This window comes from Pseudorca crassidens, chromosome 5 (genome assembly GCF_039906515.1).
Source record: "Pseudorca crassidens isolate mPseCra1 chromosome 5, mPseCra1.hap1, whole genome shotgun sequence".
Taxonomy (NCBI): Eukaryota; Metazoa; Chordata; class Mammalia; order Artiodactyla; family Delphinidae; genus Pseudorca; species Pseudorca crassidens.
In genome coordinates, this window is record NC_090300.1 from 49,831,817 (window position 1) to 49,975,995 (window position 144,179).

The 144,179-nt window shown below is 35.3% G+C and overlaps 1 protein-coding gene across 1 annotated transcript; it reads right to left on the reverse strand.

Moving 5' to 3' along the window:
- Positions 1 to 3,598: 3,598 nt before the first annotated feature.
- Positions 3,599 to 92,505, reverse strand: BCHE (butyrylcholinesterase). The gene is made up of 4 exons (XM_067737225.1): positions 92,350 to 92,505; positions 84,750 to 86,274; positions 10,686 to 10,852; positions 3,599 to 4,206 (listed from the first exon to the last, which is right to left on the reverse strand). Exons 2-4 carry the CDS (start codon positions 86,264 to 86,266, stop codon positions 4,082 to 4,084), a joined length of 1,809 nt encoding a protein of 602 aa, XP_067593326.1. The 5' UTR covers positions 86,267 to 86,274; positions 92,350 to 92,505; the 3' UTR covers positions 3,599 to 4,081.
- Positions 92,506 to 144,179: the final 51,674 nt, after the last annotated feature.

Below are 144,179 nucleotides of genomic sequence, written 5' to 3' on the forward strand. Positions count from 1 at the left end.
CAGAGGAATATCTGCTGCAAGAAAACATTTGTATTTTCCTGATATGATATTGATAGTAGAATATTAATATAAATGTGAATGTGCCCTAGGCACTTTAAGAAGTGTTGAATTTTGGTTTAGGCTATGAAAGCAAATATTGCACTGAACAAAGTTCAACAGTCAAGAAAGACTTTATATAAGACTACTGCAATAGGGGAGAGAGCCTGAACTCAACTTCCCTGAAATAAAAGATGTGAATGTTTCTAAGTTTTGAGGTGAGCTAGTAAAAAAGTACTGGAGGACTTTGGGGGAGGGTTGACCAGTGGGATGTGTCAAGCTTGTAGAGTTATCCTACAGTTTGAAATGTTTTCTTCTGGGATTAAGCCATCTGTGGCTGGTAACTGGCTCCCAAAATAGTTAGGCTCCCACCTTCCCATCGAGACTGAGAGATGGAGGCACTATCTCTTATAATGTTTAATTGCAAAGTAATAGTTCCCAGATCCTTGAGAAAGACATTTCCTGGGTAGTAAAACTGGCAAGAGGTCAAGAGGCTGGGAGATTTATATACATTTCAAAGGGACAGAGAAAGAATTTACAATTGCAATATTTCTGAAGAAAATTCTCTAAGAAACTGGAAGTCAGAGGTCCACAGCTGGGAAGAAATCTGTCTAAAAGTTAGTCAAGCTGAGGGGAAAAGTAAGGCTATCTTGGTCAAGGCAATGGCTTTGAATTTATATTCCAGGTTGTATTAAGTATACTAGTAACCCTCCCTTTGGTTAAAATTGGGAGTGGCTATCCTAGATAGATGATAGATGACAGATAGATAGATCGATCGATAGATGATAGATAGATAGATGATAGATCATTCTCTTCATATATTCACTTCAAGGATTATAGAATGCTTAACACTGTTACATACACTTTTATAGTTTATTATCCAGAAACTTCTTTGATAAGTTTCCTCCCCTTTTCTCCCTGAACCATTGAAAGAAATCAAAAACAATTAAAACAGAATGGAAGGTCTCACTTCAGAAAAACAAGGTAATACAGTAATTACCTCAAGCAAAAGACTTCTGCAAATTCTTCTGAGGAGAAAAAAAAAACTCTTAGTACTCACCTACCTAGTTTAATAATCATTAAGTAATTAATCCCTAGCAACATCTCTTTTTGAGCCTGGCAAGAATGATTATTTATCCATATTTTTGAGATTGCACAAGACAGTCGATACTCTTTACATGAAAAGTGCAATGGAAAATGGGAATTAAAGTTCTGATTCCTATCTTGAATCTGAATTACTATTATTAATTATTGTCAAGTGAAAAAATTCTGGTTTCGCTCAAACCAAATGATGATCTTCTGTAATAACTGCAGTTACATAAAACACTGTAAAATATTGTATGTATTTTATGTACTCTTTCTAATTTTTCAAACATACCTCTCAAAGCATATATTTATGGTAAAAATGACATCCTGAAAAGATAACTTTCTGGTGTGGAGGTCATAGAAAACAAGTGTGCATGCCAAATTTATTTTACACATTCAGTAATATCTGTTACAGTTCCTTGTTCAGAGAAAAACAATTAGGTCCTCAGATATCAATATCAAGTACATTTCTTTCTCCTGCCAAACTACAAGGTTTTTGTTTGTTTGTTTTTGTTTGTTTGTTTGTTTTTGCGGTACGCGGGCCTCTCACTGTTATGGCCTCTCCTGTTGCGGAGCACAGGCTCCGGACGTGCAGGCCCAGAGGCCATGGCTCACGGGCCCAGCCGCTCCGCGGCATGTGGGATCTTCCCAGACTGGGGCACGAACCCGTGTCCCCTGCATCGGCAGGTGGACTCTCAACCACTGCGCCACCAGGGAAGCCCTTCTACTTTTTTAATGCTTCTTCCTGGCTCTCTGAGGATTCACAGTGCAATTTTCCTGCTACACAAAGGAACTGAACTTGGCTGTATCTCATCCTCCCATCCATTCACTCGACAAGCACCTACACAGTGTGATGGCACTTTGCAAGTAGTTCCCAGCTGCGAATCTAGAGATGAATCTCACAATATCAAGGCACTGACAATTAACTGCCTTGGAAATTTGGGTTTTTTCACGTTTCAGAGTAACTATAAAGGATTAAACCAGGCCAAGAAAATGGGCAATGTCTGGAGAAGAAAACAGCCTTTGTTTTTTTTTTTTTTGGTGAGATAAATGAGTTTTTGTGTTGTGTGTGTATGGTTATTTGTGTTAGCTTTCACTTCTAAAATCACCGTCACTCCTACTGCTTTATTATCATCTCATCAATTGATAGCTCTAATGATGAGATTTCAGACCAGGGATAAAGACAGAGTAAAGCAAAATAAACTCATGGATAAAAGCTTCAGAGTAAGTCAAGAGGTGTTCTAGTTAAAATTCAAGAATGAAGCAATTGGTTGTCCAAGGTAGGGCAAAGTGGTCCATGGGATCTTTTCATATGACTGGATTTGTCATATGAGGGAGGTTATAGGTATTCTACAAACATTAGTTATGTTTTCCTCATTATTGCTCTCATTAAGAGAACTTTTAAAGGGTCTTTAATACTGTTGAACAGGCATCATCCAGTTATTTCATATGTAAGAGGGTTCTACATAAAAAGGAGGCTCAAGTGATTCAGAAAACATAATAGATCCTACGAGAATGGTACCTGAAATGAAGATGGTGGTGTAGAATGGAAAGCCAGATAATTTGCCTATCCTGTGTGGTTTTTTTCTTCATCTCAGGATGAAGGAAGAAATATAAAGTGAAATGTCCGTTTACAGCAGCACTGAAATGAACTAACTTGGCTTGTATAACAACTCTCTTTAATCAGCTGAATTTGATAAAATGCCATGATCTTTGAGTGACAATTTGATGAGGATGGCAGACCTATGTTGGATCTAACTATAGACATATTTATGACCAATGAATAATGAAACTGCATTAACCAACAGTCTACAGACCAATAGATTCACTTTATCCTATCCTGAGTGCTAGTTTTCAATGTTTAATTAGCATAATCAATAGTATTGCCCTTTCCTGGGATTTAGAATCCCCTGACTTCTCCCCTTTAGTGAAAGACAGTGAATTTATTCATGGGATGTGTTCTCTTGCCATTCAAGTTAGTAAATGTAACTTTGTAATTTTTTAAATTATTAAAACAATATAGTTGGTCTGCAGAAAGTGTAATCATTTCTTTTTTGGAATTGAACAACTTCTCTACTAAAATCCTGACATTCCTGGGTCCAGCCAAGGGTTCCCTTATTCCAGATGGTACATGACTTCTGAAATTGTTCATTTAGACTTCTGCTCATCCACATTTTTTAATTTTTGAGTTACCGGAAGAGTAATTTACATGTGGGCATGTTTGACGAGAGTTGGGGAGTGGGGAGGTGAGGAAAAAAAGAGTTGAAAGAATGAGGAATATAATTTGAGGACTCCAAGCATACATATTTTTAAAAATACAAAATATAAATAATTATATTCTTTTACATTTTGTCTCTTGGTAGTAACATTTTGTTTCTATCATAAGGTGTTTCCAAGTGACCAAGTCTGTTATTTTAAGATTCTCTTAAATATATAAATCCTCTTGCCTTTATATAAAAAAAATCAAAGCAGCCAATTATTTTCTGTTTGTTTTAATATATCATATTAACATTAAATGCATAAATTAATTAAAGGAAGAAATATTGTAAATTATAGTATCTAATGTTTCAAGACCTTATCCATTTTTAAAAGATACCTTTTATGAGTGGTAATAAAAATAAAGTTGAGACTGGAAAAAGAACACAGATACTTCTTAGGGAAAAAAAAACATCTTAAAGTTATTCAGGAAAGAGAGTTTGAAGCTGCAAATTGTTTTAATATGCATATAATTAATTGTGAAACTTTATAATGTGAAATTTAATTAAACTTGTTCTAGCCATTTAGGTTTTGAAATGTTAGGTACAATAATAAGTGAAAGATGTGAGAAATCGATATTATCCTTCTGGCATTTTTGTTTCAGCTATATAGTAGCTTTCTTACCAGGTGTGTAAGAGAGCCACAGATATTTTTGCCTTGATCTACAGGAAGAAGAATGTTCTATAAAGGGTAAATCTATTAATTAGAGACCTGCACAGCTTTCTTTCTTGCTAGTGTAGTCATTAAATTGATTTTTCCAGTCCATCATGTAATTGTTCCACCGATGGAATCCTGCTTTCCATTCTCGTTCTGCTTCATCAATATTTCCTGTAAAACATGGAATGAGTTGTATTAATCTAAATTTTAATCTCTGTTTACGTTCATTGAAAAATAATTTTGATTGCAGACGCCGTTTTCTCCAACGGCACAGCGATGTTTATTTTTTGTTTTTGTTTTTTTGCGGTCTGCGGGCCTCTCACTGCTGCGGCCTCTCCCATTGTGGAGCACAGGCTCCGGACGCGCAGGCTCAGCGGCCATGGCTCACGGGCCCAGCCGCTCCGCGGCATGTGGGATCTTCCCGGACCGGGGCACGAACCCGCCTCCCCTGCATTGGCAGGCGGACTCTCAACCACTGCGCCACCAGGGAAACCCTACAGCGATGTTTTATTCATTATTTATTATCAACTTCTCTCACTACCTGAAAAGATTTTAATTGAATTTTTATATATTATATGAAAATGCAAATAATATATAGGTACAAAATATATATAACATAAATGCAAAAAAATCCGTTCATGTATTATGTCAAATTATGTTACATTACATATATTTGCTTTAGTTTCTGAGAAGATGCATAAATATTATTCTTCTCTTCACTCTCCTAGGCATAGCAAAAATCTCATTTAATGCATCTCATTTACATATATAATTATATAGTGGAGTATTATTTCTGATTTAAATGTTTATATATGAATATTTATTAACGCATAAGGAGAACTTTGTAATCGGCATTCTGTATAGATTCTACACTCATCATATATCAATATATTTTAACTCCAAACAATGCCTGGTCATTGAAAGCAACTTATTGAAACTGTTGTACTATATGATAGAAGTTTATTAATTGCTTTGCAAATTAGAAGGATGATTAAGAAAATCTCCAGCAATTTGCAAAGTATATGTATGTGTCAGGGGAGAGGAGTGTTTATACCAGAAATAATGTGAGACAATGAATCGAAAAGGGTTTATGTACTACAAAAACCTTGAAATCTTGATTTATTTGAAAGTGTATTATATTAAAGAATAAAGTCTGTGAACAACAGAAAATCTTAAATTACAAACTTTTAAAACCGTATATTTATGTTCCTAATATAAATAGATATAATAAAGCTAGAAGATAGTTTATTTAAATCTATAGGTATTTTATACATTTGTAGTTCTTTTACTTTTTAAACTTTTAGGATGCTGAGCTATAGTCATTGAATTAAAAACAAAATTTTACGTGATTTCAACTATTGTGAAAATAAGAACTGACAATTTTTTTTTTTTTAAGAAGATGTTGGGGGTAGTAGTTTATTAATTAATTTATTTATTTTTGCTGTGTTGTGTCTTCGTTTCTGTGCGAGGGCTTTGTCTAGTTGTGGCAAGCAGGGGCCACTCTTCATCGTGGTGTGCGGGTCTCTCACTATTGCGGCCTCTCTTGTTGCAGAGCACAGGCTCCAGACGCACAGGCTCAGTAGTTGTGGCTCACGGGCCTTGTTGCTACGTGGCATGTGGGATCCTCCCAGACCAGGGCTCGAACCTGTGTCCCCTGCATTAGCAGGCAAATTCTCAACCACTGCACCACCAGGGAAGCCCGGGAACTGACAATTTTTTAATGTATACTTTTCAGTTAGGAATTTTCTAAAATTATAAATTTGTAGGATGTTAATTTGGAGAAGAAAGTTCATGTGATCTCATACTACATTATAATGTATATGAAAAAGTGCCTTCACTCATGTTATCACAATGGAGCACATTCAGTGATTTGTTTTTAGTTTATATGAAAATCAAAATATTTAAAACATTTGTACAGCCATTAAGAGATCCCCTGTAATTTAAGATATATTTAGGTCTCAAATGTTCACAATGCTTGGACATTGGATAAATATTTAAGAATTTATACAAAAATGTCCTATTTTTATGTAAAATGCCTTTTAAAAGTCAATGGCTATAATTTTTTGTGAATAAAAGAATTTTTCTGAAGAGTCAAAACCATTAAATGTGGAAGAAAGATGTTAAATATCATACCAAATGATCCACTTTTATGTTCTTTTTTATGATAATTAAATGCTGTTTTAAATGTTATTTACACAAAATAAGGACTCTAAAATTCTGAAAAAACAAAATTTTTAATATAACAAATAAATGACTGGTAATTTAGCATTTAGACCATGAATTTTAATATTTAGAGAAAAGGTCTTATATCTGATTTTCATTTCCTCTTCATGGAATGATACCAAATCCATTGATTCATATAAATATAAATTTATTTCCTTATGTGTCATAATCAAATATCTATACAATTTAGTTATTAAAATAGTTTACTTTTTAGTGCACAAATGCTCTGTAAACCTGAGTACATTTTTACTTTAGAAGTACTGGACATTGATTGAGACAATAAAGTTCAAAACATTTAATTATTTTCTAACAGTATCCAAAGGAACTGAATATACCATAATAAAAAGACAATAAAAAACCTGAGTCCTTTGTCATAAGTCAAAACCAAAATTAGAAGTTTTTCTCCTCCCCCTCCTTCTTTTCTTCCTCCAAAACTGGAACACTACTTAAGTGGCTATAGATTTATCATCATCGGTGAGATGTAGATCTATTTGTTTTGTAGTTAACAGGGTGCTGCAGTGTGAAATAAAGAAAAGAATATCAGTATAGGCTTTGGAGTGACATGGGTTGAAATTCCAGCTTGATCAATTATGGTATTAGTGACATAAAAAAAAAATTCTTAACTTTCAAATTAGTTTTCCAAATGTAAATGGAGTTGGTAATCCCTATTTTGCAATGTTGCCATGAGGGATAAATGAGATGGTACTTACATTGTGAAATCAAGTTATATGCATCTACGGGGAGCTCTGGAAATGAATTTACTGCCCTTGTTATAAAAATTTATTCCTAACTTTGCTCTTTATTGAATCAGTGTATAGCTAGATCAATACCAGTAGTTCATGAACATATTGACACAACTTTTTCAGGACTTTGGTGACCTTCATTTTGCCCACATTGTGTCTCATTTGGGGGAAAATCAGGCTCTCTTCCCTACAGAAAGAGGGATAGTAATGAAAATGTTTTTTTGTCTTGTCAATTAAAAAATGGTGAGCAATATTTCACCAGAGCTGAGTCTATTTAGCCAAGTCTGAGGAGTTAGGACAGAACATAAGAGAGGTGAGTCAACCCCAAATAGTTATTGGAGATGAAGTTAGATGACATTACATTGATATTTAATGGTGCTGAACATTTTGATTAAAAAATAACATATTTCCTGTACTCTGAGAGTTCATTAAAAATATCTTCTGTTCTCTTTACTTGCTTATTTTCCTGTTTGTCAACTAGTTATTAAAATTGCAAAGGATTTCATAATTCTTTATGGAGTAGATCACAAACTTACTAGTTGTCCTTTTATAATTTTTGGTGTATGGTGAGACAGTAGAATGAACTAGGATAAACTCAGGCTGGGCTTTCTGAAGACTTCATGTACTTTTACAGTGAAACAAATAGATCATTTAATTTGATTATCAAGTTACCCAAAGCCTTTGTTTATTTGTTCATTTTGTTTTGCTTTTAACAAAGAATGGAAAACTCAAATATGCAATCAGCAAAACTAGCTTGATTTTTTTTCTTCAAACCACCTTTGCACTATCTCATTTTTGTTTGCCATTCTTGCTAAATAATTAGCAAATAGCAGTATATGAGGTTCCAAAGTGACCAATCCAAGTGGTATCTCAGCTTTTAAATTTATATGTGGTCTTCTTTAGTTGTAGCAAGCAACAACTAAATAACACTTTGGTTCATGATTTATTCAACGCTTTGATTCATGATGTATTCAAAGGTCAAAGGAGGAACCACTGGATCTGATACTTTTTTTTACTGGGAAGATGTGAAGGTTAAATATTTTTTCCTTTAAATAAATTTACTTTCTCAATTTTAATGAAAAATATTGATATTTTATTGACATTGAATGCCTCATTTCTCTATTTCCTTTTCTTTTTTCAAATGATTATGAGATATTGTGGAGTTATATTCTTAGTGAAAAATCTGAATTTGATAACTGTTGAAACAAATATTGTATTTTATTTCTTGCAGGTGTATGCAATAACAGCCTAGCTGTGTGCTGAAGTATAGTCTGAAAGTTAAGTGCTAGAATTTGTGTGTTTAAACAAGTCTTAAGGATCATTTTATTTGAGAATATTTATTGCTCAGATGTAAACAACTGCTCAAATGGTACTTATAAAGACTATTGGGCTTCCATCGTGAGTGAGGTAAACATTTCTCCTTTTAAGAAATCCAGTCACTAGTTATTTTTTGAAATTTTCCTTTACTTGTAAAGTTATCTTTTTTTAAAAGTAATATTTCCATAAAAACTTCAGCCCAGGTCATCTGAATAACTCCAATTTTCAGAACATTGAAAATTAGAATGTTTGAAGTTTTGTGACTTGAAAACTATAAGGTATGGTAAGAACATATTTTCTTAATCTTTTAGTCCCTTTATATTTCTTAATCTTTTAGTCCCTTTATGTTTATAAAACCTAAAAACATGGCATTTCAAAGTGGTTCTGTTTGTTTAAATGTAAACATTTTTATTATTAATGAATACATTGTTGATGCTATAACAATTATATCATGCATTTACTTTAAATTTTATTAAATATGTTTCATATAACTCCTTTGGGGGAATTATCTGAAAAAAATGCTGCTAAAATATAAAGTTATGTTTTCAAGACACACTGGAAATATCCCAGAGCAAGGTATGGTATTTCCATACAGCTCAGTGTTGCTTACACTAGAAAGTTGTTCAGACTTGTGTAGGATGGAGCAGCATCTAGCTAAAAATTTAGGAGTTTGTTTATTCAACCTGCTTTATAGTAGTTGAGTATTTAGAGATAGAGATTTTGAAGTACATTTTCAAAAATTACTGAGATTGAAATTTTATTTTACCAACAAATACATCACAGTAGACCACATTAGCTTGAACCAGAATGACTCAGTTTGGTTTATAATAAATTAGTCATTTAAAATTTGCTCCTACCCCACCTTATTTCCCTTATTTCCCTTATGACCCTCTCATTTAAAAATATTTTAAGTAACAATTGAGAATATGTAGTCTGTGATTTGTTAAATGGTACCTCTTCTGGTCTCTTGGAAGATTAAATGTGTTACCTCATTGTTATTCACACCCAGAGGACACAAGGGCAGCACTGTAGTTCTGCCAAGGGATGCAGGAGCCCATCTCTGATATATATTGTGCCACTCAGCATTTAGTGATGCACAGAGAACTGGTCTATCAATAATGTTTCCCAAACAGATGAGTCCATAATTATAATTTTGGTGAGTAAAATCTGAGAATCAAAAGGCATATTAAACAATCAAATACAACTCTGAGATGTCCATATTTGCCTGAAAGTAACTCCTAACCGCTCTAAAGAAGAAACTAAAAACATCTACTGTATTGTGATATCTAGTATGTAGCCTGAAAATTGCGGAATGTTCTGATGAACAGAATGGTAAAGTATAAAGGAACTAGTTAGCGATGTGTCTGGTGATTGAAAGTCAATTACTTTTATTTGAAAAATATGGAAAATAGACCTGAGGAGCCACATCAGTTATAAATAGCTGACATTTAAAAAAGAAAAAAACAGGCAGTGAATTGTATATGTATGTCATTTTTCTCACAGAAAATGTGATCATTCATGTTGGTCATTCAAGTTTAGCCAAATATCTTCTTACCAATGAATTCTGAAATAGTAGGATAATCTGAACAATTTTCCTAGTATTTCCTTATACAAATCTAAGTAATCACTTCCTGAAGAGTAGTTAACTAAATTACTACTATTTTATTGTATTATGTAATGTATGTAGGTGGTCTTAAATATCTCCAAGCTTAGAATATTTAGAAATATTTGGATTGTGTTTTTAGATATGTAAATTTTAGATATTTTTTCCCCCTTAGAAATCAAGGGTTTTACTATTTATCACTATTGTTTTTCTTATGAGTTATCTATTCCATACATATTAGTGTATATATGTCAATCCCAGCCTCCCAATTCATCCCACCACCACCACCACCCCCGTCACTTTCCCCCATACGTTTGTTCTCTACATCTGTATCACTAAATTTGTTTTGCCTCCTTTTGAGTATAAATATATAAAATAAACAATTATACATTATTTATTTTATATATTTATTTTTTCATTTATCCATTAGTTAATTCCACAAAAATTGGCTGAATAGCGAGAGTGCCCTATTTTAGTTCCACTGCTAGGTTTCCTGTTCCTCTAGGGAAAAATTCCTAGTTTTGCTTTCTTTATTTAACTGCTAAGGTGCTGCTTATATAGTAAGCCCTCAAAACATGTCTAAACTTGATGGAAGAAGGTTGTTAAAATAATGTACACATTGGAATCAATTAATTGTAAAGTCACAGATGAACATTATCATTGTGCCATGAATAGTCTACCTTTTCCCCCTTTTACATAATCCATAACCAATTATTTAACCAAATACTAAAACAAAACAAAACAAAACAAAAAACAACACACACCTGTCATTTCCAAGACTTTGGGAAAAAATAGTGTCCAGAATCGGCACTGTTGAGCACGTAGTTTAGTGTATACTCTTGGTGACTCTGTATTCAAGGTTAAATATTTTTGTTCATTGCTTTTGAAGACAGGCCATCTTGTACTATTGTTTTGGGTCCCATTTGGATTTCTAAAAAATTAAAGAGAGACATTATAGTTCTACTGAAATCAATGATAGATTAAATATATATATATATGTATATATATATAGTTCTCAAAAAACAATAAGAGCTTTTAAAAAGTCAGGAAAATTGTGGAAAAAGAAAAATTGTGGATTTGTTTGATGATGTCAAGCGTAAATGAACTGGGTTGAATATTTTCAGCACCTTGAAGCACTATGTTAGTTAAAATTGTAGGAATTAAAATTTAAAGAAGAACTTATTACACACATTTCTGCTTAACATACAGGGAGAAAAATATATTCTATTCTAGAATGCTTATATTTTCTTCACACTTAAACATGTGTTTAAATTTGGGACTGATTACACATTTCCTTAGTATGTAATAACCTCGTTACCCTAGGGAACTGCCCTCAGTCTCATTTTTAAGTTGATCTTACATTCTTACAGATCTGTTCACTGATTAAAAATCTTTCAATAATTCCCCAGTGAGTTAGTTCAATAAAGGTTAGTGAACATGCTGCCACCCACATTTCCAAAATTACTTTCAGGTATTCTCTTCATGGGCCAACCAACAGGAATTAGGGACAGTTCCTTAGTGATTCCCTCCTCTATTTTACCTCCTGTCTTTGCCTAGCTATTACTTGTGCTTGGAATTCCTTCATTTTCTAACATCAGGAGTCTAGAACCTTCAGATTCTCTTTTTTGTGCTGATGTTTCCCATATCTTTGTGATTTTTAAATCAGTAACACTTGGCTCTATTTTTCAGAAATTTATGATTTTTGGTTCTTTTGTACCTTGTAGGACTCAATAATGTATTATTGCCTAGGTCACACAAACAGAAACTCAAAGAGTAAACATTCTGGAAGTGACTCTGTCTAGATAGTCACTGGTGATTCTAAAGATTTTTCTTTAATATATTTGTATGCTATTATTATGAGTCAGACCCTATCTGGGCTCTAGAAACACAAATAAATATGGAAAACATAGTTTCCCTCAGGGAATTTACAATCAAGGACATCCATGAAAACAAAGAACCAACAATATATGGTAGACTAAATCAAGCGTAAACAAAGGGACAAAAATTGTCAGAAGAGGGAATTACCTAAAGGAATGCAATTTTAGCTGAAGTAAGGAGAAAAAATAAGGAATTGAACCAGAAAGAGAAGTTTGGAGTGCTAGAGAAAGGGAACAGAATTAACATAGTATAAATAATAAGTGTTCTCTTAGTTCAAATAGCAATGAAAAAACTAGTTTTCTTGGATTCTAAGATAGAGGAGATCCTTTTAGAATTATAGCTTTAGGATATAAGTGTTATAGCAGTAAGATCTGACAGCCTAGGAAAATGGTTTAGACTTTAGCTTGTAGGCATTTACAATTCTTGAGGGATTCTTTGCTAGATGGTTTATTGTGTACATAACATTTTAGAAATATTGACCCGGAGGTGGTATCTAGAATAATCAAGAAACCTAGAAACTAGTCACAGATACTTGTATCATAAAAGGAAGACTAAAGTGATAGGGATAAGTAATTCATTCTTTTCTCTTAGATTCGTCTAACTTAAGCAAAGTCATATAAGAAAAACTCCAGTTGAACTTTTCTAAAAGTTTAGCACACAGAATTCTTCATCATTCAAATACCTTCTGTATATTATTAATGGATAGGAAGTTGGGAGTAGTGATAGCAGATACACTTTTTTTTTTTTTTTTTTTGGCCGAAAGCCTGTGAACCCCTAGAATTTGGAAAGCGAAGCAGGCATTCATCCAGCTTGGTTAACTAGAGGCAGATTTTGCCAACAAGAACTTGTGTTGAATAAGTACCATAAATTCCTAATTTATCACAGATGCACAAATATTCAACCATGATTCAGGGGCTGTAGAGATAAACAGCTTCTTGATGAACTAGTTGATTTTATGTAGGAGTTGGATGATTTAATAAGAATTATTAATAACCAGAGCTATTCAAGCTAAGCCAATATCGTAACAGGATTGAAACCTCTTGCTTTAGGGTATTATTTGAAAGAGGTCAGGAAGAAAATTTCTCCAGATCACAGATGGCACACTTGTCTAGGTGAATTATGTAGTCTTTTTCTTTTCTGTTAAAGCTTTAGAAATGAACAAGTACAGCTGCTGGAGGCTGGATATTAAACCAGGAGAACTATTTGTCTGATTCGGTACAGCAATCCTTATGTTCCTAAATTGCCCACTTTCCTTCTAATTCCATTCTAATTAACTTATGGCACCATTTTAACTGCACGTTTATTTCTGGCTTCTGCAAATGGTGACTTAAATAGAGCTGACTTGTACTTGAGTTCAAGAGCGAAACACTAATGGCACTGCCAGTGTTCATTTAACAAACTTTGTCCTATGAAATAACTCATGAGATTCCAAATTGTAATTCAGAGATAATAAAATTCCTTTGCCTATGGATGCAGATATAGTTTTCAAAAAGTGATTGAAATAGCTCTTGAAGTGATGAAGCATTTTACTCTATAATTGCAGAAACCTCCAAAGACTCTAAAACTTAACCAGAGACATAATTCTCTTCCTATTTGTATCAATTAAACACTTTGTGAAATACAGTATAATTCCCAGATACAGAATTCTGAAACACTATATAATTTTAATTCCAAAATTATAAGATAAATTTAAACATCTTGAGTTTATTATTTTTCAAAAATATTTTCTATTCTGGTTATAAAATAAAGACCTCAAAGTGATAATACTTAACACTTTCCATGAGATAAAGAAATCTCTTCTCTTTTTGCTACCAGGTTCTTTTCCCAATTTGTGGTATACAAAAGTGGTCTAACAGTCATCCATTTCACTTTTCCTCTGATGTAGGATAGAAAAATTTTAACACATGGCTTATTTAACTAAAAAAGCAGAGTACCTTTCAAACTGTATTACAGGAAATTACCCGCTGTCATTGGTATTTGAGCACAGATTTGATAATTCATTTTATGAAGAAATTCTTTAAAAAGACATTAATTTACTCAGGATGCCAGGTATGAAGAAGTAGGATGCACTCAACTTCATGCATCAAGTTTTCTTTGAATTACAAATTCCAATATTGCCTACCCAATCCTAACACAGGACTTAAGATTCCCTTTAAGAATTCAGGGACAGTTATTTCTCTTTTTTTTTTTTTTTCTCATTTGAAGAACTTGTCTTTATTTTTACGGGATTTAAGCAAATATCAGAATTGTTAAAGGTGTGTTCCATTTGTTTCTTTAGCTTTTTAAAAATTTCCCAGGACCGCAGACATCATTTGTTCTTTCTTTCTGGCACAGGCAGCTCACTTCACCTGTCATCTATTCAGTCCCTCTAATGTGGTCAAGCGTAGGCACTAACAATTTTATTTATTTATTTATTTTTGGCTGCATTGGGTCTTCGTTGCTGCGCACGGGCTTTCTCTAGTTACGGCGACTGGGGGTTACTCTTTGTTGCTATGCGTGGGCTTCTCATTGCGGCAGCTTCTCTTGTTGCAGAGCATGGGCTCTAGGCTGGCAGGCTTCAGTAATTGTGGCACGTGGGCTCAGTAGTTGTGGCTCATGGGCTCTAGAGCACAGGCTCAGTAGTTTTGGTGCACGGGCTTAGTTGCTCTGCGGCATGTGGGATCTTCCCAGACCAGGGCTTGAACCCGTGTCCCCTTCATTAGCCGGCGGATTCTTAACCACTGGGCCCCCAGGGAAGCCCAGCACTGACATTTTTAGAAGGTGAAACTTCTAACTATATTTTGTGTTTCCAAACAGTTGCCTTTGGGTCTACCTTCTTCTACTTTGAGATGTGTCCTCCAGAGCTAAGCGTTTCCCTGGGGCCGATTGCCGCACCGCAGGTCTAAGGCCCAGGTGTCCAGTCGGCTTTATGAATGATTAAAGTGGTTTTGATCTCCTCTGTTAGACACCTGTGTCTGTCTCCCAGCTCCAAATCACATGCCGCCTCTGGGAAGCCTGTCCGGCTCTCGTTTCCCATCCCATGAGGTGACATCTCCTGTCCTGCTAGGAAGTCCTGGGGAAGCAAACACTGTGTCCTTATGTTGGTGTATCCTGGTAACGTACCCTGACACTTAGGCAGTGCAGGCAAGCTCTGCTGTGACGTCAGATAAGGAACTTCATTTCATGTGCCTCGGTTTCCTCGTCTGGACCCTGAGATGGGGCCTGGCACTGTGTGTGTTCCGTGGGAGCAGGTGAACCACCTCTTCTAGGTGGGCATTTTCAGCTATTTTGACTATGTATTCACTTGTCCTGTTATTTTGGAGGCTCCTTTAGTCCAGAGCTGTCAGTAAATCCCACTTAATCCTCTTTTCTTCCCTGATTTCCTTTAAACAGGCATCCTGGGCTGTCTGGTAAGGAGCAGGGCCATGAGAACTGTAGCATTTGGTTGCTTGGGCTTCTGCAAACAAAAACCTCAACAAACAGTGCTTAAAAATAAAGGTTTTTTTTTTCCTGACACTAAAAGGACAAAAGGAGGACAATTTCCAGTTTGGTCGGGTCAGTGACTTACAAGCATTTGTTACCCAGGATCCAGGCCTTCCCCTCTTCCCACTTGGTCATTCTCAGTGTGTCCGGGGTCCTTGAGTGGCTTCAGGAATTCTGGGTGTCCTTACTGTATTCCTTTCTGTATTGGTTCAGTTATCAATCTCTGCAACTAGTTTTTTTTTTCTTTTTTTTGCGGTACGCGAGCCTCTCACTGTTGTGGCCTCTCCCGTTGCGGAGCACAGGCTCCGGACACGCAGGCTCAGAGGCCATGGCTCACGGGCCCAGCCGTTCCGCGGTATGTGGGATCTTCCCAGACCGGGGCACGAACCCGTGTCCCCTGCATTGGCAGGCGGACTCTCAACCACTGCAACACCAGGGAAACCCTGCAACTAGTTTTTAGGATGTGTGACTACATCTAACTTTAGTAAGATTCTTGATCCCCAGCTTCAGGGCAGGGTGGCCCAGTGATTCACTGAGTTTATGGATCGTGGGTTTTTCCTTGCAACTCAAGTCACATTTAACCAAAGCAAATCTCTTCTTCTTCAGTGTCATCATCTGTCAGAAACGTAGACCTTAAGTGGGAACCCACACACAGGACGACCCTGTGTCCTGGGGGGGCTCAGGGGTGACAGGGAGGTGCCTTGTGATTGCAGTAGCTGTTAGGGGTCCCCTTCAGAGCCTCTGTTCTGTGATCCTGGCCACTGGAACAGGTTTCAGAGGGGAGCATCAGGCCCATGCCCCCTTCCACACAGCCTGGGGGCCTCTGCCAGACACCTCAGTGTCCACGTATCTGCCTTAGCAGATTCCTGCTAGTGTTGAAGGGTCTTCTGCAGAGGCTAGGGGTGGCTATGTCCCACTGTGAGGACAAGGACACTGGCAGCAGAAGCTTTGGGAAGCACTCCCTGGTGTAAGCCCCCCCAGAGTCCGCCATCAGCCCCACGAAAGAGCCTGCGTAGGCTCCAGTGCCGGGTTGCCCCAGGCCAAACAACCAGCAGGGAGCCAGAGACAGTTATTTCTAACTAAGATATACAGTGATTTTAAAGTGAATATATTTTAGAGTGCTTTACAGTCTAGTAAAATGAAGCCATGATTAGTAGTTGTAAATTGAAAGGCCACCTGAAATATTCCACAATCATAAGAGTGCTAAAGGGATACAGTATATATTGGATAATTTCTTAAATATGCACATATTCGTGGATTTATATTCCATGTCATGTCATGCTTAAATAAAACTGTATTTTTTTGGGGGTGTGTGAGGTAGAAAAGGATAGTTTTATTACTTTGCCGGGCAAAGGAGGGCACAGTGGGATTTTGCCTTCAAAAACTATGTGTCCACAAACAGTACTTTAACTTAAAGAATAGAGGGGTTATAAGAGAATCTGAATTTAGAGATTAAATTCATTCTTTCGTTAAACAAATATTAACTGAGAGTATAGCATTGAAACTGTGCAACTCAGATTGGGAATTGAACCCACATTCTTTTAACTGAGATCACACATCTGGTCGCAGGACTTAGTGAAGCTCAGGTTCTTGATGTCTCATCACAGAAAGTATTCAGTGAGAGACAAAGTGATAGGTAAGAAGTGGATTTATTTAGAGAGAAATACACTCCACACATGGAGTGTGGGCAACCTCAGAAGGCGAGAGGCACCAGGGTATGGGGTTGTCAGTTTTTATAGGGCTGGGTAATTTCATAGGCTAATGAGTGAGAGTATTCCAGCTATTTTGGGGAAGGTGTAGGAATTTCCAGAAATTGGCCCACCACCCACTTTTTGAACTTTATGGTCACCCTTGGAACTGTCATGGCACCTGTGGGTGTGTCATTTAGCATGCTGATGTGTTACAATGAGTATACTGAGGCTCAAGGTCTAGTGGAAGTCTGCCATCTAGGACCTATTTGGTTCTAATCAGTTTATGTTGTATCCTCAGGCTATGTCATTCTTTTAAAGTTGTGCCCTGCCTCCTTCCCTCCTGTTTCATTATGTCAGGCTTGTTTGAATCACTGAAGATTCAACAAAAACAAAAAAGACAGAAATTCCTGCCTCTTACAGTTTTCATTCTATGAGAAAGATAGATGATAAAGATGAAAATAAAGGAAAATGTATAGTATGTTAAACAGTAATAGCTGCTAGAAATAATAATAAAGTGGAGAGTGGGGATGATAGGAAATGAGTATATATTATTTTGTGTGTGTGTGTGTGTGTGTGTGTGTGTGTGTGTGTGTGTGTGTGTGTGAAGGGGCAGTGGTGAGGGACTGTATAATAATGAATTTTATTGGCCTTTGTCCACATTTCCTTGTGAGATAACCCCTAAGTCTTTGGAATTTTTCAGTGTACCTGATACTTTATGCTAACAAGGTGACTCATGTTGTGCACATGATGGCTTTTGCTAATGCCATGACTCAGGGTGAGGCTGCTCATACCGATAATTTTAGGGAAAGAAGTATCCTCACAAGAAAGGCTAACCATGTGATTAAAGGGTTGGGACTTTGCACCAAGTAATATCATCCTGATCTCCAGGAAGGAGAGGAGCCTGAAGATTGAGTTTTACCACTTGGCCAATAATACAATCAAACATGCCTTTATGATGAAACACCAGTAAAACTGTGAACCTCAAGTTCAGGTGAGCTTCCTGGGTTGGCAATTCTTCATGTGCATATTGCCACAATTTTTTTTTTATGATAAAGAAACTGGATTTTATTTTACATGCCATCAGAATATTTCAAAATGTTTAAGAGTGTTAAGTGAAAGGATAAGATCTATGTTTTATTGTGTGAATTTTTGAATTTTATTTTATTTTTTATACAGCAGGTTCTTATTAGTCATCAATTTTATACACATCAGTGTATACATGTCAATCCCAATCACCCAATTCAACACACACACACAACCCCCACCGCTTTCCCCCCCTTGGTGTCCATACGTTTGTTCTCTACATCTGTGTCTCAATTTCTGCCCTGCAGACCAGTTCATCTGTACCATTTTTCTATGTTCCACATATATGCGTTAATATACGATATTTGTTTTTCTCTTTCTAACTTACTTCACTCTGTATGACACTCTCTAGATCCATACATGTCTCTACAAATGACCCAATTTCCTTCGTTTTTATGGCTGAGTAATATTCAATTGTATATATGTACCACATCTTCTTTATCCATTCGTCTGTCGATGGGCATGTAGGTTGCTTCCATGACCTGGCTGTTGTAAATAGTGATGCAATGAACATTGGGGTGCATGTGTCTTGTTGAATTATGGTTTGCTCTGGGTATATGCCAAGTAGTGGGACTGCTGGGTCATATGGCAATTCTATTTTTAGTTTTTTAAGGAACCTCCATACTGTTCTCCATAGTGGCTGTATCAATTTACATTCCCACCAACAGTGCAAAAGTGTTCCCTTTTCTCCACACCCTCTCCAGCATTTGTTTGTAGATTTTCTGATGATGCCCATTTTAATTGCTGTGAGGTGATACCTCATTGTAGTTTTGATTTGCATTTCTGTAATAATTAGTGATGTTCAGCAACTTTTCATGTGCTTCTTGGCCATCTGTATGTCTTCTTTGGAGAAATGTTTATTTAGGTCTTCTGTCCATTTTTTGATTGGACTCTTTGTTTTTTTTTAATATTGAGCGGCATGTGCTGTTTATATATTTTGCAGATTAATCCTTGGTCCATTGATTCGTTTGCAAATATTTTCTCACATTCTGAGGGTTGCCTTTTCATCTTGTTTGTAGTTTCCTTTGCTTTGCAAAAGCTTTTCAGTTTCACTAGGTCCTATTCATTTATTTTTGTTTTAATTTCCATTATTCTAGGAGGTGATCAAAAAAGATCTTGCTGTGATTTATGTTAAAGAGTGTTTTTCCTATGTTTTCCTCTAAGAGTTTTATAGTGTCCGGTCATACATTTAGGTCTTTAATCCATTTTGAGTTTATTTTTGTGTATGATGTTACGGAGTATTCTAATTTCATTCCTTTACATGTAGCTGTCCATTTCTCCCAGCACCACTTATTGAAGAGGCTGTCTTTTCTCCACTGTATATCCTTGCCTCCTTTGTCATAGATTAGTTGACCAAACGTGCGTGGGTTTATCTCTCAGCTTTCTATCCTATTCCATTGATCTATATTTCTGTTTTTGTACCAGTACCATATTGTCTACATTACTATAGCTTTGTAGTATAGTCTGAAGTCAGGGAATCTGGTTCCAAGCTCTGTTTTTTTTTTACCTCAAGACTACTTTTGCTATTCAGGGTCTTTTCTGTCTCCTTATAAATTTTAAGAGTTTTTGTTCTAGTTCTGTAAAAAATGCCACAGGTAATTTGATAGGGATTGCATTAAATCTGTAGATTGCTTTGGGTAGCATAGTCATTTTCATAATATTGATTCTTCCAATCCAAGAACATGGTATATCTTTCCATCTGTGTCACCTTTGATTTCTTTCATCAGTGTCTTATAGTTTTCTGAGTACAGTTCTTTACTTCATTATGTAGGTTTATTCCTAGGTTTTTATCATTTTTGTTGCAGTGGTGAATGGGATTTTTTCCATAATTTCTCTTTCTGATATTTCGTTTTTAGTGTATAGAAATGAAAGAGATTTCTGTGCATTAATTATGTACCCTGCAACTGTACCAAATTCATTGATTAGCTCTAGTAGTTTTCTGGTGGCATCTTTAGGATTCTCTATATATACTATCATGTCATCTGCAAACAGTGACAGCTTCACTTCTTCTTTTCCAATTTGTATTCCTTTTATATCATTTTCTTCTCTGCAATGGCAAGGACTTCCAAAACTATGTTAAATAATAGTGGTAAGAGTGGACATTCTTGTCTTGTTCCTGAACTTAGAGGAAATGCTTTCAGTTTTTCACCATTGAGAATGATGTTTGCTGTGGGTTTTTCGTACATGGCCTTTATTATGTTGAGGTAGGTTCTCTCTATGCCCACTTTCTGGAGAGTTTTTATCATAAATGGGTGTTGAATTTTGTCCAAAGTCTTTTCTGCATTTATTGAGATGATCATATGGTTTTTATTCTTCAGTTTGTTAATATGGTGTATCATATTGATTGATTTGCATATATTAAAGAATCCTTGCATCCATGTGAAAATTCCCACTTGATCTTGGTGTATGATCCTTTTAATGTGTTGTTGAATTCTGTTTGCTAGTATTTGGTTGAGGATTTTTGCATCTATATTCATCAGTGATATTGGTCTGCAATTTCCCTTTTTTGTAGTAGCTTTGTCTGGTTTTGGTATCAGGGTGCTGGTGGCCTCATAGAATGAGTTTGGCAGTGTTCTTTCCTCTGCAAATTTTGGAAGAGTTTGAAAAGGATGGGTGTTAGCTCTTCTCTAAATATTTGATAGAATTCACCTGTGAAGCCATCTTTTGGACTTTTGTTTGTTGGAAGTTTTTTAATCACAGGTTCAATTTCAGTGCTTGTAATCATCTGTTCATATTTTATATTTCTTCCTGGTTCAGTCTTGGAAAGGTAAACATTCTAACAATTTCTCCATTTCTTCCCGGTTGTCCATTTTATTGGCATAGAGTTACTATAGTAGTCTCTTATGATGCTTTGTATTTCTTCAGTGTTTGTTGTAACTTCTCCTTTTTCCATTTCTAATTCAATTGATTTGTGTCTTTTCCCTGTTTTTCTTGATGAGTCTGGCTGGTAAGTTTAATCCATTCATGTTTAAGGTAATTATCCATATGTATGCTCCTATTACCATTTTCTTAATTGTTATGGCTTTGTTTTTGTAGGTCCTTTTCCATTTTATCAATTTTATCTTCTCAAAAAAACAGCTTTTAGTTTTATTGATCTTTGCTATTGCTTTCTTTGTTTCTATTTCATTTATTTCTGCCATGATTTTTATGATTTCTTTTCTTCTACTAACTTTGGGTTTTGTTTGTCCTTCTTTTTCTAGTTCCCTTAGGTGTAAGGTTAGATAGTTTATTTGAGATTTTTGTTGTCTCTTGAGGTAGGATTGTATTCCTATATACTTCCCTCTTAGAACTGATTTTGCTGCATCCCATAAGTTTTGGGCTGTCATGATTTGTTGTAATTGTCTCTAGATAGTTTTTGATTTCCTCTTTGATTTCTTCAGTGAGCTCTTGGTTACGTATTAACGTATTGTTTAGCCTCCATGTGTTTGTGTTTTTTCAGTTTTTTTCCCTGTAACTGATTTCTCATCTCATGGCGTTGTGGTCAGAAATGATGCTTGATATGATTTCAATATTCCTAAATTTACCAAGGCTTGATTTGTGACCCAAGATGTGAAGTATCCTGGAGAATGTTCTGTGTGCACTTGAGAATAAAGTGCAATCTGCTGTTTTTGGATGGAATGTCCTATAAATATCAATTAAATCTATCTGGTCTATTGTGTCATTTAAAGCTTGTGTTTCCTTATTAATTTTCTGTCTGGATGATCTGTCCATTGGTGTAAGTGAGGTGTTAAAGTCCCCCACTATTATTGTGTTACTGTCGATTTCCTCTTTTGTAGCTGTTAGCAGTTGCCTTAGGTATTGAGGTGCTCCTATGTTGGGTGTATATATATTTATAATTGTTATATCTTCTTCTTGGATTGATCCCTTGATCATTATGTAGTGTCCTTCCTTGTCTCTTGTAACATTGTTCATTTTAAAGTCTATTTCATCTGATATGAGTATTGCTACTCCAGTTTTCTTTTGATTTCCATTTTCATGGAATACATTTTTCCATTCCCTCACTTTCAGTCTGTATGTGTCCTTAAGTCTGAAGTGGGTCTCTTGTAGATAGCATATATATTGGTCTTGTTTTTGTATCCATTCACTGAGCCTGTGTCTTTTGGTTGGAGCATTTAATCCATTCATGTTTAAGGTAATTATTGATATGTATGTTCCTATTACCATTTTCTTAATTGTTATGGGTTTGTTTTTGTAGGTCCTTTTCTTCCCTTGTGTTTCCCACTTAGAGAAGTTCCTTTAGCATTTGTTGTACAGCTGGTTTGGTGGTGCTGAATTCTCTTAGCTTTTGCTTGTCTGTAAAGCTTTTGATTTCTCCATAGAATATAAATGAGATTCTTGCTGGGTAGAGTAATCTTGGTTGTAGTTTATTCCCTATCATTACTTTAAATATATTGTTCCACTCTTTTCTGGTTTGTAGAGTTTCTGCTGAGAAATCAGGTGTTAACCTTATGGGAGTTCTCTTGTATGTTATTTGTCATTTTTCCCTTGTTGCTTTCAATAATTTTTCTTTGTCTTTAACTTTTGTCAATTTGATTACTATGTGTCTCAGCGTGTTTCTCCTGCTTGGAACTCTGCAATTCCCTGACTTGGGTGGCTATTTCCTTTCCCATGTTAGGGAAGTTTTCAACTATAATTTCTTCAAACATTTTCTCGGGTCCTTTCTCTTTCTCTTCTCCTTCTGGGACCACTATAGTGCTAATGTTGTTGTGTTTAATGTTGTCCCAGAGATCTCTTAGGCTGTCTTCATTTCTTTTCATTCTTTTTTCTTTATTCTGTTCCACAGCAGTGAATTCCACCATTCTGTCTTCCAGGTCATTTATCCGTTCTTCTGCCTCAGTTATTCTGCTATTGATTCCTTCTAGTGTATTTTTTATTTCAGTTATTGTATTGTTCATCTCTTTTTGTTTGTTCTTTAATTGTTCTAGGTCTTTGTTAATCATTTCTTGCATCTTCTCAATCTTTGCCTCCATTCTTTTTCCGAGGTCCTGGATCATCTTCACCATCATTTTTCTGAATTCTTTTTCTGGAATGTTGCCTATTTCCACTTCATTTAGTTGTTTTTCTGGGGTTTTATCTTATTCCTTCATCTAGTACAAAGTACTCTGCCTTTTTATTTTGTCTAGCTGTCTGTGAATGTGGTTTTCCTTCCACAGGCTGCAGAATTGTAATTCTTCTTGCTTCTGCTGTCTGCCCTCTGGTGGATGTGGCTATCTAAGAGGCTTGTTGCACACTGCCACAATTGATACCATGAAGGTAATATATCACTGAGGACATTGAAAGTTTCTGTTTGGAACATTGTCAGTCATAGATTTTGCTCTATGTATCTCTTACGTTCATTCTGAACTATATCTTTTTGCTATATTAAAACTGTTCATTGTAATTATAGCATTGTTCTCAGTTCAGTGAATCATTCTAGTGAATTATCAAATCTGAGGGCATCAGTGGGGACTCTGAACTTGCAAGTGTTGTCAGAAATCTTGGGCCAACTTGACAGTCTGAAGGCTGTCTTCACCTTGACTTTGGCTACCTCTGGGTAGTGAAACTCTGCAATATTTGATAGGAAATAAACTTTTAAGTGAAGAGTTGACAGAGGACAAGAGTATGCCATCCAATTTTTTTGAGGGAAGAATATTTTAACAAGAGCAAGAGGAGACCTTCAAGATGACAGAGGAGTAAGACGTGGAGATCAGCTTCTTCCCCATAAATACATCAAAAACACATTCTTGTGGAACAACTCCTATGTAACACCTACTGAATGCTGGTGGACCTCAGACTTCCCAAAAGGCAAGAAAATCCCCACGTAAATGGGTAGATCAAAAGAAAAAAAAGAATAGGGATGAGACCTGTACCTCTGGGAGGGAGCTGTGAAGGAGGAAAAGTTTCCACACACTAGAGGGCCCCTTTATTGGTGGGGATTGGGGGTGCATGAGGGGAATCTTTGGAGCCATGAAGGAGAGCACAGCAACAGGGGTGCAGACGGCAAAGCGGAGAGATTCCTGCACAAAGGATCTATGCCGCCAAGCGCTCACCAACCTGAGAGGCTTGTCTGCTCACCCGCTGGGGTGAGTGGGGGCTGGAAGCTGAGGTTATGGCTTTAGAGGTAAGACCCCAGGGAGAGGACTGGGGCTGGTGATATGAAGACTGTCTGAAGGGGGTTAGTGCACCACAGCTAGCTGGGAGGGAGTCCAGGAAAAAGTCTGGACCTGCCAAAGAGACAAGAGACCATTATTCCAGGGTGCACGAGAGAAGGGATTCCTTCCCTGTGTGCCCACAGAAGCAGAACACAACCTAAGTGAGCTCTAGATACAGGCACGAGCCGTGGCTATCAGCTCGGACCACAGAGATGGGCATGAACTGCTAATGCTGCTGCCACTATAACATCAGAACCCTATGTGAAAGTGCAGGTAACTACCCCAACACCCCCACACACACTGGGAGCCTGTGCAGCACACACTGCCAGGGTCCCATTATATAGGGACAATTTCCCCAGGAGAACAAATGGTGTGCCTCAGGCTGTTGCAATGACATGCCAGCTTCTGTTGCTGCAGGATCACCCCATATTCTAATTATGACTACCATACCCCTACTTCTCCCCAACCTGAATGAGCAAGAGAGCCTTAATCAGCTGCTGGCCCGCTCCTGTCTGGGTGGAGAACAGACTCCTGAGGGAGGCCAGCACACAGAGGTAGGGCCAAAACCAAAGCTGAACCCCTTTGTGAGCTGTGCAAACAAAGAAGAGAAAGGAAAATTTGTCCTTGCAGCCTCAGGAGCAGCAGAAAAAATCCACACAATCAACGATAAACTCTGCATCTGAAGAATACCTCAATTGACAATGAATGTTAACAAAATTGAGGCAGTGGAATTTGGGATCAACTGTAGACTTGGGGTTTGCTTTCTGAGTCTAATTTCTTTCTGGTTTTATGTTTATCTTAGTTTAGTTTTTAGTGCTTATTATCATCGGTAGATTTGTTTATTGGTTTGGTTGCTCTCTTCCTTTTTTTTTTTTTTCTTTTTCCCATTTTGTTTTAGTGTGTATACATATGCTTCTTTGTGTGATTTTGTCTGTTTAGGTTTGTTTTTACCATTTGTCCTAGTGTTTGGTCTGTTTGCTTTTTTCTTTCTTTCTTTCTTCCTTTACTTCTGAACCACATGGGTGGCAGGGTCTTGGTGCTCTGAACAGGTGTAGGGCCTGAGCCTCTGAGGTGGGAGGGCCGAGTCCAGGACATTGGACCACCAGAAACCTCCCTGCCCCACGTAATATCAGTTGGCGAGAGCTCTGCGAGAGATCTTTGTTTCAACATTAAAACCCAGCTCCAGCCAATGGCCAGCAAGCTCCAGTGCTGGATGCCTCATGCCAAACAATTAGCAAGACAGGAGCACAAACCCACTCATTAGCAGACAGCTGCCTAAAGTCATACTATGTTCACAGACACTCCAAAACACACCACCAGACACAACCGTGCCCACTAGTAGGACAAGATACAGCCCCACCCACCAGAACAAAGGCACCAACCCTTCCACCAGGAAGTCTACACAAGCCACTGAACCAATCTCACCCACTGGGAGCAGACACCAAAAATAAAAGAAACTATGAACCTGCAAACTGTGAAAAGGAGATCGCAAACACAGTAAGTTAAACAAAATGAGAAGACAGAGAAATATGCAGCAGATGAAGGAGGAAGGTAAAAACTGACCAGCCCAAAAAAAGGAAGAGGAAACAGCAGTCTACCTGAAAAATAATTCATAATAATGATAGTAAAGATATACAAAATCTCAGAAATAGAATGGAGAAAATACAAGAAACTTTTAACAGGGAGCTAGAAGAACTAAAGAGCAAACAAACAATGATGGACTACACAATAAATGAAATTAAAAATACTCTAGAAGGAATCAAGAGCAGAAAAACTGATGCAGAAGTATGGGTAAGTGACCTGGAAGATAAAATAGTGGAAATAACTGCCACAGAGCAGAATAAAGAAAAATGAATGAAAAGAATTGAGGACAGTCTCAGAGACCTCTGGGACAACATTAAATGCACCAATATTCGAATTATCGGGATCCCAGAAGAAGAAGAGAAAAAGAAAGCGTCTGAGAAAATATTTGAAGAGATTATAGTTGAAAACTTCCCTAAAGTGGGAAAGGAAATAGTCAATCAACTCTAGGAAGTGCAGGGAGTCCCATACAGGAGAAATCCAAGGAGACACACCCAGACATATATTAATCAAACTATCAAAAATTAAATTCAAAGAAAAAATATTAAAAGCAGCAAGGGAAAATCAACAAATAACATTAATGGGAAATCCCATAAGGTTAAAAGCTGAACTCTGCAGAAAGCAGTGGCAAGACGTATTTAAAGTGATGAAAGGGAAGAAACTACAACCAAGATTACTCTACCCAGCAAGGATTTCGTTCAGATTCAACAGAGAAATTAAGAGCTTTACAGATGAGTAAAAGTTAAGAGATTTCAGCACCACCAAACCAGCTTTACAACAAATGCTAAAGGAACTTCTCTAGGCAGGAAACACAAGAGAAGGAAAAGATGTACAATAACAAACCCAAAACAATCATGAAAATGGTAATAGGAAAATACATATCGATAATTACCTTAAATATAAATGGATCAAATGCTTCAACCAAAAGACATAGACTGGTTGAATGGATACAAAGACAAGACCCATATGTATGGTGTCTTCAAGAGACTCACTTCAGACCTAGGAACACATACAGACTGAAAGTGAGGGAATAAGAAAAGGTATTCCATGCAAATGGAAATCAAAAGAAAACTGGAGTAGCAATTCTCATATAAGATAAAGTGGACTTTAAAATAAAGACTATTACAAGAGATAAAGAAGGACACTACATAATGATCAAATGATCATTCCAAGAAGAAGATATAACAATTGCAAATATTTAGGCACCCAACATAGGAGCACATCAAAACATAAGGAAAATGCTAACAGCTATAACAGGGGAAATCGACAGTAACACAATAATAGTAGGGAACGTTAACACTCCACTTTCACCAACAGACAGATAATCCAAAATGAAAATAAATAAGGAAACACAAGCTTTAAATGACACATTAGAACAGATAGACTTAATTGATAGTTATAGGACATTCCATCCAAAAACAACAGCATACACTTTCTTCTCAAGTACTCATGGAACATTCTCAAGCATAGACCATATCTTGGATCACAAATTAAGCCTTGATACATTTAAGAAAATTGACATCATATCAAGTATCCTTTCCAACCACAATGCTATGAGACAAGATATCAATTACAGGAAAAAAACTGAAAAATACAAACACATGGAGGCTAAACAGTACGCTACTAAATAACCAAGAGATCACTGAAAAAATCAAAAAGGAAATCAAAAAATACCTAGAAATAAATGACAATGAAAACATGATGACCCAAAACCTATGAAATGCAGCAAAAGCAGTCTTAAGAGAAAAGTTGATAGCAATACAATCTTACCTCAAGAAACAAGAAAAGTCTCAAATAAACAACCTAATGTTACATCTAAAGCAATTAGAGAAAGAAAAACAAAAAAATCCCCAAAGTTAGCAGAAGGAAAGAAATCATAAAGATCAGATCAGAAAAAAATGAAAAAGAAATGAAGGAAACAATAACAATGATCAATAAAACTAAAAGATGGTTCTTTGAGAAGATAAACAAAATCGATAAACCATTAGGCAGACTCACCAAGAAAAAAAAGGAGAAGACTCATATCAGTAGAATTAGAAATGAAAAAGGAGAAGTAACAACTGACACTGTAGAAATACAAAGGATCATGAGCGACTACTACAAGAAACAATATGCCAATAAAATGGACAATCTGGAAGAAATGGACAAATTCTTAGAAAAGTACAACCTTCCAAGACAGAACCAGGAAGAAACAGAAAATATGAACAGACAAATCACAAGCACTGAAGTTGAAACTGTGATAAAAATTTTCCAACAAACAAAAGTCCAGGACCAGATGGCTTCACAGGTGAATTCTATCAAACATTTAGAAAAGCGCTAACACCTATCCTTCTCAAACTCTTCCAAATATAGCAGAGGGAAGAAAACTCCTATACTCATTCTACGAGGCCACCATCACCCTGATACCAAAACCAGACAAAGATGTCACAAAAAACGAAAACTACAGGCCAATATCACCGATGAACATAGATGCAAAAATCCTCATCAAAATACTAGCAAACAGAACCAATAGCACATTTAAAGGATTATACACCATGATCAAGTGAGGTTTATCCTAGGAATGCAAGGATTCTTCAATATATGCAAATCAATCAATGTGATACACCATATTAACAAATTGAAGAATAAAAACCATACGATAATCTCAATAGATGCAGAAAAATCTTTTGACAAAATTCAACACCCATTTATGACAAAGACTCTCCAGAAAGTGGGCACAGAGGGAACCTACCTCAACATTATAAAAGCCGTATATGACAAACCCACAGTCAACATCATTCTCAATGGTGAAAGACTGAAAGCATTTCCACTAAGATCAGGAACAAGACAAGGTTGCCCACTCTTACCACTATTATTCAACATAGTTTTGGAAGTTTTAGCCAAGGCAATCAGAGAAGAAAAAGATATAAAAGGAATCCACATTGGAAAAGAAGTAAAACTGTCACTGTTTGCAGATGACATGATATTATACATAGAGAATCCTAAAGATGACACCAGAAAAATACTAGAGCTAATCATTGAATTTGGTAAAGTAGTAGGATACAAAATTAATGCACAAAAATCTTTTGCATTCCTATACACTAACAACAAAAAATCTGAAAGTGAAATTAAGGAAACACTCCCACTTACCACTGCAACAAAAAGAATAAATTACCTAGGAATCAACCTTCTTAAGGAGACAAAAGTCCTGTATTCAGAAAACTATAAGACACTGATGAAAGAAATTAAAGAAGATACAAACAGATGGAGAGATATACTATTTTCTTTAATTGGAAGAATGAACCTTGTGAAAATGAATATACTATCCAAAGCAATCTAAAGATTCAGTGCAATGCCTATCAAACTACCAATGGCATTTTTCACAGAACTAGAACAAAAAATTTCACAATTTGTATGGAAACACAAAACACCCTGTATAGCCAAAGCAGTCTTGAGGAAGAAAAATGGAGCTGGAGGAATTAGGCTCCCTGAGTTCAGTCTATACTGCAAAGCTACAGTAATCAAGACAGTATGGTACTGGCACAAAAACAGAACTATATATCAATGGAACAGGATAGAAAGCCCAGAGATAAGCCCACCCACCTCTGGTCACCTTATCTTTGATAAAGGACCAAGAATATACAAAGGCGAAAAGAGAGCCTCTTCAATAAGTGGTGCTGGGAAAACTGGATAGTTACATGTAAAAGAATGAAATTAGAACACTTCCTAACACCATTCACAAAAATAAACTCAAAATGGATTAAAGACCTAAATGTAAGGCTAGACACTAGAAGACTCTTAGAGGAAATATTAGCCAGAACATTCTTTGCCATAAATCACAGCAAGATCATTTTTGACCCCCTCCTAGAGTAATGTTAATAAAAATAAACATAAATGGGACCTAATGAATCTTAAAAGCTTTTTAAAAGCTACTGTACAGTAAAGGAAACCATAAACAAGATGAAAAGACAATCCTCAGAATGGGAGAAAATATTTGCAAATGAAGCAACAAAGGATTAATATCCAAAATATACAAGCAGCTCATGCAGCTCAATATAAAGAAAACAAACAACCCAATCCATAAATGCACAGAAGACCTAAATAGACACTTCTCCAAAGAAGATATACAGATTGCCAAAAAACACATGAAAGGATGCTCAACATCACTAATCATTAGAGAAATGCAAATCAAAACGACAATGAGCTATCACATCACACTGGTTAGAATGGCCATCATCAAAAACTCTAGAAACAATAAATGCTGGAGAGGGTGTGGAGAAAAGGGAACACTTTTACACTATTGGTGGGAATGTAAAGTGATACAGCCACTATGGAGAACAGTATGGAGGTTCCTTATAATACTAAAAATAAAACTACCATATGACCCAGCAAGCTCACTAATGGGCATATACCCTGAGAAAACCATAATTCAAAAATAGACATGTGGGACTTCCCTGGTGGCCAGTGGTTAAGAATCCGCCAGCCAATGCAGGGCACACAGGTTCCAGCCCTGGTCCAGGAAGATCCCACATACCATGGAGCAACTAAGCCCGTGTGCCACAACTACTGAGACTGCATACCACAACTACTGAACCCGCATGCCACAACTGCTGCAGCCTGCATGCCTAGAGCCTGTGCTCTGCAACAAAGAGAAGCCACCACAATGAGAAGCCCACACACCACAACAAATAGTAGCCCTGCTCGCCGCAACTAGAGAAAGCATGAACACAGCAATGAAGAACCAACACAGCCAAAATAAATAAATAAATAAATAAATTTATTTAAAAAAAGAGAGAGAGACATGTACCACAATATTCATTGCATCACTATTTACAATATCCACGACATGGAAGCAACCTAAGTGTCCATCGACAGATGAATGGATAAAGAAGCTGTGGCACATATATACAATGGAATATTATTTGGCCATAAAAAGAAATGAAACTGAGTTATTTGTAGGCAGGTGGCTGGACCTTGAGTCTGTCATACGGAGTGAGGTAAGTCAGAAAGACAAAAACAAATACTGTATGCTAATACATATATATGGAATCTAAAAAAAGTGATTCTGTTGAACCTAGGGTCAGGACAGAAATAAAGACACAGACATGGAGAATGGACTTGAGGACACATGGATGGGGAAGGATAAGATGAGATGAAATGAGACAGTAACATTGACATATATGCACTATCAAATGTAAAATAGATAGTTGGAAGCAGCTACATAGCACAGGGAAATCAGCTCTTTGCTTTGTAACCACCTAGAGGTGTGGGATAGGGAGGGTGGGAGGATATGCAAGAGGGAGGGGATATGGGGTATATGTATACATATAGCTTGTTCACTTTATTATACAGCAGAAACTAACACAACACTGTAAAGCAATTATACTCCGATAAAGATGTTAAAAGAACAAAAAGAAAAAGGAGGAAACAAAGGCTGGTGAGACAGGTGTGTGCCTGGAGTTTTCCAAGAATAACAAGTAGGAGAGTGTGGCTCGGGTGAAGCCAGCCAGGGAGGGAGGATTGAGAGTTGACATTATTTAGTGACCTGTGTCCTTTATGATTTTTTACATCTACTCTGATTGAGAAAATAAGCAATTGGAGGGTTTGCACAAAGAAAGGATAAGATCTCAATTGTATTTTTAAAAATATTATCTCTGAGAATTGACTGCAGAGAATCCAAGAGCAGAAGCAGGGCGATTAGTAAGGAGACCACAGGAATAATTTAGGTGAGAGATGATGATTGCTTGATGCAGGGAAGTAGTAGCAGAAAATGAGAGAAGTGCTCAGAGCTTGCAATATTTAGAAGGTAGAGCTCTTGCAATTGGCCAATGGATTAGATGTGGAGAGAAGGAGAGCAGTCAAAGATGACTCCAAGGATTCTGGCCTGAGGAATTGGGAGGATTAACGGAGTTGCCATTATTCAGATATGAAATGCTGCAAGAAGAGCATATTTGGAGGAAAATATCACGAGTCAGCTCTTCCAATGTCTTTAGGAAAAACGTCAGCTTTTTTCTTCCTATTCAGGGAAATCCTCATTTCTTCCCTACTGTGTATTTCTTCCCTGTGTGTCTCCTTTCCTATCACATAGAACACTTCACTTCTGACACTTCTGGTCATCAACTGTGTGAAGGCTTTTCTCACAACAATAAGCAAGTCTTTGACATCAGCTTGGTGTCCTACAATTTAACTAAATTCTGACACTATCTACCTCGACAGAGCATCAGATCTCACAGGAAAGGACTCAGTCCCACAAGACTGCCTCACCCTCTTGACACACTTTAGATGCCAGTAGAAAGTTCAGGTTATCACCTGTGCTTCTGACCAACCAACTATAGACTGGAGGTTCCAAGGACCCCTTTCTCAGGTTTGATTAATTTGCAAGAACAGTTCACAGAACTCAGAGAAACACTTATTTATAATTACCAGTTTATTAAAGGATATGATAAAGGATACAGATGAACAGCCTGATGAAGACATACATGGAGTGAGCTCTGGGAGGGTCCAGAACACAGGAGCTTCTGTCCACATGGAGTTGGGGTGTGTCACCCTTCCAGTGTGGATGTGTTCTCCAGCTGAGAAGCTCTCCAACCCCACACTTCTGGGACTTTATGAAGGCTTCCTCAGGCATTCATGATCAATTATTAACTTTCTTTCTAGCCCCTCTCCCCTCTCTGGAGGATGAGGGGTAGAGCTGAAAATTCTAAGCTTCTACTCATGGCTTGTTCTTTCTGGTGACCAGTCCGCATCCAGAAGCCCATCCAGAGTCACCTCATCAGAAAAAAAGATGCTCCTGGTGCTCTTACCACTTAAGAATTTACAAGGGTTTTAGGAGCCTTGTGTTAGGGACAGGGCTAAAGACAAAATAATAGAACCAGAGATTCTCCTAATGTTCTTACCACCTAGGAATTTATAAGGTGTTAGGATGTCTGTGCCAGGAAACAGGCACAGCGACCAACATATATATATATATTTCTTATCATTTCACAAGTTAAATTTGAGATCCAAAGGGAAATGGTAAGTAAGCAGTTGGAATTTAGTGGTTAGTCTTTATTTTACTGAGGGTAACTCTGCATTTCAAATGGATTCACAAACTCTTTAATGTAGTGTTCCCCCAGGAGCACTAAAAATGTGACTAAATTTACAAATTTCAATACATAAATGATATTTTAAAGTATATATATTACAATAAATTAATTCATAGGAGATACAGCACCTGCCCTCTCCCACATCCTTGTCCCATGTTTGCTCTACCGTCTCCTCAGATAGGCCTTCCTTCAACTATAGAAAATTTTCACATTTAAAAATTACCACTACATAGAAAATTATATTTCACAGATGGTAATTACTCTAATTTCAGAAAAATTAATGCTCTGAGCTAAATAATGTGAAACTCTGCATCAAATAAATTTTTACTATGACTATAAGACACCATGGGGCAGTTTTAACATGTGCCTTACATGTAAACTATTTTTTACCATGATAGTTCAACATTTAAATAAAAATAATTGATAACATAGCATATAGCCTGTTCCTAAAGCATCCACATTTTAGAAATGAGATGTGCAGGTTTAGTACCCTTAGAAAAAGCCAGAAACCAACTGAGCAAAATTGAGAAAAAGAAAACACAAAGGAGACATTTAGTTAATATCACAATTACTAGTGGGAGCATCAAATGAAACATTTCACACGTTGCTTCTATTACTTTGACATATTTACATGAAGAACAGACAAAGCAATTTTCATAGAGTGAACAAATTTACTCTTCACATTTAAGCATATAAAGATGAACATGAATTCCTAACAGAATCTGTTTTAGAAAAATATGGAGACACAGGTGAAACAGCAAAGGACAATAAACAGCAAAGGATAAATACAATCTTGTTTCTCCCAAGATCATACTCTCTGCTTTGTCTTGCATACAGGAAACTTCTTAGGATAAATATGGGCATTAAATATATTTTGAAGTAGTTTTGGATTCCTTCTAGAAGACTGTAATATATTTGTATATTTTTTAATTAAAAAAATTTATTGGAGTATAGTTGATTTACAATGTTGTGTTAGTTAATATATTTATAAAATTGATCAAGTTCCATTACTAATTATGTTTGTGTTCTAAAATCTGAACAGTCTTTGAAACTAACTCAAAGATAGCTTTTTTAAATAAAATAAGTAAATTATAAAATTTATTCTTAATTATATAGTCAAATAAAATGAGCTTAATACCCACTGAATTCTATTAAAATAACTGAGTATTAATTCATAAATTCATACCAGTAATTCAATGATACTGGTTCCATTTTCATCTATAAGGTTATATCCTAGGCTGATTAGTTTTACAAAACTTCTTATACTGAATCTCATGGTTTTCTACAAGCTTCCAAGATGAATCTTCAACAATGAATGGAATGATTAAATAATTTTTCTTCACAAATATATACACACAAACGCATACATTCCTGTTTATCTGGCTCCTGACTCCTGTATATTATCTATATACATATGTGTGTGTGTGTGTGTGTGTGTGTGTGTGTGTGTGTGTGTGTGTATTACACAACTTAAATATTAGGGATACCAAAAACAATTAAGCAAATATCATTTACATAAAAATTTAATCTATATCATAATATCATACTATTGCAATACACTGTAACAGTGCCAAATTATATAAATAACAATGATGTTTTGAGATTTGGAACACATCACCTTATTTATTTTTGCATGTTCAGTACCTGTCATAAGCCTGAGCAGAAAGTATATGCTCAGTAAATGCTTGTTGAAATGAGAACTAAGTGAATAGCCTTCAGAACTTTGGATATATTTTGAATTAATTCAGTATCAGTTATAAAATATTTTTCACAGTAGTATAAGAAAAGAGTAATTCCCTTTATTCTCATGTGTTAAGGTGAATTAAAATGTCTGGTAGGAGGGGGGAGCTTCGAAGCCGCGGAGGAGTGCACAGCAACAGGGGTGCGGAGGGCAAAGCGGGGAGATTCCCGCACAGAGGATCGGTGCCGACAGGCACTCATCAGCCCGAGAGGCCTGACTGCTCACCCGCCGGGGCGGGCGGGGCTGCGAGCTGAGGCTCGGGTTTCGGTCGGAGCGCAGGGAGAGGACTGGGGCGGCTTGAACATAGCCTGAAGGGGTTAGTGCACCACGGCTAGCCGGGAGGGAGTCCGGGGAAAAGTCTGCACCTGCCGAAGAGGCAAGAGACTTTTTCTTCCCTCTTTGTTTCCTGGTGCGCGAGGAGAGGGGTTTAAGAACGCTGCTTAAAGGAACTCCAGAGACGGGCGCGAGCCGCGGCTAAAAGCGCGGACCCCAGAGACGGGCGCGAGCCAAGCACGGACCCCAGGGACGGGCGGGAGACGCTAAGGCTGCTGCTGCCGCCACCAAGGGGCCTGTGTGCGAGCACAGGTCACTGTCCACACCCCTCTTCCGCGGAGCCTGTGCAGCCCGCCACTGCCAGGTTCCCAGGATCCAGGGACAACTCCCCTGGGAGAACGCACGGCGGGCCTCAGGCTGGTGCAACGTCACGCCGGCCTCTGCCACCGCAGGCCCGCCCCGCACGCAGTGCTCCTCCCTCCCCCCCCCCCCGGCCTGAGAGCGCCAGAGCCCCCGAATCAGCGGCTCCTTTAACCCCGTCCTGTCTGAGCATAAAACAGACACCCTCCAGCGACCTACACGCAGAGGTGGGGCCAAATCCAAAGCTGAGCCCCTGTGAGCTGTGAGAACAAAGAAGAGAAAGGGAAATCTCTCCCAGCAGCCTCAGAAACAGCGGATTAAAGCTCCACAATCAACTTGATGTACCCTGCATCTGTGGATTACATGAATAGACAACGATTCATCCCAAATTGAGGAGGTGGGCTTCGAGAGCAAGATCTATGATTTTTTCCCCTTTTCCTCTTTTTGTGAATGTGTATGTGTATGCTTCTGTGTGAGATCTTGTCTGTATAGTTTTGCTTCCACCATTTGTCCTAGGGTTCTATCCGTCCATGGCTTTTAAAAAAATTTTTTTTTCTTAATAATTAATTTTAATAACTTTATTATACTTTTCTTTCTTTCTTTCTTTCTTTCTTTCTTTCTTTCTTTCTTTCTTTCTTTCTTTCTTTCTTTCTTTCTTTCTCTCCTTCCTTCCTTCCTTCCCTCCTTTAGACAACGAATCATCCCAAATTGAGGAGGTGGTCTCTAAGAGCAAGATTTATGATTTTTTTCCCCTTTACCTGTTTTTGTGAGTGTGTATGTGTATGCTTCTGTGTAAGATTTTGTCTGTATAGCTTTGCTTCCAACACTTGTCCTAAGGTTATATCCGTCCCTTTTTTTTTCTTCTAAATAATTATTTTTTAATTCAATAACTTTATTATACTTTATTTTATTTTACTGTATCTTCTTTCTTTCTGTCTTTTTTCTTCCTTCCCTCCTTCTTTCCTTCCTCCCTCCCTCCCTCCCTCCATCCTTTCTTTCCTTCTTGCCTTCTTTGCTTCTTTCTTCCTTCCTTCCTTCCTTCCTTCCCTCCTTTCTTTCTTTCTTTCTTTCTTCATACTTCTACTAATTCTCTCTACTTTTTCTCCCTTTTATTCTGAGCCGTGTGGATGAAAGGCTCTTGGTGGCCAGCCAGGAGTCAGGGCTTTGCCTCTGAGGTGGGAGAGCCAACTTCAGGACACTGGTCAACAAGAGACCTCCCAGCTCCACATAATATCAAACGATGAAAATCTCCCAGAGACCTCCATCTTAACACCAGCACCCAGCTTCACTCAACGACCAGCAACCTACAGCTGGACAACCTATGCCAAACAACTAGCAAAACAGGAACACAACCCCACCCATTAGCAGAGAGGCTGCCGAAAATCATAATAAGGCCACAGACACCACAAAACACACCATCAGACGTGGACCTGCCCACCAGAAAGACAAGATCCAGCCTCATCCACCACAACACAGGAACTAGTCCCCTCCATCAGGAAGCCTACACAACCCACTGAACCAACCTTAGCCACTGGAGACAGACATCAAAAACAGCAGGAACTACGAACCTGCAGCTTGCAAAAAGGAGACTCCAAACACAGTAAGATAAGCAAAATGAGAAGACAGAAAAACAAACAGCAGATAAAGGAGCAAGATAAAAATGCACCAGACCTAACAAATGAAGAGGAAATAGGCAGTCTACCTGAAAAAGAATTCAGAATAATGATAGTAAGGATGATCCAATATCTTGGAAATAGAATGGACAAAATGCAAGAAACAGTTAACAAGGACCTAGAAGAAATAAAGATGAAAAAAGCAATGATGAACAACACAATAAATGAAATTAAAAGTACTCTAGATGGGATCAATAGCAGAATAACTGAGGCAGAAGAACGGATAAGTGACCTGGAAGATAAAATAGTGGAAATAACTACTGCAGAGCAGAATAAACAAAAAAGAATGAAAAGAACTGAGGACAGTCTCAGAGACCTCTGGGACAACATTAAACACACCAACATTCGAATTATAGGGGCTCCAGAAGAAGAAGAGAAAAAGAAAGGGACTGAGAAAATATTTGAAATGATTATAGTTGAAAACTTCCCTAATATGGGAAAGGAAATAGCTAATCAAGTCCAGGAAGCACAGAGAGTCCCATACAGGATAAATCCAAGGAGAAATACGCCAAGACACATATTAATCAAACTGTCAAAAATTATATACAAAGAAAGCATATTAAAAGCAGCAAGGGAAAAACAACAAATAACACACAAGGGAATCCCCATAAGGTTAACAGCTGATCTCTCAGCAGAAACCCTACAAGCCAGAAGGGAGTGGCAGGACATACTGAAAGTGATGAAGGAGAAAAACCTGCAACCAAGACTACTCTACCCAGCAAGGATCTCATTCAGATTTGATGGAGAAATTAAAACCTTTAGAGACAAGCAAAAGCTGAGAGAGTTCAGCACCACCAAACCAGCTTTACAACAAATGCTAAAGGAACTTCTGTAGACAAGAAACACAAGAGAAGGAAAAGACCTATAATAACGAACCCAAAACAATTTAGAAAATGGGAATAGGAACATACATATCGATAATTACCTTAAATGTAAATGGACTAAATGCTCCCACCAAAAGACACAGATTGGCTGAATGGATACAAAAACAAGACCCTTATATATGCTGTCCACAAGAGACTCACTTCAGACCTAGAGACACATACAGACTGAAAGTAAGGGGATGGAAAAAGATATTCCATGCAAATGGAAACCAAAAGAAAGCTGGAGTAGCAATTCTCATATCAGACAAAATAGACTTTAAAATAAGGACTATTAGAAGAGACAAAGAAGGACACTACATAATGATCAAGGGATCGATCCAAGAAGAAGATATAACAATTGTAAATGTTTATGCACCCAACATAGGGGCACCTCAACACATAAGGCAAATACTAACAGCCATAAAAGGGGAAATCGACAGTAACACATTCATAATAGGGGACTTAAACACCCCACTTTCACCCATGGACAGATCATCCAAAATGAAAATAAATAAGGAAACACAAGCTTTAAATGATACATTAAACAAGATGGACTTAATTGATATTTATAGGACACTCCATCCAAAAACAACAAAATACACATTTTTCTCAAGTGCTCATGGAATATTCTCCAGGATAGATCATATCTTGGGTCACAAATCCAGCCTTGGTAAATTTAAGAAAATTGAAATTGTATCAAGTATCTTTTCCGACAACAACGCCATGAGACTAGATATCAATTACAGGAAAAGATCTGTAAAAAATACAAACACATGGAGGCTAAACAATACACTACTTAACAATGAAGTGATCACTGAAGAAATCAAAGAGGAAATAAAAAAATACCTAGACACAAATGACAATGGAGACACAACGACCCAAAACCTATGGGATGCAGCAAAAGCAGTTCTAAGGGGGAAGTTTATAGCAATACAAGCCCACCTTAAGAAGCAGGAAACATCTCGAATAAACAACCTAACCTTGCACCTCAAGCAATTAGAGAAAGAAGAACAAAAAAAAAAAAACCCCAAAGCTAGCAGAAGGAAAGAAATCATAAAAATCAGATCAGAAATAAATAAAAAAGAAATGAAGGAAATGATAGCAAAGATCAATAAAACTAAAAGCTGCTTCTTTGAGAAGATAAACAAAATGAACCACTAGCCAGACTCATCAAGAAAAAAAGGGAGAAGACTCAAATCAATAGAATTAGAAATGAAAAAGGAGAAGTAACAACTGACACTGCAGAAATAAAAAAGATCATGAGAGATTACTACAAGCAACTCTATGCCAATAAAAAGGATAATCTGGAAGAAATGGACAAATTCTTAGAAATGTACAACCTGCCAAGACTGAATCAGGAAGAAATAGAAAATATGAACAGACCAATCACAAGCACTGAAATTGAAACTGTGATTAAAAATCTTCCAACAAACAAAAGCCCAGGACCAGATGGCTTCACAGGCGAATTCTATCAAACATTTAGAGAAGAGCTAACACCTATCCTTCTTAAACTCTTCCAAAATATAGCAGAGGGAGGAACACTCCCAAATTCATTCTACGAGGCCACCATCACCTTGATACCAAAACCAGACAAGGATATCACAAAGAAAGAAAACTACAGGCCAATATCACCGATTAACAGATGAAAAATCCTCAACAAAATACTAGCAAACAGAATGCAACAGCACATTAAAAGGATCATACACCATGATCAAGTGACGTTTATTCCAGGAATGCAAGGATTCTTCAATATACGCAAATCTATAAATGTGTTAAACCATATTAACAAATTGAAGGAGAAAAACCATATGATCATCTCAATAGATGCAGAGAAAGCTTTTGACAAAATTCAACACCCATTTATGATAAAAACCCTGCAGAAAGTAGGCATAGAGGGAACTTCCCTCAACATAATAAAGGCCATATATGACAAGCCCACAGCCAACATCATCCTCAATGGTGAAAAACTGAAAGCATTTCCACTAAGATCAGGAAGAAGACAAGGCTGCCCACTCTCACCACTCTTATTCAACATAGTTTTGGAAGTTTTAGCCACAACAATCAGAGAAGAAAAGGAAATAAAAGGAATACAAATCGGAAAAGAAGAAGTAAAGCTGTCACTGTTTGCAGATGACATGATACTATGCATAGAGAATCCTAAAGATGCTACCAGAAAACTACTAGAGATAATCAATGAATTTGGTAAAGTGGCAGGATACAAAATTAATGCACAGAAATCTCTGGCATTCCTATATACTAATGATGAAAAATCTGAAAGTGAAATCAAGGAAACACTCCCATTTACCATTGCAACAAAAAGAATAAAATATCTAGGAATTAACCTACCTAATGAGACAAAAGACCTGTATGCAGAAAATTATAAGACACTGATGAAAGAAATTAAAGATGATACAAATAGATGGAGAGATATACCATGTTCTTGGATTGGAAGAATCAACATTGTGAAGATGCCTCTACTACCCAAAGTAATCTATAGATTCAATGCAATCCCTATCAAACTACCACTGGCGTTTTTCACAGAACTAGAACAAAAAATTTCGCAATTTGTATGGAAACACAAAAGACCCCGAATAGCCAAAGCAATCTTGTGAACGAAGAAAGGAGCTGGAGGAATCAGGTTCCCTGAATTCAGACTATACTACAAAGCTACAGTAATCAAGACAGTATGGTACTGGCACAAAAACAGAAAGATAGATCAGTGGAACAGGATAGAAAGCCCAGAGATAAACTCATGCACATATGGACACCTTATCTTTGACAAAGGTGGCAGGAATGTACAGTGGAGAAAGGACAGCCTCTTCAATAAGTGGTGCTGGGAAAACTGGACAGATACTTGTAAAAGTATGAGATTAGTTCACTCCCTAACACCATACACAAAAATAAGCTCAAAATGGATTAAAGACCTAAATGTAAGGCCAGAAAATATCAAACTCTTAGAGGAAAACATAGTCAGAACACTCTATGACATAAATCACAGCAAGATCCTTTCTGACCCACCTCCTAGAGTAATGGAAATCAAAACAAAAATAAACAAATGGGACCTAATGAAACTTCAAAGCTTTTGCACAGCAAAGGAAACCATAAACAAGACCAAAAGACAACCCTCAGAATGGGAGAAAATATTTGCAAATGAAGCAACTGACAAAGGATTAATCTCCAAAATTTACAAGCAGCTCATGCAGCTCAATAAGAAAAAAACAAACAACCCAATCCAAAAATGGGCAGAAGACCTAAATAGACATTTCTCCAAAGAAGATATACAGACTGCCAACAAACACATGAAAGAATGCTCAACATCATTAATCATTAGAGAAATGCAAATCAAAACTACAATGAGATATCATCTCACACCAGTCAGAATGGTCATCATCGAAAAATCTAGAAACAATAAATGCTGGAGAGGGTGTGGAGAAAAGGGAACACTCTTGAACTGCTGGTGGGAATGTGAATTGGTTCAGCCACTATGGAGAACAGTATGGAGGTTCCTTTAAAAACTACAAATAGAACTACCATATGACCCAGCAATCACACTACTGGGCATATACCCTGAGAAAACCAAAATTCAAAAAGAGTCATGTACCAAAATGTTCATTGCAGCTCTATTTACAATAGCCAAGAGATGGAAACAACCTAAGTGCCCATCATCGGATGAATGGATAAAGAAGATGTGGCACATATATACAATGGAATATTACTCAGTCATAAAAAGAAACGAAATTGAGCTATTTGTAATGAGATGGATAGACCTAGAGTCTGTCATACAGAGTGAAGTAAGTCAGAAAGAAAAAGACAAATACCGTATGCTAACACATATATATGGAATTTAAGAAAAAAAAATGTCATGAAGAACCTAGGGGTAAGACAGGAATAAAGACACAGACCTACTGGAGAACGGACTTGAGGATATGGGGAGGGGGAAGGGTGAGCTGTGACAGGGCGAGAGAGAGTCATGGACATATACACACTAACAAACGTAAGGTAGATAGCTAGTGGGAAGCAGCCGCATGGCACAGGGATATCGGCTCGGTGCTTTGTGACCGCCTGGAGGGGTGGGATAGGGAGGGTGGGAGGGAGGGAGAGGCAAGAGGGAAGAGATATGGGAACATATGTATATGTATAACTGATTCACTTTGTTATAAAGCAGAAACTAACACACCATTGTAAAGCAATTATACCCCAATAAAGATGTTTAAAAAAAAAAGTCTGGTAAATATTACTCTTCTAAGATTAAAATCTTGAAAACGCACATTGATTCTTCAAGTGCCTAAAGCAATAATATATTTGACTTCAAAGTCCTACATGAGCTGATGGAGGGTCACAATGTGCATTAGTTTCTCTTAAACGTGTTCACAAATTGAATCTCAACTCTTTTCCAAGTCTTGTGTCCTCCATCTAGATGCACTGTATATTTTTAGGAAGGTTTTTATGACTGCACTATTTTCCCCCTGGATGTAATAAGGGCAAAAAAAATTAGTTACTAAAGCAATAATAATGTAGTTGTGCATAGAAAAATTTTTATAGGTGGATTATTTGCAATTTAGCTTATATGTAATGCAAACGTCTAAATCTAGGTCACTTTTTTGTTTTTTTGCGGTACGCGGGCCTCTCACCATTGCGGCCTCTCCCGTTGCAGAGCACAGGCTCCGGACGCGCAGGTTCAGCGGCCATGGCTCACGGGCCCAGCCGCTCCGCAGCATGTGGCATCTTCCCAGACCGGGGCACGAACCCGTGTCCCCTGCATTGGTAGGTGGACTCTAAACCACTGCGCCACCAGTGAAGCCCTAGGTCACTTTTGTTATTTGTTTCCTCCCATCTCCTGACATTTCCATTGCAAACTGTGGAAATGAGAGAAGTAATTATTGAAGAACAATTCCCTAGTTTCGTGAGCTTAAGTTTCCTCCTTACTTCAACAGGTTTTGTTTTGGTTTTTTACATCTTTATTGGAGTATAATTGCTTTACAATGGTGTGTTAGTTTCTGCTTTATAACAAAGTGAATCAGTTATACATATACATATGTTCCCATATCTCTTCCCGATTGCGTCTCCCTCCCTCCCACCCTCCCTATCCCACCTCTCCAGGCTGTCACAAAGCACCGAGCTGATCTCCCTGTGCTATGCGGCTGCTTCCCACTAGCTATCTACCTTACATTTGGTATTGTATATATGTCCATGCCTCTCTCTCGCTTTGTCACAGCTTACCCTTCCCCCTCCCCATATCCTCAAGTCCATTCTCTAGTAGGTCTGTATCTTTATTCCTGTCTTACCCCTAGGTTCTTCATGACATGTTTTTTTTTTTTTCTTAAATTCCATATATATGTGTTAGCATACGGTATTTGTCTTTTTCTTTCTGACTTACTTCACTCTGTATGACAGACTCTAGGTCTATCCACCTCATTACAAATAGCTCAATTTCGTTTCTTTTTATGGCTGAGTAATATTCCATTGTATATATGTGCCCCAATAGCCCAGAGATGGAAACAACCTAAGTGTCCATCATCGGATGAATAGATAAAGAAGATGTGGAACAGGTTTGTTTTTCTAGGCAGTAATCTAGGTACCTAGGTGGGCAGGATTGTACTAGTACAATGTAGAAGTTTGCAATAATTCAGAAATTCTCTAGCAATGATTTCTTCCATCTAAATATACTGTATAAGGAGGATCCATGGTCAAGTTGTTTATTAAATTTTTATTATCTCATCATTCCTAACTAGTGGACTGGGATACATTCTCAACTTCACAGAGAAATAGGAATACAGATTTTTATGAGAGAAAGAAGAGAAAAGAGAAGGCAAGGGAAGGAAGAGAATTAAAGAGAAGACTCCCAAAGAAATACATAAATTGTATAATCCTGTTACCAAATTTGATCAAAAGGCAAAACACATCAAGGATCAAACTTTCTGGGGGGAAGGAAAAAAAGGGAAGAAGATTTATTTTCACTCAGCACAAATAAAAAGGAACAAATTACATTTTGGTTATATAAATACCATTAGGAAGATGAGATATATTTAGCTGCACATCATCCTCTAACTTTAAAAATAATTAGCAACTGTAGTAACTGGAGGCATGCAGAATATGGGATGAGGTTTCAGTGCTAGCAATAAGCAAAGGCCAATTATGATATAGTACAGATAGATATGTGCTGTGAAAATGGATGCCTGGGAAATAAGAAAAAAACATCCGGCCTAAAGGATGATTAATAAAAGTAAAGCTGAACATTTCATATAAGGTGAGACTTCCTGAGTGTTCCCTGGTGTCAGTACCTTATCTAATCTTTTTTATTTTTTACTAACACTTAGCGAAGAAACTGGCACAGATTTTCAGTGTTGTTGAACTTGATAATATTTAAGGGAAAAGAAAAAGGAGTTAAAAATGTGTTAAACACACACAAAGATGCTTCTCCTTTTAATCAAAATCTAAATGTTCCAACACATCACCACCTTTGCTGAGATGTAGTTTCTTTTTTTCTCTAAATATATAACTAAAAATCAGGTACCCACTTTAAAGCACATTTTCTATTATTTTGTAGGAACATTTAAATTGTAATTAGTATTTAAAAGAGGAGTTTGTACTTAACCCAGTCTCCTAAATACTTCACTAAAGTGGTTGGATAGAATCATGCAAATAAATTGATTCCCAGGGCACAGTTTGCATTTAGCAATTAGGTTGCACTGCACATCTTCAGTTGTTCATCAGCTGAAAGGGCAAAAGGTTACCAGACAAAAGATCTCTAAGATCTGCACTAGGTGGTTGGTATGATGGATGAACAAAGCTTTCATAGTTTGGAAGATTATTCTTTCTTCTTTCCTGTGCATTGTTTGGACAGAAGGTTTGACTTAATTAGCTGGAGCGTTAAAGAGGAATACCAGGCAATGTTTAGCCTCCTCCAGCTCTCTAGAAAAATGAACTGGGCTGAATACTTGATTGATTTAAAGAGAAGCAGAAATGTTTCCTCTCTTCCTTCCTTCCTTCTTCCTTCTTCCTTTACCTTATTAGTTTGGAAAGTGCATCCAGATATCCTGCCTAATTTCTAAATGTGAAAATGCATTATATTTGTACCTGTTTCTGTCTTTTAGTGACACTAGAGCAGTTGCTATCATTTGGATGCAAACATAACAATCCCAGAGGGGCTACAGCCCAACAGTCTGTAGAAAGTTCAAATGCACTTTTACATAATGACACCAGAGCACTTATTTTAATAAGGGTGCAGACTTAGTATTAATTATGGATAAGAAAATAATCCCAAACTTGAAACAAATTGGCTTGTCTTTTGAGTATTCCAAATTCTACCAGTTTTGTTCTTCTTCATGTCGGTTTGCTCTAGTCTGTGCCATAAAGTTGATGACGGCAAGCCCACAGTTTCAAGAATAAGCCTAAGAAATGCCAAGAAAAAGCCCTGGAAACTTAGTTTTGTAGTAGCATATGCAAGTCTTAAAATAGCTTGATTTTAAGAGAACACTTGAACATTAGAAGGGACTTGGGACAGCAAATGCTCTGAGAAAATTACAAAAAAACTTAATTATTGCAGCTTTTTTCTTTACTGGAGAGTTTGAGTATATCAAATAATTCTTCCTGAATTCAAACTTATTGTTCTTTATATCACTGTTCACTGGGGGTTGCTTTATTTGAATAATCAACTCCATTAGGCTGGAAAGCTCCATGAGAGTAGATAACATGCCTGTTTGGTTCATTCCTGTAGCCTAGCACAGTCCGTGCTCAATAAAATCTGCTTGCTATAGGTTTTTCCTATCAGAGGGCTTGCTTAAGTAAGTAAATGATTAGACTGATTGTACTGAAACTGATTGTAATTTTATGAAAAAAGTATACATATCTCCAATGTGCAAAGAAAAGATTTAGGTAATATGATGACTATATTGCAAACTAAAATTATAAAAATATTCATGTATATTTGATTTTATTTTACAGGACATTGATTCTAGGGAAAGTAAGGTGAAGGAAACAAATATATCATATTAAGGTGCAGAGAGAGCAGTGACATTATTTTTGGAGAAACAAATATTTTAAGTAAATTTTATTGCAATACACATATGTAGAGAATAGAGCGCCAAATCATGCTTAATGAATTTTCCAAAGTGAGCACCCAAGCATATTGAATTTCTATCATTAAAATGGTTATACACATAAAATAATCTTATTTCATTTAAGATCAATTTTGTGTAATTTATCTAATCAGTGAAATTCTTTGGCCCCAGTGATATTAAATCTATATTAACATTGGAGAGATAACAACAAATACGTGTTTTTTATCTGCCATATAAGATACCATGCCTTTTTCAATAATTCTTCTATCATATTAATTATTTGACCAAAACCTAGTAAATTAAAAATAATATTTTACATTATTTAAAACTTTTATGATGTGCCATATAAGCCTTCAATTATTTCTCATGAAAACATTGTATTTTATTAACACGTAGTTGGATATATTTTATAGTCAAAGATTTTCTATTCTTAAATTGTTTCAGTTAACTTTTTTCTGGATACTTTTCCTAGATTTTCTATTAAATAATTTTTGTTTTTTTATTCAGAGATAAATATTATGACCTTTAAATAAAGTTGAAGTTGAGATAATGTTGCTTCATGTCCTATTCAGTCTCTCATTGTCTCTAGAATATCTGCTTCAAGCTCTTCTAGCTTGTTTGTTCACTTTCCATAATGGGATGTGTGCCACATTCTGGACAAAGTCATTCTAATTCCTGACAACCTTATTCATCATTCACTCTAGTTGATCAAACAGATCTGTATTAAGACTCTTCTAGAATTCCAGGCACTAGAGTTATTGTTTATTTTTTCTCAAAGAGAAATAGTTTTGAAGTTTTTTTATACTAAGCTAAAATGATCTCTCTATGAATTTTACCTAAATGTTCTCTGCTTTGTGCCCACATAAAATATATTAAAACTCTCTTTATGACAAAATTTTTGTTTTACTTGAAGCCAGATACCTCACCCCCTCACTCAAACACCTCTTTTTGTCTACCAGACTAAAGATAACCTCTTGATTCATGAGAAAATGAGGTTATTTTTATTTGGAGATGTATCATATGATAGCCAGGATTCTGTTGAATTTTTTTTAATCCACAATAAAATATCAAACTTATGTTTTTTTCAGGACGTTGTTTGTTATTCACTTATTGAATTCTATTGCCTAGTGTGTGCCAGGAACTCCATGGGCAATGGACATAGCAGTGACAGAGCTGATAAGGGCCCTGATCACAGATTTTCATCAATTTAATGAGTGGAGATAGACAACAAATAAAGTAATATCGTTAAAAATTCAGGTAGTTATTTTATCTATGAAGACAAGACAAGCAGTATAACCAAATATCTTTCAAGAACATGTGATAATTCAGAGCTGGCTATTGAGTCATAGAAAGGAATTGTGAGAGGAACTAAGGAAGGATAATGAAAGTGAACCTTACTTCCTGCACTGGTTCTTGGTTACAGCCTTCTGGCTTTTATCTAGAAAGAGAAATGTGAGAAGGAGTGGACTTTGCAGTTCTCATAGATGCTAAATACAGCCCAGACAATTTCTTCTGGGCTCTTCTTCAGTGACAATGATGAATGTGGCTTCTAAATGACTTGCGAATTGCAGCTAAGTCAGTCACAGGACTCTACTTTTTATGTCCAAGGCAGATGAACCATAATAAAAACTAAAAAGATAGTTATTTTACACTGGAAAGTGTGATTTAATAACTTGTGAATTTAAAAGAAGTGTTCCTTGGACACTATTGAATTTTATGCAAAAATATTGAGGTAATGAAAAATTAATATCTTTTCTATTAAATTGTATTCTGTCTTATGATTAGGGCTATAGATATATTTATCTTGTTATGATCAGATACATTTTCAACATTTTATGACTATAGAATTATGAAATGAAATATAAATTATGAAATATAATATAAATATGATTTTTGGAATTAGAAATATTAAAATGTCCTTAATCTGAGAGGTTGGATAAACGTTTATTTTCTACATAGAGAATGGTAGATTTTTAAAGAAGATAAGGAGTATTTCTGCCAACAACATATTCCTCTTATGTTTCAAAGTGTGTTTTATTTTTGTTTTTTTTTTTTGATACGAGGGGTTCTAAAGTGTTATTAAAGGTGTCATAATTTAAAAATAGTTTTAATTTCATAAAATGAAGCAGAAGAAGTTTGTTATAAATGTTATTGGTTGTGTGATCTTGGGCAATGTGCCTAAATTCTCCAATCATTAGTTGATTTGTAATATAGGGATATTAATGCATTTTACAGAGAGTGGTTGTAAACTAAATATGAAATATCTATACAGAATATTTAGAGCCATACCTGGATATGAATAAAATATTTAACAAATGGAAGCTATGATGATGAAGAGGAGGATAGCGATAGTGGTGACAACACTGTCCTGTAATCACTGGAGCTATTCTAGCAGCTGTTTGCTGACTTCCCACAGTAGGATCCACATTACTCACTGGACAAAGTTTGCCAATAAAGATGTGAGATAGATTTTATTTGGGAAATAGAGACACAGAAGAATTAATTATCTTGGTAACTCTGTGGTAAACATGGGCTTCAAAAATCAAGTATGTGTTTGTCTAAAGGCCATGCTATTTCTGATGCATCATTGTTTGTTAGAAGTTTAATAAAAAAGCAAGGCTTTGTGTGCGTGTGTGTGGAGGTGAAAGAAAAACCAAGAAATCCATACTAAAGTGTGTGTTTAGATTTTTAACTTTTAACATCATTTATTTCAATATTTTCAGGATTAAAAAGTAATTAAAATAGAAGTATTGTGTCTTTTAAATGTGTTCATACTTCTAAACATTATCATCCCAACTCTTTTTTGGAAAGTACATTCTTTTGGACATTCATGTACCAGTAATTTATATTATCCATACAATGGTGACAGTGTTATACATGAGATAGCTTTTTTTTCTTTTTGCGGTACGCAGGGCTTTCACTGTTGTGGCCTCTCCCGTTGCGGAGCACAGGCTCTGGACGCGCAGGCTCAGTGGCCATGGCTCACGGGCCTAGCCGCTCCGCGGCATGTGGGATCTGCCCGGACCGGGGCACGAACCCATGTCCCCTGCATCGGCAGGCGGACTCTCAACCACTGTGCCACCAGGGAAGCCCATGAGATAGCTTTTAATTTAAATGTATATTTATTTTATGCTGTGTCTCTTTTGCTACTACCATCATTTCCTCTTACATTTTTAACGTTTTTTGTTGGTATAGTTTGAAAAGAAGTATTTTAGGTGTTTCTGTTTCCTATGCTGTAAATCAGTGATTCTCGAAAGGAAGGGAAATAAGAGTAAAAGAAAATGGTGATGATTAGGAGACACATCCATTTAGGGGCCTACCAGACTTATTTGCAGGACTTTTTAAAATTGCACATACCTACCTGGAAACTTTGATGAAGATGTATGTCTTATTCTCTACCTTTAAAATCACTGTCATTGTGACTCAATATTCCAAAGGCAAGTAAGACCTTGTTATTCAAAGGTTTGTAATTAGTAAAAACAGAAAACAAATTACCATTCAGATTCTGGGTTCCCCGGGTGTAACTTTTTGTAAGGTTCATTCCCCAGGCTCAAATTTTCTTTGTGACTCTCTCCACTCCTTTAATGAACTTATCCACTCTCGTTTTAATTATTCTTGTCTATGGTGAACTTGCCTGCCTCTCTCCACATTCTTATCCACAGCACCTTGCTGGACCCTAGAGATAAAATCCCAGTCACTTGTATATATACCTATGTTTAGCATTCTGCTTCCCTGTTCAACTCAGTGAGACCACACTATATTTAACCTCCACAAAAGTGCACACTTCTGTGTTCTCCCATTCAATGGATAACCTCAACCTGCTCCCAGTATCACATTACATCCTGAAGGGATGCATGATATTTGATTTATAATCACAGGGCTTGTGCTCAGACTCTAATACTAAAAATAGGGTAAACTTGCATGAAGTTATTCAACTTCTCAGGTACTATTTATCCATACATTTTTACTCGATTGTATCAAGGAGACCAAAGTGACTGGAGTATAGTGAGCAGGGAGATAATTTTAGCAGAAGTAGGCAAAGAACATGCCATATAAATTCTTTTAGATAATGATAAAATTTGGATTTTATTCTAGATAAACTAAGAAATCACTGGAGAGTTATTATCTCAGCAGTGATAAGATCTGGCTTACATCTTGAAAAATTAATTTCAACCATAGTGCGGATAATAAACTACAGAGAGACAATCATGGAACCAGGGAGACTGGCTATTGTAGTAAACTAGAAGATACCTTCCTGGCATAGATTAGGTTTGTAACTGAGGATAGTAAGATCTGTTATTTTTTGAAATATTTTGAAGTTTGAGCTACTAGAATTTGCTGATATGATATGGAGGGAGTAAGGATTCAAAGATAACAAAGATTTGGGTTTTGAGAAACTTGTACATATAGGGGACATTTACAGAGATATAAAAAAATTCATGAGTATATATATGGTGTTTAACATTATAGAAATAAGATGAGATTACTTAGGGAAGCATATAGGAAAACAGAAAGGAAGAGATCTAAAACCTAAGCTCTGGAAAGCTTTAGATGTAGGGAAGATAAGAATAATTCACTTAATTATTTATCTATTCACTTTACTGAGTAATTATTCATTGACTATCTATTATGTGCCTAACAATGTTGTAGGTACTGGATAATAAAGCTCTGAACAAAATAAACAAAACCCCTTTTTCTTCTGGAGCTTATATTTTGGTGAGAGAGAGAGAGAGACGATGTATAATATCAACCAGTTAAATACTACATGCTTAGGGGACAAAAGAAGCAGAGAAGGAAAATGTTTAGCATGTAGAAAGCTGAAAATGTAATAAGGTGACCAGGAAAGTCTTTACCAAGAAGGTGATTTTGGATCAACCTGAAGAAAATGAAAGATATATTCATGTACTAATCTAGAGAAGGAGGCAAAGAAACCAGTGAAAGAGACTCAGTGCAAAAGTTCTGACTATGCTTAGTATAGGAGTGTGCCAGTAAGTTCAAGAAACAGCAGGGAAACCAGTGTGACTGGTGTGGAACGGAGGCGGTTAAGGCAGAGGAGATGAAGTCAGAGAAGAGATTGTTTAAGGGGTCTATAAATCATTGTAAAAGATTTCATTTTACTCCAAGTGAGATGAAAGCAAATGAAGGCTTCTTAACAAAGAAATGACATGACCTGACAAACTTAATACTTCCTTTTGGCTGCTGTGTTGAGAACAGATGGAAGTTGAACAAACACAGAAAATAGACACCAGACAGGAGCCTAGTGCAAAAATACATGTGGGAGATGATGTTGGTTGGAACCTAAGAAGTCACAGTGGAAGTGGCCAAAACTGGTTAAATTCTGGGTATTTTCCAACTTATTCTATTTATTTGTTTGTTTTATGCTATAGTGTAGGCATCACATTCTTCACCTAAGGAATTCAGTATGCATCTTCCTCCCCTCAAATAAGGCATATTCCTAATTATCCAAAATAACATCATCCTTAACAAATTAAACAATGATTTCTTAACATCACCTAATGCCCAGACTATATTTATGATTATTTTAGATAAAAGATACATAATGAATATTAACAATTATAAGCGAAGTGTACTCTTGAAGAGATTTCTTTTTTTTAATTTAATTTTTTTATACAGCAGGTTCTTATTAGTTATCCATCTTATACATATCAGTGTGTACATGTCAATCCCAATCTCCCAATTCATCACACCACCACCCCCCACACCGTTTTCTTCCTCGGTGTCCATACATTTGTTCTCTACATCTGTGTCTCAATTTCTCTCCTACAAACCAGTTCATCTGTACCATTTTTCTAGGTTCCACATATATGCGTTAATATATGATATTGGTTTTTCTCTTTCTGACTTACTTCACTCTGTATGACAGTCTCTAGATCAATCCACGTCTCTACAAATAACCCAATTTCCTTCCTTCTTATGACTGAGTAATATTCTATTGTATATATGTACCATATCTTCTTTATCTATTCATCAGTCGATGGGCATTTAGGTTGTTTCCATGACCTGGATATTGTAAATAGTGCCACAATGAACATTGGGGTGCATATGTCTTTTTGAATTATGGTTTTCTCTGGGTATATGCCAAGTAGTGGCACTGCTGGGTCATATGGCAATTCTATTTTTAGTTTTTTAAGGAACCTCCATACTGTTCTCCATAGTGGCTATATCAATTTACATTCCCATGAACAGTGCAAGAGGGTTCCATTTTCTCCACACCCTCTCCAGCATTTATTGTTTGTAGATTTTCTGATGATGCCCATTCTAACTGGTGTGAGGTGATACCTCATGGTAGTTTTGATTTGCATTTCTCTAATAATTAGTGATGTTGAGCAGCTTTGCATGTGCTTTTTGGTCATTTGTATGTCTTCTTTGGAGAAATGGTTATTCAGGTCTTCTACCCATTTTAGATTGGGTTGTTTGTTTTTTGATATTGAGCTGCATGAGCTGCTTGTATATTTTAGAGATTAATCCTTTGTCCATTGATTCATTTGCAAATATTTTCTCCCATTCTGAGGGTTGTCTTTTGGTCTTCTTTGTAGATTCCTTTCCTTTGCAAAAGATTTTGTTTCATTAGGTCCCATTTGTTTATTTTAGTTTTTATTTCCATTACTCTAGGAGGTGGATCAAAAAAGATCTTGCTGTGATTTATGTCAAAGAGTATTCTTCCTATGTTTTCCTCTAAGAGTTTTATGGTGTCCGGTCTTACATTTAGATCTCTAATTCATTTTGAGCTTATTTTTGTGTATGGTGCTAGGGAGTGTTCTAATTTCATTCTTTTACATGTAGCTGTCCAGTTTTCCCAGAACAACTTATTGAAGAGGCTGTCTTTTCTCCATTGTATATCCTTGCTTTCTTTGTCATAGAATCGTTGACCAAAGGTGCGTGGGTTTACCTCTGGGCTTTCTATGCTGTTCTATTGATCTATATCTCTGTTCTTGTGCCAGTACCATATTGCCTTGATTACTGTAGCTTTGTAATATAGTATGAAGTCAGGGAGTCTGATTCCTCCAACTCCGTTTTTTTCCCTCAAGACTGCTTTTGCTATTCGGAGTCTTTTGTGTCTCCATACAAATTTTAAGATTTTTTTGTTGTAGTTCTGTAAAAAGTGCCATTGGTAATTTCAGAGGGATTGCATTGAATATGTAGATTGCTTTGGGTAGTATAGTCATTTTCACAATGTTGATTCTTCCAATCAAAGAACATGGTATATCTCTCCATCGGTTTGTATCATCTTTAATTTCTTTTGTCCGTGTCTTATAGTTTTTGCATACAGGTCTTTTGTCTCCCTAGGTAGATTTATTCTTAAGTATTTTATTCTTTTTGTTGCAGTGATAAATGGGAGTGTTTCCTTAATTTCTCTTTCAGATTTTTCATCATTAGTGTATAGAAATGCAAGAGATTTCTGTGCATTAATTTTGTATCCTGCAAGTTTACCAAATTCATTGATCAGCTCTAGTAGTTTTCTGGTGACATCTTTACGATTCTGTATGTATAGGCATCATGTCATCTGCAAACAGTGACAATTTTGCTTATTCTTTTCCAATTTGTATTCCTTTTATTACTTTTACTTCTCTGATTGCCATGGCTAGGACTTCCAAAACTATGTTGCATAATAGTGGTGAAAGTGGGCAACCTTGTCTTATTCCTGATCTTAGAGGAAATGCTTTCAGTTTTTCAACATTAAGAATGATTTTTTTCTGTGGGTTTGTCATATATGGCCTTTATTATGTTGAGGTAGGTTCCCTCTATGCTCACTTTCTGGAGAGTTTTTATCATAAAAGGGTGTTGGATTTTTTCAAAAGATTTTTCTACATCTATTGAGATGATCATATGGTTTTAAGCCTTCAACTTGTTAATATGGTCTATCACACTGATTGATTTGCATATATTGAAGAATCCTTGCATCCTTGTGATAAATCCCACTTGATCATGGTGTATGATCCTTTTAATGTGTTGTTGGATTCGGTTTGCTAGTATTTGGTTGAGGATTTTTGCATCTATATTCATCAGTGATATTGGTCTGTAATTTTCTTTCTTCGTAGTATCTTTGTCTGGATTTGGTATCAGGGTGCTGGTGGCCTCATAGAATGAGTTGGGGAGTGTTCCTTCCTCTGCAATTTATTGGAAGAGTTTGAGCAGGATGGGTGCTAGCTCTTTTCTAAATGTTTGATAGAAATCACCTGTGAAGCCATCTGGTCCTGGACTTTTGTTTGTTGGAAGATTTTTAATCACAGTTTCAATTTCATTACTTGTGATTGGTCTGTTCATATTTTCTATTTCTTCCTGGTTCAGTCTTGGAAGTTTATACCTTTCTAAGAATTTGTCCATTTTATAGGTATAGAGTTGCTTGTAGTAGTCTCTTAGGATGCTTGGTATTTCTGCGGTGTCTGTTGTAACTTCCCCTTTTTCATTTGTAGTTTTATTGATTTGAGTCCTCTCCCTCTTTTTCTTGATGAGTCTGGCTAAAGATTTATCAATTTTTTCATCTCAAAGAACCAGCTTTTAGATTTACTGATCTTTGCTATTGTTTTCTTGGTTTCTATTTCATTTATTTCTGCTCTGATCTTTATGATTTCTTTCCTTCTACTAACTTTGGGTTTTGTTTGTTCTTCTTTCTCTAGTTCCTTTAGGTGTAAGGTTAAATTGTTCATTTGAAGGTTTTCATGTTTCTTAAGGTAGGCTTGTATTATTATAAACTTCCCTCTTAGAACTGCTTTTGCTGCATCACATAGGTTTTGGATCATTGTGTTTTCATTGTCATTTGTCTCTAGATATTTTTTGATTTCCTCTTTGATTTCTTCAGTGATATATTGGTTATTTAGTAATGTATTGGTTAGCCTCCATGTGTTTGTGTGTTTTATATTTTTTCCCTTTAATTTATTTCTAATCTCATAGCATTGTGGTTAGAAAAGGTGCTTGATATGATTTCAATTTTCTTAAATTTACTGAGGCTTGATTTGTGACCCAAGATGTGATCTATCCTGGAGAATGTTCTGAGTGCACTTGAGAAGAAAGTTTAATCTGCTGGTTTTGGATGGAATGTCCTATAAATATCAATTAAATCTACCTGGTCTATTGTGTCATTTAAAGCTTGTGTTTCCTTAATAATTTTCTGTTTGGATGATCTGTCCATTGGTGTAAGTGAGGTGTTAAAGTCCCTCACTAATATTGTGTTACTGTTGATTTCCTCTTTTATAGCTGTTAGCAGTTGCCTTATGTATTGAGGTGCTCCTATGTTGGGAGCATATATATTTATAATTGTAATATCTTCTTCTTGGAATGATCCCTTGATCATTATGTAGTGTCCTTCCTTGTTTCTTGTAACATCCTTCATCTTAAAGTCTATTTGATCTGACATGAGTATTGCTACTCCAGCTTTCTTTTGATTTCCATTTGCCTGGAATATCTTTTTCCATCCCCTCCCTTTCAGTATGGATGTGTCCCTAGGTCTGAAGTGGGTCTCTTGTAGACAGCATATATATGGGTCTTGTTTTTACATCCATTCAATGAACCTGTTTCTTTTGGTTGGAGCATTTAATGCATTCACGTTTAAGGTACTTATCGCCATGTATGTTCCTATTACCATTTTCTTAATTGTTTTGGGTTTGTTTTTGTAGGTCTTTTTCTTCTCTTTTGTTTACCACTTAGAGAAGTTCCTTTAGCATTTGTTGTAGAGCTGGTTTGGCCGTGCTGAATTCTCTTAGCTTTTGCTTGTCTGTAAAGCTTTTGATTTCTCCATCAAATCTGAATGAGATCCTTGCTGGTTAGAGTAATGTTGGTTGTAGGTTCTTCCCTTTCATCATTTTAAATATGTCATGCCACTCCCTTCTGGTTTGTAGAGTTTCTGCTGAGAAATCAGCTGTTAACCTTATGGGAGTTCCCTTGTATGTTATTTGTCATTTTTCCCTGGCTGCTTTCAGTAATTTTTCTTTGTCTTTAATTTTTGTCAATCTGATTACTCTGTGTCTCAGTGTGTTTCTCCTTGGGTTTATCCTCCCTGGGACTCTCTGCACTTTCTGGACTTGGGTGGCTATTCCTTTCCCATGTTAAGGAAGTTTTCGACTATAATCTCTTCAAATATTTTCTCGAGTCCTTTCTCTCTCTCTTCTCCTTCTGAGACCCCTAAAATGCGAATATTGTTACGTTTAATGTTGTCCCAGAGATCTCCTAGGCTGTCTTCATTTCTTTTCATTATTTTTTCTTTATTTTGTTCCGCAGCCGTGAATTCCACCATTCTGTCTTCCAGGTCACCTATCCATTCTTCTGCCTCAGTTATTCTGCTATTGATTCCTTCTAATGTATTTTTCATTTCAGTTATTGTATTGTTCATCTTTGTTTATTTCTTCTTTAATTCTTCTTGGTCTTTGTTGAACATTTCTTGCCTCTTCTCGATCATGCCTCCATTCTTTTTCCAAGGTCCTGGATCATCTTCACTATCATTATTCTGAATTCTTTTTCTGGAAGTTTGCCTATCTCCACTTTTTCTGGTTGTTTTTCTGGGGTTTTATCTTGTTCCTTCATCTTGTATATAGCCTTCTGCCTTTTCGTCTTGTCTGTCTTTCTGTGAATGTGGTTTTCATTTCGTAGGCTGCAGGATTGTAGTTATTCTTGCTTTTGCTGTCCGTCCTCTGGTCTCTGGTGGATGAGGCTATCTAAGAGGCTTGAGCAAGTTTCCTGATGGGAGGGACTGGTGGTGGGTAGAGCCAGCTGTTGCTCTGGTGGGCAGAGCTCAGTAAAACTTTTTTGCACTTGTCTGCTGCTGGGTGTGACTGGTTTCCCTCCCTGTTAGTTTTTTGGCCTGAGGTGACCAAATACTGGAGCCTACCTGGGCTCTTTAGTGGGGCTAATATCAGACTCTGGGAGGGCTCATGCCAAAGAGTACTTCCCAAAATTTCTGCTGCCAGTGTCCTTGTCCTCACGGTGAGATACAGCCACCTCCCATCTCTGCAGGAGACCCTCCAACACTAGCAGGTAGGTCTGGTTCAGTCTCCTATGGGGTCACTGCTCCTTCCCTTGGGTCCTGATGTGCACACTACTTTGTGTGTGCCCTCCAAGAGTGGAGTCTTTGTTTCCCTCAGTCCTGTCGAAGTCCTGCAATCACATCCCACTAGCCTTCAAAGTCTGATTCTCTAGGAATTCCTCCTCCTGTTGCCAGAACCCGAGGTTGGGAAGCCTGACATGGGGCTCAGAACCTTCACCCCAGTGGGTGGACTTCTGTGGTATAAGTGTTCTCCAGTTTGTGAGTCACCCACCCAGCAGTTATGTGATTTGATTTTATTGTGATTGCACCCCTCCTACTATCTCATTATGGCTTGTCCTTTGTCTTTGGATGTGGGGTATCTTTTTTGGTGTGTTCCAGTGTCTCCCTATCGATGATTTTTCAGCAGTTAGTTTTGATTCTGGTGTTCTTGCAAAAGGGAGTGAGAGCACATCCTTCTACTCTGCCATCTTGAACCAATCTCCTTGAAGAGAATTCTGATTTGTTACTTTTTTGAAGGTCAAGTTGACAGAATTTACTGATGAACTGGATGTGATGAATGATAAAAAGGGAGACAGCAACACTGATGTTGAAGTTTGGAGCATAAGCAAGTGGAAGAATGGAGTTGTTTTTAACTGAAATGGGAAAGAAAGTCTGTGAGGAAAATATTAAAAACCAATTATGGCTATAAATGTTTGTGATAGTAGATATCTAAGTGGATGTGTACATTAAGTCCAGGGTTTCAGGGAGAGATCTGGGCTGCAGATATAACTTTGGAAGTCATCAGCATGTTGATGGTAGTTAAAAGTATGAAACTAGGTTGGATCCCCTATAGAATAAATATATAGAGAAAATAGAACATGTCCAAGAACTGAGTTTTGGAACACTGAATCATTTAGAGATGAGAAGAGGAAATACCAAAGGAGGCTAAAATAGCAGTTTTGGAAAAGTTAGACAAAACCTGGTGATTTCTGCGTTCCCAAGACCTAACTGAAGATGTTTCAAGGAAGAGAGGATGCAAAATATGTTGAACATTGATGACAGGTTAAATAAGAAGATTGAGAAATGATTATATGACTTAGCAATGTGGAAGTAACTGCCAACCATTATGAGAGTGATCAACATGAGGTGACTGGGATAGTGAAATAGTGTAAATATAGAATGAGAGGATAGAAGTAAGTAATTGGTAGCATAACTCATTTAGAGGGTTTTGTTGTCAAGAGAATAGGAACGCGAGGAAGTAGCTATTGAACAATGCATGGTCTTTTTTAAAGATTAGAGGTACTACTATATATTAGTAAACTAATGGGAATGATTCAGTAGAGAGGAAAAAATGATGATGAAAGACAAAAGAAAAATTTAAAAGCTGAGTTCTTGCATAGTCATGCATGGGCTCTGCATAATCCCACCCATGGTTAGAGATGAGAGACAAAATATACACTGTAGAAGGAGGGAGGTAAAGTAGTTAGGTGTGGATTTTGATAGGTTGATTGGTGAGCTGATTGAGTCTGGGATTTTTTTTTTTCAATGTAAAATGAAAGTTTATAACAGAAAGTGTGTCTGGAGGAGGAATTTTTAAGCTTTGAAGAGAGAGAAGATTAAATGTTATTTAGAAAAGTTGGGGAAATGAATTGGTGAGGAACACAACACTGGGCAACATTAAAGACCTTGAGGATAAGGTCTTGAATTCATTAGTAAGGTGTGTGTGTGTGTGTGTGTGAGAGAGAGAGAGAGAGAGAGATAAAGATTGATAGAAAGAAGTCAAAACGTTGGATAGATTTTTAGTATGAACACTAAAATAATTAAAAGTGCTTATATGATTTATGGTAGAGAGAAGAAAAGTAAGCTAGATGCTAAAAATTTCTATAAAATTTCAATAAAATTCATTTCATTGAGTGAATAGGATTCACCAGGATTTAAGCAGATGACTATAGCAAAAATGGAGAGTGGATAGCATAGTCTGATGTAGTCTGACACAATCTGCTTCACGTGAACTGAAATATTCTGAGGGAGAAGGGAGGAACAATGTTTTCAAAATGGTAACCACTACTCAAATAAATAAATAAATTATATATATATATATATATATATACACACACACACACAAATCTATGGTACAAGAATAGTGAAATAAAAACAGCCATCAGTTTAATGGACTGAAGGTGAAATAGAATCTTTAGGATCAGCCATACATCACTTAAAGTCAGAGTTAAGGAAATATTCAGAAGTTGAAACTGTTGTGGTCAGATTTGAATCTCAGAAGGAACAGTTGATGGGGTTTGGAGGTTTGAAAAAGGTAGTAATGTGATTAGTATCTTTTTTCAGTATAGATATTATCAAAACTTTAGACAAACTATGATCTATCATATTTTTCTAAAGAAGTTATTACTTTTTTTTTTTTTTGGTTGGTGGAGTGGAGATAGTAAGTCAACTAGTACATAATTTTCATTTCTTCATATTTTTTGAGGTAAATATTACTGAAAAACAAAAAAAGTTATATTAGGTTCCTCACATTAATTAAAATTTTCCAGCATCTGTTTCTTTGAAAAAATAAGTTTAGAACAAAAATCCTGCAGATTAAGGTAAATTTTAGTTGAATTACAATGTTTGTCTACCTTTCTGACATCATACAAGATTCTTTTTTTTAAAGAATTTTGTTCCAATTTCTCATGATAAAAGCCATTTTTAAAGTAAAGTAACATTTTTTTTTTTTTTGTGGGATCTTCCCAGACCGGGACACGAACCCATTTCCCCTGCATAGGCAGGCGGACTCTCAACCACTGCGCCACCAGGGAAGTCCCAAAGTAAAGTAACATTTTTTAGAAGCTTATTTGTCCAATAACTTTCCTTATTGGAAAGAAAATAGAGTTGAAATTCTCCCTACATGGAGCACAATATTATTTTAATACACTTAAAATAGTTACAGTTGTTTTTAATAACCAGTTAACACTGTAGTGGACACTGAGATACTATTTTAAAAATGACTGAGATCAAAATAGAGAAATTTGATTAGAATCTTAAAAATAAAAAGTGTTTTCCTCACATTGAAATTTTTATGATTAAGGTTTTGTTGAGTTGGATTTCATTAAGAAAAACTGACCACCGAGTAGTATAGTCTTGCTTATTTTAAATATTAAGTATTCTGACACCAGCTATTGGGAAAGAAATGATAGATATGTCAGATACCATTTATGAATTCATAAACACTGAGGAAAAATAGATTTTTAGGAATTTTTTTGAACTTGTCAAATATATATCTAATCTTTGTATATACTAGTTACATACATTATAAGGAAACAATGAAAAAAGTTTGCTATTTTTTAAAGTAATTTTTGGTATGTTTAATTTCTAATACTCCAGTGATACTTTATGAAAAAATGCTGCATAATCAATCCACTGTGATAAGATTGTCTTTAGGAAATATCTTTGAATTAAATACCAATTTTGTCTTCTATAAACATAATAAATAAATATTTAATTTTAAAGGCTATGACTATATTGTGGTTACTTTGTTTCTGCTACAACTTAAGAAGGCCGATTTTGAAAGCATTTAGCCTGTTATGAATATTCTTCCAAAATGCTATTTATATCTACAAAACAGAGGTATATACTACAGAAAAATGCTGAATACATTCTTATCTGTGGGTAAGTTAAGAAAGTGAAATGTAGGGGAAAAAAATCATCAATTAAGGAGTGGTATATTACAGTTATTTATTCCTTTTGACTTTATATATATTATTTCATCACTAAGAAAGTCAAAGACTATTTTTACCTTTTATATTTAAAGAATAGACAATCCATAAGTATTTCTCAAGATATTATGAAATTATTTCCTTTTATGATAAATGGGTGTCCATAAGATTACATAGTACTTAGCTTATGGAAGACAAAACTGTTATGAACTTTCATTTTTCTATATTTTCAGTAAAAATGTTTATCCTTTATTTTCTGTGGACTATTTTGAAGGTTGGATGGATAACATTAAGCGAATATAAATTAAAATATTGAAGTTCAGGTACAAAAAAAAAGCTAAACCCAATTTCCATGTGGTTTCTATTTAAAAATTTTATGAGAGTTTTTCAACTTCTATGATAAGACATCAAACTTTTGCCAAATTTGAATGTTTGTAGGTCTCCTGTGTGACATAACAGCTTAAATACAGGATACTTTTATTTTATTGTTATATAATAACAATTTAGGATGAATGAGTAGATTTAAAGAATTTTTGACATTCAAGATGCATTAAAATATGTTACTTGCCATTATATATGTGTCTATATAATTGTACATGCGTAACTGTTTAGATCCATTGCTCATATTTAGAAAAAGTTTATTAGTGATACCTTAAAACAAGTTTGCGTTGGGTATATTCCCCTCTAACTAATCTCACTCATATTGCTATGCATTTTTATAATCTGAGGATAGCATATTTTCATATTTACAGTACCTTCCAAAAGGTACTGTAATATAATAGAGTATGTAATATAATAATGTACACAATTTACCTAAGAGAAGTGACATGGTTTTTATGATTAACTTGTAATATTTAGTAAAAGTTGACTTTAGCATGTTTAGTAAAGCATGGCCCTTAATTAAATTTCCTTCACTGCCAAAATTTCAAAAACACGCTGTTGTCTAGATAAGAATTATGTTATTATCATAATTTATTGGAAAATGCCCTTATTTCTTCAGTATTTTATAGAGGTCAGTAGAGTTTTACTCATTCTTAGGAGATTTTTAATGTTTATTATTAGTAGTAATATTAAAAATTGCCATTCTTAATCATGCCTACTATGTGATAAACATTGTATTAGGTAATTTAAATTCATTCTCTATTTTCACACTAATTATAGAATTTGAGATTTATTTTGGCGACAAAAGTAACAAGTTTTAGGTAGGCTGTATTCTTGCTAACTGAATTTTTTTTTTTTTTGGTACGTGGGCCTCTCACTGTTGTGGCCTCTCCCTCTGTGGAGCACAGGCTCCGGACACGCAGGCTCAGCGGCCATGGCTCACGGGCCCAGCCGCTCCACGGCATGTGGGATCTTCCCGGACCGGGGCATGAACCCGTGTCCCCTGCATTGGCAGGCAGACTCTCAACCACTGCGCCACCAGGGAAGCCCGCTAACTGAATTTTTAAAAATATATATTCATTAATGGATGGATGGATAAAGAAGTTGTGGTATATATATACAATGGGATATTATTCAACCATAAAATAAGAGAAAATACTACCATTTGCAATGATATGGACAGACCCTTAAGGCATTATGCTCAGTGAAATAAGTTAGAGAAAGAAAAATACTGTATATAATCTCACTTATACATGGAATCCAAAAACAAAAACATACCAAACTCATAGAAAAAGAGAACAGATTTGTGGTTACCAGAGGTGGAGGGTGGGGAGGGGGAATTGGAGGAAGTTGGTCAAAAGGAGCAAACTAGATTAGTACAAGGGATGTAATGTACAACATGATGGCCGCTGTATGATATGTAGGAAAGTTGTTAGGAGAATAGGTACTAAGAGTTCTCATTACAAGGAGAAATTTTCCTTTTCTTTTTATTATATCTATATGAGATAATGGATGTTAACTAAACCTATTGTGGTTTATATATATTCACAATATATATAAATCAAACCATAATGCTGTATACCTTAAACTTACACAGTGATGTATGTCAATTATTTGTCAATAAAACTGGGAAAAGTAATTAGGTTTGTTATCTATAGTTATACTCAGTATGAGCTAGGGATAATATTTTTCTGTTTAATTTGTGATTTTCTAGCAGCAGGTTCAAATTCATAGGCAAGAAGTTTATGACAGTTTTCCATATTGTCTCTACTAGGAAGATTATGTCCACACAAAATATCTTGATATACACTATACATAGTGTCCTGGAAGAGTGCAGATTCAGGGACATACACTCCCTTCATTTGTGTACTAATGTATTTTAAGGGATTCACTGAATACTTTACATAGCTTTATCACTTTATAACATTTGTTCTTATTTTGTCCTTGGGTGTATTATTTTGTTACCAGATTTCCACTCAGAGGCTAGGCTGTGATATTGGGACAAACACCACTAGTCACAATGCCACTGGGAATAAGGATGCTTATTAAGGAATAAGGATGTGCATCAGCTCTGCTTTGATGACCATCTGGAGAATCAAGTTCCTCCATTTGAAATTAATAGCAAGTTATTTGACATTGGTTTCCTTAGTAGTCCTTGAGGTAAGTTGTTATCTCTTTTAAATATTTTTGTTCTTCAGTATAACATTAAATGAAGAATTGGTGTGGTGCTTTCAACTCAAAGAACAAACTGTAGCAAGATCAGAACATAAGACTGAGGGGAAACTTCTGCACAAACAGAAACATCTGATTCAGGATTAATACATTAAAACTCCGATTAAAACATGCAGTTGAATGAATTATCCTTTTTTTTTTTTTTTTTACATTTTACTTGAGCTATAAATTAAATTGACCCAAGTTTATTTCACAGCGATGATAAAAATGAAGCTGCAGAACACAATAGATAGCTGAAGTAGACACGATAAATCTTTAATTTTTTAAATCAGCCATGAAAACAGCAGCAATGCTAAATTTTAACCAGTAGAATATAACAACCTGAGAAATGAAACAACCTGGCTCAAAAGTGGAAGCCTCAAACTGCAAAAGAATCTAAAGTGGAGGGATTTAGATCTCCATTTAAGAGGCAGTTACAAACCTCACAGAAGAGGTGAAATTAAGAATGATTCTGCACATGCAGGTGGAGGTCTAGTTCTTCTTCTAACTAAATTTCCATTTAATGCCAAAGGACAAGAGTCAAATAAAAGTGAAGACACACCTACCTATATATTCATGAAGAGGAGCCCCACCTGTGTGCAAATGTGCTTGACAGAGGGATGTAAATGTGGAGAGAAATTCAAGAATGAAGGATAAATTGAAAAGTAATAAAATTATTTTAAACATGAGAGGGGTTTTGTATGAATAGACAATGGTAATGTTCTGGGAATAAATGAATTATCTGCATCTACCAAAAAACACAAAACTCAACTGACAGTAGAAATTAATTTGATTTGCTCTTCAAAAATTCTATTTTTGGATTTCTATTTTCAGCATTAAAATTTTAATTTCTAAATTTGAAATAAAGACAATTTAGTCTGATAATTTAGACTTCTTGTTTCCTCAACAAGACAGTAGGGCACGTGGATAACCATTGTTACCTTCCTAGTGCATAGAGTTTCAGCTTAAGCAGAGAATTTTCTGTGAGTAAGTATTGGATATAGTAGGGATTAAAAAATAATAGTAAACAGTAAAATCTAGAGTGGCAAGGTGGCTACGTGATCTAGTGAGAAAAAAATGGGCTTTGGCGTCAGAAAGACTTGGGTCAGAAGCCCATTACAAACCATGTCTAACCTTTGATTTTCCCCAATTTTATTCACCCTATCTCTTCATCTAACTAGGAGAGATAATACCTTCTAAGCAAATTTGTTGTCAAAATTAAATTAAATGCATTAATATATGTAAACACACTTAGTCCAAAGCTAGAAACTTGATAAATTTCTTTTCTATTTTTTTCCTTTCTTTTCTCTCCTTCTCATCCATCATTCTCTAGAGATTCTTTTTACTGTAGATCAGTTCAAGAGTTCAAAATATCTGCAGGCTGGATCCTGAAGATTCTGTGAGTATAGACTTTCAAGAACAGATAAAGGACAACCTCATTCTATCAGGAACAAACAGAAAATTATATAAGTAAATATTTTTAGTCTTTATCCATTCTTAACACTTTGGTACTAACTCTGAAATACATAATTTTATCAATAGTTAAAGTTTGATGAGATAAAAATATACTGTAGTATCCTTGTTCAAAGTTTTCTTAGATATAAATCCATAACTGGATAAAAATTGTACCTCATAAGTCTTTTATATTTTTGTGGATCTACCACAAGACTTAAAAGACAAAAGTATTATATTTATCACTGTTTATACTCTATGTTTAGGTTTAAGGGATTAAATATGCTCTTGGTGGCATGATAATCTAACCATTTGTTTCACATGCTAGACATAAGAAAACTATAAAACTACAGTATTATGGTTTCAAATAAATGGAAAGCTCAATTTTTAAACTGTGCTTAAAATTGGCATTTCTAATTTTGTGAATTTTTAAATTCAACTCTTGCATTCTAGTTATAACTTAACTGTTGTAGAGTGCCAGGGAAGTTAAATGAAAATGAAATATTTTACATACATTTTTCATATTTTTTGCTAGTTACTAATGATGTCATTAATATTTATTTGAGCCGTCTTTAATGTGGTATCTTCCCATGGTGAAAAATGTTCAAATAATATTCTATAGAAAGAGATGTAATACTGTGGCTAGGCATACACCCTGATAGTGTATGGGTGTGAAGGGGGAAACTTACTAAATATACCTTCTTTAATATGGAAGTATGTATATTCTAGTTATTAAGGGATATGCTCCAAAGCATTGTACATTGGCATTAGTTCTTCCCGATTTTTTCTAACCCCTTTCTCTGTTGTTTATCGTTTCAAGCTAGTAAAAATGTTTAGTATGCCCTTCATAATGTCATAGGGTTTCCACAATTCTCTAATTGCTCAACCATCTTTACTTTCATTCCATGACGGTCTTCTGCATACATTTTTTGTTGTTGTTGTTCAGGATTATGGTTCCAAACTTTTTAACCAGGGAAAAAATGGTATAAAGAGAAGCTACTGTGGATTAAACCACACAAACTGCAGAATTATAATAAATCAATGTTCTGTGTCATGTTGTTAAACAAGAAATAAGTTCACTTTGACTATTTACCAATAATTTTTTTAAATACTTCAAAAAATTAAATAAAAATTCTTCAATATGTAGCTGGAATCTTTTTGATGTTGAACTAATTTTTATATTATTTTCAATATTAAATTATCAAATATTTTTGTTCATTTTCTTACAATCATCTTTTATTCTCTTGTTTTTCTTCTTTACTGAATAATTTTCAGTTCTTAAATCACTAAAGATTGAAGATCAATTTTGATTTTTCATCACCTTATTACCTTCCACTTGTGGATATCTGATTATGTTTATATCTAGAGCAGGTTTACAATGGGAGAATTTACATATGATGCACCAATATTTTATAAAGTCAAAACTACTTTACAAGATAAAGGTTATTGATCCTTAACTACGTTGAAAATTTGGTTGAGCATATTCTGTTAAAACCTTAATTGATCCACCATTTAGATTCACTTATTGACACCAAAATCTTTCCCTAGTCCAAAAACTGGAGACAAAAATGTTAAAAGACAATGTTGAAATAATTTCTAGGCCTACGATGGAACTGCTCCTGCCTGAGGTGCTATATCAGCAAACCCAAACTTTGAAAACATTTGTACTCCTGTAAATACTCTGTTTTACCAGAAAAGTAGTACAGTTGACCCTTGAACAACATGGGTTTGAACTGCTCAGGTCCACTTATATGCATATTTTTCTCAATAATAAATACTACAGTACTACGCGATCCTCCGTTGTTTGAATCTGAGGCCGTGGAATATGTATACGGAGGCCAACTATAAATTATACTGTATTTTCAACTTCACAGAAGGGTGGGTGCCCCTAATCCCAGCATTGTTCAAGGGTCAACTGTACATCCAGTCAGCCAACCCCCAAACATCAAGTCAACTCTGGGCTCTATACTTATTTCCTTATCCTTGATCTTTAATAAGGTCACACATGCAACACCAGCCAGTCCTGTCCTGTCTCCTTCTTACTGTTTCTAAAGTCTATAAAACTCACTCCTGTCCAAACATCCCTCAGGAAGAGCACTACACTGCTTGTGAAACACTGTATTCCCCAAGTCCATAGACTGTTTTCCCTTGAATAGAACACCAAACCCGATACTAAGTTGTTTTATTTTTGTCGTTTGACAGCAATGAATATAAATTTATGTTTTAAGCAAATTTTCTGTAAAAGTTTCCACATAAGAAAGGGCAATTGTAAAGATGAGGTTCAATTTCATATTTAGAAGTTAATAATTTTTCTCACTTTAAAAATTACTTATTCATTACATATAAATGATCTCCATTGTACTCATGGTAGAAAAAGAATGTAATTAATTAAAGATATAAACCATCCAATGTGGCTCTATATTATAATTTAGGTAGAGATCAAAAAACCTATCTTAATTTACACTTAGTTCATTAGAAGCCCGAGTAACTAATAGAATATCTGAACCCCAAGTTGATGGAGGAGACAAGATTAGGACTTGTACATCCTTGAATTTTAATTATTTTTACAGTTGTTATGTTTCTTTAACTTCCACAATGGTTACTTTGTAATAAACCCCCTTGTATTACAAGGTCTGAGTAATTTATTTTCTAATAACTCAAATTGATAAGTAGATAGAACATTATAAATAATTTGGGGGGGTAATAACTTGAAAATGAAATCTGAGATTGTAGTCTAGTGTTATATATAGAATTAGTTTGAAGAATCTACAAATAACATATTTTCTGGTTTATGTTATTTTTCCCTCATTCTTTATTTCAGTGTTCACTAATATGATTCAAAAGTCTTTATGAACACATTTTATGAAACATTCATTTCCCAGAAGTTATCTTTTCTTAAGCAGAAAATAAAACAAAACAAAAATCCAAAAATAAACAATAAAATAAACTCAAATGCATATTCAGAGCTTTAGAGATTTAGGCTGAGGGAGAAGGAAACCTTATTTCTATTATAATGCTAATATTTAGACCAAGTTTTGCCCTTATGATGTTGATCTTTACTTTCCTCAGCTCATTTAACACTTAATGGAAACCCTGAATATGCAGACTGAGTCCTGCCTAAACCCAGAGCCAACCTTGAGAAATGCAGTCAGGACAGTAGAAATGCAGTGAGTCCCTTTGAAACTGGAGGGAATGGGGCAGGGCACAACATTTAAAAGAATGACATAGCCCCAAGGGCACGACATAAACTGGTTAGAACCAGCTAGGTCCAAGATGACAGACAACTGACTTCCACTAGACCTTGAGCATGCTAAATGACACACCCACAGGCACCATGACAGCTGCAAGGCTGACCACAAAAGGTCAAAAAGTGGGCAGTGGCCTAACTCCTGGAAATCCCCACCCCTTCCCCCAAATAGCTGGAATACTCCTCCTACTCATTAGCCTATGAAATTAACCACCCCTATAAAAACTTACAACCCCCATACCCTGGTTCCTGTCTTGCCTTTTGAGATGTTCCATACACCGTCTGTGGAGTGTGTTTCTCTCTAAATAATCCACTTCTTGCCTATCACTTTGCCTCTCACTGAATACCTTCTGTGCTGAGACACAAAGAACCTGAGCCTCAGTAAGTCCAGACACCCGGTGAGTGAATGTAATTAAAAGACTGTGGGTTCAAGTCCCAGTCTGGGTTTTGGCTGGGTTCGAGTCCTGGCACGTGGATTCAAGTCCCAATCTCAGTTGCATGGTTTCACCTTGATAGCCTCATTCTCCAATCCCTGCTGGCCTGATCCAGTTGTGAGAATGAGTTCTCACTTCAGTGTCCATTTTTTTATTCTGTTCTTCTTCCTACCAACCTGTGGGCCTGATACCGAGCAGGACCCTGTGGGGCTCTTGGGCACAAAAGCCTTTCTGTGTTCCCCATTTCTTGGTTACAGGAAATAGGCTTCATTCAGACTCTATGACCTTCCCTGAGTTCCAATGAGCAGGTTCAAACAGTTGCTAATTAGGGAAGGGAGGGGATGTGGAGACAATGGAGGAACAGTCAAAAGAAACAATGGTGCAGCCTTGGGGCAAAGTCCTCTTCTCCTTCAAGGGATATACATAACATACATATACTTTGAGCTGTTTTGCAGATACTGAAACTCCCACCAGGTGGGAGAAGATAACGGTACGTTGCCCACAAGCACGTAGACCCCAGACCAGTTGGAACCAAGAGGTTGATGATGCGTACTCCCACTTACTTTACCACCAACCATTCAGAAGAATGTCCACGAGCTGATCACGCCCTTTTTGAACCATTGCTATAAAATTCTTACTGCCTCTCTAAGTTGGGACACACGGTTTTGAGGGCATTAGCCCACTGTGGCCCCCTTTCCCTGGCAAAGCAATAAAGCTATTCTTTTCTACTTCATCCAAAACTCTGTCTCCAAGATTTAATTTGTTGTCGGGGTACAGAGGCTGGATTTGGCTTCAGGCCCTTCACTGAACTTCCCTCCGACACTTTTTCAACTTTTGCCAAACTTTGTTTCTTGAGGCTACTTCACATTTGCTGTAGGCCGTCTGACTTCCAGTTAGGGTTACCAGATTTAGCACAAACAAAACAAAACAAAACAGAACCCCACGTTAATAGTGAATTTTAGCTAAACAAGTAATTTATCGATTTATTTTTTTAGTTTAAGCATGCCCCATGCAGACTTATGAGACATACTTACACTAAAATAAATCTGTTTAGCTGACCTAAACAATATGTAACTTATCAACTAGGTATCCTGTTCTTTATCCATCAACTCTACTTGCAGTATGTGTCTGGAAATATGTCAGATATTTTACATGTGGTTTCTCAAATTTTCATGACAGCCAGGAGATAGGTATTAGCATTCCCATATTAAAGATAAGGAAACTAAGGGAAGAAAAGATTCAATTATTTGCTCTTTCCCTTTCCCATTGGTATACAAAAATTCTAATATAGAGGGGACAAAGTACGGGAAAGAAGTACCTGGTTTCTTCCATCAGAACACAGGGCTCAAGCTGGAGCTCTGGTTTTTACTAATACATGTGGAATTTTGAGCAGCTTAAGTTCTTTAAATACCCTCAGTAACCTTGTCATCACATGTTGATGATGATTATACTTCCTTAGAAAGTTGTCTGTCCTAATGAAAGTGAAGTCCTGAGCAGAGAATGAGCACATGTTAGCAGTTAATACATTCTAACTGATGTTATTATTAATATGAACAATACTATAGGCTTAAAATTGTTAATCCGAATGCTACTTGGTCAGTACTTTCTTAAGAATATTCAGACCACAACAAAAGCCTAAATTATTATATATGGGTCATGTGTGAGGCATATTCCTTAAGGGCTCAGTTATTTTTATTGTAACCGCATTTATTTTATTATAACAAATTAATTTTCCTAACAGATATTGCATAATACTTCCTTGAATCTTAAAGGATACATGGAAGGCACTACATAACATGCTTTGTGGACTCAGGGTCAATATTTTGTCACTACTTAACAGGAGGTTGTGCATCAGAGGTTACTGTCCCTCCCCCACCCACAGCTGCTTGTCTGGCTGTTAGTTTGTGACCTCTCAGTTTTGTTGTAAAGTTTCTTGCTTCCTGCCCTAGCTCTCAGAAATCTGCTGCTTCTGATTGTGTCTCATTTTAAAAAATAGAGAATTCTTTCAGAATTTAGGGCACATTATAAGTCCATAGGTTCCAAAGGATGAAATACAACCTTTTCTGTGGAATGAATATCAAAGAAATATTTCATGACAGCCTTTTTTTGATGTTCAGAATATTTGGGTGGTGGTTTTATTTTCCCTTTGCTTCCCATCTCTTGATTCCCTTAGTTTGTGCTCTTCAAAATCCAAGTTACTGACAGCCTGATTTCTAACCAAAGGGTTTGCATTGTATTTAGATTCATTGTTTTCTAAAAAGAAAATAAATAAATGAATAAAGTTAGGTAGATGATTATGATGCTGACACAAAACCATTATTAGTCACATTAATCACTGTACCATTCCCATCAGCACATAAACCTGTTGCAACATCTCCCATGAAAAAGCAAAAACAATCAAAATACCTCCTGCTCTCTTGTTCCCATATCCCCTGTTTCAATTCTCCTGTTCCACTTAAAAGTAAAGCTCTTTGAAAAAGACGATTCAAATTGCAAGTTCTAATTTTCCTCTCATTCTCCTTTGAATTGCCATTAAGGTTTTAGTCCCTATCACTCCATCAAAATATCAGGTATCTTTGCCACCAATAATCTGCACAGTTCCAAACCCACGAAACTTTATATACAGTTTCATATAGTTTTCCTTATACTTATCCTATATTTGATACAGATATTCACTCCCTCCTTGAAATGCTTTCTTCATTTGGTCTTGGGAGATATTTTGTTCTCCTAGTTGGCCTTCTAACTCATTGGCTAAACATTCTATTCTCTCTGCTGGTTACTCTTCCTTCTCCAAATCTCTAGCCTTGAAGAACTCAGACATCTGCCTCCGTAAATGATATAGTCCTTTCTCATGACTTTAAATACCATTTTCATGTTGTTAGATACCAAATTTATATCTCCAGCTTCTACCTCTCCCTTGAATTTCAGACTTCAGTATTAGAATAGCTATTTTATTGCTCCAAGTGTCTACAGAATAGGCAGCTTAAATTTAAAATGTTTAAATCAGCACTTTTGATTACACGGTCTCAACCATTATCCTTCCATAGTCATCCCTATCTCAGAAATTGGCACCTCTGTTCTTCTGGTGGCTCAGGTCTAAAAGCTTGGTGCATCCTCTTCTCCACTTGCTCTCTCATATCCCACATCCAATCTATCAGCAAATCCTGTCAGATCTTCTTTCAAAGTATATCCTGACCATGGCTTTCCAGTTATACCTAATTCAAGATACCACCTGGATTGCTACAGTAGCCTCCTAGCTCCTTTCTCAGATTCACTCTTATTTACCTACCAGTCAGAGAGATGAGATGCTTATAAAGTTTGAGTCAAATTATGCTACTCGATTGCCCCAAATGTTCCACGGCTTACTGTTTCACTCAGAGTAGATTCCAGAAAACATATCTAAGCTCCAAATCTTATATAGCTTGACCCTCTGTGCTTCTCTGACTTTGCCTTTTACCACTTACCCCTCACATACACTCGCTGTCTTGCTGTTCCTGCAAAATCCTAAATATTTCAGTCTTAGGGCACGTCCTTGCTGCTTTCTCTCCTGAGAAAACTTTTTCCCAAGATATCGACACATTTTTCTCTGAATATCCACATAATTAACTCTGTCATTTTGCTCTAATATAACTCTGTGAGAGGCTTTTCATGGCAACCCTACAAATAGTGTCACATTCCACTCATTTCAGGCTCTATGTCCCTAAATATGCTTAATATTTTTTCAGAGCTCTGATCACTATAAGACATATTATACATTTGTTTATTGTCTTTTTCCATCTATAAATTGTAAGGCCCCTGAAGGTAGAAACTTTCTCCGGGATTTTTATTTTCCCCTCCAACATTTTCGTTTTCATTTTTTTTTCTTTCTTTCCCTTGGTATATTTTGATTACTACTGTATTCACATCACCTAAGTAATACTTGGTGCATACAGGCTTTCAAATATATTTGTTGAGTGACTAAATGGAAGAATGAATAAACAAATCATCATATTCCATGACCCATCTAAAGAAACATTATTAATTTGTGATTAGCAAGTGCTTTATAAAAGATGTGAATTTTAATTACAATGAGCTTCATAAAATGTGTAATTTTTCCTATTTCCAGAAACATTATCAAACCAGCATGAGCCTGATTGGCATTGTGACTTTTAAGAAAAACATAAATTCTAACACTTGGGATATCATTGGGTTATTATTTGGTTTATAATGGTTTATCAGATAAAATATATTTTGTAATTAAAAATTCTAGTCATAAAAATATTATTTATATATCAATCCTTAGAGAATGATACACCAAAAGTAATTCAATTTAATTTGTAAGATAAAGATTCATTTGCTTTTACATAACAGAGATCTGTGGACAAGTGAATATTAACATTTCATGTATAATAAATCAATAGATTATCCCATCAGGTTAATAGTACCTATCATGCTAATATGAAGATGTCCAGGAGAGATATTAACATACAGAAAAGTTAAAAGAGTGGAATTATGCTTTTTAGCTCTGATCTTGAGTGTTATTGACTGGGAAGGAAAATTGGAGCAAAAACAATTTCTTGGAACTTAATATAACCAACCACATTTTAATCATATCTGATTATGGAACAGTCAGAAAAATATAGTATTTTAAACAGAAAAATATTTAAAGTCACATTTTGGTTACTGCATTTTGTTATTTTGAGGTTATTATTTTGTATCTGACAAGTCTTTTGAAGTATTGCGTTTATGTGTACATTCCTGAAAATTTGATGCTGACTTTTAAAATATAATTGATAATTAATTCTAATTTCAGATTGAACTTAAGATTTACAAGTAGACTGGATGTTATAATTTTTCCAAATACAGAAAAAACTTTGGGCAAACATAGAGAACAAATCACATTAAGCTATTTCCAAGTAAACTGATCCTATAAATATGATTTTCTATGTTTGAATGAGCTCTCTTATATCCCCAAAACATTAGTTTTCCCCTACTTCACTATGAAGAGTATTTCAAAACACTTAGTCAAATATATTTTAGTATAGCTATCTTTATAGAGGTAGTAGCCTTTTGGGGAATCTGGTTTCTCCCATTCCACTGTCACTGATGGTAAAATATTGCTGCACTCTAATATGGTTTTGCAAATAACCTTATGTACATTTTAAATTGTCCTGTAACATAATTCTTTTTTTTATATAAGTTACACTAATGCATATGTATATTTTTTCACTTACATTTATATTCTATTTGTTAAACTAAGGTATTTTACAGGAACACTGCAGCCAACTTTTATTTTATTCCTTACTAAATCCTCACCTAATTCCTAAGGGGGAAAAAAGAATTTGAAGTGATAGAACATTGATGTATTGGTGCAGTCATGATAACAATAAAATAAATCCCAGGGGATTTGAACCCTAACCCTTTTGTGAAGTCATCAAAATGTTCCAGTTAGGTTAATTATGATAATGTACCACAAATAATTATAGAATCAGAGAGTAAGGACTTTTTCCCTCTCTCTGGAAACCACTTGAACTATTATCTGTCAAAAAATCTAATTATAAGCCTGATAATAATTGGACTAGATGGCCAGATGACAGTCTTTCACAAACTTAAATTTGTCTCTGTATGTCACGATGTCTAATTTTAGTCTATGCTCTGCCCTTACCTCTATAACATTAACCAGGCAGGTATCAGCATGCTAACATGTTAAAATTATAAGTTTGCAACCAAATGCATTTCCTAAGCATATTTAATGACTGCTTTCATAATAATTCATGGTGAAGACAGCCTGGAGAATGGATAATAGAAGGAAATGAAAGTTAATCGCCTTGAGTCATAGCTAATCTTTGTTCTTCCCCTATTAGCTCCAATTCACTTTTCTTCTATGGACCACACTCTTCTCATCAGAAAATGTTAAATAGTGTCATCATTTCAGCAAATTTTCATTCTAATAATAGCATCCATATACTTCATACCTTGTCAGTATAATGGTACCGTTCACTTTAAAACTATCTTTAACTGCTACCCTTTTGGTATATTTGAGACATCTCTTATTAAAAGGTGTGTTGTAATTAAGTCCTAGAATATTTATTTTTAGTTGAAAAATATAATAAAAATAAATTCAAGTGTAATTTGAAAATTAATTTCTTGGTGAAGGGATACAAACTCTATAAAAAGAGAACAGACACATGCTAAGTTCCTATACAGAGATTTAGAATAAAGGGGTACCTGTTCTCCACTAATATTTTCTTTAACTTTTCTTCAGCTTTTCTATTACCTTTTAAAAACATAGAATGATTCCAGGAGATGAAAAGAAAAGAACACACAAAGAAAATATACTTGTTTGAAAATTAAGTGGGGTTGAAATATTATTTCAATCACTTTATTTCTTCTGTCATATATAAGTAAACACAATAGAAATATAGCTATTAAACACTAAATATTAAATAAACTTCACATTACAAATATTAGAAAATACATTATTATTAAGTTCACTCCTACTAGTAAAATGAAGTTATAGCAATACATATGAAACACCCATCCTATATATATATATGGAATATAGCAATAAAGTTCACTATTTTAGAAATCTGGCAAATCTGTAATTTCTAATTATTGCAATTATAATTAATTACACAGAAGCAGGCCTATTTTAAATTCTCCCAATTATTCAAAGTAATCTTGTGCACTAAGGAATAATGACTTAGCATTTCATTTAATGTCACTTACTTTCCAGTACAAATGTCAAGAAATGTTCATATTTATTTTTTAAAGATCAGTGAACCAGGGGACTAAAAGTTTAGTAATACATTTTTGTTCCTATTTAATAAGTTGTTCCTCACACTGTAAGGGAATAAATAATAAATAAATAAAACACACAAGGATAGCAGCAGGTATACTGATGTGAAGTTACTAAAAATACTTTGTTAAGTAACTTTTTGGTTTCATGACATCAAAATAGGACAAAATAAAAGTGCCTTGTGATATATCATTTATTTCTGGCAAAAAAGTATTAGGAAACAGTAACAAATTCAGAGCGGTTCTGAATAAATGAATTCTCACCAAAAAGACAGAAGCAAGTTAATTGCCTCAATTTTGCAGTTTACCTTTATTTGTTTGAAAACTTGATTAATGTTGAGTCAGGAAGTTAAACAATTGTACATTCTTGGGAGGAAGCCAAGTTTAATCTTAGATGAGAATAAATTGAAGTAGTTTATGCCTGGTAGGGGCAAAACTGAATTTGTTTAATGGAAAGGAGGAATGCAGTTTCCTGTCAAGGTTTATTTCAACATGTCAATAGGGTTGTATATTTATAGTCCCATTTTTCAGATAAGGAGAAACAGTAAGGAATTTTAAGTAACTTGTCTAAGGTTATATTATATACAAAGGATCTGTAGAAAGATTAACACTGGACACATTAGGGCTATCACTTATGATCGGGAAGACTGTGTAACTGCACTGTGAATAGCTCTCCTTGAGGTTGTGCCCTGGAAGAGCTCTGAAAATAGCACCCAGAGAGGACATAGCAAAGAAAAGATGCTCTGCAACAGCAGGAGGCAACTGGAGTTGTCCTGGAATAATGATCCTCTATCTGTCCTTATGCTACTAATTGTATTTTGGCTTATTTTCCTTCTTTAGCTGTTCTGTCTATCTGACAAATCAAGTTTGATTTCACCAATTTCCTGTATCCCTGAGGTAGTGCTGAAAATACATCATTAAGTGCTGGTTAATTTAATCTATTGGTCATCAAGCTATTGACTGGATGAATAATTGATGTATATATATGTTATATTGATATTTCAACAACTTCTATTATAGGATATTGGATATAATGCACATATGGACCTGTCTGCTATTTGGATATGGGTTTCATTCATTTTTAGAGATGGGATTGAGGGAAAAGCAGAAACAAGCAAAGTACGTATGGGTGGAAATTCCAGCTAGCAAAGGCATAAATGCATTGTGGCTTCTACTTTATGAGGACTCTTTAAGACTGCAACTAAAGACACTAAATTTGAATACCATTTAGTGCTTTCACAGAATAATGTTTTCTTTATTTTTGCAAGAAGTCAAATTAAAAAGGTTTTTTTTCCTAATATATTTTGGAAATTGACAAGATCTTTTAAAGTTACTGAAAAAAATGAATTTCATGGAACTGAATGAGAAATGTAAGGTTAAGATTCTCTTAAAATACAAATGGGAGAGAGGTTGGGCTTTCATCTTCATCCATGATGGAGTGATTGAAACTGGATTAACTCTGCTACCAAAAACAATTATATACTAGACCAAAAACAAACAAACCAAAACAAAAAGACAATGAGTTTCAGGAACTGGATAACAGGCAGCATAAGTCTATGATGTTTGAGAGAAGGGGAAGTTCAAGGTAAGTCCACATTTACTGTGGTTACTCACATAAGGATAAATTATTGTCCAAGATGCAGGGAGCTTGAGACTAAGCAGAGTACAGTAGGTTCACTGAGGTTAAAAGACAGAAATAAGAGTTCTAGGATACAGAAGAAACTAGAATCTGTGGGACTGGTCTCCCTGCAGATCTTTGGCTGAGTCTTGGGCTAAATATGTACAAGATGAGAGTATGAGAGGCTAAACAGAGAGAAGATGCTGCAGGGCTGAGAGCAGAAAAGAGATGGGAAAACTGGAGAGTGAATAACTATTATAATGTTGTCAACACTTTTGTTTTCATCTCACTAATACCTCATTAATACTCAGTCTAGCTGAGTGGAAAGTTATAACTTGGGAGTAAAGAGACTCAGTCTATCCCCATCCTAATATACACTTAAACCAAGTAACTGTAATACCCTCAGTGACAACAGACATTGGAGTTTAAGTCCTGCCAAGTGAGAGGGTCTATAAAATATCTTGGGCCTTTCATGGATTCACTCTAACAAAATATAAAACCAAGCCTATATACATTTGAGAAAAATTCATGTCTATACACATCCCTTAATTGAACTAGTAAAATTAAAAACAAACAAACATTATTCCATGGAAGCATACATTCTTCAGAGGAGGCTAAAATAATATAGAATTTCTACTCATATCATCCACAAAGTCTAGTACAAATTTGAAAATTTCTAGACATGCAAAGAAATAGGAAAACAGAAAATGAACCCATGAAACAGATATTGGATGAGCAAACAAAACCTTAAGGCAGCTATTGTAAGTATGTTCAAGAACTTAAAGGATAATATCTTTAAATAGAAAACAGGAAGGAACTCAGAAAAATAATGAAACTACTGGGAAAAAATAGATCTGAACACTAATGAGTGAAATAAAAAAATCATTGGGTAAGTTCAACCACAGATTGAAGAAGATAGAAGAGTCATTGAGCTTGCAGAGAAACCAACTTAAAAATGTACCTAATTTGAAAAACAGAAGCAAAACTGAAGAAAAGGCAAGAAAAGAAATGAAACTGAGTTATCTGTAGTGAGGTGGATGGACCTAGAGTCTGTCATACAGAGTGAAGTAAGTCAGAAAGAGAAAAGCAAATACCGTATGCTAACGCATATATACAGAATATAAAAAGACGGTACTGATGAACCTAGTGGCAGGGCAGGAATAAAGACACAGACATAGAGAATGGACTTGAGGACATGTAGGGGGAAGGGGAAGCTGGGACGAAGTGAGAGAGTAGCATTGACATATACACTACCAAATGCAAAATGGATGGCTAGTGGGAAGCTACTGCATAGCACAGGGAGATCAGCTGGATGTTTTGTGATGACCTAAAGAGATGGGATAGGGAGGATCGGAGGAAGGCTCAAGAGGGAGGGGATATGGGGATATATGTATGTATATGGCTGATTCACTTTGTTGTACAACAGAAACTAACACAGTATTGTGAAACAATTATACTCCAATAAAGATATATTAAAAATAAATAAATAAAATAGAAAAAAATGTATCTAATTTGAAAAACAGAAGCAAAACTGAAGAAAAGGGAACAGAACCTTAAAGACCTGTGGAACAAAATTCAATAGTCTAATGCATGTATATTTGGAGTTCTTGAAGGAGATAAGAGTGAGAATGGGGCAGAAAGAATATTTGATGGAATACTGACACAAAATTTCTCAAATGTGACATTGAAAATCACTAGGAAGAATCTTAGTAAACACCAGGCCAAAACAAAACAAAACTCCTAACCAAAGAAATCACACTTGGAAAAATCATGAACAAACTATTGAAACCAAAGATAAAAAGAAAATTTTGAAATCAACCAAAGGAAACATTTTTTTAAATTGTATACAGGGGACAATCATATGAATAAAGGCTCACTTTACATCAGAACTGAAGAGATAAGAAGAAAATGAAACACAGCTTTAAACTGATAAAAGAATAAATGATCAAATCAGAATTCTATCTTCTTAAAAAATATATCATTCAATTGAAGCAAAATAAAGGTATTTTCAGATTAAAAAAAGCTGAGGAAATTTGTAAGTAGCCAACCTGCCAATGAGAAATCCTAAAGGATGTTCTTCAGCACAAAGGGAAATGATGTCAGATAAGAGCTAGAATCCACAAGAAAGAGTAAAGAACACTGGAAAGGTATATACATGAGTAAACATAAAAGAATATTTTTTTTTCTTTTCTTTTATGAATTTATATTAATATAACTGATCATTTAAGGCAAATAAAATTTTATGAGGAATTTTATATTATACATTGTATAAACGTATGACAACAATATAAGAAAACATGGAGGACAATAAATGAAACTATACTGTTAGTTTCTTACATTTGTGAAGTAGTAAGAGTGAAAAGGAAAATAGGAAGCATGAATTGTTTAGAAAGTGGGAAATGTCAATGGCAAAGTGTTAAGTGGTTCAGTATTAACTCTAAGTAGATAGTTATAAGGTACAGAATCAATTGTTAGCATTAAGACAAATACTGGGGAAAAAATTAAAGGCAAACTAAAACATCTGTTTAAAAATAAAATCAAATAAAACATTAAAATAATGCAGAAAAAAGCTGAAAAGGAGCAATAAGAAGGATGGATTAAAAATAGTAAGGTGGTACCAGAAAACTACTAGAGCTAATCAATGAATTTGGTAAAGTTGCAGGATACAAAATTAAGGCACAGAAATCTCTTGCATTCCTATACACTAATGATGAAGAATCTGAAAGAGAAATTAAGTAAACATTCCCATTTACCATTGCAACAAAAAGAATAAAATACCTAGGAATAAGCTTACCTAGGGAGATAAAAGACCTGTATGCAGAAAATTATAAGACACTGATGAAAGAAATTAAAGATGATACCAACAGATAGAGAGATATACCATGTTCTTGGATTGGAAGAATCAATATTGTGAAAATGACTATACTACCCAAAGCAATCTACAGATTTAATGCAATCCCTATCAAATTACCAATGGCAATTTTTATGGAACTAGAACAAAATATCTTAAAATTTGTATGGAGACTCAAAAGACCTGGAATAGCCAAAGCAGTTTTGAGAAAGAGAAATGGAGCTGGAGGAATCAGACTCCCTGACTTCAGACTATACTACAAAGTTATAGTAATCAAGACAATATAGTACTGGCACAAAAACAGAAACATAGATCAATACAACAAGATAGAAAACACAGAGATAAACCCACGCACCTATGGTCAACTAATCTATGACAAAGGAGGCAAGGATATACAATGGAAAAAAGACAGTCTCTTCAATAAGTGGTGCTGGGAAAACTGGAGAGCTACATATAAAAGAATGAAATTAGAACACTCCCTAACACCATACTCAAAAATAAACTCAAAATGGATTCGAGACCTAAACGTAAGGCCAGACATTATCAAACTCTTAGAGGAAAACATAGGAAGAACACTCTTTGACATAAATCACAGCAAGGTCTTTTTTGATCCACCTCCTAAAGTAATGGAAATAAAAACCAAAATAAACAAATGGGACCTAATGAAACTTCAAAGCTTTTGCACAGCAAAGGAAACCATAAACAAGATGAAAAGACAACCCTCAGAATGGGACAAAATATTTGCAAATGAAGCAATGGACAAAGGATTAATCTCCAAAATACAGAAACAGCTCATGCAGCTCAATATTTAAAAAAAACAAACAACCTAATCCAAAAATGGGCAGAAGACCTAAACAGACATTTCTCCAAAGAAGACATACAGATTGCCAAGAAGCACATGAAAAGCTTCTCAGCATCACTAATTATTAGAGAAATGCAAATCAAAACTACAATGAGGTATCACCTCACAGCAGATAGAATGGGCATCAACAGAAAATCTACAAACAACAGATGCTGGAGAGGGTGTGGAGAAAAGGGAACCCTCTTGCACTGCTGGTGGGAATATAAATTGATACAGCCATTATGAAGAACAGTATGGAGGATCCTTAAAAATCTAATAGAATTACCATATGATCCAGCAATCCCACTACTGGGCATATACCCAGAGAAAACCATAATTCAAAAAGACACATGCATGCCAATGTTCATTGCAGCACTATTTACAATAGCCAGGTCATGGAAGCAACCTAAATGCCCATCAACAGATGAATGGATAAAGAAGATGTGGTGCATATATACAATGGAATATTACTTGGCCATAAAAAGGAACAAAATTGGGTCATTTGTTGAGACGTGGATGGATCTAGAGACTGTCATATAGAGTGAAGTAAGTCAGAAAGAGAAAAACCAATATCGTATATTAACGCATATATGTGGAACCTAGAAAAATGGTACAGATGAAACAGTTTGCAGGGCAGAAATTGAGACACAGATGTTGAGAACAAATGTATGGACACCAAGGGGGGAAAGCAGAAGGGGGTTTGGAATGGTGGTGTGATGAATTAGGCGATTGGGATTGACATGTATAGACTGATGAGTATAAAATTGATGACTAATAAGAACCTGCTGTATAAAAAAATAAATAAAATAAAATTCAAAAAAAAGTGAAAAAAATAATAGCAAAGTGGTAGATTTAAACAAAAACATATTGACAATTACATTAAATATCAAATAGGTTAATCACACCAACTGTAAGAAAGGGTTTTTTATTTGTTTGTTTTTAAATAGGTGGGTTCGAGTAAAAGGATGGAACAAAATATATTATGCAAATGTAAGCATGGGAAACTTGATGTATCTATCTTAATATTAGGCAAAGTCAACTTCAGGACAGAGACATTTCATAATGATAAAACAGTCAATTAATCAGGACTACATAATCCTAAAAGTACATGGAATTAATAGTATAGATTTAAAATATTATAAGGAAAATTAGCAGAACTAAATGGAGAAATAAATAATACCATAGTTATAGTCCAAGATGTTAATACCCTTCTCTCAGTATTTAAAACAAGTAGGCAAAAAATATTAGTAAGACTATTAGAAGACCTGAGCAACCATGAACTAATTAATTTACAGAACACACCATACCAAATAATTGAAGAACACACATTCTTTTCAAGAGCACATAAAATAATCACCCATAAGGATCATATGCTGGGTCATAAAATAATTCTAAATATATTTCAAAGGGAAAAATCTTACAGAGTATAGTCTCTTACTAGAACTGAATTCAATTAGAAATCCACAACAAGATATCTAGAAATTACCCAAATAGCTGGAAGTTAAACAATAGACTACTAAACAACCCATTGGCAAAATAAAATATCACAAAGAAAAATTCAAAATTATTTTGAACTTAATCCTAATGAGAAATACAATATATACTAAACTTACTATTTAAGGAGAAAAATTCATTAAAACATTTTATGAACCACGAATTGGAAAACTCATTTTCCTGGATGATTATTACAATGCTCAGTTCTACTTTTGTACTTTCTTGATGTGTCATTTTGGGGTTATATGGAAGTAAAATCCTGCAGTTTCCCAGTCTTGGCATTACTGACCTTTGGAATGAATAATTCACTGTTGTGGGGGGCTGTCGTGTGCATTTTAAGATGTTTAGCAGCACCCCTGGCCTCTACATTGCTAGTAGCATCCCAACTCCAGACATTGTTAAATGTCCCCGGTATGGGGAGTAGAGGGGAACCAAGGGGGAGAATCTCTCTGGGAAGAGAACATCAAACATCATGTTTGTGGTCAAATAAATATGGGTGGATTTCCAAACCTAACGCTTAAACCAACTTTGTTTCCATGAAGTTTATTTAATCATTCTAAATTTCTGTATTTATTCATAGGTATACTTTGAAAACAGATAGTGCACAGCAGGAGATTAAAATTATGTTTGCCATCAAGTCAAATCTCAACACAAATGACATGCTATTATCTGTTCAACTGTGCAAACATGGGCTCTAAAGAAACTCACCGACTGAAATGACATCTTGTTATGGCTGAACTTCTTAAAAAAGTTTAATTTTTATGGTTTATAATCTTGTTTATATGAATTTATCATTATATTTAAAATGTGTCAACCTTTATTTATTTCCCATTAAAATATGCTAATCATAGAAGGAGATTAGGATTAAACAATCTATTATTCTATTAATTGTCAAATATTCTCTTCTTTGACCTGTTGCTATCTGTGTACCATAAATATGACCTTTACCACATCTGGTTCTCAGTGTTCCCAATTGTGAAATAAGAAAATATAAATTTCTTGATGATTTAAACATGCAAAGTATGAAGTCCTTTAAAAATTTATAGGCATCAATAATTTGAAGAAATATTGATATTTCCCTTAAATTCCCTTAATATTCCCCTTAAGTTATTTATAATCTCTAGAATTGCCAGAAAGAATTAAAAGTATATTCAGATGATTTAATACGGATAGAACCTTGAGGGAGAGAACAGAATGAAATATACATAATTCTAATGCAGCTCTAGAAATAAGATGATCCTTCTTAAGCAGAAATTTAGACTGATGTTGAGAAGGTGTAAGATATTGCACAGCTACAGATAATATAATAACAGATAATATAATAGCCTACATATCTTGAAAAAGAAATTTTTTACCCATACTAGCTTTTACCTGCTTTCATTGAATAATTAACCAAATATTTGTAAAGTGTGACATATACTAATGTCAGTACTTTAATGAGTATCCAATAAAACCACAGGTTCTCTTTCAAGAAGTTAGTTCTTAGTCTAGTTTAGGAGGTTCAGAATACAATGAAAGATAGGATTTAGACACGTGACAGTCAGTGGCTTCTGTAAGAGTGAAAAAGAAGTCTGAAGGAACTACAACTCTAGGAATTAAATATACATTGTATGAAACATGTAGTCAGTCAAAACTTTAACAAAATAGTAGGACTTGTGTCATTAAAAAGGAGAGAGGTAAATGTTCTAAGCAGGGCACATAGCAAGAACAAGGCTCTAAGGTGTAGTTAAGCTTGAAATCTTTGGTATTCATGAGGTAATTCATCTACCAAGCAACAAGGTGTTGGGGAGTACGGGTTGCAACAAGATTATAGAAGCCTCTTAATGCCACATGGAAGAGTTTTAGTTTTATACACAGTAAATAAGTATCAAAAATTTTGAGATGAATTATATCATACAAGTACTTTGTAGAGAGATACATACAGTAACATGGAGTACAATGAATTCCAAATGGAGGATGGAGAAGAAAACCAGAAAGCAAAATCATTCTCAACATTCTTTTCAATTGTAAAACACAGGATGACAAATTGGATTAATGCATCAATCAGATTATGAGTTTCTGTAAGCACTTTTCAAAAAAAGCGATGCCCAAATTTCTATTCTTTTATTATTCTCATTGATACAAATTATTCCAATGTATAAAATTCAATTTGGGGTTACAAACAGTAAAAAAAAAAAAAAAACTTATTTTTTACACACACAAAATATTAAAAAAATAGAATATATATTAAAAGAGATTATTTTCCTCTGATTATTGAAGACATACTATCACAATATTTATAAAATACAAGGGAAAATATGTTCTTTTGTAACATCTCTGATTATGTAATGTCATCCATATGACTACTCAAGTGTAAAACAGCTTAGCTGAACAAGATGTAGCTTGTTGTAGCTCTCGCTCAACACAGGTTACCTAAAAGCTCTGAACAAACATATTAGGGAATAAAAAACGTTGATAAAATGGCAAATTCTGTATTTTGAATAATCTGAGGGACAACCCTATCACCATCTTGCCCTTTGATTTTCCTGAGCAGGGATGTATTTCTTTGTGTATCAGGTAACAATGTACTAGTGCTTAAGAGCATGAGAAAAAGAGAGAGATTCCTAATCTTTCTTAAACCTGTGAACACTATAAACTTTCAGGCTTAATAACATGTCACAGTAATTTTAGTTCTCAAGGTAAACATCTATTTCCGTACAAACTTTGGTGAACATTGTTAAAGTACTTTGAAGTACTTTGGAAATGAAATCAGAAAATATTTTTCATAAAAGTTCTTTGATTATTTCTCTTAAGCACTCTGATGCAAGGAACTGAAATGCAGTACATAATAAAAAACAAAACCAGCTTAAGGCATGAAGAGAATAAATAATCAAAATGTTTCTGTACCTTTAATGAAGTCTACACTGGAGACCAAGAAAAGTTAAGCAAAACAAAACAAAGCCAAACAAGAACAACTACAAAAATTGGCACTTACCCATATTTTGCAAAATTTGCCCAGCGTTTCATAATGGATCTACTCAAAATTTCCTCAGCTTTTGTGTAATTAACTCTTCTTTCCAGAGGTAAACCGAAGACAAATTCAATCTCATAACCATGCATCACTCCCATCCATTCTGGCCAAGGGAGTTTGGAGGATCGGTGTTCAAAATAGTAGAAAAAGGCATTGTTTCCCATATCTGAGAACTTTTTGGTGAACTCCAAGGCAGGGCATATGATGTTATAATCCCCAACAACATCATCCAAGGCCTCACGGTAGTTTTCGGCTCTCTGATCATCTAACCAGTCCATGTAGTGGAAAAGGATCGATTCCTTTCCAAATTCACTCAATCCCGGAAAAAATATTTTTAAACCTTCTTGAAATTCTTTTCTAGTTATAATACTATTGTTATCTTTGCTGAAACCAGGAGCACCGTATACTAAAAATGCTGTCCCTTCATCTTTGTTAACACCCACCAAGATCTGGGTTTTTTTGAACTGTCCAAGTTGGAGTAGTGTGTCTGGCATGTCAGTGAGAAAATCACCATCCACAGTTGGACCAAAGTTTACTGACAAGAGCGTACCATAAGGGACAACAAATACTTCATTCAGAAGAATTTCCTGGGGATCTTTATTTCGAAGACATTTGATTATCTCAGTCTCATTTTCTCTAGAGCAACCAATAAATTTAGCTAAAGTTAATGTTCTGTTCCTAGCTTCATAAAGAGATGTCACTACCCAAGGGGAATTAGAGGATCCACTTTGCAGAATGGCTCTGGTAAACAATGGGTGGCTTCTAGGAGAAAGTAAATGAAGGCTAACTGAAGCTGCTCCTGCACTTTCTCCAAAAAGAGTTACACTCTTAGGATTTCCACCAAAGGCTGCTATATTTTTTTGGACCCACTGAAGGGCCATCTGTTGATCAAATAAGCCCGTGTTTCCTGGCGCCTCAGGATTTCCCGGTAAAGCTAAGAATCCTAGGGCACCCACCCTATAGTTCATTGAAACCACAATAACTCTTTCAGTCCGTGCCAGAAACTTGCCATCATAAACATGCAAAGATGATGTCCCAGTCTGAAAACCACCACCATAGATCCATATCATTACAGTAGCATTTTTTGGTTTAGGTGCTGGAATCCACACATTCAGATATAAACAGTCTTCACTGAGGTCAGTGTTTGGGTTCCACATCTCTGATCCAAGGAAGCCTGGGAAACTTTGATCTGTGTTCTGATAGCAAGAATTTGCATATTTTGTGGCATTCCAAATATTGGGCCACTTGGTCAAGGACTGTGGCTTTTTGAATCGAAGTCTACCAAGAGGTGGCTGTGCATAGGGGATTCCAAGAAAGGCTGTTACTGTGCCACCAAGAACTGGCAAGTTCATCCCTCTGACTTTTCCATTCTTGGTGGTAATTATGACGTCTTCTTCAGTGTGTGACTTCCCAAAGAGCACCCAGAGCAGAAGAAACCGCAAGAGAAATCTGATGTATATGATGGTACCCTTGCTCTGCATATTGGTTTCTGCAAGAGAGATAAGTGGGAAGTTTTAACAGCCTCATGCATCTAGTATTATATTTTATTGATGATAATTAACTAAAATTTAGTAGTTCTTATCAATCCTATAAATTATGAAAACTAATAAATCTATTACTGCTATAAAGACATAAAAAAACATAGAAAACGGTTGGAGTTATTTCAGTTTTCAATTGAGAAATAAATGAATGAAATGGAAAAGGAGAAATTAGTTCAATTTGGAAAGATTCATTTTCAAACCTCTGTAAGAAAGATGTCATTTTTTAAGGAGGAAATTTGTCCAAGACATTAGTGTATATATATATATATATATATATATATATATATATATATATATATATATATATATATATATATATATATATACTTCTTTACCATACACAGCACCACCAAAGGTGGTATTAAATGGTAGTCTACTTAATGATAGATATAATAGATTAAATTTCTACCATAGTTAGAAGAGGAAATACAAGCTTATATATTCTCTGAAATATATACAATTCTAATCATGGCTGGCTGGCTCTTGACAGTAGGTTAAGAACCTTTAAGGATCCTCAGACTTCTATTACTGCCTTTTTCTGTTTGCATGGTCCCGTCTGTGGTCCTTTTTGCCTAGTGTTTTCTTCCTCTGTATAATTGTACCCTGTGGTCAGAAGAGAATTTGGACAAGCAATTCACAGAATGTGAAGTAACAAAAAAAATACAGTAGTTGCCATTTTTCCTACAAATTGTGAAAACTAACAAATCTGCTACCACTATAAAGGCCTACGGGAAAAACTGGAAAGGGAAGACTGGATATATACCAATTCCTCTGAAACTGAATAACCACGAAGGGCTTTTCTATCTGAATTATATTGTCAATGGAGATAACATTAGATGTGGGAGAAGAAACTGACTTAGAAGAAATTTTACACTCAGGGATTACTCAACGTATGCCTGTTAATTTGTTAATTGATTAAAGCATGTGCAACTAGGGAGGTTAAATGTGTTAGCATGGTTAGATTTACTTGTATTTTGATAGTGGACACGATGAGTGAAATAAGAGGATTAAACTGAGAAATTACTGGGAAAAGTGGGAGAAGCAAAAGTAATCTTTGAGACCTATAAAATCATAACTATTTGGCATTTTATTAAATAATACTTATTAATGATATGAAGAGAACATTTGGGGAAATCAAATTTTCATTAAAAATTCATAATGCATACTTGAGTTTCTTTTAAATAAAAAAAAATTTAAATCAGATTCTGAAACTCCAAGTGGCAAAGAGGGACAGAAAAATGTAATGCAGATATCATTTGAAAGAACTAACATCTTTATATAACTGAAAGAAGAAAGAAAATCTGATTAAAACTGTCAAATACAAACACTGATTCTCATCCACATAACAATAGCAAAGGCCCATACATGTACAAAATATTTTTATTATGTTTTGATAGTGTAATAATAAGTCCAACCTATATGTCCAAGAAGCTAATCCTGTGAGCACTGAGAATTTGTAATAGTCTTTTTATTCTACTTTTTAAATTACATTGTCTTGGAAGGCAGAGATTAAGACACTATCTATGGTAATAAGTGTCTCAGATCTATGACCCTCACTGTAATCAGCCTCATTCACCACTGCTCATAGGACAGCTAGTGATCAACAAGTATTTTTTGATCCCCCAAAATATCTGAATAAACTAGTCCATTGTGTATACTATTTTGTTCAGTGTCTAGTATTTATAGATATATCTCCATCTATACCTCTATCTCTGCCTCTATTTCTGCCTCTATCTTTTTCTGTTTATGGCTGTGTCTATATCTATATATTTATATCTAATTCTACTGATGTCCATATGTTTATGCATATATACATATATATTTATACATAATGATTGTTATAAGGTTTAAAAAAATCAAGCCATGAGATCAATTTTTATGCTTTCAATGTTGATACAGCTGAATTTGTGCTAATACCAATAAATATATATTATTGAAGTATACAATATTTTAACACTATGTATATACTATTATAAAAATTTAGCTTTATTATAATCATAACAAAATGCAATTTATCTTCTAAAAATAATAAGTAAATAAAATGTCATAATAATGTAAAGTTTCCTGTAAAATTGACACTTACTAATAAAATTTTATATTTCTGAGAGTTAGGAGTTTTAGAGACACTGCTACCACATACCACAGTTGTGTGGTTTTTTTTCTTCCTTCTGCTAATTCCTAAGACATTTCTTTTAAATAAATGGAGGAGAGCATTTGGAAGAAAGCAAAGTGCTGTGATAGATTTTTTTTTTTTTTTTCATTTTTAAAATCTTGCTTTAGAAAGGAAAAGGAATTAAGATACAAAGCTGGTTTATTCTAAGCTGCATTTCAACAGATAAATTGCAGCATCTTTGGTTGGACTCATTCCTGCCTTTGGCCTAGCTCAATCAATGTCTTCTGAGTCTAATAAAGACAATCATTTTTTTTTTTTGGTTTTATATAAATCTTTTTTTGTCTTTTAAACCATAAAACAAATCCTAATAATTTTTGCTTTCTGACAATTTTCAAATTTTCATTCTATTGTTTATTAATTTTATTGCATAGCAAAGATAAAATTACTACCAAAATTTTGGTTTTGTATGTAATTAATAAATATAATAATTTTCATTGCATGTGTTATGAAAGGCTGCTATAACATCTAAAAGGTTGTACTATCATCCCCATGTCATTTAGTTTGATTTATACTACTACTTTTGTGTGTGTGTGTATGCGGTACACGGGCCTCTCACTGTTGTGGCCTCTCCCGTTGCGGAGCAACAGGCTCCGGACGCGCAGGCTCAGCAGCCATGGCTCACAGGCCCAGCCGCTCCTTGGCATGTGTAATCCTCCCGGACCGGGGCACGAACCTGTGTCCCCGGCATCGGCAGGCGGACTCTCAACCACTGCGCCACCAGGGAAGCCCTATACTACTACTTCTTGTATGTTTTTATTTATATTTTGTGCTGAGTAGAACTTAATGTTATATAATATGATTTATATGAATAATAATCTTGCTTTTTCAATAATGATATCTGTGAGTCATCATCTTGATATTAGTAATACAAGTACTTACACCTTGTAATTGTAAATAATGTAATTAGTAACATTCACAAAATCATTGTAAGCCTTTGTTTATTGCAAGAATGGCAATATAATTCCAATTCACTTTCATGGTACCTGTTGTAGCGTATTATACACCATATTATTAAATATAGGTTTTAATAGGAAAATATGCTTATGTTCACATACTCATTGTTAGCATAGGCTAGTTTTTTTTTTTTATATTTAGCTGCAGTACTTTATTTAAGTAAGCATTATTTTGTTCTTTTCATAACCTGTTATTCTCTAGTCTCACATGTTGCACTGTGGTTTTACCATTAAGAGATGTTTATGTTTTTAATATATGCTATCACATGATTAAACAATCAAAAGAGAGACAAATAAAGGAGACTAAGAAATGTTATTACTCTATATCTCTAAGTCTTTACTAATAATTAAAATATTCAATAAAATTTCATTTATTTCCTCCTATACTTTCTGGTGCAAATTGACTACTGGCACATTAAATAATTTAAACTCTGAGAACACATAACATGTTTATCATAAAGAACGGGGTAAAGTTTTATACCAAGGACAACTAAATATCTGAATTTAGATCAATTAACTTATTGTAATAATCTTTAATATTTGATTAAAGGAAGGAGGTTTTGTTTGGAATTGCAAAAGAGAATGGATGGGAGTGGGAAGAGAGAAAAACCTGAAAGACAATTGATACTATAGTGTTCCAAGTTTATCAAATGCTCCAGGATATCAAAATCTACTGGCAATTTTGGGAAAATATTCTAAACTTAAAAAAAATTTTTTTAATTAAAAAAAGGTAAAAAATAATTTCCTTCTTTTTGCATTCTTAATTCAATTTTGAAAGTATCAAAATTCCTTGACTGATTTCTAAAATATATAAGGTTATGCTATATAATATGGATGCAATCAAATTATTGATATGAAGAGTTATTTATTTGCCATATATTTGCCATAATTGGATATCAACCAAATTTTCAAAATAATTGGCCAGTCAAGGACTTTTTAAATGATGGTCATGCAAAAATTGATAATAGTTTCTCTGAATGTAATTTTCCTGTCTTTTAAAAAGTTTCATTAGAATATATATTTCTCTATAAAAATAGACTGTTAAAATGGTGTGGAAAGAGCCATCTAGAAAATATGATCTAGAACAAGTGCCACTAAAATGTATTTAGTTCAGTTAAAACAACTGAGCCTTTATACCAAACCTAAAGAGCTTGTTTTGTTGTAGGCTAAGTGAAGTGGGGAACTGAGGAAGTCTGTTTATAAATAGACTATACCACTGTCTTTCAGGAATCCTTCAGATACCCTGTAGGCTCTAAAAGGATGTGTATACATAGAAGACACTATATTAGGTATGAGAAACAGATCTGTAACTGTCCTCAATCAGGAAGAACATCCACAAACTTTTCATTGTGTGAACAATTTGAACATTTAAAATTAGAGAGATATCTTGGGTCTTCTTTGAAAGTTCAATCTGTTCTTAGGTTAACATCTATCCAATTATAATTTTCCAATGTTTGAAACAGTTTAGTTTTGATAAGAATGAGGAGATTTTGGCATGAAAGCATTAAAATGAAGACAGCATACAATTTAAGTATATATTATTAATTGTTACCAAGAAATAAATCAAAGCACAAACTAAATTTGTAACTAAGATATCATTTGCTAAGACATTATTAGCTTATTATTATTAGCTTATATATTATTATTATATTATATTATTAGCTTATATTCTAAAAACTGAAATGTGGAGTAGATCCCAAATATTTTCTTACAATTAAAGAAGCAGGACATTAAAAACGAACAACAACAACAGGTCTAGGAGAATAAAACAGAACTTTGCAAATCCAATTAGAAATTTAATTTGCTTCCAAAAGGTCACGTTATTTCAAATACACAGAGAATTTTAAACATGTCATTTAAAGTAAAAGTCACTCTTTAAAAGCTCATGCTTATCCTTAAACAAAGTAACTATTTATATAAGTGAAACGTAATATTTATCATAGATATGAGATAGCTTATATTATGGAAGCATTACACAGCCTAGTGACAGTAACTCCTAATTGAGTTTATTATCATGCAATATCTTCATAAAAATTTGGAAGAGATAACTTTAATTTTTTTAATTACAAATAGAAATCATAAATAATGAAATAATTTTGCTCACATTTCAGTTTACTTTTAATCATTCATATATTTTATACTCAATGCTTAATCCTCTGGTTAAACAAGAACTGATATCAAAATAAAGGTAGAGTTACAAAATCACAGGATGAGCAGAAAGTCTATATTTGCTTATTATTTCCATAATAATAAAATAATAGCAATTGTAAAATATTTTGCTATAAACACACATATTAAAAGAAAGAGAACAAACAGGGCAAATGGGACAAAAGTTTGTAAATCAAACTGGGAAATAGCTTTTTCCTTTTAGAGAAAAGAAACTTAGACTTTTCCTTTGCCAATTGATATTGTTAAAGTTTCAGATGGCAAAATGTTAAGTACCCTGTAGAGCCAGACAATTCAAACCACTTTAGAAAAAGAAAAAACTAGAGAGTAATACTGGTCAAAAAACACTTCTGTTACTCTTTTAAGGAAAAAATCACTAAACAGTGCATTTAAGGGTAAAACACAGCATAAAGTGTTTTCCCTTTGAGGGTGCATTAGGAACATATATTACAGTGATTCCACAAGTGCTACGGTCCTTTATACAAAGTTGAATAAATTCATTATTTCCTTAGCAGTTACATGGCCACAGTCTGCGTTCCCTGAATAATCAATCGGAAGATTTGATGCATGTGGCTGCTCCCTTACTTTATCTGTCCCATTTGCAATGACTGTCTCCCACAGAGCACCAAAGGGGCACAGCAAACACGTGAAGGGATCACGTTCCTCCCACAGAACAAGCTTCACAGTAACTTGCATCTCTAACAGGAAGATGTAAATTCAGAGCAACTTACCCGACTCACTGCAACGAAGATGATAAAGTTTGCAAGGAATTGGAAATCATATAATACTTCAGGGAAATGCAGTAAGCAGCTTCTGCTCCAGCCTGTAAATTGGACTGCACTGACATTACAATCAACTGTTACTGACAAAGCTCGCGAGAGTTGGCAGCGGCAACTTGATCTAGAGGCAGCCAATCTTTACTTTCTGACATCTGTTCAGAGGCTAATTGTATGAATGCAATAGTGATTCATTTACAGAGGTATTACCGGAGTCATGCTTTACGATTGCAGGCACTCATCTAACAGTGAAGAAAAAAAAGACACAGAGCTTCATTAACAGACGCTGAAATTGAACAGCAACTACACAGGTTATTTTTGTTTGTTTTCTTAAACACTACCAGAACTTTTAAGATTTTTTTTCTCCTTTAAGGAATATACATTTTTCTTATGCTTGTTTTGATTTAAAGATATACATGTTGCTTTAAAGAAATGCTGTTATTGAAATCTTTGTACCTTCAATCCGTGGCAATCATGAAGCTATAAAGGACTGTAAAAGATTAAATAGGAAACTAATTACTCTGTAGATAAAGCTATGAAAATCAAAAGACTAGTTATATAAATGAATTAATGTCTCTGATATGTACGTCCTTCCAGCTCCCACACCCCAACACTCATTTAAGTCATGCAGATCTCAGCGTTCGTAATTTCCTAATCGGGGACCCTGCAAGCAGTCAAGTGTAACGAGAAGCCCCAGATTTTCTGGTTGAGACAAGGAAAATAAAATGCAATAAACAATCAGCACTAAACTTTATAGAAAAACACATTTGTCAGCGGAAAGGATGTACTTATGTCTTTCAACCTTATCTTCTTTGACTTAGATATTTGGGAAAATGAAAAGACAAAATACAAAAAAAACTTATAAACTGCTTAATGCCTGACTTCTCAACGCAGTTATATTCTTTATCTCCCTCAAATGATCATTTTCACTTTTAAATCTCTCATTTTGGGGCTTACTATGGACTAACCAGTGGGCATGTAATTGTTGATAAGCCCAATTTTTATTTTTAAAACATGGTGTTTAAAATTTCAAACATGCAAATGTAAGAACTGTCATTTGTTATTAACACTACTCTGTGCCAGTCATTATAATTGACAGTTTACATAAATTATTTTATTTTACTCCAACAAAATATATGAATTAATATGAATTCCAGTGTATGAATAAATATTATTAATCACATTTTCAGATGAGGACACTAAGGCTTTTGAAGATCAGAAACTTAGCTATATATATCCTACCACTAGTAGGGTTGGAATCAGAATTTTAACCTAGATTTGTCTGATGTAGTTCCATGTCAACTGTTTCCAAGATAATAACCACTTTGGTCTTTTAAAATTATCTTTTCTGGGAAAATTTCTGCTTAGGAGGTATTTATTAGACAACGAATTTCACAATCACAATGATTTATATTGTATTTAGAATATTGTTTATGTAATGACAACCTAGCAACACAAAAGTTACAGAGTATATGGTCTATCTCAAAGGAGAAAAAGATTTTTTGAAGGTGGTACACTGACAATCATGCAATGGATAGTAACGTGATGGTGTTTCTGTTTGAAATGTAGTCATTCTGGTGGCCCATGTGGAAGAGAGTTCATTGGTTTAATATGTGATTTTTTTTAATCCAAATGTCAAAATTCTTCTCTCCAACACAGCTCCACTGCACTGTTCTCTGTGCTAGCATATGGTTGGTCTTATTCTCAAATCCTGCAATTATACAATAATTTGTTGCATCGTTTGTTACTTATACGATGATAATAATAATTTGCATACACTACTATTTGTAAACACTGTTCTAAGCCTTTGAATACATTAGCTCTTTTAAAACTCAAAACCCAGCTTATAAGTAAGTACTATTATTATCCCTATTTTATGGTTGAGGAAATGTATCCACAAAGTGTTTTAGTAACTTACCAAAAATCATACAGGTAATAAAAGTATTTTCTATTTTTTTAAATGTAAACACTTGCAATTGGCATTTTTGCAACTTTTGCTTGTTTTCTTAATTTATTTTCCCAGAAGTGGAATAACTGAACTTAACTAGTAGAATGTGGATTTGTTTGTTTGTTTGTTTTTGCAATTTTATGAGGTTCTCAATAGACTGTGGAATAAGAAGAGGTTTCCAACAGTTCTGGCAAAAGGGAAAATGTTCTTAATAGCAATAAATCTGAACAAGTCTCTGGAGCCAAGAGACTAGACATTCATACCTGGATGTGGCAGGTGAGGTATTTAAAGGTAGATTTCTTGACAAATTTTAAAAGTGCCCAGCCCTGCTAGCAAAAAGAATTCTTTAAGAGTATGGCAACACCTAATATTGGAGGTGCCTGCAGGCAGTAGCATCAGTAAATGATAAAACAAAGATCTCTTGGAGTTAGGGGAGAGTGAATGACAGGGAGTCTGAAGTAGCCCTGTGTAATTTAGACCAGGATATAGGTATTTTGTGTAAAAAGTTCTAGAAAGAGGTTTATAAGCCCAAACAATTTGGTTACAGTCTAGATCACTAGACTCTAAGAAGATAATTAAAATCAATAACAAGCTACAGCTTCTGAGGAAATATGGTACCAAGCCCAATTTTCAAAGACAAAAGAATCAAAGTAAGGAAATAAACTCTGAAACTAAATTACTCAGGGCTTGAGAAAAGAAAGAAGGAGAAACTCATTTTTTAAACACGAAAAAAAGAGACAGAGAAGAAGAGCCCTTCTTTGTTTAAAATCTAATTTATTGAATAAGCTTAAATTTACTCTTAAGCACTCGATTAGTCTTGGAGTTCTACTCTCAGAAAAAAATTCTACATTAGCATGCCACCAAATCAATCTTGGTGCTCTTAGAAAATCCTGGAGTGGGATATTTAAACTAGCCTCCTATGTGAGACTGATTTGGGAAGATAACAGGCCACACTGAAAGGCAGAGTCCTGGGGACTGGCTCATCAGGAAACTGTTATCGTATCATGTTTATGGTTTATCTTTTTTCTCCTATTTACTCATGTGCAATTATGCCCTCTACTTTAGCTAATTTGGAAATGCATCAAATATAATATTTTGTAGTCTACTTTCATATAACTAATGCTATCAAATACTTTTCTTCAACTTAATTTCATTGCCTGTATATTAATCGTTCTTATGGATGTACTATAATTTATCTAACTCTTTTTGTTGTAAAGGTAGATTGCTTTAAACTGATCATGGAAATAGTAATACAAAAATGGGTGTAACAATTGTAGATATTTTTACACATTTCTGATTTTTTTATGGAATAATTAAATCAGAATTGTTCAAAAGTTATGTACACTTTTATAGCTAAGACACATACCACCAACTACTTGCACAAAATATTGTCAATTTGTATTCTCACTGGCAATCTAATTTGTCTCCTTTATGCTCAAAAGAGAGTTGACTATCATATATTTTCCTATTTTTCCATTTTGCTTGATAAAATATGACTTTATGTTTCATTCATTTGCTATTATTGTGATCAATGTGTTTCATGTGTTTATTTTCCTGAAATATAACATTTTAATTGAGATATAATTTCAAATTATGGAAAACTTTCAAAACACTGTAAAGAACTCTCATTTACCCAGATTCACCACATGTTAATATTTTGAGCCGTTTTTAATATCATGTTCTCTTTCTTCATGAAAATGTGTATGATAATATATGTATGTACATATATGTGACCATTATTTTTTCTGAGTTATTTCAGTGTTATTTGCAGATATCATGCTCCTGTATCGCTAACCACTCCTTTAAGATCTATGGAAATCCACCTGCTGTAGATATAAGTGAATTTAATCAGCAGTCTGATAAATAGACTACAAAACTTAACAGCCCTGTTACTGAGGGATAAGTCTAATTTAGAGAAGGAAGACAACAAATATATGTAGAAGGAATAATATGTTAGAAATGAAAATTTAACAAACCGTGATGAAAATTGGGTTGGTCAAGAATGAACAACTGGTATTAAAATCATTAAGTGTATGATCGATGGAGAACTAGATATTTGATATTCCTCAGAAATCACACATATTACATTCAGAACTTCATAACTTAAGCGGAGGGTCAAATTTGTATCATGTATGGTGGGGTCTATGGAATATTAGGCATACAACAGGACCTATACCATCTGAAATTTTTAAAATTGAATTACATTTTTTATCAGCAAATTTTAAAATTTGACTTACACTTTATGTGAACTAGAGAAAATAAATGAACAAAATAAATTTTATCACAAAAAAGTAATCAGACAACTCCTGAAAGTGGGACATTCTGGCCTGGTCATTTCAACAAAACAGTGAAGAAAGTTTCTATACAAGACTGGACAAGAGGAAAGGGACATTATCAGATTCAGTGCATGGTGCAGATTAGGAATGGGTTTGTATATCAGAAAGGATATTTGGGGGGTCAGTTTGGAAATCTGAATAATTTCTGGCTATTAGATTAGATGAGAGTAACTGTGGTGAAAACTCATGATTAAAAGAAGTACGTAGCAGGACACTATGAAAAACGCGATTCCATTGTGGTGTGTGTGTGCACGCACACACAGAGAAAGATTTGGAAGGGTATGCATTAGAATGTTAATGGTGGTTATTACTGCATAGTGAGTGTATAGAATATTTCTAAATGTTTCATCTCTATTTTCCAATTTTCTGTAATGCAAATGTACTGTTCCTATCATCGTAATTTATATATATCAAAATAGAAAGTCAAATTTAAATAAATAACAGTCAAAATTTTCACTCTGCACTTCATTTCCAGGTGATCTAATGAGATTTTTATCTTTTGTTAATTGTTTCAGAGTATTGGGAAGTGTCAAAGCCCCCCATTTGATAATATTGAAATGATATACACTTCATGGCAAAAAACTTAAGGACAATTAAAAAAGACAAGTTGCAGTTTGAAGAAGCTGGAGCAAAGAGATTTTAGGTTGAGATGAGGTAAATAAGATGAGAGGCAGACACAAGATAAAGGAAAGGGAGTGAGTTGGGGAGCCACCCTAAAGAGTAGAAATATGGAGGAATTACATGCATAGGAAAGACTTTTAGGGAGGTAGATATTTGTGGTGAGGTGTAAATCCCTCCTGAGAATCCTCAAATTTGTTAGTAGAGACTAACATTGTTTTTTAATGGTTCTGGAGCAAATGTGTGTGTGTGTGTGTGTGTGTGTGTGTGTATGTGTGTGTGTGTGTGTGTATGTGTGTGTGTGTGTGTGTGTGTGTGTGTGTGTGTGTGTGTGTGTGTAGAACTAGAGATTTTGCTAGCTGGGACTTAGGAAGAAAGACAGATATATATAGAATATGAAAAAAATAGTTATGCTACGATATTTGTTAGGTGGGAAATTGTAACATTTTGCTTTCTTCCTCTATTTCTACAATTTGAAAACCTTCCTAATTTGCATGTAACATATTTAAGTTAAAAAATAAGCTTTTTATTAAACAATTTTGATCATTCTAAGAGCACATTTTGGAGTCATCCACGACCTCTGAGACAAGAGTTGAAAAAGAGCAACAGGTGGCACCTTCCCCAGAATGGTCTTGCCTTCATTCCCAAGGTAATCTCATCTCAGTTTTTTTTTTTCCTGACAATCTTCTGTTCTATGTCTTCTTTTCCTTTATCCCCTTTGCAATATTTCCAGATACCTCTCTTTCTGCTTTTCCTTTGAAACTTTATTTCTCTAGGATGATGTTGCAAATGACAAAATTCAAATCTTGTTTTTAGGGAGAGTAGGGAGAAATAGTGTCAAAAGCCACAAGGCAGAACTCTGAACTGCTGACATTTACCTCTGTTTTGCAACTGGATTACGAATGTAATGCCAAATATTCTGACTAATTAGCTAAGCACTGGATTGCCAGTGCATTACTGCAGTTACTAAATATAATCAGGCCACTAATAATTAATCTTGCTATGTCAGTATAATCTGTATCTTAATATTGTTTTTGAGTCTGTTCATATTTGGTGATCATATTCACAGAATGATTTTATCATACAAAGGAATTTTATTCGGAGAATATTCCTAAGTATGGAGAGGTTTGTTTTGCTGGCCAGGAGAAAACTTATATCAAAATAATTTGCTGCCTCCAAGTATGAGTCTACCTTTGATTTCCTCCTTAAACCCATCAGATGGCACTTTAGTTCTCTGTGTAATCATTCTGATGTCAGATTTCTGGCTCTGTTTAAAAGATCAACATGACATAAGTAGATAAGTGCTACAAATCCCAAGAAACATGACTTGAGAGCACAACCTATTTGTAGACCTTGCAAAGTATTCTTCTACAAATAGATATACATATCTAAATTATTTTTATCCAGTAATTCTTAAAATTATGGATGCATAAGCTTATGTAAGCCATATAGGTGGACACAGAAAAGACATTAGGAGCCTTCAAGAGAGAATATGTATTTTTGTCTTGCATATTTCATTAAATTTGGGGGGAAATCACATGAAATAATGTCTGGAAAAGCATGTAATAAATTATAATATTATTGTATAGCTCTATTGTATAATTTATAAATATAAATAACCAGAAAATATTTTGATTTCTATTGCTAATCATTCTCTGTTTCCCAAAGCACAATAAAATTGTATCACCAACAGTGATCAGGCTCCAGCTTTTCTTACTTGGTCTTAGAGAAGTGAGAAATGCCCCTAGGTCTGTTATCATAGCCTATCAGTGGAGGATTTTCAAAAGCATCAACGTCAAAGTATAAAAGCAAACATAAGTACATTTAAGGGCAGTCACAACAATCTTAAAGAAGGATGGCCATATCCCAAGAATACATTACTTTTGAAGCAAAAATGTGAAAATAAAAGGATGGATGTTTAGTCCTATTTCTATTTCTCCTACTTTTGATCTCATCACTCAAATAAATAGTCATTTTTAAGTGAATGTTATACTCTGATTACTTCAGTTAAATTCAACTGAATAGGCCAGGGTAAATGGACTGAGAAAAAAGAGAGGCGGTGTTTTTCAAGTAAATACCTTACTGTAGTTCTTTAAGTGCTAATTTTCTCATGTCACCCTCCTATATTTGTTTATAACATGGACAATCATTTGTATATCTTTGTGTTGACAGCACCCTGCAAATTGCCTGGCACATAGTAGATTATAAAAGTTTGGTAGTTGTTTGAATATATAAATAAATGTATAAAACATGTAGATTGTTTTTCTCAAGTACTATTTTATTAATACAGTGTGCCTATTCCTCTAAGAGTTTCATTGTTAGACACAGGAAGTACACTTTTTTTTTTAATGTATTTATATTTGGCTGCGTTGGGTCTTTGTTGCTGCGTGCGGGCTTTCTCTAGTTGCGGCGAGCGGGGGCTACTCTTCATTGTGGTGCATGGGCTTCTCATTTCAGTGGCTTCTCTCCTTGAGGAGCACAGGCTCTAGGCGTGCAGGCTTCAGTAGTTGTGGCACATGGGCTCAGTAGTTGTGGTTCGCGGGCTCTAGAGCACAGGCTCAGTAGCTGCGGCGCGTGGGCTTAGTTGCTCCGCGGCATGTGGGATCTTCCCGGACCAGGGATCGAACCTGTGCCCCCTGCACTAGTAGGCAGATTCTTAACCACTGCATCACCAGGGAAGTCCCTACACTTTTTTTAAAAAAAGAAAAAATGTTTCTTATCATTGGGGATATTTTTTGAAGCCATTCATCTATTATAGGTGGTTACCTACTACAGGGATTTGCCAGTATCTTTCCCCATGGTATTTTCTGAACCAGTTCTATTCCAGCTGAATACACCCAATGAAGCAATTTATATGAAAGTTAGACATGTCTCTTTTGTCTAAGGAATACAATAGAAGGTCTGAAATATCAAATTCAGGAAGATGTTCTTGAACTAGTCACATACATTCCTAAGGTGGGTTATGCTGTTAGTGGTAGTCATGAAATACAGTGACAAAGACACTTCCTGGGATGTATAGGTACACCATGATTATAGTTCATATGCATTAGTGATTATAATTCAAATCAACACCTTACTATTCTTGCATCAAGGAAGATTTGTGTAAAATTTCACCACACCCATGGTTAACAACAGCCAATTATTTAGGATATTTTGAAAGCAAACCATTAGCAGTATTTTGAGAACATTTTGATAAGAACTTAAGTTTTTACTTGAATTTTACAATATTTAATGGGACTCAGCTTTCTCAAATTGCAGACCTGTAATTCCTTTGTCTGGGACACTCCTGGCATATGCTTGTTTTCTCTGCATGATTATTAATAGTGCTGCCATTATGCTCAGAAATTTAAAGACAAATTATAGAGGCCCCTACTGACAGACGAAAATGGGTCCATGAGAAACGTTGTACATATACCTAAGTAATAAAGGACAAATATTAATTCAGAGTTTTCGGTACATAGTTTTATGTAATGGCATAGCTGGTAATGATATATATATTCCATCCAACTAAAGAATGGTATCCTTTCTTATGAGGTCCCTCTATAAACAAAGCAAGATCTTCGAAGTTTTATTGGAATAATTACTATTCATCTTGTTTCCTTCGATGCATTGCCAAGGCATTTCTTCACCATTAGGATAAGCCTGGCATACGTAGGATTTATTGACTGTATAGTCTAGACTGTGACATCTTGATGAACACAAACCCTGCTTCTTGCCACTCACACTTTACCTTATGGTGTTGCTGCTGTGCTTAGCAACAGAATGCCAGATGGCACACAGACTTCAATTGATTAGTGCTCAAGAACAATGTCACCTACCAGAACAGACTACAGACAAATTGACAAAGACAATGCTGTGTTTACAGGCCTAAATGAAGAAGCCCTTTGAATAGATTTATGGCTGCATTTTAAAAATGTGTGCTGTTTGGAAGCTTTTGTTTGTAGGATAAGGCTACAATCTTAATTATATAATTATACGTGTTTTGCTGGAGTCTGTTCTTTAGTTCTTCATCCTTTTAACTTGTCTAGAAAGATAATATAACATATAAAAGCTCTTTGTTGTCTGCCATTGAAAATCCAAATAAACCAAACTCTCTTTTTTTAATGCATCCTTAGTCCCCTTTTTGTGATAATCAGTCAACATTTTAAACTCAGGCCAGAGAGAATGGCCAAAGAAGAATTGCCTGAGGAATTCTGGAATTCACAATCTGTCACCATGAGTTCTCTGGCCACAAAGAATGTCTTTTATGAGCACTTTTTTTGTTTGTTTTTTTAAATAAATTATTTTTATTTTTTTAATTTTATTTTTTAACATCTTCATTGGAATATAATTGCTTTACAATGTTAGTTTCTGCTGTATAACAAAGTGAATCAGCTATATGTATACATATAACCACATATCCCCTCCCTCTTGTGCCTCCTTTGCACCATCCCTACCCCACACCTCTAGGTGGTCACAGAGCACCAAGCTGATCTCTCTGTACTATGCAGCTGCTTCCCACTAACTATCTATTTTACATTTGGTAGTGTATATAAGTCCATGCCACTCTCTCACTTCGTCCCAGCTTACCCTTCCCCCTCCCCATGTTCTCAAGTCCATTCTCTATGTCTGCGTCTTTATTTGTGTCCTGCCCTAGGTTCATCAGAACAATTTTTATTTTTAGATTCCACATATATTTGTTAGCATATGGTATTTATTTTTCTCTTTCTGACTTGCTTCACTTTGTATGAGACTCTAGGTACATCCACCTCACTACAAATAACTCAATTTCGTTTCACTTTATGGCTGAGTAATATTCCATTGTATATATGTGCCACATCTTCTTTACCCATTCACCTGTCGATGGACATCTAGGTGGCTTCCATGTCCTGGCTATTGAAATAGTGCTGCAATAAACATTGTGATACATATCTATTTTTGAATTATGGTTTTCTCAGGGTATATGCCCAGTAGTGGGATTGCTGGGTCATATGATATTTCTATTTTTAATTTTTTAAGGAACGTCCATACTGTTCTCTATAGTGACTGTATTAATTTACATTCCCACCAACAGTGCAAGAGGATTCCCTTTTCTCCAAACCCTCTCCAGCATTTATTGTTTGTAGATTTTTTGATGATGGCCATTCTAACTGGTGGGAAGTGATACATCATTGTGGTTTTGATTTGCATTTCTCTAATGATTAGTGATGTTGAGCATCCTTTCATGTGTTTGTTGGCAATCTGTAAATCTTTGGAGAAATGTCTATTTAGGTCTTCTGCCCATTTTTGGATTAGGTTGTTTGTTTATTTGATATTGAGCTGCATGAGCTGTTTGTATATTTTCGAGATTAATCCTTTGTCAGCTGCTTTGTTTGCAAATATTTTCTCCCATTCTGAGGATTGTCTTTTCTACTTGTTGATGGTTTCCTTTGCTGTGCAAAAGCTTTTAAGTTTCGTTAGGTCCCACATGTTAATTTTTGTTTTTATTTCCATTACTCTAGGAGGTGGGTTGAAAAAGGATTTTGCTGTGATTTATGTCATAGAGTGTTCTGCCTATATTTTCCTCTAAGGATTTTAAAGTGTCTGGCCTTACATTTAGGTCTTCAAACAATTTGGAGTTGATTTTTGTGTATGGTGTTAGGAATTGTTCTAATTTCATTTGTTTACATGTAGCTGTCCAGTTCTCCCAGCATCACTTAATGAAGAGGCTGTCTTTTCTCCATTGTATATTCTTGCTTCCTTTATCAAAGTTAAGGTGTTACCATATGTGTGTGAGTTTATCCTTGGGCTTTCTATCCTGTTCCATTGATCTATATTTCTGTTTTTGTGCCAGTACCATTGTGTCTTGATTACTATAGCTTTGTAGTATAGTCTGAGGTCAGGGAGCCTCATTCCTCCAGCTCTGTTGTTCTTTCTCAAGATTGATTTGACTATTCGGGGTCTTTTGTGTTTCCATACAAATTGTGAAATTTTTGTTCTAGCTCTGTGAGAAATGTCAATGGTAGTTTGATAGGGATTGTATTGAATCTGTAGATTGCTTTGGGTAGTATAATCATTTTCATAATGTGTATTCTTCCAGTCCAGAACATGGTAAATCTCTCCATCTGTTTGTATCATCTTTAATTTCTTCATCAGTGTCTTATAGTTTTCTGCATACAGGTCTTTTGTCTCCTTAGGCAGATTTATTCCTAAGTATTTTATTCTTCTTGCTGCAATGGTAAGTGAGAGTGTTTCCTTAATTTCTCTTTAATAATTTTTGTCATTAGTGTATAGAAATGCAAGAGATTTCTGTGCATTAATTTTGTATCCTGCTACTTTACCAAATTCATTGATTAGCTCTAGTAGTTTTCTCGTAGCATCTTTAGGATTCTCTATGTATTGTATCACGTCATTGGCAAACAGTGACAGTTTTACTTCTTCTTTTCCAATTTGGATTCCTTTTATTTCTTTTTCTTCTCTGATTGCCATGGCTAAAACTTCCAAAATTATGCTGAATAATAGTGGTGAGGGTGAGCAACCTTGTCTTATTCCTGATCTTAGAGGAAATGGTTTCAGTTTTTCACCATTGAGAATGATGTTGGCTGTGGGTTTGTCATATATGGCCTTTATTACGTTGAGGTAGTTTCCCTCTGTGCCTACTTTCTGGAGAGTTTTTATCATAAATGGGAGTTGAATTTTGTCAAAAGATTTTTCTGCATCTATTGAGATTATCATATGGGTTTCATCCTTCAGTTTGTCAATATGGTCTATCACATTGATTGATTTTCATATATTGAAGAATCCTTGCATTCCTGGGATAAACCCTACTTGATCATGGTGTATGATCCTTTTAATGTGCTCTTTGGTCTGTGTGCTATTATTTTGTTGAGGATTTTTGCATCTATGTTCATCAGTGATATTGGTCTGTAGTTTTCCTTTTTTGTGACATCTTTGTTTGGTTTTAGTATCAGGGTGATGGTGACCTCGTAGAATGGGTTTAAGAGTGTTCCTCCCTCTGCTATATTTTGGAAGAGTTTGAGAAGGACAAGTGTTAGCTCTTCTCTAAATGTTTAACAGAATTAAACTGTGAAGCCATCTGGTCCTGGGCTTTTGTTTTTTGGAAGATTTTTAATCACAGTTTCAATTCCAGTGCTTGTGATTTGTCTGTTCATAGTTTATTTTTCTTCCTGGTTCAGTCTTGGAAGGTTGTGCTTTTCTAAGAATTTGTTCATTTCTCCCAGTTGTCCATTTTACTGACATAGAGCTGCTTGTAGTAATCTCTCATGATCCTTTGTATTTCTGCAGTGTCAGTTGTTACTTCTTTTTCATTTCTAATTCTATTGATTTGAGTCTTCTCACTATTTTCTTGATGAGTCTGGCTAATGGTTTATCAATTTTGTTTTTTTTCTCAAAGAACCAGCTTTTAGTTTTATTGATCATTGCTATCATTTCCTTCATTTCTTTTTTATTTATTCCTTATCTGTTCTTTTTGATTTCTTTCCTTCTGCTAACATTGGGGTTTTTTGTTGTTGTTGTTGTTCTTTCTCTAATTGTTTTAAGTGTAAGGTTAGGTTGTTATTTGAGACTTTCTTGTTTCTTGAGGTAAGATTGTATTGCTATAAGCTTCCCTGTTTAGACTGCTTTTGCTGCATTTCATAGGTTTTGGGTCATCATGTTTTCATTGTCATTTGTTTCTAGGTATTTTTTTATTTCCTCTTTGATTTTTTCAGTGATCTCTTGGTTATTTAGTAGTGTATTGCTTAGCCTCCATGTATTTTTACATTGTATTTTTACATTCTTTTCATGTAACTGATGATTAGTCTCATAGCATGGTGGTCAGAAAAAATACTTGATGCAATTTCAATTTTCTCAAATTTACAAGGCTTGATTTTTGACCCAAGATATGATCTGTCCTGGAGAATGTTCCATGAGAACTTGAGAAGAAAGTGTATTGTGTTGTTTTTGGATGGAATGTCGTATAAATATCAATTATGTCCGTCTTGACTAATGTGTCATTTAAAGCTTGTGTTTCCTTATTTATTTTCATTTTGGATGATGTGTCCATTGGTGAAAGTGGGGTGTTAAAAGTCCCCTACTATTATTGTGTTATGGTTGATTTCCCCTCGTATGGCTGTTAGCATTTGCTTTTGTATTGAGGTGCTCCTATGTTGTGTGCATAAATATTTACAATGTTACATCTTCTTGGATTGATCCCTTGATCATTATGTAGTGTCCTTCTTTGTCTCTTTAACAGTCTTTATTTTAACGTCTATTTTGTCTGATATGAGAATTGCTACTCCAGATTTCTTTTGATTTCCGTTTGCATGGAATATCTTTTTCCATCCCATCACTATTAGTCTGTATGTGTCCCTAGGTCTGAAGTGTGTCTCTTGTAGACAGCAGATATATGGGTCTTGTTTTTGTATCCATTCAGCCAGTCTATGTCTTTTGGCTGAAGCATTTAATCCATTTACATTTAAGGTAATTATCATTATGTATGTTTTTATTACCATTTTCTTAATAGTTCTGGGCTTGTTTTTGTAGGTTTTTTCCTTCTCTTGTGTTTCTTGCCTAGAGAAGTTCCTTTAGCATTTGTTAGAGAGGTAGTTTGGTGGTGCTGAATTCTCTTAACTTTTGCTTTTCTGTAAAGGTTTTAATTTCTCCATGTAATCTGAATGACATACTTGCTGGGTAGAATAATCTTCATTGTAGATTCCTCCCTTTCATCACTTTAAATATGTCCTACCACTCCCTTCTGGCTTGCAGATCATCTGCGGAAAGATGAGCTGTTAACCTTATGGGGATTCCCTTGTATATAATTTGTTGTTTTTCCCTTGCTGCTTTTAATATTTTTCTTTGTATTTAATTTTTGATAATTTGATTAATATGTGTCTTTGTGTGCTTTTCCTTGGATTTATCCTGTATGGGATTCTCTGCATTTCCTGGGCTTGACTGAGTATATCTTTTCCCATGTTAAGGAAGTTTTCAATTACAATGTCTGCAAATATTTTCTCAGACCCTTTCTTTTTCTCTTTTTATTCTGGGACCCCTATAATTCAAATGTTGGTGTTTTTAATGTTGTCCCAGAGGTCTCTGAGACTGTCCTCAATTCTTTTCATTCTTTTATCTTTATTCTGCTCTGTGGCAGTTATTTCCACTATTTTATCTTCCAGGTCACTTATCCATTCTTCTGCCTCAGTTATTCTGCTATTGATTCCTTTAAAAGAATTTTTAATTTCATTTATTGTGTTGTTCATCATTGTTTTTTGCTCTTTAGTTCTTTTAGGTCCTTGTTAAAACTTTCTTCTATTTTCTCCATTCTATTTCCCAGATTTTGGATCATCTTTACTATCATTACCCTGAATTCGTTTTCACTTAGACTGCCTATTTCCTCTTCATTTGTTTGGTCTGGTGAGTTTTTACATTGCTCCTTCATCTGATGCATTTTTCTCTATCTTCTCATTTTGTTTAAGTTATTGTGTTTGGGGTCTTCTTTTTGAAGGCTGCAGGTTCATAGTTTCCATTGTTTTTGGTGTCTGCCCCCAGTGGGTGAGGTTGGGTCAATGGCTTGTGTAGGTTTCCTGGTGGAGGGGACTGGTGCCTGTTTTCTGGTGGATGAGGCTGAATCTTGTCTTTCTGGTGGGCAGGGCCACATCTGGTGGTGTATTTTGGAGTGTCTGTGAACTTGGTATGACTTTAGGCAGCCTCTCTGCTAATGAGTTGGTTTGTGTTCCTGTCTTGCTAGCTGTTTGCCATGGCCATCCAGCACTGGAGCTTGCTGGCCATTGAGTGGAGGTGGGCCTTTTGGTTGAGGTGGAGATCTCTGGGAGAGGTCTCACTGTTTGATATTACATGGCGTTGGGAGGTCTCTGGCAGTCCAATGTCCTGGACTCAGCTCTCCCACCTCAGAGGCTCAGGTTCAACACCTGGGTGGAGCACCAATACCCTGTCAGCCACTCGTCTCTGCCCTGCTCCCCCACAAGTAGTGTCACAATGTGGGGACCAACTCAGCCTCCACTTCCATTTCCTCAGAATGGGGGTTCTTCCAGGAGCTCCAGCATCTCAGCAGTACAGCCCTCACACCTGCTGCCACTCATGCCTAGTAATTTTGTTTTTATAGAAGGCATTTATTATCTAATTTGGCATCATTTTATGTAGCATATCTTGAACCGTTTGCACTCAGTCCTTGGCTACAAGCTGTTTTGGCCTTAGAAGTGGATGCCAATATTTGAAACACACACATGCCAGTTTACTCAGCTTATTTTTGGTAAATAAGTCATACTGATTTTTCAAAAATATTCCTGGAAATTTCTTGACTGCAGTAGCTTCCTCTCAAATTTATCTGAAGTGATACTTGTATGATAGTGAAAATCCTACTTCAACAAATGCAGTTTATTGCTGCTTTTATACATGCATGGATTGCCTGTAAGTGTTGTTTCAGGTAAAGTTTGCTTTTACTTAAGTGCCAATATAATATTTCTTTGGACACAAAATTGATCTACTTATCTAAGATGTTACCAAAGTGCCTCACTTGCTGTAGTGGGGGCTTTACTTGGATGATCTAAGAATTTTGGAAAAGAGAATCCCATGGATTCTGACTCCTTCTGTGTTTAGTTACATATTTTGACTCTGACAATATAACTTGATTATCTATAGCTGATCTCATTGTCTCTTGGAGCATATATTCCTGCTGATGGTAGTAACATGGCAGTGGACCCTACATTTGTTTATTAAATTTGATATCTTCTGGTTGAAAATAGCTCCTTTCACTTAATTACGCTGTCAGTATAAAGTTTGAGCATATTATCAGGGCTACATCTGCTTCAAAAGTTCTTACCATGACTTTCCAGTTTGATGCCTTGGTTCAAAGTGAAGTTTTCTAATCTCAGTGGAAGCCATTGTCCATAGACGTCTCACTGTTCATTGTCCTCAGTGAACTTTTCCCTGACAGTCATTCCTGAACTGTTGTAGGCTCAGGAGCACCTGGTTCGGCCTGGTTTTAGACCATCAGGATGGTACTCACTCATGATGACTGGCTGCTCCCACTGCCTCAGGTTCCCAGATTCTGTTGCTCCCTTATTCTAACTTTCAGTCCTTTGCAGGTCACAGGTCCTCAGCATGGCCACATGCTCTAAGAGTGATGAAGAGCTTCTGTAGCTCATGTCTGCTTCAGGCAAGCTCTCAGGTAGGTCCCTGTGCACCATCTTCAGCTCTCCTTCTGCCTGTGAATGTCCAGTTGCTACTTCTCTTCTTCTGTAGTTATAAAGTGCCTCAGAGACCAGGTCTTTTCTTTCAATTTGCTCTGTCCCCTGTCTTGCAATTATTTTATTTTTCCCCACCCCAAGGTGTCCCTTATCAGATTGCTACTCAATATCTTTAGTTTTCTTTTTTTGTAGTATCTGTGTCTGATTTTGCTATCAGGGTGATGGTGGCCTCATAGAATGAGCTTGGGAGTGTTCCTTCCTCTGTAATTTTTTGGAAGAGTTTAAGAAGGATGGGTATTAGCTCTTCTCTAAATGTTTGATAGAATTCACCTGTGAAGCCATCTGGTCCTGGGCTTTTGTTTGTTGGAACATTTTTAATCACAGTTTCAATTTCAGTACTTGTGATTGGTCTGTTCATATTTTCTATTTCTTCCTGGTTCAGTCTTGGAAGGTTATACCTTTCTAAAAATTTGTCCATTTCTTCCAGGTTGTCCATTTTATTGGCATAGATCTGCTTGTAGTAGTCTCTTATGATGCTTTGTATTTCTGCGATGTCCATTGTAACGTCTCCTGTTTCATTTCTAATTTTATTGATTTGAGTCCTCTCCCACATTTTCTTGATGAGTCTGGCTAAAGGTTTATCAACTTTGTTTATCTTCTCAAAGAACCAGCTTTTAGTTTTATTAATCTTTGCTATTGTTTTCTTTGTTTCTATTTCATTTATTTCTGCTCTGATCTTTATGATTTCTTTCCTTCTACTAACTTTGGGTTTTGTTTGTTCTTCTTTCTCTAGTTCCTTTAGGTATAGGGTTAGATTTTTTATTTGACATTTTTCTTGTTTCTTGAGGTAGGATTGTATTGCTATAAACTTCCCTCTTAGAACTGCTTTTGCTGCATCCCATAAGTTTTGGATGGTTGTGTTTTCATTGTCATTTGCCTCTAGGTATTTTTTTATTTCCTCTTTGATTTCTTCAGTGATCTCTTGGTTATTTAGTAATGTATTGTTTGGCCTCCATGTGTTTGTGTTTTTTACATTTCTTTCCATGTAATTTATTTCTAATCTCATAGCTTTGTGGTCAGAAAAGATGATTGATATGATTTCAGTTTTCTTAAATTTACTAACGCTTGATCTGTGATCCAAGCTGTGATCTATCCTGGAGAATGTTCCATGTGCATTTGAGAAGAAAGTGTAATCTGCTGTTTTTGGATGGAATTTCATATAAATATCAATTAAATCTATATGGTCTTGTGTCATTTAAAGCTTGTGTTTCCTTATTAATTTTCTGTTTGGATGATCTGTCCACTGGTGTAAGTGAGGTGTTAAAGTCCCCCACTATTATTGTGTTACTGTCAATTTCCTCTTTTATAGCTGTTAGCAGTTGCCTTATGTATTGAGGTGCTCCTATGTTGGATGCATATATATTTATAATTGTTATATCTTCTTCTTGGATTGATCCCTTGATTATTATGTAGTGTCCTTCCTTGTCTCTTGTAACATTTTTTTATTTTAAAGTCCATTTTATCTGATATGAGTATTGCCGCTCCAGTTTTCTTTTGATTTCTATTTGCATGGAATATCTTTTTCCATCCTCTCACTTTCAGTCTGTATGTGTCCTTAGGTCTGAAGTGGGTATCTTGTAGACAGCATATATATATGTCTTGTTTTTGTATCCATTCTGTGAGCCTGTATCTTTTGGTTGGAGCATTTATTCCATTCACGTTTAAGGTAATTTTCAATATATATGTTCCTATTACCATTTTCTTAATTGTTTTGGGTTTGTTTTGTAAGTCCTTTTCTTCTCCTGTGTTTCCCACCTAGATAAGTTCCTTTAGCATTTACTGTAGAGCTGGTTTGGTGAATTCTGAATTCTCTTAGCTTTTGCTTGTCTGTAAAGCTTTTGATTTCTCTGTCGAATCTGCATGAGATCCTTGCCGGGTAGAGTCATCTTGGTTGTAGTTTCTTCCCTTTCATCACTTTAAATATATCCTACCACTCCCTTCTGGCTTGTAAAATTTCTGCTGAGCAATCAGCTATTAACCTTATGGGAGTTCCTTTGTATGTTCTTTGTAATTTTTCCTTTGTTGCTTTTAATAATTTTTCTTTGTCTTTAATTTTTGTCAGTTTGATTACTCTGTGTCTCGGCCTGTTTCCCCTTGGGTTTATCCTCCCTGAGACTCTCTGTGCTTCCTGGACTTGGGTGGCTATTTCCTTACCCACGTTAGTGAAGTTTTCGACTATAGTCTCTTCAAATATTTTTTCAGGTCCTTTCCCTCTCTCTTCTCCTTCTGGGACCCATATATTGCAAATGTTGTTGTGTTTAGTGTCCTAGAGGTCTCTTAGGCTGTCTTCATTTCTTTTCATTCATTTTTCTTTATTCTGTTCTACAGCAGTGAATTCCACCATTCTGTCCTCCAGGGCACTTATCCGTTCTTCTGCCTCAGGTCTGCTTAGACCTGCCTTAGGTCTGCTATTGCTTCCTTCTAGTGTATTTTTCATTTCAGTTATTGTATTGTTCATCTCTTTTTATGTGTTCTTTAATTCTTCTAGGTGTTTGTTCTTTGATTTTTCAGGTCTTTGTTAAACATTTCTTGCATCTTCTCAAGCTTTGCCTCTGTTCTTTTTCCGTGGTCCTGTATCATCTTCATTATCATTATTCTGAATTCTTTTTCTGACAGTTTGCTTATCTCTGCTTCATTTAACCATTTCTCTGGGGAGTTATCTTGTTCTTTCATCTGGTACAAAGTCCTCTGCCTTTTCGTTTTGTCTATCTTTCTGTGAATGCGGTTTTCGTTACACAGGCTGCAAGATTTTAGTTCTTCTTGCTTCTGTTGTCTGCCCTCTCTCAATATCTTAACAAGTCTTTTATTCTCTATATTTATGTTCATGTCACTGCTCACATGTTTGTTTCCTTTCTGAGTCACAATAAACTGTCCTCATATCATTTATATACTATGCCTGGTCTAGACTTGGCTTTGGCAAAAAACTGCTCAGACTGCTAAATTTTTTCTTGATATTTAAAAAAAAAAAAAAGATTCTAAAATGTAGAAAAAATGTTAAAAAGTCTATTATCTTCCATTAGACTAAAAGATTGTCTGATTTGAAACCCAAAATTGATCAATAAATACTTTATTTAAGCTGTATTTGACTTCCTCTGTTACAATGTATACCATTATTTCAATGGGTATGGAAGCCAGCGTATAGCCGACATTATCAGAACTAGAAGTCCATTGTTTTCATCCGTAAAAATATTATCTCAATTTCATCCTACTTAAGTAAAACATTGATTCCTGAAAAAGACACTTATTCTTAGGCAAGGATGCAATTTCTTCCTAGAATTTGAAAGCCAAATAGTCTCAAACTTGATTTTTCTGTCACTTGCCACCTCTCCAACATCTGAGTACCAGAGGACACTATGTCTTACCCTAGAACAGTGGTTCTCAAAATAACTGTGCATCAGAATCACCACAAGGGCTTGCTGAAGAACTACACCCAGAGTTTTCAATTCAGAAGGTCTGCGGTGGTTCCAAGAATGTTCACGTCCTCCACTAGTAGCTTTGCCACCAGCATAGGCAAATCGTTCTTTGAGCAGTCATGCACCACTCTCCAGCTAAGTCAAAATTGCATCTAATTCAAAAGAGATGCAGGTGTCCTCACCCCCTCAATAATGGTAAGCCCCTTTTCTGGCTGCTCAAGACATCTCCTAAGTGATTTAGTGTTCACATTACCAGCTGCACATTTTCCTTCTGGCCTGGATATAGATACCAGTCTTTTTCTACAAAGTCCAAGCTCTTCAAATATTCTCTCAACCACAACATTTAGGGATTTTGTTATGGAAATTTGTATTCTGTAGCTGAAAATAGATTCCATATTTTGAAAGTTTAAAACCCAATAAAGAAGTTTAAATGTTATTTTCTATGTCCTTCCTTCTTTCTTTATTTCTTTATTTTTTTTGAAAAACGTATTTCTTCCTTGGTATGATATTTTTTCCCTAAAGTGTTGGTCGTGACCTTTGGTTCAAATGACTAGACTTCTCTTTATTTTATTTTATTTTATTTTTCTAAAGATTAGTAATGACTCTGTGGTGATATAAATCCCCATGAGTAACAGGTCTGGTTTATACCTTTATAGTCTAGTAGCTAAGGTCTATGTCTTATGTATCATTCTAATTTTGTAAATTCTCTGGTGTTATTCAAAAGGCTTACAAGAGGACATGATGTAAATATTGGAACACCCACATTGGTCATTTTGACTGGAGCTCTGCAAAATCTTGCAGAGCTGGTGAGAATCCATTCTTTATGATGATTCATGAGCAACCCATAGGAAATAGTTGAGGAAAGCCTTTACCAGAAATGATGAGAAGCATAACCTACATGACTACTCAGACCAGCAATGTGAGGCACATGCTCATGTGGGGACTGATGTGACTCAAACATTGGCCTGGATCCCACTTAGCTCTGTGATGGTATGACCCATGCTAGCCAGGCTTGTGATGCTGTGTTTGCTTCTCCATACACCACCTCCATAAATTTCACCTCTGATTATAGTTTTCAGTATCTTCTTCTAAACCGCATTCCATGCCAGATGAACTGCATCTTCCTTGGGCCAAGTCATATGTTTTCCTCTATCATTTATCTAATTCTTGTTGTGACATAAGCTTATATTCTGCTATAAGAGCCTTAAACTTTTGCTCTTCAAGGATATTTTATTCTCTTAACAAAGCTCAACTTTAATAAAACAAAAAACTTGACTTTAAAATAGACTCTCAAAACCTATATTGCAAGGATATTTTTCTTTTTTTCTTTTTATATTCCCATCATATAAACTTAAAAAGTTTTGTGGCAGTGTGCATAACCCAGGTGTACTTTGGACCTTGTGTAAGAAAGGCACCATGACCTTAGGCATAGGATACAGGCACCTTGATTCATTGCTATAATTGCAGATAAAGAATAGCTAAGGCATAATAATTAGTATAAAAATGCAAAAAGCAGTATTTGGTAAACAGTGCTCCATATCAGATACAGGGTACAATCTCCCAAGCAGATACCACCCTCACAGTTGTAAGAACTTGATAGTCCAGAACACTGCCTCCTTCTGTGATAGATGCAGGGGCTCATTGATCATTCTAGTCACAATGCTTAGCACAATGATTTGAATATGAAATATCTTAGTTTATTTTAGCTGAATAGGTTAACAGAAGAGGGAGGTGTATATACTAGGGCATTCTGGTCACTTTAGGTTTTTACATTTATATGGAAACTGGCCATAATCTCAGGTGTTGTGGGTTAATTTATGTCAGATCATCTTAAAGTTTTGAAACTTTGGTTTCTTTACACACTTAAAAATTGCTGAAGATTCCAAACAGCTTTCTTTTAAATAGATTGTATGTATTTATGTATTTATTTATTTATTTATTGGCTGTGTTGGATCCTTGTTGCTGTGCGCAGGCTTTCTCAGTTTGTGGCAAGCGCAGGCTACTCTTCATTGTGGTGCGAGGGCTTCTCATTGCGGTGGCTTCTCTTGTTGCAGAGCACAGGCTCTAGGCATGCAGTCTTCAGTGGTTGTGGCTCCCGGGCTCTAGAGCGCAGGCTCAGTAGTTGTGGCACACAGGCTTAGTTGCTCCACGGCATGTGGGATCTTCCTGGACCAGGGCTCAAACCCATGTCTCCTGCATTGGCAGGCAGATTCTTAACTACTGCGCCACCTGGGAAGGCCCCCAAATAGCTTTTTAATGAGTTATATGTATTAATATTTACAGTGTTAGAAGTTAAAACAGAGAATTTAAAAAATATTTATTTATTTTTAATAGTAATAAACCCACTACATGTTAACTTAAATATATTTTTAAGCAAAATAACTTGATTTTTGAAATCACAAAACAATTTAGTCAGAAGAGTAGCATTAACAAAAAAAAAAAACTTTTAAATGTCTCTCTTAATAGCAGACAATTGGATTCTCATATCTGCTTCCACATTCAGTCTGTTGTGATATCACATATCATGTAGGCTCTGGAAAACTCCACTGTACGCTTGTGAAATAACGAGTGTGAAAAATACAAATGAGGTCTCAGTGTTATGAAAATAGTTTTAACTTTACAGATCTCCCTAAAGGGACTCATAGAAATGAAGGGATCCCTAATCCATAGTTTGAAAACTGTTGGCTTGAGTATTTCTTGAGTTTCCTTGTTTTGTTGCAGCTATTAAACACAACACCTCAACATAAGGAAAATAAGAAAAATTAAAGAGTAAAGAGAGAAAAATGTTTTAAAATACAGGGAAAAACTGATCTGTCTCTTTATGTCTACTTAATTCATCCCCTCATAAATTTTTATTTATATTTAAAATTTATTTCTTAACCAAAGTGTATTTAACTTGATGTATAAACTCAAGGAAGAAAATAAAATAGCTTCCACATTTTCTATTGACTCAGTAAGGGATTATTATATTGCTCTTAATCAGAAAATAACAATTTCTGTAGTTCACATAAGAAAAATCAAAATATTGTGGAATTTCTAAGTTCCAGTTTTAATACTATCAGTTTGTTTCAATGAAAGTCCCTGATGATATTTAAATTTTTTATCATAGAAACATAAGATTTATTGTACATCAACCAAATTTAGACCTTGTTTAAGTAACTCTCAAATGTGCCTAGGCAAAAAGTGAAAGACAAGTGTCACATAATCGGGCTTGTAATTTGTCATCATTGGTTTATAGATTTAAAGTTCAATAATGACTTCCAATCTAATAAATATGTGGATAGATGAGAATTTCTTTTGGATAATTTAGAAAAAGCAATCCAAAATGAAGTTAAAATAATCAGTACTATATGTGCATATTCCTTGAATTTTTAGAAAGTGTGTTTATATGTTCATGGTGGTGTGTGTAAGAGAGGCACACACAAAACCAGAAAGACATGGGACAGAAAGTAAAAATAGATGAATTAGGGCCTCGAATATGCTAGGACCTTGTGTTTTTCTCCATGTATAAATCAGTGAAACTCAGAATTTGTGTTTGGAGCTGAGACTCGGACATCCGACTCTTAGAGACTTACATATTTCAGTATTAAAGAACCAAGAAAGAGATTGTTATGACCCATGTTTCTGCCAGTTATTTGTATTAATATTATGTCAAGTGATTTACCTACCTTCCTTGGGAATCATCGCTCAACATTTCAAGTCACTCGCTCCCTATTAATATCATCTTAAAGTCCTTTACAACTCAAGTTAATTAGCTTTGTGCCTTTGGAATAAAAGATTTTTTTCCTGAATGGTCCATTTTACCTGCTATTCTGTAACCTGCATTTCAGGGAGAATTGATATAGCATCATAATTCATATATCTTTATATCAGCATTTAATTTTTCACTTGAAACAATATTTTCTCTGTATAACAAAATGAAGTTTTTCTACTGACAGCCTGGAGAGCTCTGTGGTTGAAAATTAAAATGATATTTAGATCTGGAAATCTAGTTCTGTAAATACATTTAAGCCCAGAGTATTTTCAACTCCTTTTATTAAAATGAATAAACTCTAAATCAATCTTTCCCATCCAAAGTTTTCTTAGAAATATTTTATCTTTAGTAAATATAAGTAAATAAATTGATTTCATAGGAAATACATCACCCTTAAAGCAAAGCAGCATCACTAAATTTTACTACAAGCAACCTCACCATGAAAACGTCTTTACAACAGAAGGCTCTCTCATTCTCTGAATGTGCAAGTAATATGTGATCGTGAACATCTTATAATAAGCATCTGTGCAAAGTTTCCAGATTCATGCCATGATTCCTACATATTAGATAATTTATCATAGTGCCATCTGTTTAAAAAACATAGTTGCCAATGTGGATGGTTGATCAAGAAAATAAATTATTTTGTGTCTTCATGTAAATGCTTTTGATGATATATTCATGTGAATTCTACATAGATCATTAGCTTTTAAAGGCAAAATAACATTGCAAAGATGGACTAACCATTGAAAATAAATATAATTTCAATCAAACAATACCTCTTAACTATAATAATAAAATATTAGTTGTTCTGGTCAGTTCATGAAAAAAATGACAAAGTGGTAATTTGGGGGGAAAAAGTCTGTGTTTTTAGATTTTTTTTCCCTCCACCATTTGTGCTGGTATCATATGGACTTAAAACTTATTTCTTTAGAAACAGAGTGTGTATATATGGTTATTAATTTGTATATAATTACAACTATTTCCTCTTAGTACTTACTAAAGATTATATTGTAAGTGATCAACAATGGAAGTAGAATGCAGCTCATTCAATCTCTTATACCTCTGAGAAAATGACCTTAAATTGTAGCTCATAGAAATCCTGGCTACAAAGGATTTTGAAGTCATGTGATCCAGTTCCTTCATTTTGTGGTTGGGAAAGTTGCTATTCAGCGTGGTTTAAGTATTCGTTGTGACAGAGTGTCGTTATTATCAAGGTTTTCCAGAGAAACAGAACCATTAGGAGATATACACATATATGGAGAGAGAGAGAGAGAGAATTTATTTTAAAGTCTGAGTTCGCATGATTGTGGAAATGCAAATCTAAAATCCACAGGAGAGGCGGGCAAGCTGGAGACCCAGGGAAGAATTGAAACCGGACTTCAAAAGCTGTCTGCTGACAGAATTCCTTCTTGCTTAGAGGTCAGTCTTTGTTCCTCTAAGGTCTTCGGCTGATTGAATGAGGCTTACTCACATTATAAAGATAATCTGCTTTTCTCAATTCCAATGATTTATATGTTAATCTAATCCAAAAAATGTTTTCACAGAAACATCTAGAATAATATTTGGCCAAATATCTGGGCACCATGGCCAAACCAAGTTGACACATAACAACTAACCATCACACTATTGTAGATGCTGCATCTTCAATGTTCTATTAACAATGTTTGGAGAACTGTTTGGGTTTTTACATATTTCCTCTCACAAGTATTCGTTACACATCACCCTCTCTTTAAGGGATTTGGTATGAAATTGCATTACAAAGTACGTTTCTAAAATATATAATAAGTATATGATGTCACTATCAACTGAACTAAGATGCCTATTTAAGCTAAACAGCCAGTTAAAAAATGTTATGTAAATACTAAATAATACATTTGTCTAGAAATTTTACACTGCTTATAAAACTTATATGTGATCTTAACTCTAGATCTATTTTGAAAGAAAAAAACTTAGCTTATTAGAGTAAGAGTATTACTAAAACATTTGCACAACAAATCACAAGGGTTGAAAGGACACTTCTTGAATAGACTTGACAATAAAATATTTTAATTAAAGGTACATGTCAGCCCTTAATATGCTATTATTTTGTATTCAGGAGTCTTTATTTCTGCCATCTCTTTTCTGCTTTTCAACTAATGCTTATTCTCTAAAACAAAACTTAACCATCTCCTGCTCTTCTTATTTTCTGGTGGCTCCTTCCCCCATTCCCAGAGCAACTTGTGTGTATTTCAATCTTGCCAATCTCCTGTGACATAGTTTGCAAGTTTAAGTGAATCAGTATTTATTTTCTACAACAAATATTCTAACTGGAATTTTAACTGGAAATATGAAAGAAAACCTTTCAACATTTTAGGATGATCCTTGAAAATTTTATTAACTGAAGTAGATATAATTCAATTTTCTGATAAGAATAAGTATAGATTTCACTATGACAATTGTATTTGTTAACGTTTCTTTTCTTCAATAAAAAAGTAATGTCTATCCAATGTTACATTTTAAAATTTAATATAAAAATTTCTTTTAAGGTTTTCTCATTAACTAATAGTTGAAGCATGTGGCTACTGATTTCAACATTAATTTTTATCAGGAATGAATAAAATTTATTTGGGCTACATAATATTTTTTCCTCTAGTTATGAAATATTTGATGAAAGATAATGTGTCTTATTCACCTCTTTATCAGGGGTACATGTCATATCTTATCACAGGTATTACCCAATACTTGTTATTTTAAAAACACTAAATAAATCATATACACTATGTGACTTGTATTAAGGAAACTTGATTTTGGATTTCTACCAAGGATAATTATAATAAAATTGTAAATTTATTTTTCTATGCCCTTAACACCATTTTTAAACACCCATTTGTTACTAACACATTTTTATATTCCACCAAATTCAGAGACTTTATGCTGTCTTTATTTCTTCCCATTAGAAAGAGTTCTGATTTAAATATCTTTCATTAGAGAGTGTTATATAACATAAATGGATACATCACCAAAGATTTTTTTTAAAAATATACGTAAAATAGAAATATCAACACAACTTGGTAGGAGTAAATGTAGTAAGTTCATATTGATTGTAAACTGCTACATTTGACATTTAGGTATCATTTATTTTGAAATTATAATGTTAATAAAATATTAATACTGTATATGTTGATAGAGTTGAATATTATAGTAAACACATCCATTTATGCTCTCGAACTTGATCCTTTTCCCCAAATTTGTGAGGCATTTAGGGCACTACTTAGTGTTAACTGTATGAACAAAATCTAATTGGCTCAATTCAATTTTCAAGAAGGATCACCAAGGTCACAACATCTCTTAGTTTAGGAACTGGCAGTTGCCCAATCCTGGCAAAGGAAAATGTGGTTGGGAAAGTAGGGGAAATACCTCCATTTGATAAAAATCATGGGTGGGGCTGTAGGCATGACAGCATCCTTTGTGTTTCTGCATGGGGAAACTACCAAGGGTTGCAAATTCAGTGTATTTATTAGTTATCTATTGTTGTATAGGAAAATACCACAAACTTAGAGGCTTAAAATAACACAAAGTTATTATCTCAAAGTTTCTGTAGGTCAGGAGTCTGGGCCCAGTTTAGCTGCCATATTTGCTTATAATAGTATAATAATTAAATATTGCAGACTCTAAAAATAGAGCTACCATATGATCCAACATTCCCACTCCTGGGCATATATCCGGAGAAAAACCATAATTTGAAAAGATACATGCACCCCAAGGTTCATTGCAGCACTATTTATTTATTTTTTATTTTTTTGGTGGTACGCGGACCTCTCACTGTTGTGGCCTCTCCCATTGCGGAGCACAGGCTCCGGACGCGCAGGCTCAGTGGCCATGGCTCACGGGCCCAGCCGCTCCGTGGCATGTGGGATCTTCCCGGACCGGGGCACGAACCCGTGTCCCCTGCATAGGCAGATGGACTCTCAACCACTGTGCCACCAGAGAAGCCCTACAGCACTGTTTAAATAGCCAGGACATGGAAGCAACCTAAATGTCCATTGACAGAGGATTGGATAAAGAAGATGTGGTACATATATACAATGGAATATTAAAAAAGAACAAAATAATACCATTTGCAGCAACTTGGATGGATCTACAGATTGTCATGCTGAGTGAAATAAGTCACACAGAGAAGGACAAATATTGTATGATATCGCTTATATGTGGAGTCTAAAAACATGGTACAAATGAACTTATCTACAAAACAGAAATAGAGTTACAGATGTAGAAAACAATCTTATGGTTACCAGTGGGGAAAGCAGGGGAGGGATAAACTGGGAGATAGAGATTGACATATACACACTACTATATATAAAGTAGGTGACTATTAAGGACCTACTGTATAGCACAGGGAACTCTACTCAATACTCTGTAATGACCTGTATGGGAAAAGAATCTAAAAAATAGTGGATATATGTATATGTATAACTGATCCATTTTGCTGTACAGCAGAAAGTAACACAACATTGGAAATCAACTACACTCCAATAGAAATTAAAAAATTATACATATATATATATATATATATATCATATATTTATATATATAGCAGTCCCACAAAGCTACAGTAAAGGTCACCTGGGGCTGTGTTCTTATCTGGAGGCTTTACTGGGAAATAATCTGTTTTCAAGTTCACTCAGGCTTTTGGCAGAATTCATTTCTTTGCAGCTGGAAGATTGAGTGCCCCAGATTCTGGCTGGCTAGAAGGTGGGGGTCATTCTCAGCTGCTAGAGGCTGCCGCTGTTCCTAGAGACTGTTAAAGTTCCTAGTCGTGTTAGCTTTCCCAACATGTCACTGTACTTCATAGTGACAAAGCCTGCAAAGGGTCTCTAGAGCAAGTCTTCCAGCAAGATGGAGATTTATTTAATGTAGCATAACCACAGGAGTGACATCCATCACCTACTTTTGCCAAATTCTGTTGATTAGAAGCAAGTCACAGGTCCTGTCCACACACTCAGGAAAGTCCTACGCAAAAACATGAACCTTAATTTGCTGGGATCATGACACAAGAGCAGAGGGACCTTAGAGTCTGTCAGCTCTATTCAATATAGACAGGTTTTATCAGCCATAGATGAAAACAGCAGAAGTAAAACTTTCTCTCAAGTCACCACTAGCAAATTATGACACTAAGACTTAAAAATAAATCTTTCTTTTTCCCAGAATTAAAACCTCAATATTATGAAATGTTTATATCTGGCGGGTTTTTTTTGGCCCTGTGACTTTTATTCCACTTCTCGGCATTACCAGCCACTTCAACCCTGGCTCCCGTCCCCATACCAGCTTTATCCCTAGCCTCCACTCAGTATTCACCATGGTACCTTGTTGGCAGATGATGTGTTTCAGATGCCTGCACCCCACACTCACTTCTGAAATTTAACATGCAAAGAGGCCAGGCATGAGAAATAGGTCCCTAGGATGCAGTCTAGAAAGAGACATCCCAAAGCAAGCAGAAAATAAAATAACTCAATAGAGACTAGAGGAAAATTAACTGAAGAACAGAGAAAATAATGTGATTAAAATGAGGAAAAATGAAAAAAAAATACTCTCCCCCTTATATTCTGCATGTTATATCTGGAATACTTTAAATTGCAGGCATAGCTATATGTACAAATTGTAGGTGGCAAATGACTACCCTGAAGGCTGCATATTTTAATAATGTAAAAGTGAAGCAGGCAGCTATTTCCTCTCCTTTGGGCAGGTTGACGGAGGTGATCCTAGATGGATGGTGAGCAAGGATGTAATATAGAGACTTGGAGGGAAGGGTAAGAAGTCCAGCCGAAGCCCAAAGCTCTCATCAACATGAAGGGACCAGAAACTGAGGTATAGGCTTGAGGTATAAAGCCAGGGACCGTAGAGACAGGATCAGAGAGACAGCTAAGTGGGAAGGCCTTCGGAGTGTTGTCCTGGGAAAACACGTAACAACTAGGCTGTACTTGAGGATGATTCCTTGCTACTCAATTAGTTGGATGCCTGTGTCAGGAGGGTATCAGACTGTGGCAGACAGAAGGTGTGTATCTTGCAGCATCAGGAAATCCTGAACACCCTTTGCTTTAGTCATCCTCTGTGAGGCTACTCATTCATTCATCAGGTACAGCGGGGAATAAAACAGACAAAAATATACTCTCTCATAGACTTTATATTCCAGTCAGGAGAATCAAACTCTAACATAATAAACATGCATATTATACAGTGATAGGTGATAAGCCCCATGGAAAACAAGAAACAGGGCAAGGGGTCCAGAAGAGTTAATTATTGGATAGTCTTTACTGAGACAAGGTGACATTTTAAAAACTCTTGAAGGAAGTAAAGGTATAAACAGATAGAGTCTGAAATAGGGTCCTGTGTGTTGTGCCTGAGGAATAGCAAAGAGGAAAGTGCATCTGGAGTGGACTGAACAAAGGAGTAAGTAGTTGTAGATGAGGATAGAAAGGTTATGGGAGTTCTTATCACATAGAACCTTGTAAGCCTTTAACAGGGTCTGGGTTTTACCCTGAGTGAATAGGGAAGCCATTGGCGAGTTTAGACAGGCACCAGGAAGCCCAGAGTTTTCATCAGTTTGATATTGCACCTACAAGCAGGCTTCTGTGTCCTCCCCTGTGGCTGATGTTTATCTCTACTCTTTTCTACTTCCAAGTAATAACAATCCTATTGGACTTACAGAAGTCTCCTGACCTTACATTTGCCCCTAATTCCAGCAGTAGGTAGTCACTTGTATTCTTTTAACATGGTTTGGGAAATAATATACAGGGATTGACAAATACCCTTTTAACCAAGCACTACCTGATGGATGTGCTTTATAATTTTATTTATTTTTCATGTTGATGCTTTGGTATTGTAATAACATTAAAAAATCTGTCTACGTCTACAAAGAATTCTTTTGACAAATTTGTGAATCACCACAATCTAATGAGAGTGATCTGCATTACATCAGGTTCCAGGACTGAGGCCAGTAATGCCTACAATTCATATTCTGATTTCTCATATTTTCCGTATGTCTTTAGACTCTGTTAAACAGGGAATGACCCTCCTTCACACTTCTGATTTTAATATTCCCTAAACAATCCTTTCCTCTTCCTTCACCCCTTACTTTTACTCTCACAGGTGTAGCCAGTTATCTGGTTGCTGGGTAAAAGCCATTGTTATGCATTTTTCTGTTTGATTTAGGTAATCTACCAAAAGATATAAACAACAATGGATATATTGTTTCTTCTTTTATCTCCATTTCAAACCAGTGTTAAGACTGAGAAGAAATGGAAGTTTGCTGGTTGGGCTTTCCCAGGCTCAGACTGGGGGTCAGTCCATTTGACTATTATTTAAGCTCTATCCACCAAGGTAGTCTTGGAAGGCTGACATTTTGGCCTTTCTTGTCTTTTTCTCAATTTTTTAGGGATCTTGAGAGTGGTGAGAGATACTTCAAATCCTAGATACCCTTCATAGATTAAAATATTACATTTGTCTCAAGACTCAACAAATTTGGAGCTATTGTAACTAAAAAGAGGGCTATCATTGAGAAGCCATGATTTTCCACTGTTTTCAACCATGTGTTACAGTTTTCCTTGTAAATCTCATTCTTGCAATGGTAATATGCTGCTACTAGGTGACAATGTTGCCACACATTCTAGACTTTAAGGCTTAGTTCCTTTTGATTGAGCTAGAAGTAGGCATATAATTTATGTTTCTGTGTTAACTTATGCATAGATTTTAAGTCTATAATTAAGTAAATTTTGTCCAATGCATACACCCACATAAGGAAATACCTCAATTGAAATAGGGAACACTTTCATCACCTTAGGAAGTTTCAGATCACTTTCACAGAATAGAATTCTCGAGAGAATGGGGGAGGGACAGAAGTGGGGAAAGACCCGATTTAGAAAATATCAGAATATCCAAGGTTAAACATGGTTCAAAAAGCATCCTTTCTCACAAATCACATGGTGGGGGAGGGGGTGTTAGTCTGTGTCCTACCTCTGCCTTTAGAGTGGTACTTATGAGAGCACGTTGTGCAAATGAATGTTCTCAGAGTGGAAAATATGGATAAAAAGCCTAGAACATTTAATGCAATAAGCCCCCCAAAACAATATAGCACTTACTTCAGTGTTTCTCAATCAATATCCCCTTGTTGAAGCATTAATCTTAAACACAGCTTCATCCATTTGCTGACTTGAAGGCAGAAATCTTCCCCGGGACCTTTAATCTTATTGGTAGACCAAACTGCTGGACAGATGCAGTTTTGCCAAGTGATCGGGGCATTTCTCCATATTATCAGTTGCCTTTCATGTGTGGCATCATGAGTGAGTAAAGAGCTATCTATGTGAGTCCTCACTGTAGAAGAGCCTCCACCACTCTCAGAACACTTGGGATGTTTGTTTTTTTTCCCCCAGCTTTAGTGAGATATAATTGACATACAACATTAAGTTTAAGCTGTACACCGTGATTTGATACAAGTATATATTGTGAAATGATTACCACAAAATTAGTTAACACATTCCGTCATCTCACATAATTATCATTTTTGTATATGTATGGTGAGAACAGTTAAGATCTATAATCTTAGCAACTTTTAAGTATATAATACAGTATTGTTAACTATAGTTGCCACACTGTACCTTAAATCCCTGTAATTTATTCATTTTAGAATCAGAAGTTTGTAGCTTTTGACCAACATCTCCCCATTTTCCCCATCCCCAACCACCATTCTACTCTCTGTTTCTATGAGTTTGTTTTCTTAGATTCCACATATAAAGTGAGATCATATAGTATTTGTCTTTTTCTTGTCTGACTTACATCACTTAGCATAGTCTTGGAATGTTTGCTTTTATCATAAGAAAGGAAATATAAATTCACTCTTGAAAATTAACAAATTACTCTTTCTAGACATTATTTGGATTTTTCCAGCTAAGCATAATTTGATATTTTATTTTTTGCCCACCTAAAATGGCTTAGCAATTTTATTTTTGGAAAAAAAAATTGTAAAAAACATTTACAAAAATGCAAATTGCTTTAGTAAAATAGCTGTAAAGATTTTATATCTTTGGAAAATGAAACAATCAACCAAAACCAAAATAAAACTCAAAAAAAACATGAAAGTAAATAAAATGGCATTTTAAATATTATATTATCAAAAGAAATAGTAAGCAATAAAGGAAGCTTCCCCTAAGTTCTTTAATACAGAGTGCTACACTATGTCTGTGAGATTATGATGATGATGATGATGAAGGCGACAGCAGAACTTCATTGCTCTCTCTTAGTGTCAGCCTCTGATCTAAATGTTTTGCATGTGTCACCTCCTTGCATCTTTAAGAAATAGACATCATTATTATCACTCGTTTGCAGGTAATTAAACAGAGACTTACCTACATTAATGTCTGAGGTGGCCTAACTGCAACGTGGAAAACCTAGGGGTCAAAATTAAACTGTATGACTATGAAGACCCTGAACTCAACTCCCATGGCAATGTTTCTCCAAGTATAGCTATGAACCGTTTATGTCAGTGTCAGTCGAAAATTCAGGGTCTTTGGCCTCACACAAAATCTTCTATGTTTATGTCCAACACTAATAATTAAAATTGACCAAGCTCACAGTAATTCTTAAAACACAGCTTCAGTGCATGTCCTCTCCTAACAGCCAACATATCTGCAAAGACAAAGGATGAATACAAAAAGCCATTTTGTGTATAAAGTTACTTCTTGGAATAAGGTAGAAACAATTTTTGTCTACTTTCATTATCTATGAAAATTGCTTAAATATCATGGCATCAAAAAAGAATGATTTGCTTTTACTGAATAGGAAATTCTTTTTACAGTTGAATGTTTCTCAACTATTTGGCTGTCCCTCCACACACCTAAGTAATCAAATGTGCTCCTGTTACTAAGAGTGGTGACTAAAGCAGTGTTTGAAAAGGGAGAAGGAATAGGGTGTGTGTGAAAAATAAAAGCAAAACACTGTTGATGGGAAAGTAGTTAATTACAATGATCTCCCTAGATCATTCTGATATAACCTGTAGTTTTTAGTTTTTATTTTTTGTTGAATATAGTTGACATACAATATTGGCTTAAGGTGTACAACACGATGGTTTGACATTTATATACATTCGGAAACAATCACCACAATGAGTCTGGCAATCATCTGTCACATAAAAGCTATTACAATATTGTTGACTATAATTTTTATACTGTATGTTACATCCCCATGACTTATTTATTTTATGTCTGGAAGGTATAACCCCTAATTTTAGTTGAGAATCCTTGATGTCATTTTTGTCAACCACTTCTACATCTAATTTCAGTAATGTGCTATTTTGAATCTTGGTGAAAAAAAATCACAGAACATATCATTGGCAATATTCATAAAAATATTTGTAGATCAAACATCACATGTTATAGTAACTGAACCACAAAACTTTCAGAAACTAGCCAAAAGGAGTTTTCAGTTTATCTTGTTTCATTAAAGGGGGATCAAAAAATTACTTGCTACTCAATGATGGGAAACGTATTTTCTTTCAACAAGACATTCTGGTTAATATATTTTATTGTTTAGTCAATATTTATAAGAAAAAGAAGTTTATAATATATTATCCATGCTGACATAACTTGTTCTTTTTGATATGAATTTACAGAAAATGGTTCAATTATTTCAGAGACTATTTATATTCTGTCGCTGTAAGTTCTAAATATTTTGATGCTGAAAAATCAATGATCAGATCTAGTTTAGACTGACAGATATCCCCAAATTAAGATGTCAGATATTTGAGTTATTCATTCTGAATAAAACCATAATGCCAAATGTTACTACTGAGTGTAAAGGAAATTGTCATATCAATTAAGATGAAATCAGTAATGATCCATATGTTAAAAAATCATAATTGTGAAGGAAGGCTGAGCCATTACTTAGGAACTTGAGTTTTATATGTTCATAAATACATCATTGATGTAGTAACTCTTTTCCTCTTTTTGAATATATAGAAAATAGTGATCTAAAAGATATAAAACCCACTATTTTTGTCACCAAATTTCAAGCATATTTTGAATTTAAAAAAAGAAAATTTATTGCAAATGGAGGCACTCTACACGTCACCATAATCATAGCTCTACATCTCCACAGGGTTGCAAGACTGTCACAATAGAGTGTCAGAAACCATCAATTCCTTTGTAATTTTTAATCAATTTATCACCTCTTGAAATTTTGCCTGTATTGCAGCTCTCTGTGAGCATCTTTTATCAACCATACAGAACTATAAGCTCTTTGAAGGTAGAGTCATAGTATTCATCTTTGTTTCCACACTTGTAGCCTAGAGACTCGACAGTGGTAGACTCTGAGTAAAAAATTGTACTTTTCTGTGTCTGCTCTTCTCATGAATGACCTGAGAAGAGAGATTATGAAAACAGGTATTCCTGTTTTCCCATGATATAAACCATGGGAGAGCCAGGACCTGTGGTTTCTACAAGGCTTTATCACAGAACTAGGTTATAGTTGTCAGAAACATTTATCTCAACAACAGAAAAAAATTTTAAAGTGTTTTATCATGTGGATATAACTGCATTAAGATTTTCCAAGTTTCTTCTCTCCAATACTTTGTGAGGATTATTTAACATAATTATTAATCACCTACTACATACAAGGCACTGAAGAAACAGAAGAGGAAAATATAAGCATGTCTCCGGCAGCACCCACAGATTTTACTGAGCGAACATCTCAGAACTAAAGCAATTAGGATTCAGCCTTAGGTTACCAAGTGAGGAAGGGAGCATTGTAATTTAGGGTAAAGGGAGAAAGAAGTGGAGTCAGGAATGTTGGACATCATTCTGTGTGCCCCATCAGGGCAGTGCTAGAATTAGGCTATAGCACAGAGTTCTAAGTTCATTGTGTTAAATTATGTTGCCAACATAAGACTGTGGGTCATGCATTTTGATATGAAGTCAGCTCTCCTTCTTGAACATTTTCAAACAAAGCCTGAATGGGCTTTTTTAAAATTAAGGAGCTTGTAGTGGAGATTTTATGATAAAGTACTAATGTTGATGTTGGGGGTATGTGGAATGGTAAGGGAGAGGAAGCTGAAGTAGTAAACTTTCTGACAACTTACCTGGCCATACTTCTCTGTGGCTGGAATCAGGTTACCAAGCCAAAGTCAGGAAATCTGGGGACGATTCAAATCTCTAAACCTAGGTCAGAGACAAAGGACATAGACTTACAAAGATGGACTCACTAAATAACCAAAATTAATTAAATACCTTCAAATAGTATTACTTTAACTTTATTAGTTCATTTATCAAACCCAACTAAATCTATTACCTTATATATTAGTGATCTCAAGTTATACTTCTATCTATGGAAATAATTGATAACACACAAATAATATCTTCTTATATAAATTGAAAATTGTGAATCAAATTATATCTTACATTTCTGTTAGCATTAATATTTTGAATTATTAAACCCCCAAAACTAGACCTTTTAGTCAAATAACATTTGCTTTCTTTTACCAAAAAAGAGCTGCCAAGGAAACTAATTTTTTTTTTTTTTTTGCGGTACGCGGGCCTCTCACTGTTGTGGCCTCTCCCGTTGTGGAGCACAGGCTCCGGACACGCAGGCTCAGCGGCCATGGCTCACGGGCACAGCCGCTCCACAGCATGTGGGATCTTCCCGGACCGGGGCACGAACCCGTGTCCCCTGCATCGGCAGGCGGACTCTCAACCACTGCGCCACCAGGGAAGCCCGGAAACTAATTTTTAATTCCAAACTATAGAATATTTTTGCATTTAAACACTTTACTAAACAACACAGAGTGTGATCCTTAACAGTTGTTCAAAAATGTGAACCTAAGACACTTATATAACAAATTATAATATACAAATAAATTTTATTACCTTTTAGCTACGAAGATGGAAATATAGTTTGATATAATTTAGAAATATGTTTAGTGAATGCTGAAACAACAAAGAAAAATTCTATTTAAACATAATGTTTCCAGAGAAAAAAGCAGGGATTATTTTTTTTATTAAGAGAAACTGAAGTGAGAGAATTTTCTAGTGCTGGTCCTTAGGCAGGCATTCATTTCATTTGTACCAGTAGTTTTCTGTATCATTTATCATATACATTCTTTCTGAATACAAGAAAAGAGAGACATACTAAGGAATTGTTAAATAAAATAATCACTGTTAAAATTTCCCATACAACTTAACTATAATTTATCTTTTTTTGCTCACATTTAATCAGTCAACACTTTAATACTTTCTGCCTTTTACTGCAATAAACTGTCCTCATATGCCTCCCTTTTCTGTCAATATTAGCATCTAAGTATAACAATTGATATAGCATATAAAAGTCAGACTTGAGAATCTGTCTTATTCCCTCATATTTCCTATATAACTTACTTTGGGCTCACAAAGATTATATAATTGTTAACACTAATTGAATGAATTCCCAATAGTTGGCTAGTGTGGGGACGAGTGTAAGAGATAAAGAAAATAATATTCTCGTGCGTTGAATAATGTCATTATCTGAAATGATCCTCAATTTTCAAAGAATTAAGAATAAAATGGTTACCAATAAAAAGAAATTGAATATAATTTTCTCTTTACTCAGAAACAGAACCTTAGAATGAACAATACAGAACCGCCTGATTCTTTTAATCTTGGGTTAATCAGCAGGGTTACATTAGGGAAAAGTCACTGTGACTCCAGTGGTGAATTAGGCAATTTTACCAATATAGATTTAGTCATGCTTTGGGCTATTTTAAAGTATTTGTATTGTAGATGTAATTATTCATTGCAAGTTACACCAGTGTACACCGAAAAGGCTAGAGTGAAGAAAATGTATTCAAAATTTTAGTCACATTCAAAAAGGCCACTTTAAAATTAGGATGATAGAATCAGCCTGCATTAGTTATCTACTTTCCAAATGACTGGTATGGCTGTTTTCCTAAATCTGGGTGTTGAGTACAAAATTATCTTCTATAGTAAAGTGGTAGACTCCACATATATGAAATCAAAGCAGAAGTATGCTGATTCATCTTGAAAGGGATAGTTGTGTCAAGGTCTGGTTGACCAGATTAAGCTCCTTTAAAGAATGCAGTGGAAGGTGGTTACTAAAGGAAGAACAGAATATCAGCAAAGCAAATTAATTAATAAATACACATATTCTATATACCAAGGGCTGTGCTCATTTCTGAGAATACAGCAGTAAATCTAATTTCTAACCTTTCATGTTCATAAAATTGAATGAATAAACAAATAAACATTAGTAAACAAATATATTCATAAAATAAGCATATACTTATAAATATAATATATATAATATATAATCTTATATCCTGTATGTATGTATGTAGATCCCAGAAGCAAAGTGGGTGAGAGTAACGGAAAACAGCGTTCTACTTTATTTATTTCTTTTATTTATTTATTTTTGGCTTTGTTGCGTCTTCCTTGTGGTGCACGGGCGTCTCACTGTGGTGGCTTCTCTTGTTGCAGAGCACAGCCTCTGGGTGTGTGGGCTCAGTAAGTGTGGCCTGTGGGCTCAGTAATTGTGGCACGCAGGCTCTAGAGCACAGGCTCAGTAGTTGTGGAGCACTGGCCCAGTTGCTCGTGACATGAGGGATCTTCCTGGACCAGGGCTTGAACCCATGTCCTCTGCACTGGCAGGCGAATTCCCAACCACTGCTCCACCAGGGAAGCCCCAGCATTCTACTTTAGACTGGGATGTCAGGAAGCATAGCTCTTGGAAGTTAATATTCATGCTGATGTTTGAAGCGTGAGCAAAACTTGGCCAAAGGAAGTGGGGAGCACTTCAGGGAAATAGAAGAGCAAGGGCAAAAGCCCTGAAGTGAGATAGAGATTTACCTGTTGGAAAAAAAGGAAAGTAGGTCAATGTAACTGGAATCTAATAAGGGAGAGACCAGTACAAGAAAATGTTGTGATTTTTGTGAAGGCTGATGGGTTTTTCCCATCCATCTCACACTTCTGCTGTCCTCATGTTGGTTTCATTTTCAGACGGCTTTCTCCACTTTGTGGCAAACATTAGCAGCTCGTCTTTAAGGCTCAGAACGTCAGAGACATTCTTGTCTTCACAAATCTGCTTCTTTTGCGGTCTTTCTCACCTAATTTAAAGGCGATTCCATCCTTCCAATTATTTGTGGGCAAACATGGTGTCATCTTTGACTCTTCTCTTACATGCCAAATATAAGCTATAAGGTTTTCTTGTAGGAAACACCTTCAAAATAGTTCCAGTGTCTGCTCAATTTTATCACGTGTCCCCGCTACCATCATCTTTCACTTGGATCACTGCAAGAGCTGTCTCCATGATCTATCTATTTCACACTTGCTCTGCTTCACTTTTTCTGTGCGTGGGATTTCTCTAGTTGCTGCGAGTGGTGCTACTCTTCGTTGTGGTGTGCGGGCTTCTCCTTGCAGTGGCTTCTCTTTTTGCGGAGCATGGGCTCTAGGCGCATGGGCTTCAGTAGTTGTGGCATGTGGGCTCAGTAGTTGTAGCTCATTAGCTCTAGAGCACAGGCTCAGTAGTTGTGGTGCACGGGCTTAGTTGCTCCGTGGCATGTGGGATCTTCCCGGACCAGGGCTTGAACCCATGTTCCGTGCATTGGTAGGCGGATTCTTAACCACTGCGCCACCAGGGAAGTCCCTCAGTCTACTTTTAAGGCAGCTGCCACTCCTCTGACCTCATCTCTACCTCATCTATTATCTTTTCTCTTTGCTCACACAGCTCCAATCACATTAAAAAACCATAATTGTGCATATATCTTTCCAGGCTTTAGTTTATTGGATCTACCTCAGGAAATTAAAGAATTTTATGACAACATACATGTAAATGTTTACTATCATGATTCCTAATAAATTATAATATTAGCAGCTATTAATATTATTATTGATGATTATAAAATTGATTAGTCAATACAGACAAAGCATGCTATTTATAAAGACTTTTACTTCTATTGTTCTATTTCTAGTTGTCTCCATAAGCTAATACAATACCATTAGAATTTAAACAATGCATTTTTGTAAGGTACCTAGTTTAAAAAGTTATTAATTTTGTATTAATCTGGAGTAAATCTGGACAAAGTAGACAAACGACACCATTGAAATTCAAGATTTAGACTTTAGGTGGCTGAAAAGTTACTAAAATAGCACCCCTTAAGGAAAAGTGCACAATAAGCTATAAGCACAGACACTTGACATAGTGTCTGATGCCTATATGCTTATGGAATGAGTTACCAGTGAACATGGGACTTGACAAACACTGCAGCTTAAGGGAGTAACCAAGAGGATGTTACAAAAAATTTATGGTCTTTCTTTATTACTTATTTGCAATTTCTCGCTTTGAGTACCTTATCCTTGTACCTGGTATCTGAAAAAAAGTAAAAAAGGAACTTGGAGAAAACAACTTGCTCCAGAGTGACTCTCCATATCTTATTTTCAAACTGTTTTTTGCTCTTTAATTTTCCTTTTTATGGTATATTTATTGCTTAAATGATAGATAGAAGGAAGTTCACGAAAGGGACCAATCACATTAAAAAAAAAAAAAGTTCTGTGTGCAGTAGTGAGAACACTACAGTTTCACTTCCTGCACTGCTTACCCCCTACTTGAAAGATATATTATGTAAATTAGTGCCTCATCCATTTCACTTTAAAGCTGGTGAAATATTTCCAGTCTCTATAAATTTAAAAAAAGGAGTCATCTAATATACTCTATATTCCAATTAATTAATTATTTATGAAAGGACAGCATAATGACTGAAAAAAGGAAATGTGCATAACAAGGCAACTAAACCCCTTTCAGGAAGATTCTCCTGCCAAGAAAGTATTGAACTATATGTATAATGTTATAAAATATGTTTTTCAGTACTGGTATTTGAGTTCTACAAGAGGAAAGGCACATTCTTGATAAACAATAGAAGGAAAACATAATTATTTAAGACTCTCCATAATAAGACATTCATAATCTGAGTTCTTTGTGTGAAATAATGCTCCTTTTCTGGCAAAAATGTAATTTGTAGATGAAAATCTACATTTTGTTATACGTGAATATAAAATGTATCAATTGTAAAACAGGCTATTTTTCTCCAGCATGTTTCATAAAATTTACCATGACAAGTACAAATCTTAGTTTATCCTGGAATCTGTTTCTCTTTTATTAATAAAACTTATATTTAAACATATAAATTAAACTAGAATTGAATGCTATATTCTTTGTCTAGGAAACCATTCTCATTTATTTCCTAGTGAAATTGAAAGTATATAATGGAATCTCATAGATCATGAATATAAAAATATGAAATAAAAATAATGTCAATATTTATATCAATGTTATCATGTTACATGGCTTTCTGTGGTGTTTCAACATGTTGCCATTAATCTAAAAGAAATAGGACAGAAAGACAAAATGTAAACTTAATTTGGGACAGATTCTTTTATTCTACAGGAAAAGTGCATAAAGTGCATATCTTTTAACAACATGGACACTCTAAAACTAAAATTCTTAGTGAAACATTAACTGATTATATATTTTAACTGGGAAGTCAATGAGAATATACATATTTGTTCAACTCGAAACACTATAAACAAACTATAGAACATCCTGTCGTTTATAAACATATATAAATGTCTATATTTTCATATATAGTAAGAAATTTATTTATTAAATTTTATTTTAAGAAGGACCTCATTAAAAACAGTGAGAAAATAATGTTTTTCCCTGCCTGGCATTGCCACAATATTTATTGCTGTTACAGTAAATTATTAGGTCAAGAATGAATTCTTGGGCTTCCCTGGTGGCTCAGTGGTTGAGAATCTGCCTGCTAATGCAGGGGACACGGGTTCAAGCCCTGGTCTGGGAGGATCCCACATGCCACGGAGCAACTAGGCCCGTGAGCCACAAATACTGAGCCTGTGCGTCTGGAGGCTGTGCTCCGCAACAAGAGAGGCTGCGATAGTGAGAGGCCCGCGCACCGCGATGAAGAGTGGCCCCCGCTTGCCACAACTAGAGAAAGCCCTCGCACAGAAATGAAGACCCAACACAGCAAAAATAAATTAATTAATTAATAAACTCTTACCCCCAACATCTTCTTTAAAAAAAAAAAAAAAAAAAAAAGAATGAATGAATTCTTCAGTGGTCAGTAGCCATGTTGGGCATTTCAGAACATGAGAAGTTTTTATTGCATCCAAAAGAAAGCTCTGGGGTCATACAATAACAGCATAAGTATGAATATTTTTTATGAAGGTCATAGAAACCAATGCCACTTAAATATGTGTGTTTTCAGTCCACGAATATCTATTTTTAAGTTTTGCTTAACCCTAACCTCCACTTACCAAAACCACCCTCCTTAGAAGGAATGGATAACAACAAACATGCAAACAATTGTTCAGCTACACAATTATTCCTTTTCAGTCTGTACTAAAGTCTTTCCCTCATTGGTTCTGTCTCAGTCACATTTAAACATGCTTTAACTGCTTCCACATTTAAGTACAAAACAATCAAACATTTGAATGCATACCCACATGCACGAATCCAATCCAAAGTCTCAATTACCATCTATCAACCGATAATTCCTTAATCTTATCCTCTATATGCTTAATGGACAGCTCATGAACTTCAAACTTAGAATGTTGATATATCAGTTTTTCTCACAAATTTTTCCCTTCTCCAGGTTTATCTATCGCATTAAATAACCTGCAATTACTCAACCTTGGAAATATCTTTGATTTGTTTTTATCCTGTTCCCCACTTCAATTGTTAATCATCAAATTCAGTTGATTAATTCTACTTATTCAAGGTGTCTTAAAAGATATACTGATATCTCAGCATCCTGCCACTAGCATGGGTTACATCTTTGTCCTGACCACTGCAATAATCTCCTGTTTGTTTCCCTGCATCCACTTGCCCTGCTCCAAATCACTATTTTCAAATAAAAATCCAACTGTATCAGTTCTGCTTAAATTTTTCTAATGAATTCCCATTGATCTTGTTATAGAATCTGAAACACTTAATAGAGCTTAAAAGGATCTCTACATGAAGTCTTAACTTCCCAGACACATTTTACCATACCCTGCACCCAGATATTCTAGACTTTATAGTGCCTCAAATATGCCACATTTTAATTCTAGTCCAGTGCTTTACATATGCCACATTATCTGCTTAGATTGAGATGACCCATTCAATTCTGTAGTTTCACTTCAGTAATCTACTTTTCCTTATAACCTGAGCATAATGTCATTTTATCAGAAAATCTTCCCTAGTTCCACAGAGTAGGTTAAAGTACCCCAGTATATGCTCTTTTCTCACAATGTTCCTCTATGTACATCACACGTGCACTTATTCTGTCTAGAAAATCTACTCCATGAGGACAGCCACCTTCTCTATCTTATTCTAGCTGCATTTCAGTGTTTAGGATAAGTTTTAATCAATGCATGTTTCATAGAATTAAGTATACAGTTAGTCATAAAACCTAAACACATAGTTATCATTTATGTTTTGTTTTTTATAGATCAAGTTCCTTCAGTGGTGTACAAAAGGCACATGATTATTTAAAGAAATAACAATCATTAAACAAATCATCTGAGGAAACCCAGGGATTGAAGGGAATTAGTGTTAATGCATTGTGTTTATAGCAGTTTTGCATAGTGCATTGTACTGTGCATAGATAATGAGATAACACATTGAATACGTCATGTAATGTCATTGGCCACATCATGTAATAGTGATCAATATTTTGTTACCTATATTGACTTATGCTTTCAGACTGTGGCCATGCAGTAGAATAGACATTCTGAGCTGAAAATTGTACACTTGCTTATAGTCTTCACCTGAATGAACACTGGTTCACTGCTTTTTTTCACCTTAATAAACTTTCAGGACTAAGCACTGAGAAGAGTGATCTCCTTGGACAAATAGGTCAGTGAGGCATAAAGACAGAAAGGTAAGGATCTGACAAATTGCTTCTTGAATAAAAGAGGAGCACAAGAGGGAGTTCTGGCTTCCAGGTATCATCTAAGAAAAAGTGTTAAGAAGTATATGGAAAGGAATGCCTTCCTAGAGATCACACTTCTGTTTCCTCTTTTTTTTTCCTGAGCCATACTGAGAAGGAATTTTTCTTTTAGACAGGGGTTCATTTGAAGTGTTTATTAAATGTAAGGGGTTTTGGGTTTTTTGTTTGTTTGTTTTGTTTGCTTGTAACTTGTACTTCATCCTCAAGTTTATAACAAAAGGAGGAAAGGAAAGAGTAGTCCGTCACTTTGGAGACTGAATGAACCACAATAATTTCTCTTCCCAAGATACCAACAGTCAGTGTAGAAAAAACAATTATAATTACAATTGAAAGCTTAGTTTAAGCAGTGAGGAGGGATATACTGGCACTGTTCTATAATCCCTTGAGAGTGTTTTGCTTTGGCATTTGGTTCCAGTATAAATAATTCTTTCATCCTTTAATGGCAATGCTAGCCATCGTTATCTGGCATAAATGCAAATATCTATAATATTAAAGATACTTGGGTTTTGGAGGGTGTCTCAAAGGCGAGTTACAAATCTCAGAGTGGTCCTGGACCTGCATTTCTCCTGGGTCCTGCCTGAATAAACATCTACTAAATTTGCTCCAGAGATCCCAATCCCCTGGAGTTGGGAAGGCCAAAATGGTAGAAGTGACGCACATAGAAACACCAGGGAACTTAGTGCTAATGAGGAGTGGGTGGCAGATAGCCATATGTTCAAATTATTTTATGAAAAACGTTCTCCATGACAGCAATTGATTGAATCATTCTTATGAAGCTCAAATACTGAAGCCTAACCTCACTTCAGGTCCACGGTGGCTCTGAGAAGAGTCAGTTCCTGCTGTTATTATGTCCAGACAAAGGGCTCATGCAGAGAATGCTACACATGATGAGGAACTGCTCCAGCTTTTAAGAAGTACCGTCCAAGGACTTCAGGCAGCCCATGGATATTGAATCACTGAGCTCATTCTCATCTACATTCTATGGATAGAACATGTCAGAAAGCAAAATGGTAACAAAGGAAAATGACAGTATCCCTGCTCCTCACCTAGGTTTCTACAAAATGACCATCCCCAAAGTCCCTAATTCAGAGAATTTTATTTCCAAAATACCCTGAGAGGGAGAGGTCACAGAAGGCTTTGTCATTTCTTAGATTATGTTCAGAGCATAAAATAAAGCCACAAGGTGTTTGACCCTTTGGAGAAATATTGTGCTTTTTGAAATCAATAATTTGTGAGAACACAGAAAACATGCTGATATACTGTATATTCCCTAAGTTTCACAGCCCTGGGCCTTCTCATCATGGAAATGCATTAAAAAAAAGTAAAAAAAATATATACATATGGCTGTGATAGACCATGGCAGTCTGAACAGGCTCATTAGTAATAAATTGTCAAAATATTTCCTGAATTCAGAATGTCCTGGGGTGTTTATGAGGAAGCTGCTGGGTTTTAGCACAGGATTTGAAGAGCAGATATAATTTAAAACGTATGGCTAATGAGAATTTTAAAAATACCTTTGTTTTCTCAAATGTTTTTATTACTTTGGCAGGATGCTCAAAGGCAGTGAGTGCTTCCTAATCTTTTTCATGGGGTGGTATAAATAGAAAATAACAACATTGGTGTGGAAACAGAAGAGTAATTGGGAAGAATGCTTCAGGACAAGAAGGTTGCCAGGCCAGGTGACTCCAAAAGCCACAGGCCCACCATGCAACCATGATGAGAATGAATTCAGCAGCACTTAAAAAAACCCAACACTTTATTAAGGGAAGGTTGACATACAAAAAGCTGAACATATTAAATGCTTAATGAGTTTGGTGATAAGTATATACCCATGAAACCATCACTACAATCAAGGTCATAAACATATCTATCACCTCAAACAATTTCCTCTTGCTATCTTTATTTTTTTTCTTTAATTAAAGAAACAAAATCAATGTCATGTGAGTTTCAGTTCGTTTCAGTTTCAACAGGGCACTGTAAATCAACTATACTTAATTAAATTTTTTTTTTCTTTTGGGGTAAGAATGATTAACATAAGCTAGCCTCGTAGCAAATTTTTAAAGTACAGGATACAGTATCATTAACTGTAGGCCCTGTGTTGTACAGTACGTCTCTGGAACTTATTATCTTGCATAACTGAAACTTTGCACCCTTTGACTGACACCTTCCCATTTTTGCCTCCCCACAGCCCCTGACAAATACTACTCTATGTTCTGGTTCTATGAGTTTGACTATTGTAGGTTCCCCATAAAAGTGTAATCATGCAGTATTTGTCCTGTGTCTGGCTTATTTCACTTAGCATAATGTCCTCCAGCACTTCTTAACCCTTCACTGTACATGAGCCTGCAATGGCACACTGACTGGAGAGCTCCATCCTCAGGTATTATCTTGAGAGAAAAATTCATTGGGGATAATTTAACTGGAAGTCTAGTTCATGCAGGTTTACAAATTTATTAGTGTATATTAGCTTACAATGCTCTCTGTTGGGATATGCCTAGGGAGAGCATGACTTCAGCTCAAAAACTGTGACAGATCCCAAAGGCACTGAGCACCAGCTACCTTCACACTTTACTGAATGTTTCTTCTTGAAGAGAGATCTGAGTGGCATATTTCCATAATTGCAACAGTCTACCACTTGTGCTGAGGACATCCATTTCTCCATTGTTAAGAAAAGAGCACATCTATTGTTCATTCTCAGGAGGTTCTTTCTCCTGAAGGGAAATTTGGGGTTTCACAAAACAGCCCAGGGCCATGACTTGTGTTAATCCTTTCCCTCCACTGCCCTTCATTCTACACCTCTGAGTGCAGAAAAATCTGAGCCCCTGGCATCCACATGCTTCTCAAGCCAGGGTTGCTGCATTTATCCATTTACAGTTATAGCTGAGCAAGCAGAAACCTCATGAATTATTTAAGTTTTCCACATACTTTTACTGCCCCAGTGGTGTAACAGCAGGTATCTGTCTTCTTTTGCTGATCAGTTTCAACTGTCTGTCTGGATGACAACTCCTCTAGTATTGATCTCTGTGCCAGATCTTCTCTTTGCATCAGCCAACACTTTCTCAGAGCTACATCACAGTCAGAGGTTTTTTCTACCCCATCTTCCTTTTTCTCCATCTCTCTCACAGGTATCAGATCTGCATCATGGTCTGAATGCCTTCTTATCCTGCTCCTGTTCCCTTCTCCCTTTATCTTTCACAGTCATTACCCCTAATAAATGTTTTGCACTATTAACTCTGTCTTGTTCACTTCTCAGAGGACACAGACACAATGAGCAAGTGTTGGAAGGGAAACAGAGTAAGTCAGGCTGAAAAGTTCAGCATCCTTTCCAAAGGAATGAAGTTGAACTAAAATAAATCTAAAGGAGATAAAAGGGACTAGTTTACCAGACTTTGCAGTACCTATTAGGTAGTCCATAGAACCTTACACAACGATTTTAGACATCATTAGAGAAAAATACTTTAAAGCAAACTCAAAGTTGGGTCTTTAATCCAAAATTGAAGAGGTTTTCATGTGTAAATGCTTCCTAATATTGCATTGTCGGCATTCAACCTCCTGGTTCTAGAAGAGATTATCATTTGATTATTAATTATGCTAAATTAAGTATTAATAGTACTTATGAACAATTATCACTTATTATCTTCCATGGTTGGTACTTGGTTCAGTGACTAAAACTTGAGCTGCTATTCTCTGGTAAAAATTTATACCTGGTGGTACATGCTGAACTTGAACAGGGGAGAAGTGGACACCCCATCACAAACATACTGCAGGTAATAGATATGAGTCTCATTCTCTGTTTACCTCATTGTGAGTGCTAATTTTGTGGGTAGTACTTGCTGGCTTTTGGGAATTCAGAGATAAAAGTCACAGTGCTTTCCATAGAAAAGGTGACATAGATTCAATTGTATTATATTATGATAAATGTTATAGTAAATGTAACCATGTGATTTTATGAGCTAATATAGGGAGTTCCCTAACTTAGCCTATCATAGAGGAAGTGAGAAGGCAAGAAAATATTTCCATGCTTTGAAGGAAATACTAACAAGAAGAATGAGGATAGCATGTTTGGAGAAGTGAAAATTCTTCCATATTGTTCAAGAATGGGATAACTGTGGAATATTTAGACATGCGTCTGGGGCAAAAAACTAAGGCCCAAATGAAGTTAAGTAATGGAGTAAGATCTTCTTTTAGCAGTAGAGTGAAATAATATTTTCAAAATATCACTTCTCATTAGTATAAAATAAATATCGATTTTCTAATGTTATTTTTATTATATCTTTCTTCACTGTTTACAGTCAAGTGTTTGGCAGTTAAAAATTTGAATATTGCTATCATTACCTTTTTATCATTTTCTCTAAGTCCTTTCCTTCTTTCTGGTATATAACTTTTCCTCTATTTATCTATTAGTCTTTGCCTAATCTTTTCTTTGATGCTAAAGAATGTTGAAAAATCATTCATTTCCAAGTACATCTTCATTCATTTGACTATAGCAACATCTCAGAATTACTTTTATTTCAACTTTAAAAGATAAATCTCAGTTGTGTTTAATAAATATATATTCTAGATTTATTTTTAATACTGATATTTTTTTCTTTATTCCTTAGAAAGATGCCAGCTAAGTTCTCTGTTATGAGTCAGAAAGTTATTCAAACCTACTATTTTTCATAGCAAATAAAATTAAAATAATTAGACTTCCTCAAGAGCAGAGATAACCCTCAACATATATTGATAGGGACAGAGTAAAGGGACAAAGTAGGTGATTAAATAGTTAATCCCACCAGGGGATTGTAAGTAGAAAAAAATATGGGAGACCACTGTAAATTAATGATTACTCAAGAAAACAGATTTACTTAACCACAAAACCAAGCAGGCTTGCCTAGCAACAAAACCTCGCGACAGAAGCACGAGACATGTCCCAAAACAGTAAAACAATGGTGGCATGAGACTCACATCCTGCCCAGTGAGCTCAGTAAGTTAATGATCCCTAGGACATACTCTCTGCACACATAAAAAACAATAATATATGAAAAGGTGCTCATTGTATAGAGACCTGTAATAATTTTTACAGTCCTGGCTTGACCATGTAAGGACAAAAAACCTCAACCTGGAGGACGAGCTGTTGATGAAAGCATAACGTCTACTCAAGAATGAAGAAGAAAGTGGTCTTTTCCCGCTCCTCACTTTTCCTTTGATTATAAAACTGTAGCCTACTAAGTTCTCGGGCGCGGCACTCTCTCACCCACACTCTTGTAAGCCTCAGAAGCATCCTATTCCTATAAATCATTTCTTATCCATCATTTTACCTCTTGCTGAATTCTTTCTGCACTGAGACATAAAGGATTGGGCTCCTTGGAGCCCCCCAAAATGACACGTATTGGTTTCACATATGACTGTATATATACATACATATATATATATGTATATGCATATATGGAATTTTTAAGAAACCTGTAGTACTTAATGCATAATTGGTCATAGATAATTTTGAGTAACTAATAAAAGTGACATTTTCTCCCCAGAAAAATGAACATAATTTTATCAGATAATTTTTATAAAATTTATTGTATCGAAACTTTATTTTCCTCACATAGATAGAATAGGAAAATAATCCTTACAAAGAGTTACGTCTCTCTCAGTTTTATCCTTCATGTACAAACAAATTCCACTTTCAGAGAAGTAAATACATTTTTTAAAATGTCTTAATAAAACCAAATTCTATTTCTGCACAAAAGTGTATTTCAAGAGAAAAACAGCTATAGTTTGATTTGCATAAGAAATTGAAATTTCAAGCAGTCTTTTACATGGCAAGTTCCAAATGATGTTTTATATCCAGTTGATTTTGATTTTTCACTTTTATAAGTAATGCAATCTCTTGCTCAATGTTACTCACAGTATCAGAATCAGTATCAGAACTCCTACAGTTTTTTTTTCCAGATATCCATAGCCTTGTGTTAAGAATCACGAGATTCTAAAAGAATATTTGTGTCAGAATATATATTGATCTCTTTTTATTCAAGTTAATGAGATAACATCTGGTTCAGTCTGAATTATGGATTATGTATTGGTAAAAATGAACCTGATTTCAATTCTAAGGCAAGTTTAACCAAAGTATGATTCAAAAGAGTACTAACAGTTCCTAGGTCTGTAAGTCTTGGTTTCTATTAAAGGAAACAAGGTTTATGATTTTTCACTCCAACCTAGAAAATATATTCCTGCAGCACTGAAAAATTTTTCATAGCTATTTGCCTGTAATCAATGGTTCTGGTATCATTTCAAGATTCTGGCCTAAAGAAAATGAAATTTTTCAGCAGCATCCATTATGGTGGCTGGAGGGTTTTGAATTGAAGATTCATCTTATTTGTAATGCAAAAAGTTTTCCAAGTTTTTATTGAGCTCTTTCTTGTCCAATAGTTCTGAGAGTGGCTTTCTTCTACCTGTGATAACAGTGAAATTTACACCAATATTTGAATCAAACACTTGAGTCCTTCCTGTGGGAAAGCCTTCAGTGTGCATTAAGCTTCACACTCTCTTCCTATTTCTTGATCAAAGTGCTAATCTAAAGCCCTTGTTCCAATAAAATTGATAATATTCATAGCATTAGCCAAGTATATTTGTTTGTTTCTAAATAACCGAAATAAGATGAAAACCAGTTGAACAAAAAATGGAATTTGGGGGTTAGGGAATCCAAAGATAATTAAAATAACCAAATTAAGAGGACAGAAATGCAGCTGGACCCCAGTCACTACTGAAAATAGGGATTCAAAAAACCCACAGAAACTCTCCCGCTCTAGTCTCTGCTTTTCTCAGTGGATTTGTTATATTCCCCCCCCCTGCAATTTTATTTTTCCTTGTTCTAGGAAATGTAACTGTTGATACCTTCAAGATTTTAAATATTATAACTTCTACAGGGGAAGAATTTATCTAGAATCTCAGTTTCCAGAGACTCATTAATCCAGCCTTGTTCAGATGAATTCTATACTGATCAGTGTGGCAAGTGCCTGAGGTCATATAACAACTTAGAAGCTTCCAGAATAGCAATATGGATAGGACATTACACCAATAAGATTATAGGGACAACTGGGAAAATATTTTCATTGATGTCACCCACAACATGTTGAAATAAGTTTTAATGCTAATAGATGCTATACAGAAAAGAATACTACACAATGTATCTACCTGTTTTAAAATCAGACAAACTAAGCCTTTCAAGAATTTCATCAATGTTTAGAACCACCTATTTTTATTCTGCTCAATGTTTTGTATGACAAATTTTTCTCCATGTGGAAGTTGTAGACAGCCTTTAACGTTTTCAAAAGAGGCTTAGCTTAAAAAATGATAATTTTTTTCTGGTGTCAATAGGAATGCAGCCTCAAATTGGGAACTAAAGACTCAAGTAAGCATTATTAGTTTTATCCTAGAAAGGGAAAATGGTGTATCTCTCAATATTACTAAGACATATATAAAAATAATTAAAGAAGCTTTAGTAATTCTTTGGTAATGACATCATGAAAAAGTAAATGTTTTAATTTTTTATGGTAGAAATTGTCAAACGTATTTAAGAGTTTGGATAAATAATAAATTACTATGTACCCGTCAAACAGATTTAACAGTTATCAATATATGCCCAATCTTATTTCACCTATATCTCTTTCACTTGTCTCCATAACAGATTGTTTTAAAGTAAATACTAGATATAAAACCATTTTTCCTGTAATACTGAAATAGGTATATCTACAAGGAGATTGAAAATTTAACTTAGTTTTATGTGTTTGTTTGAATCAGATTTCAAAGGGTTTTATAGTTTTATACATTGCATTAGGCTGATGAATCTACTAAGTCTCTTTAATTGTTTTCTTTTCATTTAATTGTTCCAGAAGTGGGATGGATTGCTCACATTTTGAATTTTTTATCTCTGTAAGAAAAAGGAGTAGTAACTGCTAATAGGTAAAGAGTTTCTCTTTGGGGTGATGAAAACATTCTGGAATTAGATTGTGGTAATGACTGTATAACTTGTAAATCCACTAAATTGCACACTTTTATATAGTGAGTTTTATAGTATGTGGATTATATTGTTTTTGAAAAAGGAAATAAAATCAGAACATTTAAACTGGAATAGAATTAAAGTATCTTCTGGCCCAGTGGTTTCCGAACTGGCTGATTATTGAAATCACGTGAAGAGGTTCTGATATAAACAGATTTTCTAGACATACTTATTTCATAGGTCTGAAGTGAAGCATAGAAGTATTATATTTTAAAAGAGATTCTGTGATTATGATTAATATTTAGATTTCAAAACCATTAAGAGGAAAATAAAGCCCAAAGACATGTAATCCCAAGGATCAAGGAGCTAGTAGCATCAGGAATCATAAGCCAAGTGTCTCAGTTTCTTTTTCATGATCTTTTCATAATGCTGTGCTGCTTCCCATTATAGGCAGCTTCAAACCAATTAAACTTGATACACATGGTCCTTTATGTCTCCTGTA

Coding starts and splice junctions, on each gene's coding strand:
- BCHE (XM_067737225.1), bottom strand. CDS start 86,266: ATGCAGAGCAAGGGTACCATCATATACATCAGATTTCTCTTGCGGTTT. Junction 10,853..84,749: donor GCAAATTTTGCAAAATATGG/GTAAGTGCCAAT, acceptor TTAATTTTTTAG/AAATCCAAATGGGACCCAAA. Junction 4,207..10,685: donor CAAAGTCTTGGAAATGACAG/GTGTGTGTTGTT, acceptor CATGTTTTACAG/GAAATATTGATGAAGCAGAA.